At 40.5% G+C, this 144179-nt stretch overlaps 3 protein-coding genes across 6 annotated transcripts; 1 reads left to right on the plus strand and 2 right to left on the minus strand.

The window, feature by feature from the left end:
- Nucleotides 1–17052: 17052 nt before the first annotated feature.
- On the minus strand, nt 17053–43410 carry MRPL42 (mitochondrial ribosomal protein L42). 3 transcript variants are annotated; one of them, XM_070409579.1, is made up of 6 exons: nt 43327–43410; nt 41146–41307; nt 35071–35134; nt 32248–32332; nt 27212–27375; nt 17053–17215 (listed from the first exon to the last, which is right to left on the minus strand). In XM_070409579.1, exons 2-6 carry the CDS (start codon nt 41213–41215, stop codon nt 17170–17172), a joined length of 429 nt encoding a protein of 142 aa, XP_070265680.1. In that variant the 5' UTR covers nt 41216–41307; nt 43327–43410; the 3' UTR covers nt 17053–17169. The 3 variants fall into 3 exon arrangements, with proteins under 3 accessions (XP_070265680.1, XP_070265681.1, XP_070265682.1); XM_070409580.1 differs by having other exon boundaries at nt 43343–43394; XM_070409581.1 differs by lacking the exon at nt 43327–43410 and adding an exon at nt 42798–42815.
- A 19039-nt stretch (nt 43411–62449) lies between these two features.
- Nucleotides 62450–112922, plus strand: UBE2N (ubiquitin conjugating enzyme E2 N). Its single transcript, XM_070409587.1, has 4 exons — nt 62450–62642; nt 109546–109792; nt 109982–110122; nt 110822–112922. The coding sequence occupies exons 1-4, from the start codon at nt 62613–62615 to the stop codon at nt 110860–110862; spliced, it is 459 nt and encodes a 152-aa protein (XP_070265688.1). The 5' UTR covers nt 62450–62612; the 3' UTR covers nt 110863–112922.
- A 5407-nt stretch (nt 112923–118329) lies between these two features.
- Nucleotides 118330–135181, minus strand: NUDT4 (nudix hydrolase 4). 2 transcript variants are annotated; one of them, XM_070409586.1, is made up of 5 exons: nt 134684–135181; nt 126124–126234; nt 124878–124922; nt 121711–121795; nt 118330–121182 (listed from the first exon to the last, which is right to left on the minus strand). In XM_070409586.1, exons 1-5 carry the CDS (start codon nt 134780–134782, stop codon nt 120980–120982), a joined length of 543 nt encoding a protein of 180 aa, XP_070265687.1. In that variant the 5' UTR covers nt 134783–135181; the 3' UTR covers nt 118330–120979. The 2 variants fall into 2 exon arrangements, with proteins under 2 accessions (XP_070265687.1, XP_070265686.1); XM_070409585.1 differs by having other exon boundaries at nt 121711–121798.
- Nucleotides 135182–144179: the final 8998 nt, after the last annotated feature.

Consider the following 144179-nt stretch of genomic DNA (forward strand, 5'->3'; position numbering starts at 1 on the left):
TTCAAGACAAATTGAAGTGGTATAAGAGTAATTCAATGTGCTTTAGAGTGTAGCAGAATAAGGGGCGAATTCTGTGTAGATTCAGTGCAATCCCTAAATTACCAATGGCATATTTTACAGATCTAAAACTAACACTCCAAAAATGTATTTGGAACCAAAAAAAAAGAGCCCAAGTAGCTGCGGCAATCTTGAGAAAGTAGAACAAAGTTGGAGGGATCACAATATCAGATATCAAGCTAAACTACAAAGCCACTGTAATCAAAACAGCCTGATATTGGCACAAGAACAGACATATAGATCAATGGAACAGAACAGAGACCTCAGAAATTGACCTGAGTCAATACACTCAATTAATATTTGACAAAGGAGGCAAGAGCATACAATAGAATCAAGACAGTCACTTCAATAAATAGTGTTGGGAAAATTGGAAAGATACATGCAAAATAATGAAACTAAACTAGACCACCAACTTACACCACACACAAGAATAAACTTAAAATGGATAAAAGACTTAAATCTAAGATGTGAAACCATAAAAATTCTAGAAGAAACCATTGGCAGCAAAATCTCAGACATCTCTCATAGCAATATGTTTGTGGATGCATCTAGGGCAAAAGAAACAAAGGAGAAAATAAACAAATGGGACTACATGAAAATAAAAAGCTTCTGCACAGAAAAAGAAACCATCAACAAAATGAAAAGGGAGCCCACTGTATGGGAGAACATATTTGGCAATGATACATCTGATAAAGGATTAATATCCAAAATATATTTAAAAACTCATACAATTCAACAAAAGGAAGACAAATAATCCAATTTAAAAAGGGCAAAGGACCTAAATAGACACTTCTCCAAAGGGGACATACAGATGACCAAGAGACATATGAAAAAATGCTCAAAGTCACTGATCATCAGAAAGATGAAAATTAAAATGGCAATGAGGTATCTATCACCTCACACCTGTCAGAATGGCTACCATCAACAAATCAACAAATGACAAATGCTGGCAAAGATGTGGAGAAAAGGGAACCCTAGTACACAGCTGGTGGGAATGCAGACTGGTGCAGCCATTATGGAAAACAATATGGAGTTTCCGCAAAAAAATTAAATATGGAACTTCCATTTGACCCAGTGATCCCACTTCTAGGAATATATCCTAAGAAACCCAAAACATCAATCAGAAAGAATGTATGCACCCCTATGTTCATAGCAGCACAATTTATAATAGCTAAGATCTGGAAAAGCCCAAGTATCCACCAACAGATGAGTGGCAGAGAAAGCTGTGGTACATTTATACCATGGAATACTATGCAGCAGTAAAAAGAAGGATCTCTTACCCTTTGAAAAAGCATGGAGGAACCTGGAGATATCATGCTAAGCAAAATAAGCCAGAGAAAGACAAGTATCACATGATCTCAGTCATTTGTGGAATCTAATGAACAAAATAAACCATTGAACAAAACAGATCCAGAAACACAGAAGCATGGAACAAACTGTGGAATCTCAGAGGGAAGGTGGAGGTGGGTGGGTGGGAAGAGATCAACCAAAGAACTTATATGCATATATGTATAACCCATAGACAAAGACAACAGGGTGGTGAAGGCCTGCGGTGGGGGATGGGGGAGGGCAAGAAGGGGTCAATGGGGGGGAAAAGGGGACATATATAATAGTTTCAACAATAAAAATGTTTTTTAAAAGAGGTGAATTCTGACTAGAGGGGAAAGGAAGGTTTACGCAATATATTTTGTCAATCAGGAATGAGGTCTCATTTTTAAATCCACAGTGGTTTGAACTCTGTAGGTGCTTAATGAAATTTGCTGAAATGACTAGCTGCCTGGAAAGAACATTAAAAAGAAGATATAATCCTGTTGAATTAAAGAGTCAGAAGACATTGGGACTCTACTTGCAATTTCCAGAGGTAAATGTGAGACTTAGCCTCAGTTTTGCCATTTAAAACAGGAACTAATTTACAAGCAATATTACAAGAATTCAAGCACTCATGATTGTGAAGGATTTCAGGTTTCTTGCAGGAAGATGCTCTATAAATAAGGTGATGTTACTAAATCAAAGTGAATGCCTTGGCACAAAACTAGAAAGCACATTACATGTTCTTCCTTAGCATTTCTTCCCAGTGCATTAAAAAAAAATATTACTTTCAGCCCAGCTGGTGCGGCTCAGTGGTTGAGCATTGACCCATGAACCAGGTTTGATTTTGGGTCAGGGCACATGTCCAGGTTGTGGGCTGGATCCCCAGTAGGGGGCATGCAGGAGGCAGCTGATGGATAATTCTCATCATTGATGTTTCTATCTCTCTCTCCCTCTCCCTTCCTCTCTCTAACATCAATAAAAACATATTTTTTAAAAATTACTTTCTGAAGGTTAAACAGTATAGTAGAGAATAGTAGGTATGGGGAAATTGGGTGGGCTGTAATGGGGAAAATATTTCTTTGGCATGAGAATATTTGCAAATCATTTTGAACTCAGAAAAAAAAATCTAAGAAATCATTCCCTTTGCCTATAAGTGATGGAGACATTTATTTATACCTTCAGCAAAATAAGCAATGGAGCCCTGGCTGGTGTAGCTCTGTTAGTTAGAGTGTTGCCCTGTGCACCGAAGGGTCTTGGGTTTGATTCCTGATCAGGGCACATACTTAGGTTGTGGTTTGATACTAGTTGGCGCGTGTACAGGAGGCAACCCATCAGTTTCTCTCTCACATCGATGTTTCTCTTTCCTTCCCTTCCTCTGTCTCTAGAATCAATGAAAAACATATCCTCAGGTGAGGATTAATACAAACAAACAACAACAAAAAAGCAACAGCGACATTTATTTATGCCTTCAGTATTTGTGCACTGATATTCAAGTTGACTCATTTCTGGAAATTAAAAAAAAATACACATTGGAAACTGGGAAAATGTGTGCCTAAAATGCTAGAGCCATCCAAAGCAAAGGCACACGTCTTGTTTTCTTCTTTTCTTAAAAATACTTGGAATCTAATTAAGGCTGTTTCTTAGAATATATGGAAACCACACTGTCTTATCTTGCATATCAATATCATTCCAGTATAAATGTCATTATGTGCTTAGCTGCAGGCAAAAAAAGAACTAGGGCATCATGTGACATACTATTTTATGAACTGTTGAAAAATTACAGTACTATCTCTAGGAAAACACAGACATGTATTCTCAAAAATTGACACAATTACAAAAATTTCATAGATACCACAATTCCAAATCCCATTCATAGAATCCTTAGATTAAAATCTTCTTCACTAGAGCAATTTCTTTTACAAAATTATATTTAGATGCCTGTGGTACAATGAATGTACCAAGCCAATGAATATGATGCTCTAGGGACATAGTGGTACACATAATCAGTCAGGTTCTTTGTAAAATCATGGAGCTTAGAGTCAGTCTAGTAGGGAAGATGGACATTTATCAAATAATCATACACATAAAAAATGCCAATTACAACTTTTGATCAAGGTTGGAGATAAGAAGTATATCTCACCTCCCTTCAAGCAAGCAAAAAGAAAATGGAGTGAAATGATTACAGTTAAAAGTAAAATAACAAACAAACCAAAAAGACACCAACTTAGAATTCTGTACCCTGCAGAACTATCCTTCAAAAGTAAAGAAGAAATAAAGACTTTCTCAAACGACAATTGAGGGAATTTGTTGCCAGTAGCCCTGCCTCGCGAGAATGTTAAAGGAGCATGGCCAGTGTGGCTCAGTGATTGAGCATCAACTCATGAACTAGGAAGTTATGATTCAATTTTCGGTCAAGGCACATGCTCAGGTCAGGCTCGATCCCCAGTAGGGGGCATGCAGGAAGCAGCCAGTCGATGATTCTCTCTCATCATTCATGTTTCTATCTCTCTCTCCCTCTCCTTTCTGCTCTCTGAAATCAATAAAAACATGTAAAAAACATATTTTTTAAAAGAATGTTAAGAGAAGTTCTTTAGAGAAAAAAAATTATATAAGTCAGACATGTGAATCCACATAAAAAAAGGAACAGTGGAAAAGGAATCTATACTAATAAAATGGTAATATGCAAATTAACCATCACTCCACAACAAATATGGCGGCGCCCATAGCCACAAAGATGATGATGCCAGCTGGAGCCACGGAGCCGGCTGGAGTGGGTGGGATGCTCGGCTTCCTTCGGGAGGGACGCTTGGCTTCTATTGTCATCCCAGCAACGAAGGTAGCCAAGCCTCCCACAAGCCCCACCAGGCCGCCAAGGGCCAGCCTCTGGGTGGCAGCCACAGAGCCTGCTGGAGCGGGTGGGAGGCGGCTCCAGCCTACAGCGAAGGCAGGAGGTGATGGCCAGAGCGAAGGCCTAGGTCCTGGGTGCCGGAGGGAAGCCGGTGATGGCAGCCAGGGGAAGGTAGGCCTATTCTTGCATGAATCTTTGTGCATTAGGCCTCTAGTCCTATATAATAAAAGGCTAATATGCAAATCGACCAAACAGAAAACAACCTGTCACTATGATGCACACTGACCACCAGGGGGCAGACGCTCAACACAGGAGCTGCCCCCTGGTGGTCAGTGTGCTCCCACACGGGGGAGTGCCGCTCAGCCAGAAGCTGGGCTAACAGCTGGCAAGTGCAGTGGCAGTGGCAGGAGCCTCTCCTGCCTCCATGGCAGTGCTAAGGAGCAGCAAAGCCAGGCTCAGTATAGGAGTGCTGCTCAGCCAGAAGCCGGGCTCATGGCTGGCGAGTGCAGCGGAGGTGGCAGAAGCCTCTCCCACCTCCGCAGCAGCGCTAAGGACCCCTTAGGGGTCCCAGACTGTGAGAGGGCAAAGGCTGAGCTGAGGGACCTCCCCTCCAGTGCACAAATGTCATGCACCGGGACTCTAGTAAGTGAATAAAAACTTTTTTATTATTCTTCATTAATCTAACATACAATATTGTTTAAAAAATAGCAACAATGTATTCAATTATATTTATACTAGAGGCCTGATGCACAAAATTCATGCACGGGTAGGGTCCCTAGGCCTGGCTGGTGATCAGGTTCCCCACCACCCCTCTTCTCTGCTTCCTCCTTCCCTTGCTCCCTCAGCACCCTGCCACCACTACTAGTCGCCCGCCATGTTCTGCGCTGCCCCCTAGTGGTCAGCACACATCATACCGAGCGATCGAACTCCCGGTCTCCCAGTTGAACTCCCGAGGGACACTTCACATATTAGCCTTTTATATATATACAGATAGATAGATGTTTATTTATATACTAGAGGCCCAGTGCACAAATTCATGCATGGGTGGAGTTCAGCCCACTCAGCCCCAATCAGCAGATCGGGGCCAGGCCTGTCAAGAGGAGGAGATGGTGGGAGGTTGGCCGGACGGCCTGCCCCAATGAGGGCCCGATCAGGGCCAGGCTGGCTGCGGGGAGGGGCCATGGGCAATTGGCCAGTGGGCCCTGACCCCAATGGGGTGGGGGGGCCGATTGGGGGCCAGCAGCCAGGGGGAAGGGCAGTTGGCTGGCTAGCCCTGCCCCTGATCCGGGTGGGGGGGCATATCTGGGGTGAGGCTGAGCAGAGGGAGGGGCTGTGAAACTATCAGGGTGGTGGGGTCCCATCGGGGGTGGGGTAGGACAGGGGGAGGGGCTGCAGGATGTTGGCTGGCCAGCCCCACCCCCTATTGGGATAGGGGGGTCAATCAGGGCAGGCTGGCTGGGGGGAGGGCCTGTGGGAGGTTGGCCAGTTTGCTGGCCACAGTGGGTGTCATAGTGACTGGTCATTCTGGTCATTACGTCATTACAGTCTCTGGCTGTTTATATATATAGATATGCTTATATTTAAGAGAAATGAATGACAGTAATGATACAAGGCATGGGTGGAAGGAATTTGATTATTTGTTAGGTATTTGCACTACCCAAAAAGCAGTATAGTGTTATTTGGGGTTTTTTTGGTTGTCATTTTGTGTGTTTTTTTGTTAACCCTCACCCAAGGATATTTTTTCATTGATTTTTAGAGAGAGTGGAAGAGAGAGGGAGAGACAGAGAAAGAGAAACATTGATATGAGAGAGACACATCAATTGGTTGCCTTCTGCACTTGCCCTGATCAGGACCGGGGATGAGCCTGGGATGAGCCTGCAACCAAGGTACATGCCCTTGAATGGATTTGAACTGGGACTCTTTAGTCCATGGGCTGATGCTCTATCCACTGAGCCAAACCACCTACGGCTGTATAGTGTTATTTGAAAGTAGACTTGGCTTAGCTGTAAATGTATATTGCAAACTCTAGGGCAACCACTAAAAAAAAAATATTTTAAAAGTATAACACATATACTAAGGAGAGAAAACAATCATAAAATGATTAATGAAAACTACAAAAGGCAGAAAAAGAGTAGAAGACAAAAAAGGGAACAAAGAATAGGGCATAAAATATAAACAGAAGACAGTAAGAAATATAGTAGATAGTAAATCCAACTGTATCAATAATCACTTTGAACATCAATGGTCTAAATGCACCAATTTAAAGAAAGTGATAGCCAGAGTGAATTAAAATTAAAAAAAGACCCAAGTACAAGTTTTCTGCAAGAAGCCCACTTTAAATATAAAGGCACATACAAATTAAAAATAAAGGAATAGAGAAAGATATGCCATAGTAATACTATTAAAAAGAAAGCAGGAATAGCTATAATTGAATTTCAGAGTGAACTTCAGAACAAGAAAGTTATCAGGAAAACAAAAAGGATTATGTAATGATAAAAGCATCAACTCTCCAAGAAGACATAACAATTTTAACATGTACACACCTAGTAACATAATGTCAAAATACATGGGGCAAAAACAGATAGAACTGCAAAGAGAAATAGATGAATCCACTATTATAATTGGAGACTTTAACACACTTCTATCAGAAATGAACAGATCCAGCAAGCAGGAAATCAGTAAGGACATAAGTAAACTCAAAAACACCATCTATCAACTATATATAATAGATTACTTTATACAATAACAGCTGAATACATATTGCAAGCTAATGTGGAACATTCACCAAAATATACCACATTCTGGGCCATAAAATACATCTTAACAAATTTAAAAGAACATAAGAAATCATATGGTGCCTGCTCTCATACTTCAATGGAATTAAACCAAAAACCATAAAAGTAAGACAGCTGGAAAAATCCCAAAATATGGGCAGATTAGACAACACACTGCTAAGTAACACATCAGTCAAAGAAGAAATATCAAGAAAAATTAAACAGTATTTTGAACTAAATAATAAAAAAACATTTTATAAAGATTTGTAGGATGTAGTGAAAGTGGGCTTAATGGAAATTTTAGCACTGAATGCTTACATTAGAAAAAAAAGATCTAAAATCAATCATCTTAAGCTTCCACCTTGGGAAACTAGAAAAAGAAGAGCAAATTAAATCCAAAGTAAGCAGAAGAAAAGAAATAAGACTTAGAGCAGAAATCAATGAAAACAAAATGAATAGGAAAAAAAATCAACAAAACCAAAACCCGGTTTCATTATAAAGATCAATAAAAGTCAATAAACCACTAGCCAGGCTAACTAAGAAAAAAAGAGAGAAAAGACACAAATTACTAACATGAGAAATGAAAGAGGGAACATCACTACAGATCCCATTGGCATTTAAAGGATAATGAAAAAATATATAAACAACTCTATACCCACAAATTTCATAACTTAGATGAAATGTATAAATTATTTGAAAGACACAATTAGGCAAAATGCACACAAAAAGAAATAGAGTACTTGAATAGACCTATATCTATTAAAGAAATTATATCAATAATTAATAACCTACCAAAACATGAAGCATCAGCTCCAGATGGGTTCACTGGTGAATTCTACCAAACATTTAAAGGAGAAATAATATCAATTCTCAACAATTTCCTTCAGAGCACAGAAATAGAAAAAATACTTCCTAACTTATTCTAAGAGGCCAGTATGGAAACCAATCAAAGTCAATGCAAGAAAAGAATACTACAGGCCAGTATCTAACAGATGTCAAAATCCTCAACAAAATATTAGAAAATCAAATATAAGAGTATAAATTGTATAGCATGACCAAGTGGGATTTGTCTCTGGTATGTAAAAATGGCTCAACATTTGAAAATTAATGTAACCAATCAATAATGAAAAAAAGAACAATGTCAAAGGACAGACACAACCCAACTTCAACACTTACTATAAAGCAACATCATCAAGACAGTGTGGTATTGGCGAACAGACAAGTAGATCATCGGAACAGAACAGAGAACCCAGAAATAGAACTACATAAATATAGCCAAATGATCTTTGACAAAGGAGTAAAGGCAATACAACAGAACAAAGACAGTCTTTTCAACAAATGGTGCTGGACCAAGACATCCACATGCAAAGAAAAACAGAGTCTAGAAACAGCTCTTAGACTTACCAAAAATTAATTTAAAATAAATCACAGACCTAAATGGAAAACACAAACTATAAAGCTTTTAGAAGATAACATAGGAGAAAATCTAGATGACCTTGGGTTTAGATATAGCACCAAAGGCATGATCCATGAAAGAAATTATTGATAAGCTAGACTTCACTAAAATTAAAAATCCCTGCTCTGTGAAAAACTCTATCAAGAAAATTAACACAAGCCACACATTGGGAGAAAACGTTTGCAAAAGACATATCTGATAAAGAACTGTTAATCAACATGTACAAAGAACTCTTGGAGATTAACAATGGCGGCAGAGTAGGAGGATGCTGCAGGGACATGCTCCCAGGAACAAGCTGGAATTACAAATGAAATACGGAAAGTCTCCCTGAATAATCAACAGAAAACTCGCAGGATAGAATCCTGATACCCATGAACTGAAGGTGGAGACCGCATAGAGACTGGAAGGAGAGGCAGAGGTGCGAAAGTGTGCTGGCCAGGCACCCACAGACGGCAATTGAAGTCCCTGAGAGATATCTCAGCTGGTGAGGGACGGGGTGGCCTGAGAACTCTGGGATCTAATCCCCAGGCTGGGCTCCCCAGCAGAGAGCACCAAATCTGAGGAGGGTACCCATACAATATCTAGCTGTGAAAAGCAGTGGGGTGCTGTCTGCCAGGGAGCGGCAGCCGAAAGTTTGGGCACTCTCTTAAAGGGCCAACGAACAAAAATTCCCTGTGGAGCCACCCACGGTGTGCTCTGGCAGAAAGAGGGTGAAGTGGACTGGAGCTATGAGAGCAGAACCTAGGACTGGGGACTCGGGGGATAGAGCTCAGAAGGCAGACACCCAAGTTTCCTGGGCTGAGTCATTCCCTCACACAGTGCAGGACATCTTTCCCACATAGACATTTGCCTTACCTGGGGGAAGACAGTGGACACACCCCATTGGAAAACACCTTGCCCTGAGGCCACTTAAGAGATTTCAAAATAACAATTAGCCTCCAGGCAGAAGCACTGCCCCATCCTGTTGACAAAACTCTGGTTACACGTGAGGATGACTGCCTGGGGGCAATTCAAGTCAGAATCCTATTAGTCCAGTGATGGTGAACCTATGACACGCGTGTCAGAGGTGACACACGAACTCATTTTTTTGGTTGATTTTTCTTTGCTAAATGGCATTTAAATATGTAAAATAAATATCAAAAAACATAAGTCTTTGTTTTACTATGGTTGCAAACATCAAAAAATTTCTATATGTGACACAGCACCAAAGTTAAGTTAGGGTTTTTCAAAATACTGACACGCAGAGTTCAAAAGGTTTGCCATCACTGTATTAGTCTGTAGACAGAGGCATTCTCTGGAGGCTTTGAGTCTTTGCCTGATCGATAAGGCTAACACCTGATTTCTCATCAGAAACTCTACAGGCCAGAAGGGAATGGCATGAAGTACTCAAGGTAATGGAAAGCAAGGATTCGAAACCAAGATTACTATATCCAGCAAGGCTATCATTCAAAATACATGGTCAAATAAAGAACTTTCCAGACAAAAAAAGGCTAAAGGAGTTCACCACCAAGCCAGCATTACAAGAAATGCTAAAGGGATTGCTGTAAGGGATTGCTGAGAAGAAGAAACAGAGAGAGAAACCTAGCCATACAGAATTAAAATGGCTATAAATGAGTACCTCTCAAAAATAACCCTAAATATAAATGGATTAAATGGTCCAATCAAAAGGTGTAGGGTAGCAGAATGGATACAAAAACATGACCCAACTATATGCTGTCTACAAGAGACCCACCTCAAAACAAAAGATACACACAGGATGAAAGTGAAGGGATGGAAAAAAATTTTCCATGAAAATGGAAAAGAAAAAGCTGAAGTAGCAATACTCACATCCGACAAAATAGACTTTAAAAGCATCATGCTGAGTGAAATAACCCAGTCAGAGAAAGATAAATATCATATGATCTCACTCATTTGTGGAATAAAATGAACAACATAAACTCATGAACAAAAATAGAGTCAGAGGGGGGGAAATATATACTAGAATATAATAGAAGTAATCCTATTATTTGCAGATTTTTAATATTTCCTACAACTTTTGTGATATACTATGTTAGTACAGTTTGGGTAATATTATTATATTTAAAATCCTTTTATTCTTGAAATATTAATGTTTATTGCATGTAATATTATTATATTTAAGATAGCTTTTCTTGAGATATTAAGGTTTATCAGATGTAACATTATTATATTTAAAATCTTTTTTTTAATTAAAAAAACTTTAAAAAAAAGTTATTCTACCCAGCTGGTGTGGCTAAGGGTGTTGACCTATGAACCAGGAGGTCACGGTTCGATTCCTGATCAGAGTGGCCAATATCCAAAACGCTTACACCACTAAATACTGACTGATGACGATGTGGAGCAACAGGAACTCTCAATCATTGCTGGTATGAATGAATAAAAAATGGGCCAGCCACTTTGTGAGAGTCTGACAGTTCCTTACAAAACTAAACATACTCTTCCCATATAATCCAGCAATCATGCTCCTTAGTATTTGCTCAAAGAAATTGAAAACTTATGTCCAAAAATCTGAACATGGATATTAATAGCAGCTTTATTCACAAGTACCAAATTTGGATGCAACCCAAAATGTCCTCAGTAGATGAACTGATAAACTCTACAGGCCAGAAGGGAATGGCATGAAGTACTCAAGGTAATGGAAAGCAAGGATTCGAAACCAAGATTACTATATCCAGCAAGGCTATCATTCAAAATACATGGTCAAATAAATGATGGTACATCCATACAATGGAATTATTACTCAGCACTAAAAAGAAATGAGTTATCAAGCCTTCAAAAAATATAGAGGAACCTTAAATGCATATTACTAAGTGAAAGAAGCCAATCTGAAATGCTACATACCATGAGTCCAACATAAACATTATAGAAAGGCAAGACTACGGAGACAACAAAAAAAATCAGTGTTTATCAAGGGTAGGGAGGAAAAAGGGAATAAATAGGATTTTTAGAGCAGTGAAACTATTCTGTATGATACTATAATGGTAGATACATGCCATTCTACATTTGTCAAACCCCATAGAGTATACAACTCCAAAAATGAATTTAATTTAACCTATGAACTCTGGGTGATGATGTGTTTAATGTAAGTATATCAATTGTAACAGATATATCACTCTAGTAAAAAGTGGTGATAATGTGTGGGGACATAGGATATCTCTTCTGCTCAGTTTTGCTATGAACCTAAAACTGCTGTAAAAATAAAATCTTTAAAAAAAGACGAGGTATCCACCAGATTGTTAATAACAGCATTATTTAACCCTTTTCGGTCCAATGTGGAGGCTGATTCGACAGACCAGGCACTAGGAACAGGTCCAACATTGAGGCTGAGGTCAACACCGCAAACCAGTTCAACATTCAATCCTGTCAATTACTTTGGACCAGACTGTTAGAATTCCAAAAATAAAATTGGACCGCAAAGGGTTAAAATAAGAAACAAACAGAAACAATGATTATGTTCAACAGTAGGGAGTTAATTAAATTATGATAAGCCAGATAATAAAATAATATGCATCCATTAAATCAGAGTATCTAATGATATGGCAAAAACAATCATGATATTCAATGAAAAAAACAAGTTACAACTAGCATGCATAATAAATACTATTTCTTTTTATTTTCTTACTAGAGGCCCGGTGCATGAAGTTCGTGCACTGAGGAGGGGGGCGTGTCCCTCAGGCCAGCCTTCACCCTCTCCAATCTGGGATCCCTCTCACAATCCAGGACTGCTGGCTCCCAACTGCTTGCCTGCCTGCCTGATTGCCCCTAACTGCTTCTGCCTGCCAGTCTGACCACCCCCTAACCACTCCCCTGCCAGCCTGATTGACACCTAACTGCTCCCCTGCCTGCCCAATCTCCCCCAACTGCCCTCCCCTGCTGACCTGGTCACCCCTAACTGCCCTCCCCTGCTGACCTGGTCGCCCCTAACTGCCCTCCCCTGCTGACCTTGTCACCCCTAACTGCCCTCCTCTGCAGGCCTGGTCACCCACAACTGCCCTCCCTTGTGGGCCATCTTGTGGCGGCCATCTTGTGATAACATGGCGGCTGCCATCTTGTGTGAGGGTGTGACAGTCAATTTGCATATTGCATCTTGATTATATAGGAATTTTAAAATATGTTTTTACTGATTTGAGAGTGAGAGATAGAAACATAGAAACATCAAAACATCAATTGCTGCCCTGCACGCCCCCTTCTTGGTTCAAGCCTGAAACCTGGGCATGTGCCCTGACTGGGAATCAAACCTGCAACTTCCTGGTGCATGGGTCAACACTCAATCACTGTGCAACACCAGCCGGGCATATTTTACTTTTTTGAAGTATATTTATGTAGTGAAACAAAGGGAAAAATGTAAGCAAAAATGTTAAGTATTATCTTTGTATTGGACAATTATGGGTAATTTTTATTTATTTAGTCTCCAACTTTTAAAAATAATGATGCATTATATTACACTCATGGTTTTAAAAAAACAATGTCATTAGAAAAATTAAGTATCTCAATATATGCTAGTTAGGTAGATACTATCATCCCTAATAAGGGTCTATATTTTGCTATTGGCCTAGCAAAAAGTATGACTACTCACATGTATTAGGGATTTAATAAAAGCTTGATGACTAGATCAGAAGACTGAATAATGGCCTCAAATTATTTCAACACTTAATTTTACTACTGCTATTTACTCTATTAGTCATTCTTACCTAAAGAATATCCAAATATTTTCTGTTTATTAAGCACACTAAAGCGACTACCATTGGGTAATGCGTGTTCCAATTGAACCCATGTGAGAATGCCTTCTGTTGGTTTCACCAACAATGCTCTTTATCAATTTTTTTTTAAAGTATAGTTTATTGATATTTGGAGAGGAAGAGAAACATTGATGTGAGAGCATAACATCAATTTGCTGCCTCCTGCATGCTCCCTGCCAGGGATCACAGCTACAACTCCGGCATGTGCCCTTAACCATGAATTGAACCAGCAACCTTTGGTGCATATGATGATAGCCAACCAACAGCCACAACAGCCAGAGCCCTTTTTATCAATTTGAGGTGTGTTAATCCACCTCCACAATGGAAATATGGGAACAAGGACTGGGGAGCGATTTTTTCATGAAACAAAATTTATTCTGTTAAAATAGGTGTCCCACCTTATGTAATTTTTAAGTATCTGGGAAAAAAACAACAGACTAACATGTGGATCTTTCATAATGACTAAATAATGCTAGTGTTAGTGGGGAATAGAAGGAGCAGAGGGGTGGTGGTGTTGGTAATAGAATATGTACTTATTTAGCAAATAAAAATGAGCAACCTATGAAAAGCAAAATTCTAGGAACTACAGTGTTAATGTGTATTTCCAGTATAATAAAAATCAAAGCTAGCCCTGGCCAGTTTGGCTCAGTGGATAGAGCATTGGCCTACAGACTGAAGGGTCCCAGGTTCAATTCTGGTCAAGGGCACATGCCCAGTTGCAGGCTCAATCCCCAGTGGGGTTGTGCGGGAGGCAGCCAATCAATGATTCTCTCTCATCATTGATGTTTCCATCTCTCTCACCTTCTCCCTTCCTCTCTGAAATCAATAAAAATATACCTTTTAAAAAAAAAAAGAAAGTTAATTCTCCAAAGCATTGATATATGAATGTGTGGTTTGAGAAATTTCCAGTTGAATAATCTCTTAGTAGCTCTTTGTACTTGAAGAAAAAAGAAATGTCATTTAATTAGTTTGTAATTCTTTCTACTTTTATAACATGGCATAGCTCAAGCTGTATAAAACATTAGATATAAATCAACCTTAAAAAACCCAAACTATTTTTCAAAGATATGTGATCAAACATGACTGGTAAATATTTCTAATTACCAAATTCTATCAACTTTTTTTCCTTTCATCTTTCCCCCCAAATTAATAATATGTTAATGAAAAAAAGTAAACTACTTTAAAATATTTCCTTTTGGTAACAGTGGTCATTATTTCCTTTCCTATTCACTATTCCTTACATTTTACTGAACACCTGAACCTCAGCTAGTTTTATTAAAAGAATTAAATAGACTTTGAATGTAAAATCATTTTTCACATGAATTTTCAAAACTTCACAAATATTTTAGAAGTTTTAATAAAGTACCTTTCACCCTCTAATAGGATTCCTCACCTCCTAAATAGAAATCACAGGGGCAGCAATGCTATTAAGGTCCATATACAGTGAGACAAAAGTAGGTTTACAGTGAGTATGTGAAACAGTTTATTCTTGTATTATTATTTATTAACTAGAGGCCCAGTGCACGAATTCGTGCACAGGTGGGCTCTGGCCAGCCCAGCCCCAATTGGGGCGGATTGGGGCTGGGCCTGTCAGGAGGAGGAGATGGCGGGAGGTGTCCGGCCAGCCCACACAGATCAGAGCCCGATCAGGGCTGGGCAGGATGGGGGGAGGTGCTGTGGGTGATTGGCCAGCGGGCCCCACCACTGATTGGGGTGAAGGGGTTTATTGGGGGTGGGGTCGGCCATGGGGAGGGCCTGTGGGCCATCTGGTCCCGCCCTCGAATGGGGTGGGGTGAGCCGATCAGGGGTCAGCAGCTGGGGGAGGGGCCGTGGGAGGTTGGCTGGCCAGCCCCACTCCCGATTGGTATGGGGGGGGGGGGAGGCGATCGGGGCAGAGGTGGCTGGGGGGAGGGGCCACAGGCCGATAGGGTGGTGGGGGCTGATCGGGGGGGACCGGCCGTGGGGAGGGGCTGTGGGCAATGGGGTAGAGCTGGCCTGGGGGAAGGGCCGTGGGGGTTGGCTGCTGGCCCCGCCCCCCAATCAGGTCAGTTTGCTGGCTGCAGTAGGTGTCATAGCGACCGATCGTTCTGGTCTTATGGCATTCCAGTCACTGGCTTTTTTTATCTATAGACTAGTGGCCCGGTGCACGAAATTTGTGAACATTAAAAGGGAATTAGAGGAAATATTTTAATATTGTTATTTGCCCTTTCTCTATAATAGAAGTGTTAGAGATGAAAGAAAATTAGTAAAATGTATATGAAAATCTTCCTCCTGTCAGAGTCTGGTGCACACCGCAGGACCTAGAGCAGTGATGGCGAACCTATGACACGCGTGTCAGAGGTGACACGTGAACTCATTTTTTTGGTTGATTTTTCTTTGTTAAATGGCATTTAAATATATAAAATAAATATCAAAAATGTAAGTCTTTGTTTTACTATGGTTGCAAATATCAAAAAATTTCTATATGTGACACAGCACCAGAGTTAAGTTAGGGTTTTTCAAAATGCTGACACGACGAGCTCAAAAGGTTCGTCAAGTCCCCGCCCACCACCTGCACGTGCTTCGAAAACGCAGGAGACCCAGACCCAGCTGGTCCCACCTCCATTGGGTGAGACCAAGACCCGGCCAGCCCCACCCCCATCAAGCCCCTCCGGGTGGGGGGCGCACAGCCTCAGGTTCTCTGGCCTAGTGCTGGGGCGGGGGGCGCAGCCTGAGGTCCCCCGTCAAGCCCCGCCAGGCAGGGAGCTCGGCCTGAAGTCCCTGTTAAGCCCCACTGGGTGCCGGGTGAGGGGTGCAGCCTGGTCCGCCGTCAAGCCCTGCCGGGCAGGGGGGTGCAGTCTGAGGTCTCCCGGCCTGGCACTGGGGCAGAGGGCATAGCCTGAAGTCTCCTGGAATGGCACAGGGGCAGGGGATGCAGTCTGAGATCCCTGTCAAGCCCCACCGGGCACCAGGCAAGGGGCGCGGCCTGAGGTCCACCGTAAAGCCCCGCAGGGTGGGGACGCGGCCTGAGATCCCTTGCCCCGGCCAGGTGCCATGCAGCCTCAGGTCCCTGCTGTATGGTCATAATGTTACAGTGTCCCAGCTAATTTGCATATTCCTCTATTATTAGCATAGATTATTGTGTTACTTTCCATATGAACAACTATAAACCTACTTTTGCCCACCCTTGTATAAGCCAGTAGTGACAAAAAACAGCAGGATATACTATTAACATTCTCATAACACTAGGTTAGTGATATTGATTGCATGTGTTCCAAAGCTAGCATAAATTTAAAACAGCTAAAAAAAATTTCAAGCAATCTACGTAATATAGTCTTTATAGGAAAGTACATTCCTGGGTGAAAGAAAACACCCTTTGTTATGATGCACTGTAAAAAAGCTTTGGAGACTGACCAGTTTGGATCCTGGCTCTTCCACTTGCTAGGTAGGTAGGTCACTTAGTGTCCGTTATCTATAAAATGAGGATGATGCTCTTTCTTCAGAGAATTATTGTGAGAATTTAATAATGATGTATGTAAAGGACCTAGTAGATAGTAGTAACTGATTTAAGTGTAACTAATTTAATTATATCCTAGATGCCAACCCCCTCGCTCCCAAACATAAAATGTTTTCTGAGTAGACTTTCTGAGTTTCATTTTAAAGCCAATTTTAAAATCTTCAGAAGGAAACCATGCACATTTTTAATATTTACTCTACTAACAATATGTGGCTGATAATGTAGAATATTTCATCATACTAGTCACATAAAAATAAATAGAAGACTAATATCTCAAAGGAAAATAAAGTAGGTTTCTCTAAATAAGAAGGTCAAATCCAGAATTAATATATATAAAGAAATACACATTCTAATGGATGAAAAGACATTTTATTATTATTTTACTATATAACATAGTAGTGAATATATCTGATTGCATTTTCTCAAATGGCAAATGAGAACAGGACAGCATTTTACTGAAAACCTCAACATCATCTGTCTTTTGGAGGATTCAGTTTCCTACGACGTGTATGATACCTTGAAAAGAAAAAAATATTTAAGATAATTTATTTTAGTAAAAGTGTTTCTGACAGAAATATCAAATTTCTATTATTATTTTGCCATCTATTAATTAGTACTCAATGAAATCAAACTACATACATATGCGTTAGCTATATCTCATTTAGTTCTTAATAAGCCACATTTCCCCAGAGTATAAATTGTTTTCTATTAATTAAACACTTTGGAAAATCTTCATTCAGATCTTGACGATAACTTCAATATGGCAACCTGGATGATTGTTAAAACCTAATAATTAACTAAAAATTATCTTTATAATAAAGAAAGCACATTGTCAACATGCTCTATTAAAGTTTTATTTGAAAAGGGATTTTTTCTTCTAAATGGAGGGCTCAAGCTGCAAAAGTATGTTTTAATATACACTAGGATACAGTTAGTAATCCATTTATGGAAAAATGTGCAATATCACAAAATATGGAAGAAATGAAAATTAAAACAGCGAGGAAACTTTTATTGTTTGCAATTACAAATATTTTAAAATTCATACTGCCCAATCTAAGCACTGGAGTGGTGAAATAAGCAATATTAGGCCTGACTGATTGAAGTATTAACTGGTAAAATATTTTTGAAAAGCAGTATTAGCAATATATATATTTTTTCACTTTTAAACAGTCATAACTTTTGATCTAGTAATTCCTCTTCTGGAAATCTATCCTAAAGCAATATAGAAAAGTAGTTAAAATTTTAATTGGGGCAGGGGGAGATACAGGATGCAAATTTAAATTACAGTATAAATAAAACCATATAAAGCAAACTAACACAACTTATGTATAGATACAAAGTAAAATAAAATGCATTGTTAGCAGTGATCATCTTTGAGTAATTTCACCATGAAGAATTCTTTTTGCTTCTCTGCATTACCTTATTTTCTCTATTAAGAAAATTTCTGCAGAGTATATGTGGTTTTTGTTGATGAGTTATCTTCAAAAAAATTCCCCTAAAGCCAGATTTTGGCAAGTTGATCTGAGTAAGGTTGTTTTCTTAACTTTTTAAATCTAATATGAAAAAAATACAATGTAAGGATTTCTATACCATAAATGATGATACATGTATCTTATGCTCTTTAGTTGTGATGATTAAGATATCAAAAGCAGCTCTGGCCTGCTTTACTCAGTGGTTACAGTGTCAGCCTGCAGAACAAAGGGTCACAGATTCGATTACCAGTCAAGGCCATGTACCTGGGTTGCAGGTTCGATCCCCAGTCAGGATGTGACTCATGTGTCTCTTTCAAATCTATGTTTCTCTCTCTCTCTCTCTCATTCTCTCTCTCTCCCCCTCTTTCTGTCTCTCTCTCCTCTCTCTCTCTCTCTCCCTCTCCTCCCTCCCTTCCACTCTCTCTAGACATCAATGGAAAAAATATCCTTGGGTGAGGATTAACAACAACAAAAAAGATATCAAAAGCATTTTTTGCTTATTTTAAGATTTCATATAAGCAACTTTCCTATACATTTTTTCTGATGTTGACTTTTTTTAACTATTTGTGAAATATAGCCTTGGCCAGTGTGTACTGAAAGGCTGCCAATTTGATTCCTGGACAGGACACATACATGGGTTGTGGGCTTGGTCCCCAGTAGGGGGCGTGCAGGTGGCTGCCCATCTATCAATGTTGCACTTTCTCATTGATGTTTCTCTCTCTCTCCCTTCCTCTCTCTCTAAAATTCAATAAACTATTTTAAAAAATTAAAAATTTGTGAAATTTATAAATTAATTTGAAAAGAAGTAAGTACATCTATATATACTAACAAGGAACATTAAGTTACAGAATAGTACATACACCTTATCTGTGACAACATGGATGAACCTAGAGGGTATTATGCTAAGTGAAATAAGTCAGCCAGAGAAAGACAAATATCGTACAATTCCACTTATATATATGTGGAATTTAAAAAAACAAAATAAACAAAACAGAAATACACTCACAGAGAACAAATGAGAGGAAAGTTGGGGAGCTGGGTGAAAAAGGTGAAGGGATTAAGAAGTACAAACTGAGAGTTACAAAATAGTAACAGGGATGTAAAGTATAGCATAGGGAATACAGTCAATAATACTGTAATAATTATGCATGGTGCCAGGTAGGTACTACAACACTTATTAGGAGGGATCATTTTGTAAGTTACATAAATCACTATGCTATACACCTGAAGCTAATATAATATTGAATGTCAACTATAATAGAAAAAAATTAAATAAAAAAAATACGTATAGCAAATCATTTATGTAACCATTTCTACATGTACTTATATTGGCACAGTACTAATGCAACAGAATCCCCAAAAGGTATTCACTCAATGCAGCAGGGGTTTGGGAAATCATAAACTTTTTAAAATTATTTATAAAATTTAGAATATGCATTTTTCTGGGAAATGGATTCACATGTTTCATCAAATTCTCAATGAAGTCTGTGGTACTAAAAATGCTAAATGTGCCCTAATCGGTTTGGCTCAGTGGATAGAGCGTCAGCCTGTGGACTGAAGGGTCCCAGGTTTGATTCCAGTCAAGGGCATGTACCTTGGTTGTGGGCACATCCCCAGTAGGAGGTGTGCAGGAGGCAGCTGATCAATGTTTCTCTCTCATCGATGTTTCTAACTCTCTATCCCTCTCCCCTCCCTTCTTCTCTGTAAAAAATCAATAAAATATATATTTTTAAAAAAATACTAAATGTGATCCAGCTTTTACATTGCTCAACTATTTTCACTATTCAAGAGTGACTTCAAAATGCTTGAGACCCTGATAGCCCTAAACCTAACAAAGTCAAGTTCTAAAATATGCTCAATGTCAAATAGTCCAATAGCATTTATAGATGATTTATCATGCATGGATTTTCATTATGTGCTACAATCACTAACCAGAAATAAGTACATTAATTTTAGAGTATCTTTATAACTTATCATCCAGGGTAAGACCCTTTAGAGAATAAAACCCACCCTATAATAACAAAAGAGTTAAGCTGAGAGTGCTCCTGGCAAATCAATAGGTATATGATTACCCTTCTTAAATTACATAATGACTCAGTGATATCTAGAATATTTGTCCACAATTTTTAATCCAGAGTAAAACTTTACCTCCTGGTTCACACTGCAGCTAATTCCCAAATTTGTTTCCTACTAATGATACCAGCTAATATTTGTTTCCTCCATGGAAAATATTAAACTAGCTATTTAAATAAAACTGTATTGTTATTTGTACATTTATAGGATTGCTCTACATTTCAGAAATTTAGAATTACTTTCCAGATCCGTCTTATCTTCCATATAGCCTTCTTCCAATCCTTTCTATCCACTTTACATTTAGTGGAGCTATTTTACTTACTACTTTCATATTTATGAGCACACAATGTAATATAGAGATGTATTATAAAGTTGTACACATGAAATTTATGTTATTAACCAATGTTACCCCAATAAATTTAAAGAAAATAATCAGAATCATTCACTCGTTCATCTGTTCATTCATTTTTAAATGTAAGTATCTACTATGTGCCAGGTACTACTTCTAGGTGCTAAGGATTCTGTAGTGTACAAGACAAGACAAACCCCCCACCCTCATGAAGATTACATTCCAATGCAGAAAACAAAATAAATAAGTTGGCCAGGGAAGGCTATAGTGAGTAAAAACCTGAAGGAAGCGAGAGAGCTAGCTTTGCTGATATCAGCAGGAAGAGCTTTTTACACAGTGAACAGCAAGTACAATGGCTTTGAGGTGAAAGGAAGGGCATGTTAAGAGGCCATATGGCTGGAACAGAGTAAACAAGGAAAGGATCAGTAGGAAATGAAGGTAGAAAGGTAATGGGGTCAGATTATGTAGGTTCTGGTAGGTACTAGTTAAGGCCTATAGCTTTTCTCTGAGTGAGATGGGAAGCAGTTGCAGGGTTTTCAAGAGAAAAATTATAAGAACTAACAGAAGCTTTAACAGGGTTACTCTGGCTATGTACTAAGAATATACTACAGGGAAGCGAAAGCAGAAACAGGAACAGCACTATACATAATAAGCCAGGCAAGAGATGGTGGCAGAGGAAGAGGTGATAAGCGGTCAAATGGGATACATTTTGGAGACAAAGCTAACAGGATTTGCTGATAAACAAGATGTGGAGTGTGAGATGGAGAACAGCCAAGAGTGGCACCAAGGTTTCTGGCCAAGCAATTAAAAGAATGGATATGGCATTAACATAGATAGGGAAGGCTAAAGAAGAAGCTGGTTTGTGGGGGACCAGCAGAAGTACAGTTATAGACACAGTAAGTTAGGGATACCTATTAGGAGACTGACAAACAGGTCTGTAGATCAGAGGAGAAGTGACCAGAGATAGATTTGGAATCCATTAGCATTCTGATGGTACTTAAAAGCCATGAGTCTGGATAAGATCACTGTCTTAAAGAATCAGACAGAAACGAGGAGAGATCCAAGAACTGATCCTACGGTACTCAAAAATTTAGAGATAGGGGAGATGAAAAGGAATCAGGGCATCAGCAAGAAAAACTAAGGTAATATATGAACTTTAGAAATATAAGAGTTTCAACAAAGTTAAGGTTGAATTAATGAGAAAAATAACATGCTCAAATACAACCTGCAGGAACTCTGTTAACACTGCTAAATGATGTATTCTGGAAATACTTATACTGTAAGGAATGCTCCATCACTTTTGATTTCTTTCATGCCAACTGAAGAAGACTCAAGAGGAACTTGTGCACAGATACTGGCAACACTAAAGGCCAACAAGAGATACCTCAGTTAGCTGTGAAGAGCAAAGAAACTCAGAATCATGTCCTCAAAAACTAGTTAGAGTGGCTAACAAAAGCAAATTACTGCAAGCAGTACAAAACAAATGGATTACTAGTACATAAGCAGTACCTTTCAAAGAATATGTTCATGTTCGAAGTTTCATGACTTCAAAGTAAATATAATGTAATAGCTAAGCCAGTTTAATTTGTTTTCATTATCTCTGATGTCATCAAACAGGAAGCAGCAGGAGCCTCATGGATATTAATGTTATTTTTTTAAATCAAACTTTGCAGAATTGAATAAAAAAAAAAAGTAATTCAGGCAAAGGCAGAGGGAAGGAAACTAAAAGTTCAATTTAACCCCAAACCCACTGTCCTGGATTTCTTCATTAGTCATTTCCCACACTAACAATTCAAACAGTTCTAGCACTCAGTCTCAGTATAAAGCCCAAATCTAAGACTCTGAATTGCCTCCTAAAATAAATCACTAGAATCAGGAAAAAGCAAAATCCAATTCACAGATTTAGCAGTAACAATTTTTACTTCAGATAACCTACTCACCAACGTTTAATGACCACTATTTCAGCATCAATTCTGTACAGTCATACTACCTACACTCCCACCCACCCACCTTGGGTGAGGCCAATAACTACATGCAGGTATTTTATGACTGAATGAGGTGGGGCAACACCTTGGGATCATAAATCTTTTGCTGACCTTGATTAAGAATCAGATAATGAGGAACACCTTTGTGACCTTCCTAGATCAAATGGAAATTAGATGAACCCACATAAATTTTCTTATGGTTTTTTTTTGTTGTTTTTTTTACTTTTAAAGGTTTAAAATAAGAATCTCTTTTTAACAGGAGACCCAACATATATAAAAAAGTAGGTCTAAAAGTTGAGGTAGGGGGCCTCCAATCCCAACTCTGATTTGCCCAGCAGAGGCCAGGCCAATGGAAAACAAACCATGAGAGGTAGTCTGGCAAATAACCTAACTGTGGTTTGGAAGGAGGCACTATAAGAAAGAATGGCATCAACAAAGTTGTCTCTTACCCATCTTTCCCCTAGAGACATCTCAGAGACACTGGCATACAAAGGACAGTGGTTAATGAATGGGAAGAGAAAACGGAAGAGTCAGGGCAGGGCACCTGAAAGGTTTTAAACCTCTTTTCAAAGGGACATTGCTTATATGCTCATTTGATGCAACTTAAGAAAACATCAATATAAGTTTCCTGAAAATGCAAAATAACACATTTGCTCTTTTTACCACAAGCCATAAACCATAAGAACTTAGTTTCTAGGACCTATGGGCTTCCATCAGCCAGGTCCTGGGCTGGTCCAGTCGTGGAAACAAGAGCCCAGTTTCAAGTCCCAGCCTCCTCCCTTCAAAAGGGCAAGGATGTCCATAGAATTGAGGCAATAAAGAGAGCTCTACAAGGCCCCTCTCTGTGGCAGAGACCCCCAACCTGGACAGCAGCTTATCAGCTAGGCTTGAACCCACATAACTTGATAGCTGAACTCTGGGAATAAAACTTCTAAGAACCACTGGGACATTTACCAGTTGGCCATCACGAAGACTACTGTAAATAAACTACTATTTCAAAAAGAAATTGAACAACTTCAAGATGGTGTGAAGATAATTAGGTAAGACAATATTCCATCACACCAAAACTTAGCACCCACACATTGTACTAAAAATATTGTGTTAGAGGTCTTATGGAAAATCACAAAACAGAAGATGCATTCCTGAGACAAGAAAAAAATCTAGAGCAAAGTCAGGAACAAGACAAGGATATTCATCTTTATAAGTTTTATTCAACACTAGTGGCCCAGTGCATGAAATTCGTGCACGGGGGTGGGGGGAGTGGGGGAATTCTCCCTCAGCCCGGCCTGCACCCTCTCCAATCTGAGACCCTTTGGGGGATGTCCAACTGCCGGTTTAGGCCCGATCCCTGTGAGTCCCACAATCTGGGACTGCTGGCTCCTAACTGTTCACCTGCCTGCCTGCCTGATCGCCCCTAACCACTCTGCCTGCCAGCCTGTTTGCCCCCAATTGCCGCCCCCGCCAGCCTTCTCGCCCCCAACTGCCTCACCTTGCCAGCCTGATTGCCCCCTACTGCCCCCCTCACCAGCCTGCTCACCCCCAAATGCCCCCCTGCTGGCCTGATCGCCCCCAACTGGCCCCCCCTGCTGACCTGATTGCCCCCAACTGCCTCCCCGCCAGCCTGACCACCCCCAACTGCCCTTCCCTCCTGGTCACCCCTAACCTCCTCTGCCTCAGCCCGGCTATCATCATCATGGCTTTGTCCAGAAGGTCTCCTAGTCTAATTAGCATATTACCCTTTTATTAATATAGATAGTACTGGAGTACTAGCCATAGCAATGAGACAAGAAAAAGAAATAAAAGGCATCCAACCTGGAAAAGAAGAAGTAAAACTGTCATTTGCAAGTGACAAGATACTGTATATAGAGAGCCCTAAAGATTCCACCAAAAAACTACTAGAATAAATAAATTCAGTAAAGTACCAGGATACAAAACTAATATTCAGAAATTGGTTGCATTTTTAAATGTTTTTATGGATTTCAGAGAGAGGAAGGGGGGGGAGGGAGACAGAGAAACATCAATGATGACAGAGAATCATTGATTGGCTGCCTCCTGCATATCCCCTACTGGGGATGCAATCAACATGTGCCCTGACTGGGAATCGAACTGAAACCTCCTGGTTCATAGGTCAACACTCAACCACTGAGCCACACCGGCCAGGCCAGTTGTATTTTTATACACCAATAACAAACTGTCAGAAAGAGAAATCAAGAAAACATTCCCTAAATTCAATAAAAACTTAAAAAATAAAATAAAGAAGAAAATAAAAGAAAAAAGAAAACAATCCCACTTACAATTGCGCCAAAAAACCTAGGGATAAATTTAACCAAGATGGTAAAAGACTGTACTTAGAAAATTGTAAGAGACTGAAGAAACTGAAGACTTTTATTGTATTTTTTTTCTTTTTTAGAGAGAGGAAGGAAGAGGGAAAGAGTGAAATATCAATGTGAGAGAGGGAAGCATCAATAGGCTACCTCCTACAAGCCCACAACTATGGCTTGTGCCCTGGCCAGGAATCAAACCAGCAACCTTTCAGTGCATGGGATGACACTCAACCAAGTGGGTCACACCAACCAGGGCAGAAATTGAAGATTTAACTAAATAGAAACACATACCTTGCTCACGGTTGGGAAGAATTAACATCATTAAAATGTCCATAATAGCCAAAGTAATCTATAGGTTCAATGTAATCTCTATCAAAATATCAATGGCATTTTCCACAGATATAGAAAAAATCCTAAAAGTTATATGGAAATTCAAAAGGACTCTAATAGCCAAAGCAGTCTTTTAAATATATATATAATATACATACATTATATTTTGATTTCAGAGAGGAAGGAAGAGGGAGAGATAGAAATATCAATGATGAGAATCATTGATTGGCTGCCTCCTGCACGCCCCATACTGGGGATCAAGCCCATAACCCAGATATGTGCCCTGACCAGGAATCCAACCCTGACCTCCTGGTTCATAGGTGGATGCCTAACCACTGAATCACACCGGTCAGGTATATCTTCAACATTTCTTACCTGGACTATTACAATAGTTCCTTAATGGGTCTCTGACTCCAACCTTTCTACATATCACCTTATCCCAGAGCCTTGTTAATGATTTTCTAATGTACAAAAGTTGGGCATGTCAGTTTGCTTCTTAAAATTTGGCAATGAAAATATGATATAAACTCCTCAGCACAACATAAAATCCTTCATAAGGCCCTTCCTACATTCCCTTTTCATATTTTGGGTCTTATCCAAGTTCTACTACTTGCAAATTCCCCAGTACATTCTAACACATGCTATTTTCTCTGCCAGTGGAGCCTTTTCCCCATTCCCCATGGCTTAATTCAAAGTTCAACCACTCTGTTTTTTACTCTCCATTTCCTCCTTGCCAATAAACAACTTGAAAATAAGGATTGTGCTTCTGATTATCTAGCACTTAGAACATCTCAATAAATATATTTTCATTAATCCCACAGCATGTTGAGCCATAAACGTGCCATGCCAGTCCACTGCTGGTTATTGGTGGACACAGTGAATAAAAACAAACATAAACAATGAAAAAAGCAAGCTCATAATTTTGGTAGCGGAGAGAGAGAGAAGAAGAAAGAGAGAGAAGAAAACATTAAAGCTAGAATCAAATAGGGGTCAGAATCAATGTAATAAAATGTTAGCACTTACAAACAAACAGAGGGGCAATTGTAGACTACTAAAGGAATTGAGAACACTATATACTGCCCTATTATTTGCTGTGTACCCTAGTTTTGTTTTTTTGCAACAAAATCTGTTAAAGAAATGGATTAAGGCAGTGGTTCTCAACCTTCCTAATGCCTCGACCCTTTAATACAGTTCCTCAGGTTGTGGTGACCCCAACCATAAAATTATTTTCGTTGCTACTTCATTACTGTTAATTTTGCTACTGTTATGAATCATAATGTAAATATCTGATATGCAGGATGTATTTTCATTGTTACAAATTGAACATAATTAAAGCATAGTGATTAATCACAAAAACAATATGTAATTATATATGTGTTTTCCAATGGTCTTAGGCGACCCCTGTGAAAGGGTCATTCGACTCCAAAAGGGGTCGAGACCCACAGGTTGAGAACCGCTGGATTAAGGGATCAAAACAAAATAAATTATCAGGAAGATAAAAACAATACGTTAAATGACTATCAGAGAATGAAAACAAAAATATTTTAATCCTCACCCAAGAACATGTTCATTGATTTTTGAGGAGGAGGGGGAGGGGAAAGAGAAGAGAGGGGAGGAGGGGGAGGGAAATTTCTGGATACTTTCGGATACTTAGCCAAAGAAAACAAAACCACTAATTCAAAAAGATATATACCCCCTATGTTCTTTGCAGCATTTTTATTTATAATAGCCAAGACATGGAAATAGTCTAAGTGTACATCAATGAATGAATGGATAAAGAAAATATGATATATGTATTAAATCATTATGCTGTATGCCTGAAATTAATATCAATTATACCTCAATGAAAAAAAAATATATATATATAGTAGGTAATCATACTGTGTTAATTTCCCCATACAGCAGTTTGTTAATGCAAGGTAAGTTACATGTTCTTTCAGTGTGTTAGTGCAAGTTGAAGAAAAGAAAATACAACTTACTGTCCATAAGGATACCAACGGTGCTTAGTAGTAAAGAACATTTTGCTAAGTTGTTCTATCATGGGTCCTTGTTCCAAGTGTTCATCTTTTACTTCTAATCTGGTTTTCAGTATTTGATCCTGTGTTTCTTCATAATTATGCAAAGGATCTGGCCGAGGGATAGGCTACAAAATAATCAGCAATAAATAGCATCAAAATATAGGAATGTTAGCCAGCATTTGATAGAGTTTATGATAAAACAATTATTATTCTCAAGAATTCATTACAGTACTTCAAGGTGGGTAGGTGAATTATTAGAACAGAGCTTCACTTAGTTGCATTATTCATTAAAGAATAAGAAATACTTTTCTTGCCGAAACCGGTTTGGCTCAGTGGATAGAGCATCGGCCTGCGGACTGAAGGGTCCCAGGTTCGATTCCGGTCAAGGGCATGTACCTTGGTTGTGGGCACATCCCCAGTAGGAGATGTGCAGGAGGCAGCTGATCGATGTTTCTCTCTCATCGATGTTTCTAACTCTCTATCTCTCTCCCTTCCTCTCTGTAAAAAATCAAAATATATTTTAAAAAAATATATATATATACTTTTCTTCTCACATCAAGTTTTGGTTTTCTTTTCCAATAATAAAGTTCTTATTTAAAGTTCTGTTTTCCCCTCAATAAAAAAGACCTATTACATTAATTTCTATTTCTTAAAACTGTAAATAGCGCCTATTATTATTTTTAATTCAAAGTTTACAGTCTCTACCTTGAATAAAATTTAAGTAAAATACATGAAAAATCTTTCATTGAAAAGGACATTTCTTGAGACTTGCCTTGGGTGGTGAACACAAAATACAGATGATGTAGTATACAACTGTACATCTGAAACCTATATAATTTTATTAACCAATGTCACCCCTATATATTCAATTTAAAAAAAGAGCCTGGCTGGAGTGCTTCAGTGGTTGAGGATCAACCCATGAACCAAGAGGCTGCTGGTTCAATTCCTAGTTAGGGCACATGCCCGGGGTTGTAGGCTTGATCCCCAGTAGGGGTGTACAGGAGGTAGCTGATCAATGATTCTCTCTCATCAATGTGTCTGTCTCTCTATCCCTCTCCCTTCCTCTCTCTCTAAAAGAAATAAAAAATAAATAAATTAAGAAAAAAAAAAAAGAAATGCCAGTAAAAAGCATGGGAAAGGGGTGGGTTTGAAGACTGGTTTAGTAAAGATTACATTTCTTAGGTGGGGATAGACAGCCTGGACAAGGTGAGTATATACTTGATTTCCTTATAAATAAAAAGAAAATTGTGTAAAAAAAAAAAAAAAATTTATGTTTTTTTAATTTTTTTTAAATATATTTTATTGATTTTTTTACAGAGAGGAAGGGAGAGGGATAGAGAGTCAGAAACATCGATGAGAGAGAAACATCGATCAGCTGCCTCCCGCACACCCCCCACTGGGGATGTGCCCCCAACCAAGGTACATGCCCTTGACTGGAATCGAACCTGGGACCCTTCAGTCCACAGGCCGACATTCTATCCACTGAGCCAAACCAGTTAGGGCAGAAAATTTCTTATATATAATGGAAGCAGGAAAAACTTCCATGTGTTTAGATGACTGAAATGCCAAAAAATGATGCTTTATGGTAATTTGAGAATGTTTTAGCATACACTTACATTTACTTAGCTTATGTACATGAAACAATAAGACCTCTTTAAAAGGCAATATATAAATGTATGAAGGTGGCACAAGATTATCAGAAATGCAAAGTAACAAAGATATCAGTGCGAAGTAGAATGGGAGCCAAATCAGAGACTTGTCAGAGGGTAGAATATATTCTACAAGGGATAACCAAACCTTATGAGTAAAGAAATATAGGTAAGAACACAAAATAAATTGGTCATTTAAAAAAAAAGATCTCACTGACTGGTGTGACTCAGTTAGTTGGTTCTTGTCCTTTACACCAAAAAACTGCTGGTTCTATTCCCGGTCAAGGCACACGCCTGGGTTTTGGGCTCCACCCCCCAGTTAGGGGCATGCAGGGGACGGCCAACTGATGTTTCTCTCTCATCAAAGTTTCTGTCTCTCTGTCACTCTCCCTTCCTCTCTCTCTCTCAAATCAATAAAAACATTTAAAAAACAAATACAGCCCTAACCAGTTTGGCTCAGCTCAGTGAATAGAGCATCGGCCTGCGGACTGAAGGGTCCCAGGTTTGATTCCGGCCAAGGGCACAAGCCTGGGTGTGGGTTCGATCCCCAGTAGGGGGCGTGCAGGAGGCAGCCGATCAATGATTCTCTCTCATCATTGATGTTTCTATCTCTCTATCCCTCTCCCTTCCTCTCTAAAATCAATAAAAATATATTTTAAAAAATAAAATAAAAAACAAATACAATAGTAAACGTTTAATGGTTTAAAAACAAACAAAAAAGTGGATCTCAAGAAACCAGATTATGAAAGGCCTTCAAAGTTAGATTTAGAAGTAACAATTTGACAGAAGTAGAAATAAGGAAACACTTAATGTAGTGTGGGAGGGAATCAGGAGGATGTATAATGAAGAGGTAAAGGACTTGGGCTTCAGCCTCTGATTCTATCACTTATTAGTTCTGTAACCTTAAGCAAGTTATTTAAGCTCTTCATTTCCCTTTCTGTAAAGTCAGAGAAGTAATAGATACCTAATAAAGACTTGATGAGGATTAAGTGAAATAAAATAGAGCAGTGATGGCGAACCGATGACACGTGTGTCAGAGGTGACACGCGAACTCATTTTTTTGGTTGATTTTTCTTTGTTAAATGGCATTTAAATATATAAAATAAATATCAAAAATATAAGTCTTTGTTTTACTATGGTTGCAAATATCAAAAAATTTCTATATGTGACACGGCACCAGAGTTAAGTTAGGGTTTTTCAAAATGCTGACACGCTGAGCTCAAAAGGTTCACCATCAGAGTTCAATAATGGTAGGTAGCTATTAACATTTATTTTTATATCCTCAAACAGAAAAAGTTATATAAATTTATTTTAAAGAGAAAGTGCTCCTGCCCAGCTGAGGGTCCACCTATGAACCCAAAAGTCACTGTTTGATTCCCAGTCAGGGCACATGGCCACGCTGCAGTCAATACCCAGTGTGGGTCACGTAGGAGGCTAATAAATGATTATCTCTCATCATTGATATGTCTCTCTCTCTCGCTCTCTCTCTCTCTCTCTCCCCCTCTCTCCTTCCCCCTCTTCCTTTCTCTCTGAAATCAATAAAAACCTACTTTTTTAAAAAAAAAGAAAAAGTGCTCCTTACGACACTTTATCATCTCTTTTTTGTAAAGTAAAATATTAATAAATGTCTTTGCAAGCTACTATCAGATCCTCAGAGGTATCAGCAAATATTGGAATGGAACCTACAGTTTCCTCTCTTTCAGGTTATTAAACTTATTGTTAAAAATCAAATGTTTTAAACATTATCAAGAAGTTAAGTGATTTTCAAGGGTTAATAAATATTCATGGCCTACGGTCCTACTCCCAAGCAGACCCAATTCTAATACATCACAAATTCTCTCTGCTGTATATGATTAAAAAGAGATTTTTGTTTTCTAGGCATACAGATAAAAGACATAGGAATTACTGGATTCTTCGAAGTCTATACCAAGAGCCTCTGGCAGACTCAGAATTGATTATTAGGCAGTATTTGATCTTCTTGATCAACTTCAAAGAAAGGGTACATGAATGTTTCAGTAAAAAGGAAAAACTAAAATAAAACTGAATATCAACTTCATAAACATTCGTAACTGTCAACCTGAATTTTCTTAATTTCTTAAGAATTTTTAAAATGTGATGTTCAAAAATTTCCATTACATCAACCACCAAAAAGAACTGCCTAGTACTTATATTTTTACTTTATTTTTCCAATCATTATTTTTTTGCCCCTGGTGGAATATCTTTATTTTCCTAATCAAGAAATCCTAAATTTGGAAACATTTTTAGAATATTAGTTTTTAAAAATATATATATATATTTTTTTTTATTGATTTCAGAGAGAGGAAGGGAGAGGGAGAGAAAGACAGAAACATCAATGATGAGAAAGAATCATTGATTGTCTCCTGCACACCACCTACTGGGGATCAAACCTGCAACCCGCAAATGTGCCCTGACTGGGAATTGAACTGTGACCTCCTGGTTCAAAAACATATACCAAGGCAGAAGCAAAAAAAGAAGGATCTTTCTACATGGATCTATGGAAGATAATCAACATGCTCTAGATTCAAATATAAATGACCAGAAAAGCAAAAATACAAATCATTCTAACTTTCTTAAAGCCAGTCTTCGTTGGTATTTCTACACATGACTAGGAACTTTATATACAACATACTTTCCAGGGTCTAGAGCAGTGGTTCTCAACCTTCCTAATGCTGCGACCCTTTAATACAGTTCCTCATGTTGTGGTGACCCCCAACCATAAAATTATTTTCGTTGCTACTTCATAACTATAATTTTGCTACTGTTATGAATCATAATGTAAATATCTGATATGCAGGATGTATTTTCATTGTTACAAATTGAATATAATTAAAGCATAGTGATTAATCACAAAAACAATATGTAACTATATATGTGTTTTTCCAATGGTCTTAGGCGACCCCTGTGAAAGGGTTGTTCGAGCCCCAATGGGGTCGCAACCCACAGGTTGAGAACTCCTGGTCTAGAGAATCAAAGGGCATACTTCCTGGAGAAAAGAATCATTGTAAGTAAGTCAAGTCTAAATTTTAAGTCATGTTTGAGGATTTTATTTCATATTATTATTTTAGTTTGTTTGAGGATTTTATTTAATGTTATATACTATCATCATGAGATTTGTGAATCTGGATTCAGAAAGAACATACTTTATTCTAACATTAAAATGTTTTCAAGAATGTTTCTATTTGTACAGTCCAATCTACAATTTATCAGTTGAGAAACAAATAAACAAAAAACATCCATGGCTCCCCATGGAAATCCTTCTTTAGATACCACAGGAAGTGTGAATACTTCTAACAGCAAATTAAAGTTATATGATTTTTTCATACATACCTTGGTGTGTTCATACGGAATATCCACAGAAGGATGGTAGCAAACTATCGTCCTGCCATCAGATGTCAAAGCAAGTTCTACTTTGCTGAAAAGAATGTTTCAGAAACAGAGTTATACTGTATTCAAGGCAGAATGATACTCTTAGCACTAAAATTAACCAGTTAACTACCAGGCGTCCAAAACAAAAACCATCCCAACACGCCATGATATTTTGAATTAAAAAAATCAATTTGCAATGAATATTATAAAAATAGATATAATATTCAAAATTCGGGTGTTCTTGAATATTTTCAGCTGAAAATTCTCATGAAAAATGATTTTAAAGTTGGTCAGGACTGTCACTTAGGGAAAACATTTTTTTTTATGGACGCACGTGGCATGTGGCACTTGTGTCTACAGACGCTTATGGCATACAATGGGTTAATTACTCATGAATCCCTGAAGAATAGATGCCACTTTACTGGACTGGCAAACTGATATGATCTATACCAATAAAAGGGTAATATGCTAATTAGGGCAGACATCTTCCGGACATCCATCCAGACAAAACCACAGCGGCTGCGAGGCATGGGGCTGTCATGGGCTCAAACAGTCGTGAGCCCCGGCGGCTACAAGGCCCGGGGCTCAGGCCTCGCAGCTGCTGTGGCTGGCAGTGGCAGCAGCAGCGGGTTGATGGGAGCTGTGCCTTCCACTGATCAGCCCAGTTGCCTCCCGCAGAGGGAGGCCAGACTATGGCTTAGGCTGGCTCCCCGTGGAGAATGGGCCTAAGCCATCAGTAGGACATCCCCTGAGGGCTTCTGGACTGTGAGAGGGGGCAGGCCGGGCTGAGGGACTGCCCTCCCCCCCCACCCAGTGCACAAGTTTTCGTGCACCAGACCTCTAGTACCATATAATAAAGAACAACTCAAACCACCCCACAAACATGTCAGTTTACTACCACAACAAACCTCTAAGGCCTCACTCATTATTACATCTAAGGTACTCTTCAAATTGTTTTTTAGACTATCCAGATCTTTGGAAGAGACCTTCATGTTTGTCACTATTATTAGAACTTCTTTTTCTTATCTAATAACTTCAAAAAGTCAGAGGACATTACTTGGTTGAATTATTAAAGCTGAAGATCAGCGAAGTACATAATCTTCCAGGTAAAGGATCACCTGAATTTCTAGTCATAAAGATTGAAACATTTGTCTAGATCAGCATTTCAAGTGCCTTTGGCAAACAGTACAACTGTAAGAAGCTTCCAATAAAAGAATTCTATTGTCAAATAAATTTGGGAACTACTGAATATTATCCCTTCCCTCCATTAGTTCCCTCAGAAGAACACATTTTGGCAGTATTCCTCTAAACACTTCCAGGAATGCTCTGACTGGAACTCATTCTTTCAAGTACCAACTTACCAAGTTTCTTTTTCAAAAACTGGCAACTAATATTGTACTTAGATCTACAGACATTCTAAGGAGCACAACGTTCAGCTTTTATTAAACATAGATGTTTCCTAGATATCTATAAATTTAAGTTTCTAGTATTTCAACACCAACCAGATTTGAGCGAGACCAGCAATTAAACTATAAAGTATATGTTAGCTAACACAGGATAAGGTTATTTCACCATGATATTAAGATTAAATACCATGAACATTTAAGATTAAATACAATGAACATTTAATCTATCAAATTATTTTGATGAAGGATCAAATGCACCTATGATTCATTCTTTTCAGGCTCAAATTAGACCTTGTCTAATTTCATCACTATCTTAGACACTTACTAAATGTACAATTAAAACTACATAGTGTCACTCTGTGGGTGTGGCTTAGTGGTTGAGCATCGAACCTATGAACCAGGAGGTTGCTGTTTAGGAGGTTCAATTCCCAGTCAGGGCACATGCCCAGATTGTGGGTTCAATCCCCAGTGGGGGCCATGCAGGAGGCAGCTGATCAATGTTTCTCTCTCATCGATGTTTCTCTCTCTCTTTCCCTCCCTCCCTTCCTTTCTCTCTCTAAAATCAATAAAAATATATATTTTTGCCCTAGCTGGTTTAGCTCAGTGGATAGAGTGTCAGGGTCCTGGGTTCAATTCTGGTCAAGGGCACATGCCCAAGTTGCAGGCTCAATCCCCAGTAGGGGGCATGCAGGAGGCAACCAATCAATGATCCTCTCATTGATGTTTCTATTTCTCTCTCCTTCTCCCTTCTTCTCTATAATCAATAAAAATACATTTAAAACTGAAAAACAAAACATGTTTTAAAAAAACTATACAGTGTCAACAGGGAAGAAAATATATTTTTACTAAAATTTGCAATAAAAAATGTAGCTTAAGAAAATATGTTGATTTCTGCACATCAGCCTCTGCTGTAGAGAAAAAAAGACAACATCTTATTCATGTTATTCCCAGTTCTTAGCATAGTGACTAGAATAAACTGTGGTTGAATTAAATATTTGTGATTTGTATTATTCAATGACAAACAAAAGATAAGATAAATAACTGCATAAGCTAATAGATATAAACCCTAAGACAAAACTATAAAAACTAAGTTTTTCAAGAAACTTCTAAAGAATGCTTCAGGAAGAAAAGATAGCATTTCTAACAGTATGTCTGTCTTAAAATAAAATATTTACTGAAATACAATGGTACTGATTTTTATTTAAAATGGTTATAAGCCCATAGACTGGGTAAACAAGATCACTGAAATCATTTTAAAAAACAAAATTAAAGAAAGAATAAAAAAAAAAGCAGAAAAACCCCAAATAAGAAATAAAATTAAATCAATTCAGATACAGCTAACAGACTGTTATTTTTTCAATTGAATTTTAATACATACCAATTATAGTCATCTGGAAGAGAAGAGTATGTGGATTTATGACAAACACAGTATAAAGCTCCATCTGCAAAAACCACAAAAAATAAAATGGATTTTGTTAATCTGAGGATATGTTCTCACATAAATGTAAAGACAGCTTCATTCATTCAACCAATAGTAACTATTTACTATGAAGTAGGCATGTATTTAGGGCCTTGGATTCAACAAGTAAGATTCATTCCCTGCCCTCAGAAAGGGTACAAGTCTGGTGAGAGACAAACAAGTGAACAAACAATTTCCAATAAAAAAGATAAGCTCTGTTAGGATGGATTAAGTATTTGGAAAGAGATGGGAAAACAGAAAAGTTACAAAACACAACTGTACAGCCCTGGCCAACTGGCTCAGTTAGTTAGAGTGTCTTACCGTACACCAAAAGGCTGTGGGTTTGATTCTGGTCAGGGCACATACCTAGCTTACAGGTTCCATCCCCCAGGGAGCATTTGGGAGGCAACCTATTGATGTTTCTCTCTCACATCTATGTTTCTCTCTCTCTTTCCCTCTCTCCCTTCCTCTCTCTCTCTAAACAAAAAAAAATCAATAAAAACATATCCTCAGGTGAGGATTAAAAAACAAAACAGAACTGTATAGTCTCAAGAATGCCTTTTAAGTGAAGATGATGTCTAAGATACTCTGAAGGATGAGGAAATAAATAGGAGTTAGTACGGGATGAGTAACATGTTGCTTGCAGAGGGAGTAACAAGTGATAAGGACCAGAGGTAACAAAGAACATAAAGTATTTGGGTATTCTAAAAACTTTCGCGTGAATGGAGTGCACAGTTCATAAAAGGGGCATCTAATCTAATAAAAGACAAACATGCAAATTGACCATACCTTCGCTACGCATTAAGCCATGCCCACCAGCCAATCAGAGCGACTATATGCAAATTAACCCAACCAAGATGGCGGCCGGCAGCCACGGAGCTGGAGCAAGCAGGAGGCTTGGTTGCTCCAGTGATGGAGGAAGCCAAGCTTCCCGCCCGTCCTGGCAGGCTCTGAGCTCTACTGAAGGCAACAAAGTTTCAATATAGAAGGTAAATAAATCTCAGAATAAAAAAAGAAAAAAGAAAAAAAGGAGAGGTTGGGAGCTTCCATCGCCGGGGGGCTTGGCCAGCCTGAAAATGGCCCTCAGCCCCTCACCCAGACTGGCCAGGCAACCCAGTGGGGTCCTCCCACCCTAAAGGGGCTGTGGCCATCCTGAAAACAGCCATCCGCCCCTCACCCAGGCTGGCCAAACCTCCATGGGGTGAGGGTCCCCACTGGCGGGGGGGGGGGGCTTGACCAGCCTGCAAACAGCCATCAGCACCTCACCCAGGCTGGCCAGGCACCCCAGTGGGGACCCCCACACTGAAGGGGGTGTGACCAGCTGCAAACAGCCATCAGCCCCTAACCCAGGCTGGGCAGGCACCCCAGCAGGACCCCCACCCTGATCTGGGACACCCTTCAGGGCAAACCAGCCGGCCCCCACCCATGCACTAGGCCTCTATCCTATATAATAAAAGGGTAATATGCAAACTGACCCTAACAGCAGAGCAACTGGGAATGACTGGTCACTATGACACACACTGACCACCAGGGGGCAGACGCTCAATGCAGGAGCTGCCCCCTGGTGGTCAGTGCTCTCCCACAGGAGGGGCTCTGCTCAGCCACAAGCCAGGCTGATGGCTGCCAGTACAGCGGTGGTGGTGGGAGCCTCTCCCGCCTCCTCAGCAGCACTAAGGATGTCTGACTGCAGCTTAGGCCTGCTCACCGCTGGCAAGCGGACATCCCCCGAGGGATCCCAGGCTGCCAGAGGGATGTCTGATTGCCAGCTTAGGCCCAATCCCCCAGGGAGCAGGCCTAAGCCAGCAGGTGGTCATCCCCCGAGGGGTCCCAGACTGTGAGAGGGCACAGACCAGGCTGAGGGACACCCCCCCGCACCGAATGCACAAATTTTTGTACACCGGGCCTCTAGTGTTAAGTAATAAAATACAAAATAAATTGTTCAAAATTAATTTCCATTAATCAAAATGCTCATATTTCAAAGCACACTTTTCTTTTTTAGAATACCCACAAATTTAAGAACCATAATTACTTTTTAAAAAGTTTATTTGAAAGGATCTCCTGTTTAGGGAAAGGGTGTTCTTTTAAATATAAAGAAAAAATGTAGCCCTAACCGGTTTGGCTCAGTGGATAGAGAATCAGCCTGCGGACTCAAGGATCCCGGGTTCGATTCCAGTCAAGGGCATGTACCTTGGTTGTGGGCACATCCCCAGTGGGGAGTGTGCAGGAAGCAGCTGATTGATGTTTCTCTCTCATCGATGTTTCTAACTCTCCCTCTCCCTTCCTCTCTGTAAAAAATCAATAAAATATATTTTTAAAAAAAAAAGAAAGAAAATTGTAAATGTAGCTCAGTATAGTTAAAAGCAAGCTCCAAATATATCTGGGCTATGTATCTCTCTCTCCCTTCACCCAACTGGGCCTCTTGCTACTCAGTATGAAACACAATCCCCACTTTGTTCAAATATCACTCATCCTTCGAAGTCAAATGCTATTCTTGCATAAAAATCCTTTACCCTTTCCCCACGCAACAACCTCCATTACAGAAGGGAGACTTGTCTATCATATACATCACACAACCAACATTTCATATGACATTGCTATACCTTCTTTGCAGTCTTTTCTGCATCTCTTATTGATGTGTATTAAGATATGTAAAAAAGATGTGTCTCTTCCTTCTTGTATACCTATCCTTTCTCCAAGGATTACATTTTATTTAGAGGTCTAAATATAAATTCTAACCCCAAAGAAAAAAAAGTACCTTAACAAAATTCACTATTATCATACAAGAATGTTCAGCAAAATGTCAACCCCAAAATTCATTGATGTAAGATAACAAAATACAAAGAATTAGAAATCTAACCTCGTCTCTCAAAAGATTCATTAATTTTCAATTAACTGTGCTAATACAAAGAAGCAGTCAATAATAGAAATCAGAGGATAAAGTAAAAAAAACATTCACACGATTTATATTTTCTTGTTTTGCACTATGGAGGATATTCCTAACTATGCCTGGATTAATTTTAAAAGAAGTTTTAGTTTTTGAATATAAACCAGCTAGGTGAGGTACATGCTCGCTGAAAGAAACAGAGTTGGGTGGCAGAGGCAGGCCACACATTACTAAGTGTTCTTAACTAGGCAGGAGGGAAAACACAAGACAACAGTGCTTCAGTTCAACAAGAAACTCTGTACAACTATTCTGCACTTACACAGACATTTGTACCTTCATGACATACATCACATTCTACCTCATTCTCCAGATATTTCTAGTTTCTATAGATGTCTGTTTCACCTACAAATCTAAGTAAGTTCCTTAAGGCCAGTAACCACACCATGTACATTAATGTGTCCCTCATACTGTAGTGGCTACTAAAAAATAGTAGATGCCAAACTGCCTCTAAAATGTTAATTTCCACATAATTAATACTTGAAAAACTCATATGACATTTTATCAAGAGGAAAATTCTAGTTACGGTAAGTACCAGAGGTTCTAAATATATCATTAGGACAAGTTAACATCAATCAACCCAAAAAAAAAAAAAAAAAAAAAAAAAAAAAAACAAAAACATCAATCAACCCAAAAACAACTAAATGTGCCCAAAAGAATTCCAATGAAGAGTCAGTTCTCTGTAACTTATGGGCTACTGTTACATAAATATGCTTAACTACATTTTAATAAGATATATAAAAGCTGAGCTTGGCTGGTGTGGTTCAGTTGGATGAACGTCATCCTGTGCATCAAAAGGTTACTGGTTTGATTCCTGGTCAGGGCACATGTCCAAATTGTGGGTTTGGTCCCCCCAGTCAGGGTGCGTACATGGAGGCAATTGATCAATGTTTCGCTCTCTATTTTTTTAAAAAAATAAAAGGTGATAACCCCACTTAATCTACAAATGTTCAACATTTTAAGTTACTACAGGTAAGGCGGTACAGCAGGAAGTGTATTGGACAAAGTAAGATGGGGAGACCTTGGTTTTGATCACAATTCTCATTTACCACTTATACAACCCTGGGTATGTTTCTGACGGCCAGAGAACTCAAGTTCCTTCATCTTCAAAGTTGTAAAGATCAAACAACTTAATATGCTAAAAAAGTGTAAAATGTTCCACATTCTCATGCTGACTGTATATTTTGGAAGGTTTAAGAAGTTCCTTCTGAAATATAGGGAGGCCTTTTTATTTTTGCTCATTAATTTTCTTCCTTAATCATGGTTTTGCTTTGCCTCTAATATTTATATTCTTCCTTTTGGTATAAAATAGCAATAATAGTAATTCTATACTCCAATAATAGTAATAGAAATTATGCAGTATAGGGGCTTAGGATGCAAGAAGTCAGGTAGTCACTGAGTACCAGGATGACTAAGTGATAATGGAACAATTTTCCGGGGTAACTTACATTAATTTTTAGTTAAATTTTGACAACTCCAATCCATTCAGATCAGTTCAACACTTATTTATCACCTACCATGAATGACAGGCACTGAGGAAACCAAAATAAATTAGTGCACAAATTTACAATCTAGTGGGTAAATACACATAGACAAATGTCACTTATCCTAGGACAGATTAACCCAAGTGAGGACTAACTGCTGTTTCAGGACATGGATTAGGTAAAAACTGATTAGGTCTGATTTTCCATCAGTCTTGGGGCTGGGTTTCTTTCAGGGCAAAGGGGAGGCTAAGCAGCAGGGGTCTCACTTACAATTCTCCACAAAAATGTTCCCAGGCAATCAAGGGCTGACTACTGTTTTGTTTTGATTCTGATTTTTACATCAAAAGTCTCTTAGCAATCTCCTCCTCCGTTTACTTAGATCATTATATTTTTACTTATACTTTTAATCCTACTCTTCAAACTCTTTCCCCCTTAACTCAATAAACATTCTATTGCAAATGAGAGTAAACAGGGATCATAAACAAAGAGATTCAAATGAGGCAGAAATGCATAAAAGATAGGCTGCTCAGGCCAGTGTGGCTCACGTGGCTGAGCGTCTGCCCAAGCTTGGAAAGGTTGCCAGTTTGATTCCTGGGTCAGGGCACATACCCAGGTTGTGGATTACCCGGGTCAGGGTATGTATGGGAGGCAACCAATTGATGTTTCTCTCTCCCTCCCGGCTTTCCCTCTATAATCAATAAAATAAAATAAAAAATTTGGTTGATGTAGCTAAACATGCAAAAGCAAACCATAGGGAACTCTCTCACTATCTACTTTAGAAATGGGAGAATAGTGTTCAGACAGTGAGGAAAAAGGGTGAAAGTAAGGTTGGCTGGGGAATAAGATTTTAATAATCTACTTATTTATTTGGGTTGATATTTTGGCTTTCCAGCATGTATTGATAGATTTTGGGGAAAAAAAACACATTACATTGCATTTCTTTAGAAATGGTAGGTAAAATTGACATTTTTTAAATGGCTAAATATATAAAAACACAAAGAGAATACACCAAAACGTTAACACTGATTATCTTTTTAAGATGGGATTGTAATTTTGCCCTTTATTTACTGATGTTTACCATTACTAAAAAAATATGTTAAAAAATAATAATGTGAAAATATAGTAAATATGACTCAAATCAGAGAAAGTTTGTTTCTCTTTATCAATCTTTCACTTGCCCTCAGCTAAAACCCCACTTGTGGTCTACACAGATAACCCATTTGGTCCATACTTTCTACTCTGCATTTGTACATATATACACACACATATATTGGTAGATTACCTTTTATATGTACAAATGGGATCATACAATAGATACTATTCTATGACATACTTTAAAAAATATATTTTTATTGATTTTAAGAGAGAGGGAGAAAGAAACATCAATGTGAGAGAGAAACATCGAGTGCCAGCAGCTGCCTCCTGCACACCCCCTACCGGGGACAGAGTCCACTTAGTCCTCCTGCTAAGACATACAATAAGTAAATGCTTTAAACTTTCTATAATGAATACATATTTCTATATTTGAAAAAGTTTTAAACTCTTTTTAAACATTAAATACTCACTTACTTTGGATTGGAAATAAATGTTTCAAAATAGTTCTGTTTGATATCGCCCATTTCACTGCTGATACGGCCATGGTGAATCAAGATGCTTTATCAGGTGGTATGGAAAAAGATTTGAAGAGAAAATGCTTTTAAAATTTGCTTCTAGGCATACCTATTTTCATCCCTGAGTGAGAGATAAAAAATAAATTAATAAATCATTGCTACCTATGGTAAATTAAAGTGACACACCATATTGACCATTACAAGGACAAGATAGGAATCACTACCTAGAACCACAATCACCTAAAGCAAAACTTCTAAACAGCTTTCCATTTCCATGTTACATAAGAGTAACATTATCTAAATACATGATCAGAAACCCCAGAACTATGTCCTTTACAATTTCTCTTAAATGCATAGTTCTCAGCACCTATTATAATTCTCTCCACTTCTTGAGTGCTCAGTAAATGTGGAATTACCCTTAGAAGCAGTCACTCACACATGCTACACAGAGCATCCTTTCATACGCTAATGTGTCTGTGTACAACGTCCCAGGTACCATACATAGGATCTTATTACAGCTCTGCAAGTGGTATTCAGTTTCCGACTAAAGGAAATATTAAACAAGGCCTATCCTTGGCCTATTAAATACTGATTTTTTTTAAAAAATACTTATTTAGATGATTAACACCCTAAAGTGCCAAATATAATTTCACCATCTTCTATACAGGGTGCGGCAAAAGTAGGTCAACAGTTGTGAGTACATGAAACAGTTTATTCGTATATTATTATTTATTAGAAGCCGCTGCACGAAAATTCAGCCTGGCCTCAGCCTGGCCTGCGCCCCCTCTTAGTCCCGGAGCCCTCAGGGGATGTCCCACTGACCGCTTAGGCCCACAGTCTGGCCTCCCCCTGTGGCCCCATCGCAGCCGCTGCCCCCCATAGCCGTCCCCTCCCTCTGCCCACTGGCATGGCCTTGGCTGGCCTGGAGCCGCCTGCTCGCTGGCCCCACCTCCCGCTGACCCATTGTTCCACCATTTAGCCGATTTGCATACTATGCTTTTATTATATAGGAAGGACTATTGTTATTTTCCATATGAACTGTAAACCTACCTTAGCTCCACCCTGTATGTTTACGGTTTTTCATTTTCCAAGGTACTTTCATTACCATTTCATTTCACTCTCTTATTAATCATGAGAGGTATCTTTGTTTTGATTCACTATGAAACTAAGTACAAACTTTAAAGGAGTAACTTCCAAGAGTCGGTCGCAAACTGGGAAACACTGGGCAAGTTATTAACTGAATGACCCTCATCAGTTTCTTCCATGGTAAACAGGGGAAAACCACCACAACCTCCATGGCTATTGCGAATGAAAGAACACAAGCATTGCTACAGTCCTTGTTTTTCCTTGGCCCCGGTGGCTGTTTCCTCCCCTCCCCCACACGGGCAACACGGGATTCGCACGCGGTTCCGTCTGCTCGCCTGACCTCGCAGGTCCATTCCTTCCCCTGTCGGTGCCTGAGCACCGCTCTCCTGAGTTCACAGTGTGCTTTTCCCAGCTTAACACCCACTTTCCTACCCTTTATGCGCCCTCCCACCGGCCGGTGAGGTGGGCATCTTCATGCCACACACTCAGAGGTTCAGAGAGGTCAGACGATGCTGCCCACCATACCTGTGCTTTGTCGGTGGCCAGAGTGTACGCAAACCCGCTTTCTGAGCACAAACGCAGAACAAGACATTTGGGGGTGGGGGGGCTGGGGGGGAAGGTCTCCTCTGCCCGAGCCCCGAGGCAGCTCACCCATAGGGGGGTCAGATTAGTCACCCCGGGGAGAGTAATTCGGAGGGTCAATCCCTTGGCCCGGGATTCAGCCCCGAAGCAAGAACTGCAGAGAGCCTCGGAGGGCCCTGAGTTTGAGGGACAGGCTACCAGGAGCGCGGGGTCCAATATCCGGGGACAGATCCCACAGACTCGGGCCTGGAGGCGTCCCGGGCGCCGGGCGCAGGCTCGCCGCTGGTACCCACAGGACACGCGCGGCCACGCGCCGGCCCCTCGGCAGGACGGCCGAGACTGGCGGCGCCAGAGGCTGTATCCAGCCGCGAACCACAGGCGGGAGGCCGCGACAACCGCGGGCAGACCTCCGGGCCTGCCCGAGTTAGCTTTCAGGGACGCCTTGACTGGAGGAGGAAAAGGCACCGGTTACCTTGACGTCTGCTCACCGCGAGCCCGCCATCTTCCTCCAGCCGGGTCCTAGGACAACCACTCCACGTGCCTTCCTGGCCGCCGGGCATTCTGGGAAATGTAGTCTCGCGGGAAAGAGCTCCCTGAGGGGCGGGGCGGGGCGGGGGCGGGGCGGGGAGTACTGGGGGCCACCTAAGGTGCTCCATTTAGTTGCTAGCAACTTGACTCACATCACTCAAAAAAAACAAACAAAAAAAACACAAGATCGCTGCCCCACGCACACATCCTTAGAAAGTAGCAAGCGGTATTCTATTTAAGTTTATATTAATAATTAGAGTCCCTAATGGGGGGATGAGGACACATTTGTAATACCTTAACCAATAAAGAAATTTAAAAAAATAATAATAATAATAATTAGAGTCCCGCCGGTGTGTTCAGAGGTTGAGCATCGACCTATGAATCAGGAGTCATGGTTGGATTCCCAGTCAGGGCACATTGCGGAGGAGAGGGGGGCGGGGTGAGGGTGGGGTGGGGGGGGGTTGCTGGCTTGATCCCCAGTGTGGAGCATGCAGGAGGGAGCTGATGGGTGATTCTCGGATTGGAGGCCCTCCTCACTTCCCCATTTTAAACTTCACACCCAACCCCACCCCTAAGGGTTTAAAATAGGGAAGTCAGGAGGGCCTCCAATCCGAGAACCCAGCACTGTGTTCCGAGAACTGTGCTAGCTATTCATTATGGGAGGAAGAAAAAGTGCAGAATCCTGGATTTTGCCTTTTATCTTACACGTTCTGTTCTCATTGCCATCAGTGCTCTTCTTTCAGCTCTTATGACCACTGCCTTACTTTATCCATATTGCTCAAATATCATCTCAGAGAAGACCACACCATTAAAATAGCCTCACTCACCCATATACTGTTGCCTTCCTTTAGTTTTCTTCATGACATCTACCATTGTATAACATCATATTATTTGTCTCCTCCTTTAATGTCTGTTTCATGCTGGAATGCAAGCTCCACAAAGGCAGGGACAAGTAGCTATCTTGTTCTATATTGTATGCAAACCCAACATCTAGAACTGTGCTTGGTCTCACTGAAGGCCTTCAGTATTTGTTGAATGAATGAAACAAATAACACAGCAGGCATCGAAAATAGCAGATGAGTGACTGCTACAGCAGCAGTGTAACCTGGAAATTCCTTTCCCTCATGATTTGCAAATTTTGTATTTATGTACATTTTTCTGAAAAGGATTCATAGCTTTTATGATGTATTCAAGGGGGTCAATAAACCCCTCAAAACATTAACAACCATTGTCCTGAGTGATTAATATTAAAAATAAGTGAATGTAAATTCACAATAAAAAAAAAAAATGTGGGCTGCTGTGGTTTCTCTCATTTCCCACAGAATACAGGCTCCTGCTGCTGCTAATCATTGCTTCTGTGGAAGCCCAATGAGGACTCATCTCTGTCTTTTTAATCTTCTCCATCTTTCAAAATCACTCCATAATGCCTTTCTGGACTATGCTGTAGGAAGAGATAGAAAGGAAAAACAGAGTTGAATGAACAATCAACTGGATTTGTCAAACATTCATTGTGCAAAGTGGAAGGGGGATAGATTAAAGATGACTTCAGAGGACATGTCTTGATGGCTGTGACAGAATAGGGACCACTGACCAACAGGGAGACTCATCAGAAAGGTTTACGAAACTGAGACCAGAAAAGAAACCAATCACATGCATGGAAAGGAGAGTAGAACTAGCTTTAGGCTGAGGGAACAACTTAAAAGTCTTAAGGGGGTGAAAATAACTTACCATCTCCTGGAATACAGTGTGGAGGAGAGTGGCAGGAGATGCAGTAAGAACCATGTCATGTTGGGCTTTGTAGGCCTTGGTGGTGACATCATGGAATTGGGACATAGGCCATATGTGTAGATTATTCTAAATGTAGTAGGGAGTCACTGGATCTGTTAACACAAAAGAAGGGACATATGATTTATGTTTTGAAAAGATTACTCTGGCTGCATTGTAAGGAGTGGCAAGACTGCAAGCAAGTCTAATGAGACTATTGCTATACTGCAGTCAAGTTAAGAGATGAAGGTGATAACATGATGTAGGGTAGCAACAGTGGAGATGAAGAGAAGGGAAGAGAGTCCAGATATATTTTGAAAATGGAAATGATAACCAAACTTGCTGGTGGATTGATTGGATGTGGAAGCTGAGAGAGAGGAAAGGCACTTCAGGTCATGCTTTGATGACTAGCTTGAAGGTGGAATGGTTCACGAGATAGGGAAGAGTGAAAGGGGAGCAGATTTGGGGGTCTGATGAAGATAGAAATGAATGTCTCCACTTGGAAGTTGTTGAGTTTGAGATACCTCTGAAATATCCAAGTAGGGATTAAAGATATAAAGTGAGGTAGCTGATGGGAAAAAATGTGTCTAGAGAATAGAGATTAGGCTAGATATAGATTTAAAGCCATGGGAATGTTGAGTGCATGTAGGTAAAGAGTGTAGAACTAAAGAAAAAGGTGTGAGAGTAGTTAAGAAAGGCATGTCATGTCATGAAGTATTTCTTAACTTTAGCATCCAGTGCCAACAAGTTAAAAACTACTATTTCCAAAAATCCAAACTTGAAATACCAATAAATAACTTACATTAGCCTACATAAAAGCTGTTGCAATTCATGCTAATGAAATGACAACGCAGATAAAATCTTAGAGGTTTGGAGTTGGTTTCAAATGGCTTCAGATGAAAGGGGGTCAGCTTTTTTCTTTTCTAACTTCACAGAGTAAAGTCACTCTTTGTATAAATCAGAGATCAAAGACTTCAGAGCAATCTAACTGCCAAACCATTAGGGATAATCTTTCTAAAAATGTTTTTTTTATTACATAAAATTGGCTATAATTTTGAGCATTTACTATGTGCCAGACTTTTAAACACTTTACATGTATTGTTTTTTTCTATTCCTACTGTTGGCCCTAGGAGATGGGTATAATTACTGTGACTGTCATTAGATAAATGAAATAACAGAAGGGGAATTGTGTAGAAATTCAAATATTATTTGAATCCAGGAACTTCTGATACCAGCACCCATGAGCTTAACTACTGTGTTAGACTGTGCCATGCTCATTTCCAAATAGAAAATGTAGATTAAAAAAAAATCCAAGTTTAAAAAAAATCCAAATTAATACAGATTTTAAAAACAAAACCCCAGAGATAATATCTACTAACATTTTGGTGTGTAACTTTTCATTTTTATCACTTCTTATATCTATACTAGAGGCCTAGTGCACGAATTCGTGCATGGGTGGGGTCCAGCCAGCCGGAGGGGGGCTGGGGACACGGGAGGTTGGCTGGTTGGCTTCACCCCCTGGTTGAACTCTGGTAGAGGGGACAATTTGCATATTACCCTTTTATTATATAGGACTAGAGGCTGGGTGCACAATTCGTGCACTGGTGGGGTCCGTTGGCCTGGCCTGCAGGGATCAGGCCAAAACCGACTCTCCAACATCCCCCAAGGGGTCCCGGATTGCAAGAGGGCGGTTCTCAGGTGACGCACCCCGGAATCAGGCTCCCTACTCTCTGGTTTCAGGTGTGTCACTCGAGAACCGCAGCTGCCAAGTCACTGCAGCTTGGTAGCTCCTGTGCTGAGCATCTGCCCCCTGGTGGTTAGTGCACATCATAGCTACCGGTCAGACAGTCAGACAGTTGCTTAAGTTTTTATATATTTAGATTATGATACTAATTAACATTTATTGGACACATTATGTATACTATTCTAAAATCCTATGTTCAGTAACTGGCAGAGGTGAGATGTAAACCAGACAGCCTGGTTCTCCTTCAATCTCCTGCTTTTTTACGCAAACACATTATCTTTATTTCTGTTAATGTATATAAATAAATACACATATACATATACATATACATATAGACTTTTTTATAGAAATATATATATGTATATATCTTTTTTCCCACTTAGTGTATCATGAACATTTTTCCTATGAATAGCCTAAATATTATCAGTATCAAACCATCAGTCTCTTACACATCATCAGGACTTCTTTATTATTATTTTTGTTAATCCTCACCCAAGGATATTTTTTCATTGATTTTTAGAGAGAGTGGAAGGGAGGGAGAGAAACATCGATGTGAGAGAGACACATCAATTGGTTGCCTCCCGCATGTACCCCAACCAGGGCTGGGGATTGAGCCTGCAACCGAGCCACATGCCCTTGACTGGAATCGAACCTGGGGCCCTTCGGTGCAAGGGCCAATGCTCTATTTGCTGAGCCAAACTGATTAGGACAGGGCTTCTTTAGATTATTAAAGATACTTACAGCCGAAACCGGTTTGGCTCAGTGGATAGAGCGTCGGCCTGCAGACTGAAAGGTCCCAGGTTCGATTCCAGTCAAGGGCATGTACCTGGGTTGCGGGCACATCCCCAGTGGGAGATGTGCAGGAGGCAGCTGATCGATGTTTCTCTCTCATCGATGTTTCTAACTCTCTATCTCTCTCCTTTCCTCACTGTAAAAAATCAATAAAATATATTTAAAAAAAAAAAAGATACTTACAATATAGATTTCTCCCCCCACCCCCCATAGTTTTCATTTTAAAGTTATTTCATTATTAGGTGCTTTTCTGCAACTCCTAAAATTTGAATTTATTCTATATTCACTCATTTAACAAACATTTATTGAGCACATATTAGATATACAAGACACCAGCACAGTTTCTCTCTTCATAGATTTTACATCAAGTGGAGATGACAGATATTAAGTATATAATTACATAATTATCTTATTATCATTGCACTAAGTGTCTCAGAGGAAAACAATGCCATGGAGCACATAACTAGTCCACAGGCATCTGACTAGTCTGTTGGGGTTAGAAAAGGTTCCTCTGAGCATATGAACTTAAGCAGAAATCTGAAGGAAGGGTAGAAGTTGGGAAGAGGAAGAGGGCAAGAGGGAACAGTCTGTGTGAGGGCCCTAAGATAAGAAGTAGTATGATTCCTTCAAGAGTCAAAACTGAGGTCAATGTGCTGTGGCTTGGTTGGTTGGGTGTCATTCCTGGCCCCCAAAAGTCACCAGTTCCATCCCTGGTCAAGACATATGCCTGGGTTGTGGGCTTCATCCCCAGTAGGGTGCATACAGGAATACAGGAAGCAACCAATCCAATAGATGATCTCTCTCTCTCTCTCTCTCTCTCTCTCTCCCTCTCCTTTTTTCTCTCCCTAAAAATCAATAAAAACACTTTGAAAAATAATAAGGTCAGTGTAACTAGAATACAGAGGGCTAGCAAAAAACAACAACAATGGGTTTGGTGATGAAGGAAGATCTATTGTATGTTTCTAAAAAGTATTTCACACATGACAGGTGATACTGAAAAAGGATTTTCTGTGTATCTTTTTTGAAAAAATGTCTATTCGTATCCTTTGCCATTCTTTAATCAGATTATTTGGTTTTTTGTTGTTGAGACATACAGATGACCAACAGGCACATGAAAAAAAGTTCCATATCACTTTATTATTAGGGAAATCCAAATACAATGAGATATAAAATGGCTAGTATAAAAAAGACAAGAAATAACAGGTGTTGGAAAAGATGTAGAGAAAAGTGAACCCTTGCTCGCTGTTGGTGGGAATGTACTTTGGTACATGTGAGAAATGCTCACCTATCTGAATTCAAATAATGGACTCAGAAACAGAAGTACCGTGAAAACGAGACTTTTAATACATTCTCGAGAGTGGGTGTCCACCCGGTTGTACAAGAACACGTGGGGCAGTGAATATAACCAATTTATTCAGTCCCTCCTCCAGTTCCTCATTGGCTGAGTACTATGAGGTCACCTGTTTCCTCATAGGTCACCTAGGTCTTGCTGTCTCCCATTGGGACTCTTTAAAAAGTTGGGCTGAGACCTTTTCTAGTTGCCTCCACCTACCCCTGTCTAGCTGAGGCAGGCACCTGGAGATTTCTACCATGATGCTGGCTCATGTCCACAGTTCCTTGTTCTTAAATCCTCCTCCCTCCTCCCTACATTCTGTTCGCCCTGGGGAAATTCAGCAACCATTTCCATCAAAAGCCAACCATGGTGGAGATGGATTACAGAGGCCCATTTCCTATAGTACAGCCACTATGGGAAACAGTATGGATATTCCTCAAAAAAGTAAGACTAGAGCTACCATATGACCCAGCTATTCCACTGCTGGGTATTTATCCAAGAAATATAAAAACACTAATTCAAAGAGATACATGTACTGCTAAGTTCACTGCAGCATTATTTATAGTAGCTAAGATATGGGGGAAAAACCTAAATGTCCACCAATGCGTGAATGGATAAAGAAGATTACATACATTCATATCATATATGATAAAAAGCTAATATGCAAATAGACCAAACAGCGGAACATCCAATCACAATGATGCGCACTGACCACCAGGGGGCAGATGCTCAACACAGGAGCTGCCCCCTGGTGGTCAGTGTGCTCCTACAGGGCACGAGCCACTCAGCTGGGAACCTCTCCCACCTCCATGGCAGCGCTAAGGATGTCCGACTGACAGCTTAGGCCCACTCCTGGTGAGTCATCCCCTGAGGACTCCCGGACTGCAAGAGGGTGCAGGATGGGCTGAGGGACCCTCACACCCCCGAGTGCACAAATTTCATCCACTGGGCCTCTAGTACATACATATAAATACATATACTATATAATAAAAGGCTAATATGCAAATTGTCCCTTAGACTGCGAGTTCAATTGGTAGTTAGACCAAGGACTGGGCCAGCTGGCCAACCGCCCGCAACCTCTCCCCCTGGCTGACTTGGCCCAATTGGCCCCAATTGGGGCGGGCCATCTGGACCCCCCCCCCCCCCCATGCACAAATTTGTACACCAGCCCTCTGGTGTGTGTATATATATATATATATCCTATGTAATAAAAGCCTAATATGCAAATTGACTGAATGGTGGAGCGACCAGTGGAACCACCAGTCACTATGATGTGCACTGACCCACCAGGGGGCAGACACTCAACACAGGAGCTGCCCCCAGTCTGAAGGCCCCAGGCCAGTCAAGGCAGGTGCCAGCAGGGGCCCCATGATAGCCCCACTGGTCACCCTGCAGAGGGAGGTGACTGGCGCCAGTGGGGGAGGGGGGGGCGGGGCTGGCCAGCGAGAGGGCAGCAGCAGGGGGTGGGGCCAGCCAGTGGACAGTACCAGGCCGGCCAAGGCGGGTGCCAGCAGGGGCCCCCAGATTGCCCCACCAGTTGCCCCGCAGATTGGTCCTGATCACTGGCCAGGCCTAAGGACCCTACCCATGCACAAATTTCATGCACCAGGCCTCTAGTAGATAGATAGATAGATAGATAGATAGATGATAGATAGATAGATAGATAGATAGATAGATAGATAGATAGATGATAGACAGGCACAGAAATGCATGCACACAATGAAATACTATTTAACCATAAAAAGTAACAAAATCTTGCCATTTGTGACAACATGAATGGACGTTGAGGGTATTAAACTAAGTGAAAAAAAGTCAAATGGAGAAAGACAAATTTGTATAATTTCACTTATATGTGGAATTTAAAAAACAAACAAACAAAACAAAACAAGCAGATACAGAGAACAGATTTGTGTGGTGATTACCAGAGGAGAAAGGGTTGGGAGGTGGGCAAAATGGGTTGGGGATCAATTGTATGGTAATAGATGTTACCTAGACTTTTGGTGAAGATCACTTTATAGTGTATACAGATGTTGAATTATAATGTTGTACACCTGAAACTTATACTATAATGTTATATATCAGTTTTACCTCAATTTTTAAAAAAGAAAGCTTTCTAGAACATGTCTGTTTGAAACTTAACCCAAAAATTAAGACCCAGTTTTTATAATAAGCATTGAGTATTCTCCTTAAGAAGTGTTTGCTACAGCCTGGCCGTGTGGCTCAGAGGTTGAGCATTGAACTATGAACCAGGAGGTCATGGTTCAATTCCTGGTCAAGGCTCATGCTTGGGTTGTGGGCTTGATCATTGATGTTTCTATCTCTCCCTCTCCCTTTCTCTCCCAAATCAATAAAAATACATTTTAAAAAAATAAAAAATAAATAAAACGCTTAAATGTATTTAATTTACTCCTTGATGGTTTTATTTTAGTTGCTAGTCTTATAAATAGAAAAAGAATTGTAAATGGAGCTTAAAAGCATAAGGAAAATCTAAACTTTACTGTTATTTAAAAAATTTGAATGTTAATTAAAAACCAATTTGTGGCCCTAGCTGGTTTGGCTTAGTGGATAGAGTGTCGGCCTGTGGACTACAGAGTTCCAGATTTGATTCCAGTCAAAGGCACATGCCCGGGTTGCAGGCTCGATCCCCAGTGGGGACTGTGCAGAAGGCAGCCAATCAATGATTCTCTCTCATCATTGATGTTTCTATCTCTCTCCCTCTTTCTTCCTCTCTGAAATCAATAAAAATATATTTTAAAAAAAACCCTAATCTGTGAATAATCTCCGTGTGCAGGAAAGCTGCCTCAAAGACACCAAAATACTCCTATCAGCATAAAGATATTCTTGCCCTCTTCTCTCAAAAATCACACCTGAACAATGAGAACAAGGATGGTAGCCAGCAGATGTAGGTATGGCCCCTGACTTAGCAGGACACAAGAAAGTTAAGCCTACAGATTCCACCATAGCTCAAATAGTTGATGGCACCAAGTATTAAAAGAAGAGGGAGTAAGGGGGGAGGGGGCTGGAATTTACGGAATGCTTAAAATTCAATGTAAGGTACAATTAGACCTCGGACTCTCATACCCATGAGCCCACCCTGATTTCTCTATTAGAAAATAAGTTCAAGATCAGAGCTCTTACCTTATTTTTATTTTACTAGCCTACCCTCACCCCCCACCTTGTTTATTTTTAAAACCCAGTTCTTAAGGAGGGTCCTGTACATGCTAGGTAGAGAATAATAAAGGAGGCAGGAAGCACAAAATATGTTCCAGGCATTATGTTACTGCTGGACTCACAGCACAAAGAATATGATGGTCCCTGCCTTAGAAAGGTATGCTGTGTGGTGAGGGAAGTAGGTAAACAGATTACTACAGATAACATTTTTTAGAGCATAATGTGCAAGATGTTTTATAGAGGATAAAGATTTCTCAGAGCAGGTTGAGAGAACAACAGGCAGATGGAATGGGAATTGCAGTTGAAAAGGCAAAATGTTGTGGGTGAGAAGACAAGATGAGAAAATTATGGTGTCAGAGTGTAGGTATGGTTGATCACAGGATATCCAAAGCAACAAGATTGTTCAGACTGTGGTCTGAGGTGGCCTCTGAGATGGAAAGTAAGCAGTAGGTTAAGAAAATATCAAGTGTTTTATGATTAGAAGGGAAGAGGAGTAAGTTTTCTGTCTGATGAATCCTCCTACATAATAAAAGGCTAATATGCAAATCAACCAAACAGCCGAACGACCGGTTGCTAGGATATGTACTGACCACCAGGGGGCAGATGCTCAACACAGGAGCTGACCCCTGGTGGTTAGTACACTCCCGCAGGGGGAGCGCCTCTCAGCCAGAAGTCCGGCTCACAGCTGGCAAGCACAGCTGTGGTGGCGGGAGCCTCTCTTGCCTCCACAGCAGTGCTAAGGATGTCCAACTGACGGCTTAGGCCCACTCCCTGCTGTTAGTTGGACATCCCCCAAGGGCTCCCTGACTGCGAGAGGGCACAGGCCAGGGTGAGGGACCCCCCTGATCCCTCCCCTCCCCCTGCCGAGTGCATGAATCTCATGCACCGGGCCTCTAGTTTAAAATAATGAGCTTGGTTGCTGGGTCTGCTTGGCCTTGTCTCTTTCCCTCCTCTCATTCTCTCTATTCCTTTTCTTCTAAGTGACTATGCCTAAAATTGGGGAGCTGATGGGGGAATATTAATATGCCCAAATTATTGCTGACTTAAAGTTGTGTTCTCCAATCAACTTTATTGGTAATGAAGGCAATATTTTTGTCTCCAGCTCTTTTAATTTGGTTATAATTTGAGGAGCCGAAAAGGGGGCTATTTAGTGGTTAGGAGAAAGTGAAAATAGGGAATATATGAAATGGGGCAACTTTAACCAAGCTGCTAAAATTATCAACATTATGAAAGTTGAGGCATGAGGATATGATTCTGTTTTTGTTCTAACTAGCCTGGGAACTTAAACTTTTTGAACTGTCCAGTCCTGTTTCAACACCTGGTTATACATATGGACATGCACCAGACCTCCAGATAACCCTCTGAATACTCTCCTGAAGGATTCACGTATCTAGATCACCTGACATCCATTATTCAGACCACAGGCTATGACCAGAACTCCTGGCACCAAGCCTCTGGACCTCCTGGCACCCGTCATCCAGACTGCCTGACATCTGACTGGTAACTGTCCTGAACCAATCCTAGGGCTAAGAATGCAGGACTGTGCTCACAGTTCTCAATGTATTATGCTTCACAATTTACAGCTTACACACATACATGTATATGTATGAAATTATTACATAATAAAAACATTTTATGCACACAAAGTAGAATCCAGACTGATAATTGTCAAGAATGCACTTTTTACTATAAGAACTGTTAACGTTTCCTTCCTCTTTGGTACACTTCTGGGGTTCTTTTTGGAAACTCTAAAACCCTATTAAAAATCTTAATCATGCCCTTGCCAGTTTGGCTCAGTGGATAGAGCATTGGCCTGCGGATGGAAGGGTCTAAAAAAACTTTATTATTTATTTCTAGGAAAAACCTCCAAATTCTTTTGAGTTCATTAGACATTGGCCTTCTCAAAACCTGGAATACTGAATAATCTGAAATTCTGAACACTTGGGCCAACTTAAGTGCCAACAATCTGAAATATCTAACACTTGGAGCAAGAGAATTAGAATAGGCAGGAGGAAATAGGGATCAAAAGGATAAAACAAAGAAAGAAAGAAACAAACAAAGAAAAAACAGGAAAAAGAACCCTGGCTGGTGTTGCTCAGTTGCTTGGAGTGTTGTCCTATACACCAAAAGGTGGTGGATTCAATTCCAGGTCATGGCACATACCAGGTTTCGGATTCAATCCCCAGTCAGGATGTGTTCGAGAGGCAACCCGATAGATGTTTCTCCCTCCTTCTCTCCTTCCTTCCCTTCCTCTCTTTCTTTAAGATCAATTAAAAAATAAAATAAACAGGAACAAGAAAATATAAATCAAGGTTGATGTTGCAACATTTTGTTTCCTTGAGCAGATCAGACAATGTAATTAGGACAGTGACTCTCAAGCTTCAGGCACGTCAGTGGTACCTTGGGAGCTGTTAAAAACAGATGCATGGGGCCTATGACTACCACTCAGATGATCTTGGGTGGGGCAGTGTGCAGTCTTTTCTTCCTCCCCCACCCACTTCCTCCCTGAGTCAGTGTTCATGAACCCTCTCCTCAGATACTTCTGTCTTGATCGCTCATCGTTTTCCTATGTTGCAGGAAATGATAAGGGTAGTTGCAAACAAATAGCCATCTGCCAGATGGCTATTGCTCATGAATGGAAACAGGGCCTCTCTTAGAAGGACTGATTTCCAAACTGATTTACTCCATGTTGTCTCTGAAAAGCATTAGGAACTTTGTGAAAAAACTTCTGTTGGGATGAACACAAACATCCTATGCTTTCCGTAAGCATGTACTTATGGATCATGAATCTACATCAACATTCTCAAACAGGTATTTATTTTCAGCCTGCAGTTATTGATTCATTCCCTTGACAAATATATTTTTTTGGAGCTCTCATATCGCAGGCCCTACACTGAAGCCCCAGGGGTACAGTGGTGACCATAATGGAAATAGTAATACATGACTCTGAGAAGCTCAAGTATAAATGCCCTAAGATATTACCTGAAGGGTAATGCATTCACTATTTTAGGACCAAAGTAAGGAACCTGTAATATTAGAGGGTAGAGGGTGGGGAAGTAGCAGGAGGCAGTAAAATAATGTTCTGGGGAGTAAAAGGTTTGCTCTAATTCCTCTAATTCCTCCAAAACTGCATTCTATTTTTTAAATAGGTTTTTGTTTTTTTGTTAATCATTGATTTTTTTTGAGAGTTAGAGGGAAGGAAGCAGGGAGGGAGAGAGAGAACATGGATGTGAGGTAGACACATCTATTGGTTGCCTCCTACACACCCCTTCTGGGGATAGAGCCGAAACCCAGGCATGTGCCCTGATGGAATGGAACTGGCAACCTCTAGGTACATGGGACAATGCTCAAGCAACTGAGCCACACCGGTCAGGGCTCCAACACAGTATTCTTGCTTCCTCTTTTCCTATATTATAAATTAAAAGGCATCTGCAGTTTGAGTCCGGGAAGGAACGTGGAAAAAAACCATGGATGAGAGTGAGGCCTGACAAAGAGCTGAAGATGATTAATTAGCTAAGAGCTCTGCTTAGCACTGTTCAGCTCAGTGAAGCTCTCCGATCACTATAATTTACTCAAATGCCATGGGCTAGCATCGTTTTCATAAGTTTTGAGGGTATAATACTTTTTGATCAGTGTTGAAAGAGCTTTGAATACCTTAGACTGTTGAAATTAGTGAATTGGATTCTTATTTTAATGGTTTGAGTAGATATCCACATGGCTCAAACTAAAAAGGGTACAGGAGTAAAGAGTGAAAATTCTTCCTTTTACCTCTGGTCTCCAGCTGTCCTCTCCTCTGAACAAATCCATTCAATTAGTTTTGTGGCTATTCTTATTATAAACCATATTTTATGGATATAGTAAGTAGAACTCTAAAGCATCTTTCCAATGTGAGAATAAACCTCATCTTGGCCCTGTGGCCACGTGTCCTGGAATGTATCCTGTTTTCAAAACTTTAATGAATCAGAAGTTCAGACTTTATTTTCCTGATGAGTATAATATGAGCTGTTCTCAAGGAGGAAGAGTGGGAATAACACCTAGAAGAGACATGAACATGTACAGTGTTTATACCCTAACAATCTCTGCCAAACTAGGTTATACTGTCAAGTTTTAAAAATCTGGTTTTTAAGGAAATTATACCTAGTTCTATCAATATCTATATTAATAATAGAGGAATATGGAAATTGTCTGGGATGCCGTCACAGTAACAGTAACAACAGAACAGAACAGGCTGCATGGGGAGACCAGACTGGCAGGGGGGTTAGTGAGGGACAATTAAATGACTGAACAGCAGGCTGTGTGGGGCAACCAGGATGGCAGGGGGGGCAGTTGGGGGCGACCAGGCCAGTGGGGGTTGAGGGGGGGCAGTTAGGGGCAATCAGGCAGGCAGGCAGGTGAGCAGTTAGGAGCCAGCAGTCCCGGATTGTGAGAGGGATGTCTGACTGCCAGTTTACAAAATAATAGCCATGCTAAATGCGATGTCATCTTCTATACACATATAATTGAAACTTCACAAAAATCACAATAAAATACATTTTATAGATAAAGAAAACCAAGGACAGGCAAAATTTGAAATCTGGGCAGGGGCTCCAAACACCTCACTTTTAAAAAAAAAAATTAATTCAGAGAGAGGAAGGGAGAGAAAGAAATAGAAATATTAATGATGAGTGAGAATCATTCATGGGCTGCTTGCTGCACACTCCCAACTGGGGATAGAGCCCGAAACCCGGGCATGTGCCCTGACTGGGAATTGAACTGGAATGGGTTCATTGCTAAATCACTGAGACACACTGGCCACGCAAACCCCTCATTCTTTTTGTTTGTTTTGTAGTTGTTTTTAATCCTTACCCGAGGATATTTTTCCATTGACTTTTATGGAGAGTGGGAGAGAGGGAAAGACAGAGAGAAACATTGATGTAAGAGAAACACATTTATTGCTTGCCTCTTACACAAGCCCTGACCAGGCCCAGGCCTGGGAGGAGCCTGCAACCAAGGTACGTGCCCTTGACCAGAATTGAACCTGGAACCCTTTGGTCCACAGACTGATGTTCTATCCACTGAGCCAAACCAGCTGGGGTAGCAAATCCCTCATTCTTAATCTGCATGTACTTACCATTCTAATAGAGAATAGCCAAAAGAAGGCAGGTGACTATTTTTTGTTTATATAGTTTGTTCTGATTTATTCAAAAATTTTCACTAAAATATTAGGATCCATTAAAATTACCCATGATGGTCCTAATGGTTTGGCTCAGTGGATAGAGCGTCGGCCTGTGGACCAAAGGGTCCCAGGTTCAATTCTGGTCAAGGGCATGTACCTTGGTTGCAGGCACATCCCCAGTGGGGTGTGTGCAGGAGGCAGCTGATCGATGTTTCTCTCTCATTGATGTTTCTGACTATCCCTCTCCCTTCCTCTCTGTAAAAAAATCAATAAAATAGTAAATAAATAAATAAATAAATAAATAAAATTACCCATTATGTTTATGCACACGAACAACAGTGTGGTGATTGTGAGGGATGGGGTGGGGTGAAAACACAATACAGTGCACAGATGATGTGCTGTAGAATTGTGCACGTGAAACCTGTATAATTTGGCTATACAGTGTCACTTCAATAAATTCAATTAAAAAAAATTACCCATGATATTTAAATACACATACCCAGGTCTCAGCATTGACCTAAAGAATTAGAATCTCTGGTGGGGTGAGTGGGGAGATGGAGAGAGGGGAAAGTCAGCATCTGGGAGACTGAGGCCCAAAGGGAAACAGAGGCAGTGGTGGTCAGGGAGAATGGCAGCTGCTTTTCTGGCAGGGGCATGGGTGCCAGGTACAGCACAAAGAACTGGGTCAAGCTTATAGGGTCCCTAGGCCTGGCCAGCGATCAGGGCTGATCGGGGCCTTCCTTACCCCCAGCTGCTGGCCGGAGCCTTCCTTTATTCCACGCTGCCCCCTGGTGGTCAGCACACGTTATAGCGAGTGGTTGAACTGGTCCGTTGAACTCCCGAGGGGACAATTTGCATGTTAGCCTTTTATTATATAGGATGAGTCCCTTGGTACATGTATTTAACCATGGGTACGTGTGTGTGTCTGTGCGGTATACATGTGGTCTTGCCACTTTACTTTCAAGAGGTGGAGTCTATGCCCCCTATCGTTTTTTTTTTTAAAGTTTTTCATTGTTTTTTTTTGTTAATCCTTTCCTGAGGATATTTTTCCATTGATTTTTTTAGAGAGAGTGGAAAGGAGGGACACACACACACACACACACACAGACAGACAGAGAGAGAGAGAGAGACATTGAATGATTGCCTCCTGTACGTGCCCTGAGGTACGTGCCCTTGATCAGAATTGAACCTGAGACTCTTCAGTCCTAGGCCCGAGGCTCTATTCACTGAGCCAAGTCGGCTAGAGCTATGCCCCCTACCTTTGAATTGGGTGGCCTTTTTTAACTTAGTTAACCAGTAGATTGTGGTAGGAATGATGCTATGTGACTTCCAAGGCTAAGCCAAAAAGATGATTCAGCTTCTGATTCTAGTTTTGCTAGCTAGAACAATCACTCTTGGAATCTAGCCACCATGCAGTGAGGAAGCCCAAGCTGCCTCAGGGAGAGACCTACTTGGAGAGGAATTAACAGCCAGAACCAACTTGCCAGCTATGTGAACCGTAGTGGAAATGGATCTATCCCCAGTTATACTGCCAAGACTAATATAGCATGGAGTAGAGATGTGCCTTTCTGCCAAGTCCTGCCCAAATTTGAAGATTCAAGAGCTAAATAAATGCTTGCTGTTATTTTAAGCACCAAGTGAGCTGGTTTGTTAGGCAATAATATACTTCTAACCTAATAGTCACTCTGCCTTTCTTCCTATATGGATGAATTCTGGGCTCTCTCTAAATATTCTGATAGTGTTAGGGGCAAATTTAGAATAGTGGGGACTAGCAATCATTATAAGAAATATTAATCATGCTCTGTTAACCATGATTGTTCTATTCTAATTAGAGAAAGCACATCCTAGCCTGGCTCAGTTGTATGCCCCTGGACAAGGGAGTTAAGGAATCCAGTCCATTCTCCTTATTTGAGAGCTGCCTGTTATCATGGAAAGATTAACCACCTTATCGTCTAAACAATGGAGTCATGGAGATGCCCACATTGCCTGTAACCTGTAACCATTATACCCATTCTTATTCCTTTTGCCTACTTGCCCATGTCATCTGTAGACGAAAAGGGCCACATGCTAACCTGACTAGCTCAGGGAAGGTTTGTGTGGCAGCCTTGCAAACTCAGAGACTTAAAGTAACCACAAAGGATGGTCTGAAATTAAAACTTTTTAAACTAAAAAGCAGCATATGGCTGGTATATTCCCTGACAAAGTTCAATCTTTATCTTAACTGAGCCTGTCTATTGTATTTTTGCATCTACAATAACATATCATTGGAATGTCAAAGTACTTTCCCTTTTTCCAGACCCCTCAAAACACAGGCACCAGAGACCACAAACCCCCTCATAGTTATTAATTGTTGGCTGTTAACTATCCTGCACCACTTGTGAGAAATGCTCAGCTCTCTGAATTAAAATAATGGACTCGGGACAGAAGTATGGGGAAAACGAGACCTTTAACACTACTCAAGAGGTGGTGTTTGTCAGGTTGTACCGGCACACATGGAGTAGCGGATCATAGGCGATTTAATCCCTAAGGTGTGAGAGTCCCTCCTCCGTTTCCTCATTGGCTGAGTAATAGGGGGTTAACAGTTTCCTCATACATTGCCTCAACAGTTTCCTCATAAGTTTTTGTCTCTTATTGGGTTAATTTTTAAAAATGGGCTGAGGCCTTTTCTAGTTGTTTCCACCTCCCCCTGTCTAGTTGAGACGGGTGCCTGGGGGGGGGGGGGGGGGGGCGGTTCCACCATGCTGCTGGCTCACTTACACAGTTCTTTGTTCTTATAGCCTCTGTTCTTATATCCTCTTCCCTCCTCCCTATGTTCTGTTTGCCTTGGGGAAATTCAGTAACCGTTTCCATTAAAAGTTGACTGTGCTGAAGATGGATCACAGAGGCCTACTTTCTACACCACTTAAGTAAAAGAAATATGTCTATCATTTTACTTTTTATCTAATCCCAGAGGTTTTCCTGCTTTGCTTCCTCCCACCTCCCTAGTCTATCACCAATGGATTTCATATAACCCATTTATGTCTCCTCTTGGGATTGTAATGTATAAAACAAAGTGCAAAACTGCCATTCTCCGGAGCATTGTCTCAATCCGTTGAGATCCTGCTTCCCGGCAATTATCGACAGTTTGGCTCAAATAAACTCACAAAAATTCTTCACAGGTTTGAATGTTTCTTACATTAACAAATCTTTGTCTTTCTACCCAATATAGGCAGCTGGCTTCTGGGGGGGGGGGGGAGGGGGGCGTGCAGAACAGATTTTCCCACAATGTCAGCATTATTGGAATAAATGCTCATACATGATTCACCCATCTGCTTAATTGGCTCAAGTAGTGACAGGCAGCCCGTACCCAATAGTTGCCTGGTTTCAAAAGTATCCTTGTCCAATTTACTTTACTTTCCCAGATTCCTCTAATCACAGAATCACACAGTTCAGACTTCTGGTTATTTGAAGTGCTCATTATTACCTCTGAGGTTTGGTTTCTCATCTAAAAAGCACTGGTAATAAGAAAGCCTATCTTATAGACTATATAATTGAGATAATTCATGTAATCATTTAGCATTGTGCCCAGCACAAAATGTTTTCTTTTATTATTCTTATAGATTTCTTGCATTTATATCCCTCATTTCTTTTCTTTTTTTTTTTTCCCTCATTTCTTTACTGCACTTTTTTTTTTTTTTTATAGTTTAACTAGAGGTCCGATGCACAAAATTCGTGCAAGGGACTTGCCGCAACGGCTGCCTCTGCCTCAGCCCCCGCCGCCACGGCTTATTCCAGAAGGTCATCTGGAAGGATGTCCAGTCTAATTAGCATATTATGCTTTTATAGTTATAGATGCCATGTCACAGGCTATTTTCTATGACTGGCTTGCTCTTCCCTACCAGATCAGTTACAATCTTACCTCATCCTTTGGGACTCCCACTTCTCCTTTGGGAAGCCTTCTCTGACTTCGCTAAGTAATTAATACCTCTCTGTGCTCAAATAGCACCTTGGAAGAACCTCTATTATAGCCCTTAACACATTGGGTTGTGATTAATTTTTCACTGGTGTTTCTTCTCCACTGGACTTTAAGTTCCTGGAAGGCAGCGTCAGAGTCTTTGTACTTTGTATCCTCATCTTCTAACCTAGTACCTGGCACACCTTCATTCACCATCTATATCTGTACTACTATGCTAGGAAACACGGTTGGTAAGCAGTTAAGGGGTCCAAGTTTTGGCAGGCTTCCCCAGGGGACAAAACAGCTCCACTTTCTCCTGCAAAATTTTGGAAAACGTTAGTTAACATCTCGGCCTAATTTGTGAGGTGGAGCCTACAGACCTTCTTAAGACTGCTGTGAAGATGAAGTAAAATAATATCTGCAAAAAGCCCATTACATAGCATTCAAACATCAGGATGTCACAAAATGCTTACCCAACCACCCCAATTTTGGGGCACCGTCACTCTAGTCCTCCTTTGGGGCCCCTGAGCACTATGGGTAATCCCTAAGGCTAAGCGATTACTCTGGGTCTCTAGTCCTCCAGCTAGTAACTCTGCGTCTCAACCACTAGGTCCAGAGGTTCAGAAGCCATTCTTCTTCCTTGCTCCAAACCCTTCTGTTTTAGCCTTCCCCAGGCTAAAGGGTGTGTCTAAGAAGCTTGATTTTTGCGAACTTTAGATATCAAAACTCTCTGGCTAGGGTTTTCCTGGGTAACTTGCGAGCCGTTAGAAGATTTGCGACCAAATTTTGGTCCTCCCCCTCTACGAGAAAGAAGCCTGCGTTTCAACTAGTAGACCGAGGTCGTTCCCTGCAGCGCCAGCCCCGGCCGCGCTCAGAGCAGGAAGGTTGAGTGGACAAACGAACGAACGAATGAATGGGCCGCGTCGGCGGCCGGAGGCCGGGCCTCTGTTACGTCGCCACGGGCGCGGGCGTGGCCGCGGATAGGAGCCTGCGGAGCGCGCCGCCCGCTCCCACCATCGCACGGAAGGCTCAATCTGGAGCATCGAAGCTCCCGCCGCCCAGCGCGCCCTCCCCGGCCCAAATCCCTGCCCCGTCGCGTTGCGTCACTTCCGCCACCTCAGGGCCGGGGCTGGGGCGGGGAGCGCCGGGGAGGGCCCAGGTCTGAGGGAACCCCACCCGCATCCACGTTCGAGCAGGGACTACATTTCCCGAGGGGCCTCGGCGGCGGCGGCGGGCGCGGCAACGTCCCCCCGGAAGTGGAGCCTGGGACTTCCACTCGTGCGTGAGGCGAGCGGAGCCGGAGACCAGACCGGAGGCCGAACTTGGGATCTGACAAGATGGCCGGGCTGCCCCGCAGGATTATCAAGGTAACCGCCCAGTCCGGCCTCCAGCTCCCAGCTCTGCTCTTGCCCGCTCGGCAGCGCGGTTGCTCGCTTCCGCCGGCCCGCGCTGGGAGGCCGCAGGCAGGCGGAGAGGGTCTGGCCAGGCGGCGAGCGAAGTCTGCGCTGGGGAGGGGGCGCGGGGAGACTTCCGGCCGCGGTGGGGCAGCCCCGCGGCGAACACCCGGGGCTTCCAGGCGGCCCCCTGAGAGCCGGGAAGGCCCGGCCTGCGCCCGGGTGGAGGGTGGGGTGGTGGGGTTCTGGTCTTGGGCGCGGGCCTCCGCGGTCTTTCAGACCACCCCCAGGCGGAGGCCGCGGGCGCGCGGGAATCGCGGCGGGGCCGGGACTCTGGGCGGGGGTGGTGGCCCGACACGGCTCCTCGATCCCGGATCCCCCTTCTCAGCCCGGGCGGGAGCTCAGGGGCGCCGCAGCCGCAGGTTCAGAATGAATGAAGCGGGAGGGTGAGGCCGGGCCGGGCCCTGCACCCGGGAGGGCCGCGCGTTCTGCCGCCGTCGGCACATGCTCGCACCCGGCATCCATCCTGGGTCCGGGGACTTGGGGGCTCCGCGTCCGACTGCCCCAGCTTCTGCGATCTCTTCCTTAAATCCGCTTCCGCTCGTTGTCTCCGCGAAGTGATTTTACTCTGGTTTGCAACCCCAGACCTGTTTTTGTTCAGAGGAAATAGTTCAATAGGGAACTGGGGGGGCTCAGGTCTGGGGACCTTTTAAAATCTTTTGCCTCTCGATTTTGTATACTTTTAATTATTAGAACGTTCTTCTGCTCTTTGTTAATAGTATACTTGGACAAGCACATATTGAACCCTGAAAAAATTCGGAATCATGGTTTTGTAAATTCTTTACATAAGTCCTCAAAGGTGAACTATTACTTGAACTCACTAAAAACCTTGCATTTTTTCGTGCGTTTTAATAAAGGAAATAAGTTGAATCTCTGTCTTGTTTAATGTTAGGTGGGGCAAAAGTAGGTTTACCATTGTGAGTACGTGAAGCACTTTATTCTTGTATGATTTTTATTAACCGCTGTGTTTTCCATAGGAATACCTACTTTTGCCCCACCCTGTATGTAAGTTAAAGGGATTAAATTGCAGCATCACTTTGCTTGATAAGACCAGGTGAATGTGTGTGTTTCAAAATTTGGGGGAGAAAACTACTATGTGAAAGAAAGACCTGTTGAAGGATGATGTGTTGGGTAGTGCTTCGTGCAGTTTCAGTTAAATATGTATGGGTGTCTCTGATCTAAGAGGTGCTTGATTTAGAGAAACAGGACATTTTATGAGATAGAAATTATAATAATGTGGACCTTCATAGTGAGAAATTCGTTGTACTCTATCACAGATTTGTCTTGGACTTTGTCCAAGGAAGTTTATTGCTGTATGCATTGCGAGGGCCTTACAGTGTAGTTTTAGTTATAATGCAGTCACGGCTGCAGTGGTCATGTTTATTGAGGGCTCAGTTGAAAATGAGAGGTGGAGGGAGGATAGAGCTCTACACCAAATATTCTCGAATTGTTATTTACTACTCAGGTTATTGATTAAGCACATAATATAATTTGACATTCAAGATAATTCTCCAAAATACATAATGAATTAAAGGCTTAACATATTTTTCCATTTTTGCTTGATTCTTAAGATACTGTGCAGTAACATGAAAGCCTTGATGGAAGAGTAAATTCTGTCTAACCTTGTTTAAAGTGATAATGACTTAAGGTAATAAGTTCAAGTTTTCATAATTCAATTTATTTGGCACACAATAATGTTTACACTAGGCATTTACGTTTTACTATTTAAACCAAGACAACGATAACTCATAATTTTAATTTTATAGTATTTTGTTGGTATCTCTTTAATGAAAGGTGCTGTGATTTGGGTTTTATCTTATAAAACTTAGATGGTTCTTATTTTATGCCATTTGTAGCTTAAAAGAACGGCTTTCTCCAATCCGTAGGAAGGATTAAAAGATTATGCTGTGTGTGTTTTTTAGTGCCCATGCTTATATGATGTAGGTTTTTCCATAATCAATGAAAATGTCTATTTTTAAATATCAGAATTTTAAAAAAGTTTGTTTCTTCTCTCACAACCTCAACACAAATTTCTTTGTGGAATTTAATGGTGGTGGTGGTAGGGTAACTCTACTGTCCTAAATGATAGGAACATACTATCCTTCATTGGACAACTGTAATATGATGCTATCTATCTCAAAATGGTCATTATTTACCTTTGCAAAATTCTTTAACCATTTGATACCTGCAGGAATCTTGTGATGTGGACAATACAGTTGATAGTCTAAAAACCCATTGAGATCACTTTTGGCAAGAGGAAGAATTTGGATATTGATTCAGTATGACCTTCCTCAGTCTCTTGTTATTATGAAATGAAATAATGTATGTAAGAGTACCTTGAGATCTGTAAGTAACTATACAAATATAAGAATTACTATTCACCCAGTTGGATTTCTGTTTTCAATCCAGTAGCAAATCCTGTAGGCTCCACTTTCAAAATATATCCTGAATCAGACTCATTTCATCATCTTTCTGAAACCACTGTTCAATTGTTGCCTGGCCTACTATATCCATCTCCTTTCGGCTTAAAAGGAGTTTTTTTTTTTTTTTTTTTTTAAATATATTTTATTGATTTTTTTATAGAGAGGAAGGGAGAGAGATAGAGAGTTAGAAACATCGATAAGAGAGAAACATCGATCAGCCGCCTCCTGCACATCTCCCATTGGGGATGTGCCCGCAACCCAGGTACATGCCCTTGACTGGAATCGAACCTGGGACCTTTCAGTCCACAGGTTGACGCTCTATCCACTGAGCCAAACCAGTTTCGGCGTTAAAAGGAGTTTTTAAAAATATATATATTCTATTGATTTTTTACAGAGAGGAAGGGAGAGGGATAGAGAGTTAGAAACATCGATGAGAGAGAAACATCGATCAGCTGCTTCCTGCACACCTCTTACTGGGGATGTGCCTGCAACCAAGGTACAAGCCCTTGACTGGAATCGAACCTGGGACCTTTCAGTCCACAGGCTGATGCTCTATCCACTGAGCCAAACCAGCTAGAGCAAAAGGAGATTTTTTAAAAATATAGATCATGTCACTACCCTGCCCAGAATTTTACAAAGGTTCTCCATCCATCACACTTAGAATAAAACCTTGACTACCACCTCCCACCCCCCACCCCCAATACCTACAAGGTCCTCCATGTCACTGGGATCTGCCTACCTCTGAGATTATCTCCTGCACTTCACTCCTTTTGTTGCTCCACTTCAACCACACTGTTGCTTTGCTGTATCCTATACACTGGAACCTTGTTTATTCTAGTCACAGGGCTTTCCTCCTGTTTATTGCATTGCTTATTGTTCAGTTCTTGGCTTACATGACATATCTTCTGAAAGGTTTACCTTAGGATTCCTAAAACACAGTTTTCCTCTCCCCCTCCTCCTAGTTTCTCTTCATTCTCATATTTGCCTCTCTTCTGTCTAGCATTTACCACTACTCCAAGTTATATTATTTACTTTTTATCTCTACTCCCACTAAACTCTATGAAGGCAAGGACTCTTGAGTGATTTGGGCATTACTCTAATTCGTAGAACATGTTGTAGGCACTAATATATTTTATTGATTTCTTTTAGAGAGAGGAAGGGAAAGGATAGAGAGATAGAAACATTGATGAGAGAGAAACATCAAATATCTGCTGCCTCCTAAATGCCCCCCACTGGAGATCGAGCCTGCAACCCGGGCATGTGCCTTGAGCAGGAATCGAACTGGGAACCTCTTGGTTCTTGGGTTGACACTCAACCACGGCACCACACCAGCCAGGCAGCACTGATATATTGATTGGATGAATGGATGTGCTTCAGTCTCTTTGGAAGAAAGTTTTAGGAAAGTTATTCTATATCATAATTTGACAGTGTTACTACTTAGTAGACTCTATCTGAACCAATCACTGAGCTAAACAGTCTCTTTTTCCACCCATAATCATTAAAAAACAAAAGCCAATCTTTTATTTTGTTGCCTTGGAAATATTTAAATTGAAAGGTTATGAAAGGTACATAAGAGGAAGATTTAAGGTTCTAAAAGGTACATAGAGGAAGATTTAAGACTCTCATCTGTCCTTCAGCATTCCAGTTTTATCCTCCCCAGACAACCACTATTTTTATTGTACTAATATATCCTTCTAAAGACCAGAGACTTAGTTCATGCATATATGTTAATCCCATTGCCTTCCTCATGCAAATACCTTGATTCTCTGCTCTCTCCCATTATATAGAGGTGAGTAATGCTGTAATGAAAAGTCTTATATATAGTGGTATTTTGCACATGTTTGAGTTAATACTGAATCTTAGCAGTTCTGTGTTCAGCTAGATGCAGCGGTTCTCAACTTGTGGGTCACGACCCCTTTGGCGGTCTAACGACCCTTTCACAGGGGTCGCCCAATACCATCCTGCATATCAGATATTTACATTACAATTCATAACAGTAGTAACATTACAGTTATGAAGTAGCAACGAAAATAATTTTATGGTTGGGTCACAACACATGAGGAATTGTATTTAAAGGGCCAGAAGGTTGAGAACCACTGAGCTAGAGGCTTAAAATTTTTAACTCTTCCCTCCAGGGCCAAAGGGACTGAGCAATTAAAGCTTAAAGTCATATAGGTTAAAGTGTACCTAAAGTAAGAGGTCTTTCCTAATCTCTCTGTCACAAAAAAGAACCAGTTATTTTGGGAACAAATAAATGAGATCAGTAGTTGTGGCCTTGGTCAAAAACAAATTTATTTCAGCTTTACATGTTGTACTGACAGTGACATTCCTTTGTCTTCTCAAAATTAATCATGAAAACAATAAAATATAACCTTAGCAAACTGTGGTTAACTTACTGAAGGAGTTGCCAATGATATCACAGATAAGGGTTTAATCTCCAACATTTACAGGGAACTCATACAATTTAACAAAAAGAAGATAAACAATCCAATAAAAAATGGGCAACAGACCTAAATAGATAGTTTTCGAAAGAAGACAGAAAGAAGGCCAAGAGACATATGAAAACATGCTCAAAGTCACTAATCATCCGAGAGATGCAAATCGAAACGACAATAAGGTACCATCTCACACATCTCAGAATGGCTATCATCAACAAATCAACAAACGACAAGTGTTGGCGAGGATGCGGAGAAAAAGGAATCCTCATGCACTGCTGGTGGGAATGCAGACTGGTGCAGCCACTGTGGAGAACAGTATGGAGTTTCCTCAAAAAACTAAAAATGGAACTCCCATTTGACCCATTGATCCCACTTCTAGGAATATATCCCAAGAAGCTAGAAACACCAACCAGAAAGGATATATGCACCCCTATGTTCATAGCAGCTCAATTCACCATAGCTAAGATTTGGAAACAGCTAAGTGCCCATCAGTAGATGAGTGGATTAAAAACCTGTGGTACATCTAAACAATGGAATAAATACTACACTGCAGTAAAAAAAGAAGGAATTCTTACCATTTGCAACAGCATGGATAGAATGGGAGACCATTATGCTAAGCGAAATAAGCCAGTCAGAGAAAGATAAATATCACATGATCTCACTCATTTATGGAATATAATGAACAACATAAACTGATGAACAAAAACAGATCTAGAGACAGAAGCATTGATCAGACTGTCAAACCTCAGAGGGAAGGTAGGGGAGGGTGGGGGTAAGGGGGAGAGATCAACCAAAGGACTTGTATGCATGCATATAAGCCTAACCAATGGACACAGACAACAGGGAGGTGAGGGCATGAGTGGGGGGGGGGGGGCTTGGGTGGTTAATGGGGGGATGAGGACACATATGTAATGCCGTAATTAATTTAAAAAAAGATAAAAATAGCCTAAACCGGTTTGGCTCAGTGGATAGAGCGTTGGCCTGCGGACTGAAAGGTCCCAGGTTCGATTCCGGTCAAGGGCATGTACCTGGGTTGCGGGCACATCCCCAGTAGGAGGTGTGCAGGAGGCTGCTGATTGATGTTTCTCTCTCATCGATGTTTCTAACTCTCTATCTTTCTCCCTTCCTCTCTGTAAAAAATCAATAAAATATATTTAAAAAAAAAAAAAAGATAAAAATAAACTTAAGAAGTTGACTTACTTGGTTAAAACCTAGCAAACGAATCTGAGATTAGAATTTCATCAGTCTTTTCTAAAATTTACTTTTCTGTTTGGTGAGGTTTAGTTTCAAATTATTAAAAACCTGATATGGGAGTCTCAGGCCTGGTGCCATCTTCCACACCCTCATCTTGAGAGGGCCTGAGGGGCCTGTCCTCTCTCACCTTACTTCTGGGCTTTTGGACTGTTTTATTTCTGCTGTGATTTTTCCCCACGCCCAAATCCCCTCCTCCCTCACATTCAGGTAGCTGAGACTCAGCACTGCCCTGACCAGGGTCTGAGGCTGCAGATGACCAGTACTCAAAAACAAAAAAAAAAACAAAACTTGATATGATCTGACTTTGCATTGAGACTTGAGTTCTGCTTATTTTTTACTTCAATAATTTTGATTTTAAAAACACAGCACTTTTTCCTATCACTATTTAAAAGCCACTCATTTAAAATATATACGGTAGTTTTTAGTAAGAAAAGTGATTCAGAAAACTGCGGCTTAAAAAAAAAACATCTTCACCGAGGGTATGTTTTTATTGATTTAAAAGAGAGAGAAACATTGATGTAAGAGAAGTATCGATTGGTTGCTTCCCCTTAGCACCCTGATCAGGATTGAACCCAAAACCTAGGTATGTACCCTGACCAGGATTGATCCCTTGACCTTTCTCTGTATATTGGACAATGCTCTAACCAACTGAGCCATGCTGGCAAGGACAAACTGAACCTTTTTTAAAAGTGTTGCAAATTGTTGGTGGGTAATGTATCGTCATCCGTTGGCCCCTCTTTCTCCACCATTTAAAGAAAGGCATGCATAGCTTACCATGATGATGATGGACTTGTTATCTACACTAATAAAAGAGAAAAATGGTAATTGTCGTACGACCGCTACCCTTCCGATTGGCTAATCAGCGTATCCTTATGCAAATTAACTGTCAACCAAGATGGCGGCCGGCAGCCAGGCAGCTGGAAGCGAACGTGAGGCTTGCTTGCTCCCGTGACTGCAGACTCCAACGTTCCCCGGCCTTGCCGGACTCTGAGCTGGCAGTTTGAAACATTCTAACAAATATAGGCCGGGATCTCAGAGCTGAAGTTATACATTGTTTCGATTATAGAACGGCAAACAAACCAGCAGCGGAAGCCTCAGAGCTAGAGCCAGAGCTAAAGCTGGCCCAGAAGAAAAGAAAAAAAGGAGCGGTTGGGAGCTTCCCGCCAGCCTGAAAGCAGCCCTCAGCCCCTCACCCAGACTGGCCAGGCACCCCAGTGGGGACTCCCACCCTGAAGGGTGTGTGACCAGCTGCAAACAGCCATCATCCCCTCATCCAGGCTGGCCAGGCACCCCAGTGGGGACCCCCACCCTGATCCAGGACACCCTTCAGGGCAAACCAGCCAGCCCCCAGGCCTCTATCCTATATAGTAAAAGGGTAATATGCCTCCCAGCACCGGGATCAGCGGAGCCGTGAGGCCTCCTGGCACCAGATCAGCGTGACTGGGGGCAGCGCCCAAACCCCCTGATCGCCCTGCGGCTCTGTGTGTGACAGTGTGTGGCGTCCCAACCCCCTGATCAGCCCTGCTCTGTGTGTGACAGGGGGTGGTGCCCCAACCCCCCTCCCCCCGCCCACGGGCCCTGCTCTGTGTGTGACGGGGTAGAGCCATAACCTCCCCATCGGCCCTGCCCTGAGTGTGACAGTGGTGGCGCCCCAACCCCCTGATCCACCCTGCTCTGTGTGTGACAGGGGGCAGTGCCCTAACTCCCCTATCGGCCCTACTCTGTCCGTGACAGCGGGGAGCTCCCCAACCCCCTGATGGGCCCTGCTCTGTGCATGAGAGGGGGAGCTCCCCAACCCCCTGATGGGCCCTGCTCTGTGAGTGACAGGGGGCAGCGCCCCAACCCCCTGATTGGCCCTGCTCTGTGCATCACAGAGGGTGGCGCCGCAACCTCCCCATTGAACCTGCCTTGAGTGTGACAGGGGGCGGTGCCCCAACCCCCCAATCAGCCCTACCCTGAGCTTGACTGAGGGTGGCATCGCAACCTCCCAATCCGCCCTGCTCTGTGCATGACGGGGCGACGCCCCAACTCCCCAACTCCCCAATCAGCCCTGCTCTGAGCCCGACCAGGGGCTGCACCTAGGGATTGGGCCTGCCCTCTGCCACTCAGGAGCAGGCCTAAGCCAGCAGGTCGTTATCTCCCGAGGGGTCCCAGACTGCGAGAGGGCACAGGCCGGGCTGAGGGACCCCCTCTTCCCCCCCGAGTGCACAAATTTTTGTGCACCGGGCCTCTAGTAAATTATAATTAAAACATCCTTAGGAAACAAAATAAACTGATAGTAAAAATTTGACTAGGGACAGTATGGTTCTTAGCTCTTTGGGTTGTTCCAATTGAGTTTTCTGACCTTCTTAGGACAATAAACCATGGTTTTTGTATATGACTTCTAGGGATCCTGTCCCCATGGATTCCAGGTTAAGAATCCCTAGACTACTTTTGGTAATGATTAAACTTCCAAGCTTATAAGGATATTGTTTAATATGTTACCTAATGTTTTTATTATTAAATATGAGCATAATTGAAAAGTTAAAATAGTAGTTGAGTGTTATTTTTTAAGTTTCTCTGTGTCAAGCACTTTCTTCAGTTTAGACTGATCAACTCCCACGCTATAGAAATTATCAAGCACTTTCTGAGTACCCACCATGCTAAATGATAATAGTATCAGAAATGCTATGTGTTTACTTTGTGGAAGTTCTGAGTTATTTTCACACTTGTGACTATCTATAGCCATAGAGATTTAACACAGTAAAGATACCATCCTTTTTCTTTTCTGATGAGTCTGTAGGCCAAAGGAGTTGGATCACTAGGAGTCCCCACTTGCAAGTCAGTACCTTTGCTTTTTTCTTATACCTAGTAGTTTGGTTTACTGGTGGGTAAATGGGTTTAAGAAGAAAACAATTTACCCTAAATAGTATGGATTCTGAACATACATTTAAATCTCTTATTTATTATGGGGTGGGGATGCATATGCCAGAAATGAGAAAATGAGATTAGCATTCAGCAGGGGCTTTGAACATTACAGTTGTAGTCAACACAATTGTGATGTAGGTGCCTAATTACTGTTATATAATTTTACTTTCTAAAAACAAAATAGATCTAAAAGGTATAGTATATGTAGTAATGTGATAATCAAGAAATCAAATTATTTTTTGTGTGTGAAAGATGAATCAGTGGCATTATACAGTTGAAATTTTCTTTGCAAATGTAGTGAATGAAGGACATCAGCATGAATATACAAATTAGGAGATGGAATAATGGGGAGACAGTTAACTTCAGCTAAAATCTCAGCAGCTTTTAAAATATATATATATATATGTATAATTCAGCTGTTTCTAAATAATTCGGATTCAGCTATAATTGAAAGTATTTTAGATGTTGATTTCAGAATCTAATGTTGACACATTTTACCTTTTAAAAAAGTTGGCTATTTCCTCTTCAGATTTTTAAACTCCTTTAATTTTCAGTACCATCACAGTATGTCACTATTAGAGGTTTGGTCTATTTTGGGCAAATCAATTTTATTTTCAAAGTCTTTATAATCTAGTAATTGAAGGCATGATTACCAAGGGAATACTAGAAAGAAATATAATGTGTTATTTGTGTCTTGAGACCATGGGTGCTTTTTATCTCTTTACTACTTTTTAAGATTTCTTTATAGTCCATACTAAAAAAAAATGTTGACCCTGTAATGTTGCTGTTTTTACTGACCCTTAAGGACTATTGGTATTGCCATTCCCTACCCCCTTTTACCATGGGGTGGGGCAAAAGTGGCTTTCGTAAACTAGTAAGAGCCCAAAGCCAAATTTCGGTCTTTTGTAACATTGTGATTTGTGTACCTTTTTAAAAAATTTTTTTATTTTATTGATTTTTTTTTTTACAGAGAGGAAGGGAGAGGGATAGAGAGTTTGAAACATTGATGAGAGAGAAACATCAATCAGCTGCCTCCTGCACACCCCCCACTGGGGATGTGGCCGCAACCAAGGTACATGCCCTTGACTAGAATCGAACCCGGGACCCTTGAGTCCACAGGCCGACTCTCTATCCACTGAGCCAAACCGGTTAGGGCTGTATGCCTTTTTATTATCTATCCATTTATGAGATATGTTTCAGTTCAATTAAATTAACATTTATTGAATACATAATATGTATTCAGCACAAAGCCAGGTGAACAAGATAGGCATCCTTACCTAGTAGAAAACAATTGTGAAACACAAAGTTATAGTGAGGTGTGTTATGAAAGAAGATACACATGGGATTTAAGGATATCTAAGGATGAAGGAAAGATACTTGTTGAGCAAGTGTTTTAAATTTGAAGAGGAGGAAGAGTTTTGGGCAAAAGGAATAGCAGATGTAAAAGTTGGAAGGAGAGAGAGAATGAATGAATGAATGAATATGAATGAGAATATATATAAATGCATAGCATATTCCAGAAATCCAGTGTGTGTGGTGCCTACTGTTTAATTACTAACTTCAGATAGTTCGCATTAAGCATTCTTGGGCAAACAAAGCTTTGTTGGGTTTTGAATTGTTAAATTAATACTTAGTCTTTGAATTATATTTATCAGAGTGTGGCAACTATTCTCTAAGTGGGATTGGTTTTACAGTTTTTATTATGTAAACAATAGAAATATTTTATGGAGCACTTAACTGTATATGAGGAATTGTTCTAAGCATAATACATGCTTTAATTTATTTTAACAGTAATTCTGTGATGGTGGGTACAGTTTTATCTCTATACTAGAGGCCCAGTGCATAGATTCATGCACCGGTGGCATCCTTCGGCCTGGCCTGCGGGGATAGGGCCAAAACCGGCCCTACAACATCCCCCAAGGGGTCCCAGATTGCAAGAGGGTTGTTCTCAGGTGACGCACCCCGGAATCAGGCTCCCTCCTCTCTGATTCCAGGCGCGTCACCTGAGAACCACAGCTGCCAAGTCACTGCAGCTCCTGCGTCAAGCGTCTGCCCCCTAGTGGTCAGTGCAGGTCATAGCTACTGGTCGGAGCATCTGCCCCCTAGTGGTCATTGTTCATCATAGTTACCAGTCGGATGGTTGGACGGTCACTTAGGCTTTTACATATATAGATTACGGATATGGATAGCTGCACAGAGGGATTAAGTAATTGATGGAGTTGTGATATGAACCCAGGCAATCTGGTTTTATAGACTGTGGGTACTGTAGATTGAATGTGCCAGAACATATCTGCTCCTATGTGATAACTGAGTATATGTATTTTTTTTTAAACATCTGAGCAAGTATATGAGAATGAGTGCTCATTTCTTTCTTTTTTAAAAAATATATTTGATTGATTTTTCACAGAGAGGAAGGGGAAGGGATAGAGAGTTAGAAACATCGATGGGAGAGAAACATCAATCAGCTGCCTCCTGCATGCCCCCTACTGGGGATGTGCCTGCAACCAAGGTACATGCCCTTGACCAAATCGAACCTGGGACCCTTCAGTCTGCAGGCTGATTCTCTATCCACTGAGCCAAACCGGTTAGGGCGAGTACATGTATTTTTATATTTTATCATTTGGATGCATGAAGCGAAAATATGTTCATGTGCAGAGTCTATAGTGCTTATTTAGCTTTCTTTTTTTTTTTTTTTAAATCAAAAGTCTCCTTATTGTAGTTGGAGTTCCTGTTTAGTTTGCCTTAATATGGTATGCTCCTGCTCTCTAGTGGCATATTTCTTACCTACCTTCCTGGATGTCTGGATTTGGGGAAGTGTGGGGTTCCAGTGAGAAGGAACTAAAGAGCAGCTATTTCTCTCCTGGCCGGCCTTCCTTCCTTCCTTCCTTCCTTCCTTCCTTCCTTCTTTCCTTCCTTTCAACATACTTATATTTGATCGCTCACTTGCTATTTCTTACCAGCAAAATTCATTTTAGGTATCACCGGGTTAGACTATACCACTCTAATGTTAATTTTAAACAATGTTTTTTGTTTGTTTGTTTTTCATTCAGTAAGCCTAAAAATGAATTACAATTAAATTGAATTTTGTGTTTTCCACTCAGGGATGGTGTATGTACCTATTTAATTTAATTTTTGCTTTTACAGTTGAGGCACAATGATTTACATAAAGCTTGAAGTTTCTTTAGATGTGAAAGAGCTAGTACCCCTATTTATATGTATCTTTTCAAATACAACACTCTGTCCGTCCTGTCTTTATTACTATTATTATTATTTTAATATATTTTATTGACTTTTTACAGAGAGGAATGGAAAGGGATAGAGAGTTAGAAACATCGATGAGAGAGAAACATCGATCAGCTGCTTCCTGCACACCCCCTACTGGGGATGTGCCCGCAACCGAGGTACAAGCCCTTGACTAGAATTGAACCTGGGACCCTTGAGTCTGCAGGCCGACGCTCTATCCACTGAGCCAAATTGGTTAGGGCCGTCCTGTCTTTATTGTTGCAATTCAGACAAAGGGTTAAACTGAAAGTGCTGCAAGCTCCATTCAGTTTCTGCCACTGACTGTGATAGATCAGTGAGTCTTTGGCCAAACCTTGCATATTTCTCCCATCCAAGTAGTAACCAGGTCCGACCCTGCTTAGCTTCCGAGATCAGACGAGATCGGGCGCGTTCAGGGTGGTATGGCCGTAGACTTGCATATTTCTTATCAGAATCTTCTCCTAGTTTAATTTTGTGGGATGCCAATGTATTGAGTGGTAGGTACTAGAAGATATTTTCTGTGAATACTGGTTTTTACTTTTATTTTTCAAACTATAAGACAAAGTTTTCTTAGAAAGTCACAGAGGTAGAAGTGAGTCATAGAAGAAATGGGCTCTGGAAACAAAGTTACAGAGGCAAGCCCTAACTGGTTTGGCTCAGTGGATAGAGCATCAGCCTGCGGACTGAAGGGTCCCAGGTTCGATTTCGGTCGAGGGCATGTACCTTGGTTGCGGGCACATCCCCAGTAGGGTTGTACAGGAGGCAGCTGATGTTCTTCTCTCATCGATGTTTTTAACTATCCCTCTCCCTTCCTCTCTGTAAAAAATCAATAATAATAATAATAATAATATATATATATACATATATATATACACACATGTATATATATATGTATATATATATATACACATATATAGTTATAGTTACAGAGGCAAAAGGGATGGCCCTTGGAGCTTAGGAGAGAGAAAGGTAAAGGTAAAGCATTTAGGGTTAAGAGGAGGGGGACGGGAAGGGTGCTGGTGTGCTCCTGGGAGTGAGAGCGCCTTTGAACACTTGTTTTTAATCAGAGGACTTAGTTCATGGTTGTGTATCAGAATTATCTGGAACGCTTACAAATTTAACAGTTGCTAGCCCAAGCATGTTTTTTTATGCTTTGTTTTAAGATCTCCAGATGATTTTATTGTGTGCCTTGCAGAAACAATGGCCTTGAGTGTACTTGGCTTTAGTGCAAAGATGGGTAGAATGTGGAAATACAAGTAAAATCATACAGCCAGTACCTTCTCATATATAGAAAACAAAGGCAACAATGAGAACACCAAAGATGTGACTATCTGGATGGGGGAACCCTCAAGATTGGTTATTAAGGAAAGAGATTTTTAGAAGTCTGAGATTTGAGCTAAATTTTGAAAGAAATAGAAAAGTTGGGTGGGGGAGTATAATGCCATTGGAGGTTAACAGCAAACTCTAGGAAGATATTTGAGCAGTGCTAAAACTATAACATGAGTCAGCATGTCTTTGCTTGGACCACAGACACTTCAAATGCGATCGTTCAACTTGCAAAGTTTTTCTTCAGAAGTAGTTTATGAATTCATTTTTAGTTCATTACTAAAAATTCAGTTAATAAATATGCTATTTACTGAAAATAACCAAGTAGTACAGGTAATTAATTATCTCCCCTTCACTTTCTTTTGCTATTCCAACCTGCAATTCATAGGTAAAATACTATTTTACTGAATATGAAAGGAAAATCTAAATGCTTCATTTATTTTTTGAGATATAATTCACATACCATAAAATTTACCCCTTTAAAATGTACAATTCATTCGTTTTAACATATTAACAAAATTGTGCAACCATCACCACTATCTTAATAGAACATTTTCATCACCCCAAAAAAGAAGCCCTATACCCATTAGTGGTCACTCTCCACCTCAACCCCTGGCAACCACTTATCTACTTTGTTTCTATGCATTGGCCTATTCTGGATATTTCATATAAATGGAATCATATATGGCTTTTAAAAAAAGTACATTGATTTCAGAGAGGAAGGGAGAGGAAGAGAAGGAGAGAGGGATAGAAACATCAATGATGAGAGAGAATCATTGATTGGCTGCCTCCTGCACGCTCCCTACTGGAGATCGAGCCCACAGCCTGGGCATGAGCCCTTGACAGGAATCGAACCTGGGACCTTTTAGTCTGCAGTCTGATGCTCTATCCACTGAGCCAAACCAGCTAGGGCATATATGCCTTTTTGTGTCTAGCTTCTTTCACTTAGCATGTTTTCAAGATTCATCCATATTGTAGTATGCATTCCATCTTCAATCTCTTTAAAATTTTTTAGCTGGAGTTTTTTAATACTTTTAGGAAATGACAGTGCTGAATGAAGCAAAGCAGAAGTTTCAGCAGGTAGATAATCCATATTGGCTCTCATAAACTAGTTATATTTGAAACCTGTATTGCTTAGAAAATGTCCTTCAGTCTTGTGAACCCCCTCCCTTTTCCCCTTGGCGCCCCTCACCCCCGCCCCCCAGGAGAAGACTACATTTATTATGGGAAGTGGGGATTTTAAAGACTGGTTTAATAGAACGTTGTTCTAAGAAAGCAGTTTTTTTAAATTATTGATTTGAGAGAGAGAGAGGAAAGGAGAGGGTGAGAGTGAAACATCATCAATGAGAGAAACATCAATCAGCTGCCTCCTGCATGTCCTCTACTGGGGATCAAGACAGCAACCCGGGTGTGTGCCCTGACCTGGAATTGAACCAGTGACCTTTTGTTGCATGAGATGACACTCATTCAACTGAGCCATATTGGCCAGGGCTAAGAAGGCATCTATATATATAAAAGCCTAAGCGGCCATCTTAACCAAATGGACGGCCCAACAGGCTGCGTGGGGCGACCAGACTGGCAGGGGGGGTTAGTGAGGGCCGACCAAACGACTGAGCAGCTGACTGCATGGAGCGACCAGGCTGACAGAAGGGTTAATGAGGGACAACCAAGTGACTGAACAGTAGGCTGCAAAGATGGCGACGCCCACAGCCAATAAGGAGGGAGTATGCTAATTGACTGCCATGCCCTCAAAGTTGGTGGCGCCCATAGCCAATAAGGAGGGAATATGCTAATTGACTGCCATGCCCTCAAAGATAGCAGTGCCCACAGCCACAAGATGGCCGGCAGGGGAGGGCAGTTGGGGGCAACTGGGCCTGCAGGAGAAGGCAGTTGGGGCTGACCGGACGGGCAGGGAAGGGCAGTTGGGGGCGACCGGGCCAGCAGGGGAGGGCAGTTGAGGGTGACTGGGGGCTGGTAGGTGAGCGGTTAGAGCAGCCATGGGCAAACTACGGCCCACGGGCTGGATCCAGCCCGTTTGAAATGAATAAAACTAAAAAAAAAAAAAAAAAAAAAAAAAAAAAACAACGTACCCTTTTATGTAATGATGTTTACTTTGAATTTATATTAGTTCACACAAACACTCCATCCATGCTTTTGTTCCGGCCCTCCGGTCCAGTTTAAGAACCCATTGTGGCCCTCGAGTCAAAAAGTTTGCCCACCCCTGGGTTAGGGGGTGATCAGGCTGGCAGGCAGAAGCAGTTAGGGGCAATCAGGCAGGCAGGCAGGCAAGCAGTTGGGAGCCAGCAGTTCTGGATTATGAGAGGGATGTCCGACTGCCTGTTTAGCCCCCCCCCCCCCCCCCCCCCACACACACACATACACCTTTAAAAGATTTGTCAGCAGTAGTAAATCTTTATCTTTAAAGATTACATTTAATTGCTGGTACTGAGAAATTCAAGCCACTTCTGGTGAATAAAATCACTTTTATCTCTAGAATTAAGAAACTTTGCTACCTTGGCTAAGTCACTTTTCCTGGCCTCAATTATTTCTAATTTCTATTTTAACTTGATGATTATATGATCCCTTTGGCCATAATTTAAAATAATTAGAAGCTATTATCATACAATCCCGGAACTGATTTTCCCTTTTGGCTTTTAAACTGGCTGTTAGGCAATTCAGAGAAAAAAAATTTACACAGATGCTGAGCAGTAGCAGTATAGCTTTCTAGTAGAAGGTCTGTGTCATATCTGCTGCAATAGTTTTAAAGCCTTTAAATGTTCATGTTCTTTTGGGGTTCAGACCTTGGAACTCGTTATGTGTTCTCCTGATCACATTTAGTTACTTGGCTTCAGTCCATATTGATTCCAAAATCCAGCACTGTTTCAGGTTTCTCCAATTGCCTACTTTTTTTTTTTTAAAATATATTTTATTGATTTTTTACAGAGAGGAAGGGAGAGGGATAGAGAGTTAGAAACATTGATAAGAGAAATATCAATTCAGCTGCCTCCTGCACACTCCCTACTGGGGATCTGCCCGCAACCAAGGTATATGCCCTTGACCGGAATCGAACCTGGGACCCTTCAGTCCTCAGGCTGACGCTCTATCCACTGAACCAAACCAGTTAGGGCCAATTGCCTACTTTTATCACCACTTGCAGACATTTTAAAATCAACTTTTACTTTCAAGGAATGTATTCATTTTGCTGTCTCCTTCATATGTCTCAACACTTGTAGTGTTTCTTTATTATTCTATCAACATTAATCTAGTTGCCCAAGATTTACTCTTCTTCACTATTCTCTCCTCTCTTCCACATGCAGTTTGTTATTAAGTCCAATTGATTCCAACCTCAGAAAATGCCTCTGCTTCTCCTAACCCATTCCTGTCTTTCCCTCTCCCAGTTATCTTTGTATGTGGGCTCAGGATTTTTTTGCAATAATTTAGGAACCCTCCCTTTCTTACCTTCTTTCCTTTCCCACTCCCCTCCCTTCCTTCTTCCCTTTCCCATGCCCTCCTCTCAAAATTTAGACACTGCCATATTCTACTGAAAATACAGATGTCATCATGTTGCTCTCCACTGTGTATAGGATTATTCAAATTCATTAACTTGGTATATAAGGCTTTTCACAGTCTGTTCTTTTCACCTTAATTATTTCATTGACAGCTCCTTCTTTGTCTCCCCTTTCATACAACCTTTGATACTGATATTGTTTACCAGTCAAAATGATGTGTTTTCTAGCTCCTAAATTATGCTGTGATTGCAGAGGAACACCTGTCATATGAAATGTGACTGCCCAGGTACTCTGTGTTGGTTGGGTTTGTTTCCTCTGCTCTTCTGGGGGAACCTTGATTGTAGTCATCTTGTTTGTATTTCTAATACTAAGTAAATTATAGTTTAAGATCTAGCAGTACTATATTTTATTATTTCTACAGGTGCCATGAAAAGAAAATCAGGGATAAAATTTAAGTCACTTGCTTTATTTTCTAGGATCCTGTTAAGGCACTCTGGGAAACAAGTGTTGGTCCTGCCTGTTATTATAGTGAAAAAATATTAAAAATTTTTTTTACTTATGATAAATAAAAACTGTATACATTTAAGGTGTACAAGGTGATGTTTTGATAAATGTGTACATTATGAACTAATTACCACAAACTAACATATCTATTTATTACCTTTTTGTTGTTATTAGAACACTTGAGATTTCTTGTAGTAAATTTCAAGCATGTAATACATAATAATTATTTTTAATATCTTTATTGATTTCAGAGAGGAAGGGAGAGGGAAAGAGAGATAGAAACATCAATGATGAGAGAGAATCATTGATTGGCTGCTTCCTGTATGCCCTCCACTGGGGATTGAGCCCGCAACCCAGGCATGTGCCCTTGACCAGAATCAAACCTGGGACCCGTCAGTCCGCAGGCTGGCGCTCTATCCACTGAGTCAAAGCAGGGCCAATACATAATTATTTATTAACTATAGTCATCATGCTGTACATTAGGTCTCCAGAACTTACTCATCTTATAACTGAAAGTTTGTACCCTTTGATCAATCTCTTTTCCACCACCTCCCAGCTATGGTAACCACCATTCTCTCTGTTACTAAGAGTTTGACTTAGTTTTGTTTTGAGGATTCCACACATAAGTGAGATTATGCATAATGTCTTTCTGTGTCTGGTTTGTTTGTTTATTTATTTATTTAAAATCTATTTTATTGATTTTTTACAGAGGAAGGGAGAGGGATAGAGAGTTAGAAACATCGATGAGAGAAGAACATCGATTAGCTGCCTCCTGCACAAGGGGATGTGTCCGCAACCAAGGTACATGCTTTTGACCAGAATGGAACCGGGGACCCTTCAGTCCCCAGGCCGACGCTCTATCCACTGAGCCAAACCAACCAGGGCAGTGTTTGGTTTATTTTGCTTACCATATTTTTCTCCAGGTTCACTCAGGTTATGCAAATGTCAGGATTTCCTTTCTTAAGAGTTGATTTGAAAAATAATTCGCTCGTTTTGACCATCAGAAAAATAAAATATTTGTTACTTCCTGGGTCAAGGTTTTGAGCATCATATAAATCTTAGAAGAGCTGTAGCTGGTTTGACTCAATGGATAAAGCGTTGGCCTGCAGACTGAAGGGTCTCAGGTTTGATTCCAGTCAAGGGCATATACGTTGGTTGCAGGCTCCATCCCTGGTCCCCGTTGGGGTGCGTGCGGGCGGCAATCATCAATGTGTCTCCCTCACATCGATATTCTTTCTCTCTGTCTTTCCCCCTCCCTTCCACTCTGAAAATCAATGGGGAAAAAATATCCTCAGGTAAGGATTAACAATAAATCCTGGAAGAAAACATAGACAGTAAAATTTCAGACATCTCACATAGCAGAATTTTTGCCAATACATCTAAGGCATGAGAAACAAAGGAAAAAAATAAACAAATGGGACTACATCAAACTTAAAAAGCTCCTGCACAGCGAAAGAAACCGTCCTCAACATGAAAAGGGAACCCACTATATGGGAGAATATATTTGCCAATCATACATCTGATAAGGGGTTAATTTCCAATATATATAAAGAACGCATACAACTCAACAGAAGGAAGACAACCCAATTAAAAAATGGGAAAAAGACCTGAATAGACACTTCTCCAAAGAGGACATGGGATGAACAAGAGATATGAAAAAATGCTCAATGTCACTAATCATCAGAAATTCAAATTAAAACTACAACGAGGTATCACCTCTCATTTGCCATAATAGTTACCATCAGTAAATCAACAAGTGCTATTGGGAATGCAGACTGGTGTAGCCTCTGTGGAAAACAGTATGGAGATTTCTCAAGAAATTGAAAGTCGAACTTTCCTTTTTTTTGTTTTAACACTTGGGTTGCGGGTGAATTTCCCGCCAAAATATAAGGTGGCGCGTTAAAATGCCTATATCTTTTGAAGTATGGGTTCGATTGAAATGAAATATTTGGTAATACGCAGTTACAATCGGCCCGAGTTTACACGTTTCCCGCACTCCACCGCAAATCTATATGAACCGAGTTTAAGACGGCTCCCGCGGAGTACGCGCAATTCACGCGAGCCGACTTAACTCGTTTCCCGCAACCCAAGTGTATATCTATTGATTTCAGAGAGAGGAATGGAAAGGGAGAGAGAGAGAGGAACATCAGTGATGGGAGGGAATCATCAGTTGGCTGCCTCCTGCGTGCCTCCTATTGGGGATGGAGTTGCAACTGGGGCGTGTGTCCTGACCGGGAATCGAATGCCACCTGGTTTATGGATCGATGCTGAACCACTGAGCCACATTGGTCAGGCTGAAACTTCCTTTTGATCCAGTGATCCCACTTCTGGGAATATATCCTAAGATCCTGAAACACCAGTCAGAAAGAATTTATGCACCCCTATGTTAATAGCCGTGTTACAATAGCTAAGATCTGGAAGCAGCCCAAGTGCCCATTAGTAGACAAGTGGATAAAAATACTGTGGTACATTGACACAATGGAATACTATCTATATCTGTAAAAGCCCAGCGACCCTTACGGCAGAACGACTGGTCACTATGATGCGCACTGACCACCAGGGGGCAGATGCTCAACACAGGAGTTGCCTCCTGGGTGGTCAGTGTGCTCCCACAGTGGGAGTTCTGCTCAGCCAGAAGCTGGGCTCACAACTGGCGAGTGCAGTGGTGGTGGCGGTAGCCTCTCCCGCCTCTGCAGCAGCGCTAATGAGCGAGCAAGTGGGCGGTAAGGAGTGAGCAGGCGGGTGGTTAGGAGTGAGGCGTCCCAGATTGCGAGAGGGGGCAGGCCGGGCTGAGGGGACCCCTTCAACCCCCCCTCCCCATGCACTAATTCTGTGCATTGGGCCTCTAGTCCTATATAATAAAGAGGTAATATGCAAATTGACCATCACACCCTTGCACAAGATGGCCGCCCTAATGTGGTCAAAAGATGGCCGCCCCCATGTGGTCACAATATGGCTGGCAGGGAAGGGCAGTTAGGGGTGACCAGGCCTGCAGGGGAGGGCAGTGGGGGCGTCCAGGCTTGCAGGGGAGGGCAGTTGTGGGTGACCGGGCCAGCAGGGGAGGGCAGTTGGGAGTGATAGGGCCGGCAGGGGAGGGCAGTTGGGGGCAATTCGGCCAGCAGGGGAGCAGTTAGGCCTCATTTAGGCTGGCAAGGGAGTGGTTAGGGGGTGATAAGGCTGGAAGGCAGTTGAGCGGTTGGGAGTGCAGTCCCAGATTGTGAGAGGATGTCTGACCGCAGTCGGACATCCCCCGAGGGGTCCCAGATTGGAGAGGGTGCAGGTTGAGCTGAGTGCATGAATTTCATGCACCAGGCCTATAGTACAGCTATAAAAAAGAAGGCTCTCTTACCCTTTGAGATAACATGGAGGGACCTGGAGAATATTATGCTAAGTGAAATAAGCCAGTCAGAGAAAAATATCACATGATCTTACTTACATGTGGAATTTAATGAACAAAATAAACTGACAAGCAAATAGGTTCAGAGACATGGAAGCATGCAACAGACTGACAGATCTCAGAGGGAGGGGCATGGTCAGGAAGAGATTAACCAGAGAACTTATATAAATGTGTGCATAGCCTATGGACACAGACAATATTGTGGTGAAGGCCTGGGGTGGGGTGGGGGCTGGGTGAAGGGGAGAAAAATAGGGGACATCTTTAACACCCTCAACAATAAAAATAAAATTTAAAAAGCCTATAGACTTTTGCTCTCATGGTTCACACACATACATACTATCACTTTGTTTTCAACTGTTTAATTGATAACTGTGAATTAATCATAAGAGGGTCACAAAGCAGGGGGTCATTGGAGAACTCTGGTGTCATCCCCCTTCATTTTAAGGATTGCCCTAGCAGGTTTTCTTATATTTAGGATGCAACAGTACCCTACCAGCAAGAACACAGTCCTAGCCTATGAGCAGGCTTTAGCTTCCTATGACCCACAGGTGTGTGCTTAAAAAATGTAAATATTTAGGCTTACTATCAGTGAAAAAGTAAAACTAGCGTATGTTTCCTCTTATGAGTTGTTACAACAATTTCAATATTCTGAGAGTGCCCACACACACTTCTTTACTTTATAATACTTTATTTCTTGAGTTGGATAATCAAGCCAATTATGGATATATATGTATGTGTATAAATTACGACCCATGTGTGTTAATCTTTTAAACATTACAAGTATTAGTAAGGATGTTGAATATTTACTGTGTTCCTTATACTGATTGTACACAGTTCCCCCCATTGTTTATGGCAGATTGGAAAAAATACTGAAGTTATTTCTGGTTGGCATATGTAGTCAAAGAATGATTTAGTTCAGGTATTTGATTTTAGTAGATGAAAGCAAATGTAGATGGTTGGAGCAAGAAGGGAGGGATAATGTGGAAACACACCAATACTCATTTAAGAAAAAATAAGATTTTGTTGTTTTTTTTAAAGAATAGTTTATTGATTTTTTTTTAAGAGAGAGAGAGAAGAAGGGAGATAGAGATGGAGAGGGAAACATCCATGGATTGCCTCCTGCAAGCCCAAAACCCAGGCATGTGTCCTTGACTGGGAATTGAATTGACACCCTCCTGGTGCATGGGATGATGTCCAACCAACTGAGCCATACCAGCCAGGTCCAAGATTGTATATTTTTTAAAAGCCCCAAACAAATGTTGCATTCTAAGTCCAGAGATTCACTTTATAATTGTAAATTTGTAGCTGTTTTACATTATCATGCTGCTTAATCTCTTTAGTTATATCATAGAGTTAGTCATACTTCTGTTGGAAAGTAAAAGAAGTGCCTTGAAAAAATGTGATTGTGAAAAATGGAAGTGTCTTGAAAAAAATGTTATTAATTGTGAACAACAGAAATGTTGCTCATTTTGCTCAGATAAGAGTCTTACCACCCTGGCCAGGTGGTTTGGTTGGAGCGTCATCCCATACACCAAAAGGTTGCAGGTTTGATTTCGGGTCAGGGTACATACCTAGGTTGTGGGTTCCATCCTCGGGACGCAATTGATCGATGTTTCTCACATTGATGTTTCTCTCTCTCTCAGATTAATGGAAACATATCATCAGGTAAGGATTAAAAAAAAGAGTCATACGGCTTGGTTGGCGTGGCTCATTGGTTGAGTGTTGACCTATGAACCAGGTGGTTGTGGTTTGATTCCCAGTTCAGGGCATATGCCCAGGGTTGCGGGCTCAATCCCCAGAGTGGGGTATACAGGAGGCAGCTGATAAATTATTTTTTCTCATCACTGATGCTTCTATCTCTCTCTCCCTTCCTCTCTGAAATCAATAAAAATATATTTTAAAAAAGAAAGTTATACAGTTATCCTGTCTCAATTGAAAATGCTTTATAAGTGAGAAAGATCAAGAAAGAATATTTATATCCTCTGACAGGAAGATCCCAGAGTTTATTCCCTTTTTAATCCTGATTTTTGCAGCTTACCTTTTTCTTTAGTTTCATATGACTCAAATATTTGAAGGTGTTACCTTCCAAGGATTAGCTAAGCTGTGTGTACAATTGCTGGGCCCTCAATCTTTTACCCTGGGTACGGCAGAAGTGTGGTTGTGGAAAAGTTGGTTGTGTGGTGGTTGGAAGTCTCAAAAATCTTCCTAGATTATGAAATTCTGTTTGGGCCATTCACACCTTGGGTGTGGCTTACTTTGACCATATTATCAGATTCTCTGAAGAGCATCTAGGGGGGTATGCTGCTTTGAAAGATGAGGAAGGATGGATCTTAGTATAGGGTTGGTCTTGACTTCTTTGAAATTCACATATTCATACCAGTAAACAGCCTTTTGAATCCTGAATTTGATTATTTTCAAGTTATTGCATCTGGGCATTGTGGCTTCTGCCCCTGTCAACTGGAAGGGCTCCCAGACATCTGGGACCTGAGATGTTTGCATGGGCACCATCTAGGGTTGGCATTTCTTTTAATGGAATAACTGCCCTTCTACTTCCTAGCTGTCTTTGTATCCTTGTATGAGTGGAGGTCAAGAGGAGGAGTAGTACTAGGTGGTGTGCAGCCCATTGGGTTAATTCTTGCTCTGGCAATTCTGCAAACATGTGGGAACTGTCACATATATAAAATTGTTATGTAAGTGACAGAATGGGAGAAAAGAACGTTATGGTGTTTTGGAGTTAGTAACTATAGAAAGCAGCTATCACTCCTAAGACAAAACAAAGGTTGAAATTATTAAAATATAGAAACCTGGGAGAAGTATCCCCAGTGGGATCCAGACCTCTGAAGAGAGTTTGGTCTTCTAGGGCAGTGGTTCTCAACCTTCTGGCCCTTTAATACAGTTCCTCATGTTGTGACCCAACCATAAAATTATTTTCGTTGCTACTTCATAACTGTAATGTTGCTACTGTTATGGATTGTAATGTAAATATCTGATATGCAGGATGGTCTTAGGCGACCCCTGTGAAAGGGTCGTTTGACCACCAAAGGGGTCACGACCCACAGGTTGAGAACCGCTGCTCTAGGGAGTGCGGTGATGATTAATTTAACCCTTTGCACTCCGCTGTCCCCTCTCAGGGGACATCGGAATTCTAGCATATCACTCGGATGTCCCCTCTCAGGGGACATTGCAGTTTATTAGTCATTACGGGGAATTGAGTTATTTCAACGCAACTTTTTGAGACATGCATGTTTCCCTGAAGTTTTATCTTGAAATGGCACAAGAAATTAAATCAAAATATCGTAAAATTACTAAGATATATACAAGAAATGTCAGCAGGTTTTGTGTCGGATTAAACAATAAACTACATATTCCCGATGTGGGACAAAGAAAACGGGACTGCATTGTGTGTTTGAACAGGAAAACACCTGGTGGCAGGCGTCAAACCACTTATTACTGTCAAACATGCACTAATCAGCCAGCAATGCATATTGGGGAGTGTTACAAAACTTATCATACTGTACAAAATTATAAACAATAAAATATTGAGTTTTTTTGCAAATATACATTCCTCGATGTCACCCAATTCATTTAAGTCCAATATCATTATAATACGTTACTTGGTTCCAAAATTATACTAAATAATAGGAGGGTCTGTAAATGCAGGTTTCCGCCGCAAAGTAGTGTCGAGTAGCTGGTAGCCAATGTCCAGAATGGTTCGGAGTGCAAAGGGTTAAGCTGTGTCTCTCAGTGTGCGATAAACCGTACTTTAGATGAATGTGCTACAGGGATGTTGGGTGATGCACACAGGCATCTCATGGGCCCAAGAAGCCCTGAAGATGCAAGTCCCCTCTTGCAGCTTCCCTTTAGCAACCCACCCCCCAAACACACATCTGCAGAGTTTAATAAAAAGTCCATGGCAAAGCAGAAATGTGGTTTGCAGAGTACCACCCCCAGAATCGTGAGAAAAAATTACATTACTTTACATCTGGCACAGATATAAATTTCCCAGTGTGGAGGGTTTTAAAAATATATATATTTTTATTGATTCCAGAGAGGAAGGAAGGGAGAGAGAGAGAGAGAGAGAGAGAGAGAGAGAGAGAGAAACATTAATGAGAATCATTTATTGGCTGCCTCCTCCTGCACACCCCCAGTAGGGAGTCGAGCCCCCAACTCTGGGCATGTGCCATGATTAGGATTCCAACCGTGACCTCCTGGTTCATAGGTTGACTCCCAACCACTGAACCACACCGGCTAGGCCCAGTGTGGAAGTTTTAAAGATAGAAAGCTGTCTGATCACCTGACCCCACCTTTGAGATGTGGCAGTACTTGACTTGCCTTCAGTCCTGCAGAATTAGAAATTTTTAGGGTTTTTAAAAATGTTTGTTTTTGTTTTGATAAAGCTTAGGGGAAGGACCCTTTCCCCACTCCCTTGCTTGACTGTCAGCTGTTGGGTTTTTTTTTTTTTTTAAGTGAATTTTAGTGTATATTATAAATAAATGTCTTTGTTCTAAATCAGTTGAATCTTTCCCCTACTTGATTGGGCCAGCTCTCAGATCTCAAGACAGAACTATGTGCCTTCAAGCTAGGATGTTAGAGAAGAAAGTAGGATTAGAGAGAGAAAATGCCAAGGGACTTAGGCAAATGGTGCCCCAAGAGTTTACCTTTCCCCCTGTCCTTGGTGACTCCCTCTGCATCAGCTCCAAGGACACTTATACTGTCAGAACAAATTAAGAAACCTTTTCTGTTTTTAGCTCTCATCTGCTTTTTTTAGTGATAATCCTTGGTCATTTTTTTTTTTTAAATGCATTTTATTGATTTTTTACAGAGAGGAAGGGAGAGAGATAGAGAGTTAGAAACATCGATGAGAGAGAAACATCGATCAGCTGCCTCCTGCACACCTCCTACTGGGGATGTGCCCACAACCCAGGTACATGCCCTTGACCGGAATCGAACCCGGGATCCTTTAGTCCGCAGGCCGACGCTCTATCCACTGAGCCAAACCGGTTTCGGCTAGTGATAATCCTTGGTCATTTACCTAACATGAATACATAGGTATAAACACTGCTGGATGCTGAAGATTCCAAGTTCCAGCTGTGATATGTGAAAAGAGCCCTTGATTCTAGAGTGGGCTTCTATTCTGTGTTCTGCCACTTGATAAAATTTGGTGCACATTTCCAGATAGTGTTTTCAGAAGTGGTTCTGAGGATTAAATGAAACATGTATGTGAACATTCAACTCAGTTTTAAGGATTAATCCATGTGTCAGTCCTTGGAGTTCTTTTTTATTTGTTTGTTGCATTGATTTTAGAGAGCGAGAAAAAGAGAAACATCGTTCGGCTGCCTCCTGCACACACCCCAACTGGGATTGAGTCCTTATGTGTCCTGGGAGTAAATTCAACATAAAATAAATACTAATAAAAGTTTTAAAAAGTCCACCAATTGCAAGCATTTGCAAGTTTAGTGATTTTTATTAAAAGTTAGGAGTTTAGCAATAAATGGCCATAAGCCACCTTATCAGCTCTTGATATTTTTTCCTCTCTTTCTTCCCATTTCTTTCCTTCTGCATTGCTCTATTGCTAAAAAATTCTAATTCCTGGTCAAACAGTATAGCTCCTGCCCTCAAATCCCAACAAATATTCAGGTGAATAAGGAGCCCTGCCTTCCCAAATGAAGACCCAGTGCCTGCCCTCAATAAGCTCTAGATGCACATTACACATTTTTTTCTTTTAAATTAACTTAATAATGTGTAATTTACATATAATCAAGTGTATCCATTTAAGTTAAGATTTAGAAATGTCATTTATTCCATCACAACACTAGTTAAAAGATTATACTGTTGGAAGGATGTTTGATATTTTTTCTGGTGTTACACATTATATTTACAGTCTTCCCATAGGCTTTGATGTGATCATTATTTCTGGAGGTGTACCGTTGAGCCCATACCCAGTTTTTCCTGCGATTAAATTCCAAGAGGTGGAATTGTTAAAGGTTAGGTCAGCTTGTAGTCCCAAACAGCCATACATATATAGTCAGTTTTCTCCACAACATTAAATAGCATTGTTTTTTTTTTTTTTTTTTTTTATCTTCTGAGTTTTAAGGATTGTCTTGATGATAATGAGACATTGTCACTTTCAAAATAGGATACTCAAAATGCTTATTCAATTTCCTTAGGTGATCTAAAAAATACTTATATTTTTATTGATTTGGGAGAGGGAAAGAGAGATAGACACATCAATGATGAGAATCACTGATTGGCTGCCTCCTACATGCCCCCTACTGGGGTTCGAGCCTGCAACCCGTGACCACAGGCTGATGGCTCTATCCACTGAGCCAAACTGATCTAGGGCTTCCTTAGATGATTTTATTTAAAAACACTTTTTGTTAATTTTTTGGGTAAGTGGTACTTGCACATGTTCCAGAATTCAACAAAAGAGTACTCATTAAAAAATGTCTTCCGGCCGAAACTGGTTTGGCTCAGTGGATAGAGCGTTGGCCTGCGGACTGAAGGGTCCCGGGTTCGATTCCGGTCAAGGGCATGTACCTGGGTTGCGAGCACGTCCCCAGTGGGAGATGTGCAGGAGGCAGCTGGTCGATGTTTCTCTCTCATCGATGTTTCTAACTCTCTATCTCTCTCCCTTCCTCTCTGTAGAAAATCAATAAAATATATTAAAAAAAAAAAAAAAAATGTCTTCCGCCCTGGCCTGTGTGGCTCAGTTGGAGCGTCGTCCCGAACACTGAAAGGTTGCTGATTCGAATCCCAGTTTGGGCATGTACCCAGCTTTGCAGGTTTAATCCCTCGTTTAGGTGCATATGGGAGCCAGCCAATTGAGGTTTCTCTTTCTCTCTGTCCCTCTCCCTTCCTCTCTGTCTCTCTTAAAAACAAACAAAACAACAAAAAACAAATGTCTTCCACAACTGTGTCCCAGTTACCTAATTCTTTTCCTCAAGAAAACCTCTTTTTACTTGGATCGTTTAAATCAGTTATTTTATGATTTTGTAACCTCTTATTTTTATTTAGGTGCAGTTTTACATCATATCTTACCAGCTCACATTATTAGTAAGCCCAAAGTCTAGCATTCATATTATTTAAATGTATTGTTTCAGGACTCTGGCCATTACGTGAAGTGGATGAATTTGACCCAGTATTACTGTACACAGGGTTCTATCACATAATATGTCTGCCTCAGTATGTATATTTGTGTTTATTTCAGTTATACAGGCATACCATGTTTTATTGCACTTACAAAACACTTGCATTGTTTTTTATAAATTGAAGGCAAGACCCTCCCAGCAAAAAGATTACAACTTGCTTTATGAAGAGTCTCACTTTATTGCTGCAGTCTGAAACTGAACTCACAATATCTCCAAGGTATACTGTATTAAAAATCTGAGTTGTCTGGGTCATTTCCTCCTCTGAATCAGTAGCACAGGACAAAATAATCCTCTGAAATTACAGAAGAATAAAAAATCTACTGAGTTATATACCCCAGCTGGATCTCTTAAGATTATTTAACTTTCAAGCCACATTGATAGTCTGTGAAATATTAAGATTTCTAATCTCATGTTAATTTGGTTTCTTGAGCAGTTTCATTTCAAATTCTTCTAAAAACCTTGAGTTTAGTAAAGGACTGAATTTGTAATATGCTAACCAGTCAGTATTGAGCAAATGATCATTACTAAAATAGAAGGAAATGGCTATAGATCATCAAAGCTGCTAGTGGACAAAAGAATCTTAAGTCTGGTATCTCTACTGCCTAGTTTTTGGTCCTTTAAGTGTACGACCTTTAGGAAAGATATCAAAGCCATGGCTTTTGAGCAAAAGTATGGAATAGTTTGTGAAGGTTGGGTTTGGAATTTTTAAAAGTCCCTTTTTCCTACATACTCCTGCCATTTACAGCCATTGTCTGGCTCCGTAAAGCCTTGGGCCTAGTGTTTTTGGAAGTTCTTGAAGTTATTTCTATTCATTCAACTGATATGGAATGTATGACACTCTGTAGAGCTCAGCATTGGAGCTGGAAACATTAGACCTGGGCCTTGGCCTATAGCAGTGATGGTGAACCTATGACACGCGTGTCAGAGGTGACACGCAAACTCATTTTTTTGGTTGATTTTTCTTTGTTAAATGGCATTTAAATATATAAATAAATATCAAAAATATAAATCTTTGTTTTACTACGGTTGCAAATATAAAAAAATTTCTATATGTGACACGGCACCAGAGATAAGTTAGGGTTTTTCAAAATGCTGACACACCGAGCTCAAAAGGTTCGCCATCACTGGCCTATAGAAATTAGTATTGTTGGGGAGACAGTCAGTGGGGTAGCACAGTATGTAAGGGATGTCTTCCTATAGAAGGTGCACCCCTACTTTTCATTAGTGTTCAGTAGCATTTAGTCAGTTGCTTACTTTTTAACTAACCGTTGGCTTTCAAAATGGTAGAAATGCTGCTTTGTGGGCAAAATAATGTTTTATGGCTTAAACGGCTTAGGTCTCCTAATTCTCAAGAGCAAAAGAATTTGGGGTATGTGTGGTTTTATGTGGTAGGAACACAGAATCTGGGGCCAGGATCTCTGGGCTTGACTTTGGCTTGGACGTCATCACTTGACCTCCCTGCTGCTTTATCTGCTTAATATACTAATCTACAGCTACAGTGGTTGGGAGGTTTAGAGTGTAGAGCAAGCATGTCAAACTCAAAGGCTAACATGGGCCAAATATACAAGGTTTAAGTTTATGTGGGCCGCAAAAAAACAAAAGCTTCCATTTTCATAGAAACGTAGATTTATTTAGGTAGAGACATGCTGGATACAAAGGGCTGAAATAAATGAGTAATCGTTAACATAAAATAATAGAACATTTTAATAAAATTAATATTTTTTTTAACATTAACTTACTAGACACTGAATAACTGCACAACTTAATAAGTGTAACGCAAATAAATAAACCTATTTTTCTTGTTCTCTGAAAGCGAAATATTTCCTGCTGTGCACACCAAACAAGTCAGTCCAAGACTAATGATGTGGCAATCGGCTGCTAAAATATTCGCTGTTAGTAGTAGTGGAGAGAAATGGTGCGCCTGTGTGTAAGGTGCGTAAGGGAAATGAATGCAACACGATTATAGTAATCAGTCATTAGCGAATGTTGTAGTTCATTATTAATAATTATGTGTAACAGGATATTGTAAAAGTTAAGTTACGAAATTTTTATTAAAACATTTCTTACAGCCGAAACCGGTTTGGCTCGGTGGATGGAGCGTCGGCCTGCGGACTGAAGGGTCCCAGGTTCGATTCCGGTCAAGAGCATGTACCTTGGTTGCGGGCACATCCCCAGTGGGAGATGTGCAGGAGGCAGCTGATCGATGTTTCTCTCTCATCGATGTTTCTAACTCTCTATCTCTCTCCTTTCCTCTCTGTAAAAAATCAATAAAATATATTTAAAACAAAACAAAACAACAAAAAAACATTTCTTACATACTGTTATATTTGCTGGGCTGCAAAAATATTTGTTGTGGGCTGCAGGGCCGTGAGTTTGACATGCTTGGTGTAGAGCATAAATAGGTTCTAACATAACACTGAACCATATTTGATACCTGATTTTGCAAAGATGCTGCTTCACTATAAATATAAAAAGAATTAAATGTCTTTCAGTATGGGAAAACTGTATTCATTTATGTATTATTCCCACAAAATAGATAACATTAAACATAACCCTCTGGCCCAGCTGGTGTTGCTCAGTGGTTGAGCGTCGACCCATGAACCAGTTCAATTCTCAGTCAGGGCACATCCCCAGATTGTGGGCTCAATCCCCAGTAGGGGGCGTTCAGGAGGCAGCTGGTCGATGTTTCTCTCCTCTCCTTTCCTCTCTCTAAAATCAATAAAAATATATTTAATAAAACAAATAAGCAAACAAAAAACATAACCCTCTGAAGTGGAGCATAGATTTTTGTTGTTAATCCTCACCTGAGGATATTTTTCCATTGATTTTTTTTTTAAGAATGAGAGTAGAAAGGAGGGGGCGAGACAGAGAGAGAGAGAAACATTGATGTGTGAGGGATCAAGCTTGCAACTGAGGTACATGCCCTTGACTGGAATTGAACCCCGGACCCTTCAGTCTGTGGGCAGATGCTCTATCCACTGAGCCAAACTGGGTAGGACATGAAGCACAGATTTTTAAAGCACAGTTAATGCCCATTTATCAACAGTGGGTTGGAAAATGGGATATTTGGGGTAATATGTTTCCATTTTATTAGAATTATCATATGTAATCAATTTTCCATGAGTTAGACAATAAAAAAACTGATTTTTATAGCTGCTACACTGAAATTTAATTCTTTAATCCCAACTATTTTAGGATCTTGCACTGCACAACTTTAGGGGGTGTGATTCATGCAGATTATGGTGTGAATGGTACTCTCTTGGAGCTGTCCAGTTTGGCAGACTTGTTCAAGGAAGCTTATCTTGGAGGAGACAGAAACCCTGATACCTGATTGCTTCCCAATTTATCTCAGTATGCAGTGTGACAAAAACTTATTCTTCCTTCTTGGTGGCTTGGATTTTGGACAAAATTATGTTATTGGCACAATTGGATTCCAAATCTGGAACAACTGTAACTTGTTTTTATTTGCCTCTCCAAAAATTTCAGCTGCTCTGCTTCCATCTGTCTTGTCTGTTAACACTTGGATTGCGGGAAACGAGTTAAGTCGGCTCGTGTGAATTGCGCGTACTCCGCGGGAGCCGTCTTAACTCGGTTCATATAGATTTGCGGTGGAGTGCGGGAAACGTGTAAACTCGGGCCGATTGTAACTGCATATTACCAAATATTTGTTTGTTTGCCGTTCACAAAGATACCTACCTGCGTATGCGAACCGTTTCATACCCATTGGGGTAATAGGTATCATAAAAATCCCTTGTAAGTAGAGAACACTTTATGGCGCTGGTCGAGTACAATACCGTTAGGGTACCAATGTATTGTTTTCTCATTTTATAACCGATATCCCTGGATATCTCACCATGCAAAGAGAATAGTTATTGAGAAATACTTCTTGTGTCCGGACGTCTTTAGTTTTGAGTTTTGTGAATATTATCACGTGTTTAAATATTTAAATATATTGTGATAAAGACATTCATATAGAATTTTTTAACCAAATAAAATAAAATCGTTCCGCAAAGTGTTCGCATAATAATTATTTTTTTATATCAGATATCTATCGGAGTACCGCTATTTTCAGTTAGTATTATTTTTATTTGCTTTAACCTAGAATGTCGCAGCATTCAGACTATAGTGATGATGAGTTTTGTGCAGACAAGTTGTCCAATTATTCTTGTGATAGCGATCTTGAAAATGCGAGTACAAGTGATGAAGATTCTAGTGATGATGAAGTAATGGTGCGTCCCAGGACATTGAGGCGACGAAGAATTTCGAGCTCCAGCTCTGACTCAGAGTCAGATATAGAAGGCGGGAGAGAAGAATGGTCGCATGTTGATAATCCACCGGTCTTAGAAGATTTTTTAGGGCATCAAGGATTAAACACAGATGCTGTTATAAATAATATAGAAGATGCCGTGAAATTATTTATCGGAGATGATTTTTTTGAATTTCTTGTAGAGGAGTCAAACAGGTATTATAATCAAAATAGGAATAATTTCAAACTTTCAAAAAAAAGCCTAAAGTGGAAAGATATAACCCCTCAAGAGATGAAGAAGTTTTTAGGGTTAATTGTTCTCATGGGACAGGTGCGCAAAGATAGAAGAGATGACTATTGCCGAAACCGGTTTGGCTCAGTGGATAGAGCTTCGGACTGAAGGGTCCCGGGTTCGATTCCGGTCAAGGGCATGTACCTGGGTTGCGGGCACATCCCCAGTAGGAGATGTGCAGGAGGCAGCTGGTCGATGTTTCTCTCTCATCGATGTTTCTAACTCTCTATCTCTCTCCCTTCCTCTCTGTGAAAAATCAATAAAATATATTAAAAAAAAAAATTTTAAAAAAGAAGAGATGACTATTGGACCACGGAGCCATGGATGGAGACGCCATATTTTGGTAAAACGATGACGAGAGACAGGTTCCGACAGATATGGAAAGCTTGGCACTTCAATAATAATGCAGATATTGTAAATGAATCAGATAGACTTTGCAAAGTGAGACCAGTACTAGATTATTTTGTGCCTAAATTTATAAATATTTACAAACCTCATCAGCAATTATCACTAGATGAAGGGATCGTACCTTGGAGGGGAAGATTATTCTTTAGGGTATATAATGCTGGCAAGATTGTTAAATATGGAATATTGGTTCGTTTGTTGTGCGAAAGTGATACAGGATATATCTGTAACATGGAAATTTATTGCGGCGAAGGAAAGCGATTATTGGAAACGATACAAACAGTAGTGTCTCCATACACTGATTCGTGGTACCATATATATATGGACAATTATTATAATAGCGTCGCAAATTGTGAAGCACTTATGAAAAACAAATTCAGAATATGTGGAACAATCCGGAAAAATCGAGGTATACCTAAAGATTTTCAAACAATTTCTTTGAAAAAAGGTGAAACAAAATTTATAAGGAAAAATGATATATTGTTACAAGTGTGGCAATCAATAAAGCCTGTATACCTGATTTCTTCGATTCATTCTGCGGAGATGGAAGAAAGTCAGAATATTGACAAAACATCAAAAAAGAAAATTGTCAAACCGAATGCACTCATTGACTACAATAAACATATGAAAGGTGTTGACCGGGCCGACCAATACCTTTCATATTATTCGATATTGCGGAGGACGGTCAAATGGACAAAAAGGTTGGCAATGTATATGATAAATTGCGCATTATTTAATTCTTATGCAGTTTACAAATCAGTGAGGCAAAGAAAAATGGGTTTTAAAATGTTTTTGAAACAAACAGCTATCCACTGGTTGACGGATGATATTCCAGAGGACATGGACATTGTTCCAGACCTTCAACCAGTACCGTCTACTTCTGGAATGCGGGCTAAACCACCTACATCTGATCCACCATGCAGGCTATCGATGGACATGAGAAAGCATACGTTACAGGCAATTGTCGGAAGTGGAAAAAAGAAAAACATTTTGAGAAGGTGTCGCGTATGTTCCGTTCATAAATTGCGCAGTGAGACACGCTACATGTGCAAATTTTGCAATATACCTCTACATAAAGAGGCGTGTTTTGAAAAATATCATACGCTAAAAAACTATTAATTTCTATTTGTTTTGATTTATTATGAAAATTTTATTTTAAACTTTAAAAATATGTGTATATTTTTAGGTAATAAGTATTTTTTGGGTTTTTCGTATTTAGTTTATATATATCGAATTATTTATGTACTGAATAGATAAAAAAATGTCTGTGATTGAATAAATTTTCATTTTTTACACAAGAAACCGAAAATTTCATTTCAATCGAACCCATACTTCAAAAGATATAGGCATTTTAAACTAACTCTGATTTTGCGCGGGAAACCTAAATAATTGCCCGCACCATCTTATATTTTGGCGGGAAATTCACCCGACACCGAAGTGTTAATATAAGCATAGGCCTTTCCTATGGAGTCCTCAGGCATTAAGCACTTAAATTTGTTGTGATTACCCCTTTGGGAACCTGAAATAACTAGTGATCAAGGAAAGGGACTAAGATTACATGGTAACTGTAGCAGTGTAGCCACTAGCTTGTAGGCCAGGAGAGGTGCCTGTTCCTGCTGTATGGTTTGCAAAGCATATTGATTCATTTGCCTATAAAGCAACCAGGAAAGCAGAGTGCAATGACAAAGTAAAAACAAACAAACAAATGTAAATATATTAAACTTTTTAAGGACTTTTGTTTTTATCAGAACAAAATAAAAACATACTAGAATGTTAACCAGATTTCGGTTGCTAGGAGTATGGCTAATCTTAAATTGATCTTCTATTTTTCTGTAATCAACAAGTGAAAAGAAAAACTTGGAGGGAAAGTGGGAACCATTAGCAAAAATTTCTTCTTTATTTAAGTATTGCACAAAAGGAAAAAAATTGTACATCAACATATATGCTGGGGATACAGGTGTAATATTTTCCCCCTTGACAAGGAAGATGAAATATTCAACAGTTAATTACAACATCAGAAAGTATTTACAAAAAATTTACCTTCCAGCAAAAAGTAGCATATAGCAGTAAGGTTTAACTCATTCCAGCAATAAAATGTTCAGTCACTTTTCAGTCTAGATAGAACTTTTGAAATGCTCAAGGTACTAAATTTTAGAAGGCTTGAGATGTAAATGAATTTGTGTGGTTGGGTAACAAATTGGTACAATTAGAATTGGGATTACATTCAGATGTCTTATCTCTGACTCTCCCCCCTAGTACAGCCGTGGGCAAACTACGGCCCATGGGCCGGATACGGCCCATTTGAAATGAATAAAACTAAAAAAAAAAAAAAAAAAAAAAAAAAAAAAAAAGACCGTACCCTTTTATGTAATGATGTTTACTTTGAATTTATATTAGTTCACACAAACACTCCATCCATGCTTTTGTTCCGGCCCTCCGGTCCAGTTTAAGAACCCATTGTGGCCCTCGAGTCAAAAAGTTTGCCCACCCCTGCCCTAGTAAGTACACTGGGCTGCCTAGTGGAAGTTAGCCCTCTAATTTGAAATTAGCTCCCTCTTTAATAACTCTTAAACTAGGTAGAAGTTCTTTGATAAAGAGGTCAACTGGCTTTAGTGCTCTCCTCCTCTGACCCCATTTAATCCCAAAGAGATAATTTAGCTTCTTAACCTCTTCTCCCCCCCCCCCCCCCCAACACACAATTATCTCTTACTGTTTCTTTATTTTCATAACTAGTTCAGACTTTGTATTTTTAGAAAGAATTGTTGAGGGTGCTCCACTAGAACCTCGTTGTCGAAGGTAACTAACTACTGCTGTTCTCTGCAGAGTGGAACCTTCTTTTGTAGTTTGCTTTTGATGCACAGGTTTTGACTGAGCCTAGGTCTCACATGCTTAGCTGCGAGAGAGTTAGGAAATAAGACTAAAGCTTCTAATGAAGGAGGTGAGAATCCACGAAGATTGGAAGAGGGATGTTATTTCCAAACAAGGGTGTTCTAGCTATAGGGTGGCCAAAAGAAATGACAAATGTTCACTTTGAACCTCATTTTGCCTTATGCTGCCAGACAGTCTTCTGATAAGTTTTCTGTTTCCTAAAAAGTTACCGTGTTTTCCCGTGTATAAGACGCTATTTTTTCTAAAATTGTTAGACTGAAAATCGAGGGGCGTCTTATACATGGAAGTCAGCCAAGGAGGGAGCCGCACCCATGTGAAGCTGCCCACACCTTGTCAAATAGGCTTCCTCCAATCACGGGCCTTATTGTTACTGACATCAGCTGATGCCATAATTGGAGGTGGAGGTGGGGAGTGTGCAGATGCAACAGGGACTGGAGTGTTCTGAGCCCATAAAGATGTCAAAAAGTAAAAAGATAAATGCCGGTAAGCGATTATCTTATTCTGCAAAATTCAAACAATGTAATCAGCTATGCAAAAGAGCATGGAAATAGAGCTGCAGAGAGACAATTTGGACCTCCTCCCACTGAGTGTATGATCAAACAGTGGAGAAAACAGGAAGAACAACTCCTTAAGATGCCAAAAAAGAAGAAGGCCTTAGAGGAAAACCAGCAAAAGGGGCAAACTTGGAGCAGAGGCTTAAGACTTGGTTTATGGAGCAGCGCCAGAGTGGCTTATGTGTGTCAACCAAGCTTATTCAATGTCAGGCAAGAATGTTTGCAAGCGAAATGAACATTGTTGATCTTATAGGAAAGGCAAATGGTGCTTCAGTTTCATGAGGGGAGAAGGGTTGGCCATGAGAACGCGAACAAAGTTAGCTCAGAAAATGCCACCAGTTTATGAGGATGATCTCACATAAACTGTGAGACAGTGACTCGGAAGACAGCAGTGATACAATAGAAGTTGAAGAATTTGATAGATCTGGAACTAATAATGATAAATAAGAGAGCATGTAAACATTATGCTGTAGAAATGTAAACATTATCTGTAGAAATTACTAAATAAAAATGTGTTCTGTTTTATGTTTAAAATACTGATTTCTTAATTTTGGGTTAGAAAAGTGGGGGGCATCATACATGGAAAAATATGATACTTTAAATTCTCACATTCTTGCCTCGGCATGTGGCTCAGTGGTTGAGCATTGACCTATGAACCAGGAGATCAGGGTTTGATTCCCAGTCAGGGCACATGCCTGGGTTGTGGTCTCAATTCTCAGTAGGGGGCATGCAGGAGGCAACTGATCTGATGTTTCTCTCCCTTCCTCTCTCTGAAATCAATAAAAACATTTTTTTTTTAAAGAGCAGAATTTTTTCTATTTCACTTAATAAGACTGTATACTTATTCAGTTGCAGTCTCAAAAGGGGAAGGATGATGTTGTGACTTAAATTAATTGACCTCTTTCATAAAGCACTTAATTGTGATTATGAAGGACTGAAAATAGCCCTTCCTTAACTTCTATGCTGTTACTGTCCTGCCAGACATTTGACATTTATTGTCTTTTTGTTAACTGTCTTTTTATATCCCATTGAGATTATGAAAAACAAGCTCTGAAGCCAGACTGAATAGAGCCCAATAGCCTAGATTTCAATCTTGGCTCTGCCATTTGCTAACTTTGGTTATACTCTTAAGTGGCCACTCTTCTTTTCCTCATTTGTAAAATGGATATGAGGAATAAAGAGTTAATGATACATGTAGAGCACTTAAGTCAGTGTTTGGCACTGTTAGTTTTTATTGTTACTTGGACTTCTATTGATTTTTTTGCATATCTGGGAATAGTACTTGATAATTGCATAGAATCCCTGACTTAAAGGAATTTACAGACTAATGCTGGGAAGGGAAGGAAAAGAAACAGAGTACAATATAACCTGATGTGTTCAGTAGGGCAGAATAATTGGGGGGTGGGCGGGGAAAGGGGGAGAGACAGAGAAATCAAGGAATTCAGCCTAACAGTTTCCTTGTTAAAGGCACAGTTTGTTAGTAGGATTTTCAGATTTTTGTCCATTGTGGGTCATTGGAATAATCTTAAATGCCATTCCTGGGTTAGAAGTGAACCAACTAACACAGCAGATATATAGTAATCCTTCTCAGCAGCTCTGTGTGGTACCTAAGCATGCATGCATTTACTCATTGAACAAGCATTTATAGCACTTACCACCACCATATGCTGCTGGAGTTGCCATCTTCAAATAGTTTAGTGTCTGACAAATAAACCAACAATTATTGTGATAGTTTTAGGAGTTGTGATAATGCACAGTAAACTGGAAGTACAGGGTGGGCAGTTCAGGTCTGAGAAACAATTTGGTTAGATACTTAGCTTTTTGGAGTCCCTCTCTGACTTCCAAGTTTCCGTTCTTTTCACTGAACTTCACAGGAACATTGATCTGGTTTTGGGGTGAGGGGGTAAATTAGAACATAGAGTTTTCTAGCCCATGTTGTCCTATCCTGTCTCTTGGAATACAGGATACTTTCCTGTTCAAGTTAGTGAATTAGGGTAAAATAACTTGTATGAGTGTCAGTTTTTTCATTTGCAAAGGAAATGGGGTTGAAATAAGTAGATGTTGTCTTATGTCCACTAGGGGGTAGTGTGGACTATAAAAATTAAAATTATTTCTCAACTCTTACACTTTAATTTTATCATGAGGTTGCCTTGTTTTAGTTAATTTTTGTCCAAGCATTTTTCGAATTGCTACAAATATTTTCAGATACAGTCTTGTGACTATGACAAACAAATATACTAATCTCTGTTATAGTGATTCAGATGTGCTGACATTACTTTTTGTGTAGAATTTTTTTGAGGAGAAAATAGTGATCATTTAAAGTTTTTCTAACAAATTTTTCTCACTATATAAGCTAAATTCTTCTTAATGACCTCTAAGTAACTTCATTATAACAGGATTGTTTTGTGTTTTAACTGTCCTGTAACCATATAAGCCCCATGTGGTTATTGAGCAGTTGAAATGTGGCTAGTTCGAATTGAAGTGCTGTAAGTATAAATTACACACTGTATTTTGAATGCTTATATTGATTACATGTTGAAATGATACTATTTTGAATTACCTATTTCTTCTTACTTTTTAATGTGACTTAGAAAATTTAAAATACGTGGCTTGCATTGTATTTTTGTTGGATAACACTGCTATAGAGGCCCAGTGCACAAAATTGCACGAGAGCCAGATTCGCCGTGCTGGTGGGACCCCAGACCCGCCCTGCGTGAGCCACGGGCCCTGCCTCTGCAGCGCCACCAGACCCATGCAAGCCCTGAGTCCCTGACCGCGATAGGGGCTCCATGCACCTCCTGGTGACCGGTTGTTCGGTCATTACACCGTTACAGCGTCACGACCACAGGCCTTTTATGATATAGATAAGTAAGTAGTATAGTTAGGAAATCGAGGACAACTTTGGTTCTCTTTCTAATCCCAACCAGAATACATACAGTCAGTTCTATAATGAGACATATGTGTTCCTAAAATTCATTGTGTTAAGCAAAATTGTGTTATAAAAAAAAATGTGAGGGGTACTCAAAAATGTCGTTGGTAACATTTAGAAAATGCCCACTCACATATACAGGGTGAACTTCTAGATACTTTCAAGTAGTTTACAGTTTGTATATAATGAAAATTTGACTTTTGCCTTATTTGTAAAGGAGCCCCTGTTTGTTAATATTTTAGAATCACTTAAAAGATGTAGTTACAGAGGTTGGAGTAGACAGAGTAGGTATCATTGAGGCATCTCTCAATTTTGACTTATTTTTATGATAAAATTAATAATTACTTATTGAGTCAGCTCTTGGGTGAGATGAACTAAAAGATGTACAATTGGCATTATCAGTCATATATTGCAGTTTAGCTTCAAAGGATATTTTTTATTTTACTTTTATTTTTGTTGACAGTATTATAGATGTCACCATCTCTCCCCCCTCTCCCCAACCCCTACCCCTTTGCCCACCTCCACCCAGCTCCTTCCCCCCTTTCCCTCTGGCCTTCACCACACACTGTTGTCCATGTCTATGGATTATGCATATATGTTCTTTGGCTAATCCCTTCACCCTTTTTTTCAGAGAATATTTTAAATGGAGAACAACTTAATTGCTATACAGATGATGTGATGGATATATATAGATAGATATAAACTGGACCAGCTTTTCTTATACAAAATTACCATTCTTTCTAAGACTGGTAATTGTTTACCTAAAATGTCACTGTACTTAATTCAATCATTACCTTACAAAATGTATGAGAAATCTATCTCTCACAGGTCTGGAGGCTGGGAGTCTGAGATCATGGTGCTGCCATGGTTGGAGGAGGGCCCTCTTCTGGGTCGCAGATTTTTCATCGTATCCTCATGTGGCAGCAAGGGCCACCAATTGTTAATGAACTTTAAAATGGGAAAAGTTACGCCCTGGCTGGTTTTGCTCAATGGATAGAGCGTCGGCCTGCGGACTGGAGGGTCCCGAGTTCGATTCCAGTTAAGGGCACATGCTTGGGTTGTGGGCTTGATCCCCAGTAGGGGGCGTGCTGGAGGCAGCCAATCAATGATCCCCTCTCATCATTGGTGTTTCTAGCTTGCTCTCCCTCGCCCTTCTTCTCTGAAATCAATACAGTATTAAAAAACAAATGGGAAAAGTTACTAGTTAATAGGTTTTAGTTGACAAGTGTTGTAGTGTACTATAGTATCTTTCTGAGACTTGCTTTTCCAGTCACAATAAATCTGTTGATAATCAGATCAGTTTGATATTTCTTTTTAAAGTATTTGCAGCATGAACTGTTGTATACATTCTGTGAGATGAGACAGTTTCCTAGAGACTTAATCTTGTTGCCACTTAAATCCATACTCTATGTACTTCCTTTTCTACTTCTTTTTTTAAAAATATATTTTTTATTTCAGAGAGGAAGGGAGAGGAAGAGAAACATCAATGATGAGAGAGAATCATTGATCAGCTGCCTCCTACAAGCTCCCTAGTACGATTGTCATGTGCCCAGACCAGGAATTGAACTGTGACCTCCTGATTTATAGGTTGACACTCAACCACTAAGCCACACTGGCTGGGCAGCTTTTCTACTTCTTAGTAATAAATTTCCTTTTTTAAAAAAAATAGATATATTTTATTGATTTTTTACAGAGAGGAAGTGAGAGAGATAGAGAGTTAGAAACATCGATGAGAGAGAAACATCGACCAGCTGCCTCCTGCACATCTCCCACTGGGGATGTGCCCGCAACCAAGGTACATGCCCTTGACCGGAATCAAACCCGGGACCTTTCAGTCCGCAGGCCGACGCTCTATCCACTGAGTCAAACCAGTTAGAGCAGTAATACATTTCCTTAACATAGCTGACAGTGCTTTCTGCTGCATGACTTATGCTCGGTTATACTGGGATTCAGTTTTAGGATTGCTTTTAAACAAGTAGGATTACAAAATGCAACTAAGGGTTATTCTGTTTTCATTAAAACACGTGCGTTACTTAATAAATCTTGAAATTAATTGTTAAATTGTGTTTTGTTCTTAACCTACATTCCTTTTTAGTTGGTTATATAAGATTATGGCCTTATGATCCATTTGTCAAGTCATTTACAATGTTACTTCATTTGATTTTCATAGCAACTCTGCATGAGCAGTAATGTTAACTGTATAGATGAAGCTGAGACTCTGAGAAATGTAAATTACTTGCTCAAAAATATAGTTAAGTAAACAATCCAGTTAGGAATTTGAACTTGTTACTTCTAGACTTGAAGAAATCATACTGTATTTCACTGTCTTTCTACCAAAGAGAAGTATAAAACTAGAAGGTGTTCTACAGTTAACCTTGTGTTGAATAGTAGCAGGAAGGTTTTATTTCCTACCTAGTTTTTGCGTTTTTAGGGGAGGCAAATCAACACCAACTTCTGTGGGTGAGACTTGTCCATTTGGTTTGGATTTTATTCTTTTTCCCTCCTATAATTTATGCTGTGGGTTATTTGACTACAATGCCATTTAGTCAAGTAATTATGCACCTCTTTATTGTATCAAAGTCCATTAGAACTTGAGAGCATATCAAACTATTTCAGAAAGTCTTTCATATCTAAAAGCTTATTCTAGAATGCATTCCAGTTAAATCTTAACATTTGATCAGGCCACGTGAAATGCTTAATATATACATTTTTTTAGGAAGACCATCTGATTTTGAGGGTGAACTGAAGATGAAATGATTGCTGTATCTATCTCACTGACAGTGTACTAAGAGTGATGTTGAAGCTATTTTGGGGTATGATCTTGGAGGCCCTTCTGGCAGCTTTTTATAGCTTTGAACAGAGCTGCTACTATTTTGTGTAATCGGGGAGTGGTGTTTTGGGGCTCTTGGAACTCAGCTTTATCTTTTTCCCAGTTTTACTCTTTAATGATGATCTAAAAATATGAAGACCTGGGGCAAAACAAAAGGATAGAAGTGAGAGGTCAAAATAAAAGGAATTTTAGCATCCAGTTAAAAAGACTGGTCTCTTTTGTTCTAGCTACATATTGGAGGACTTCCCAAGATGGGAGAGGCTTCATTATTGCCTCTTGAGATTTTTAGTGCTCTAAAAAATGTTTTACTGTAAACCTAAAGAACATTTTCCTGAATGTGGTTTACAGTATTTTAGCTTTCATTTACCCTTGCATTACCACAATTAAAACAAAATCTAGTCTTGAATTAAAGTACTAAAGGTATTACTTTAAATGGCTGTGGCTTTAACACATTCCGAGGAAGGAGTTGTTAACGTAAAAAAACCATTGAAACCTGTGAAGAATTTTTTGTGAGTTTATTTGAGCCAAACTGTCGACATATGCCGGGAAGCAGAACCTCAACGAATTGATATAGTGCTCCAGAGAATGGCGGGGTTACATTTGTATTTATACATTTGCAATCAAAGGAGGGACATAGGTGGGTTACATGAAATTCATTGGTGATAGATTAAGGAGGAGGGATAAAGCAAAGCAGTGAAACCCCTGGTATTGGATAAAAAGTAAAATGATGGACACATACTTAGGTGGGTGCAGGATCAATTAACATGATAATGAAGGAATTTGTAGTATCTGTCCTGGCACCCAGCACATTTGGTTGTGCCCCAGGGGCCCCAGAAAAAGGGAAGTTACAAGTTACCCAGACATTTCAAGGGTATGTTATCTTAGAGGCAAAAAGGCAAATGGGCTCAGTAAGGATCAAAGTTGATCTTGTCAGTGAAGATACTGGCCTAGGACATAACTGCCCACCATAACTGCTTTTAGTTAAAGTTTAATTTCAGACCATCCTTTGTGGTTACTTTAGGTCTCTGAGTTTGCAAGACTGCCATGCTGGCCTCCCCTGAGCTTGTCAGGTCAGCATGTGGCCCCTTTCGTTCACAGAGTTGATTTTATATATGCATCTTGTGACTTTCAGTATATGACTGCTGACATTTTTTTTTTTTAGTATATGAACTATAGGCTGTAGAATGAAATGGTATAAAGTGTATAATTTTTTTTAAAGCAAAAGCAATATAAATATAGTGTTCACATTCATTTTTTTATACCTAAAAGCATAGATTTAGTAGTGTTCTAAATGTTTATTACTACATTTTGCCTGTTCAAAATGTTGACAATCTATTACTAATATGTATATAATAAACATACTATTGTCAGTTTGTATACTGAATATTAACACTTTTCTGGGTAGAAATAAATTATAAATAGACGTTGGATTATTTCTTCCCACACCTGAAGTTATCCTTTTGTTTTCTTCCTATGTAGTGTACATCCTGCTCTGAATAACACTGCTTTAATGTTAAAGATGAAATTCTTGCCCGGCCGGCGTGGCTCAGTGGTTGAGCGTTAACCTGTGAATCAGGTCATGGTTTGATACCTGGTCAGGGCATATTCCTGGGTTGCGGGCTTGTTCCCCAGTGGGAGGCATGCAGGAGGTAGCCGATCAGTGATTCTCTCTCATCATTGATGTTTCTATCTGTCCCTCTCCCTTCCTCTCCGAAATAAAATTATATTTTAAAAGAAGATGAAATTCTGAGTTTATTCCTTTTTTTAAATAATATCAAATAGATCCACAATTCAAGTATTTATTGTACATCTATGGTTATAGGCACTCTTTCAAATGCTGAGGAATAAAGCAGTAAATAAACCATGCAAATCTCTCCTTTTATGGCACTTTCATTCTGATTTAAATGATAATATATATGTAAAATGTTAGTAGTGCTGAGGAGATAAAATAGGGGAGCAAGGATAGGGAGGATTTAGGATAGGGTAATATGGGGTTTTTGTAGCTTCAATCATGGAGGTTTTACTGAGAAAACACTTTAGAATGAAGACCTTAGGAGCTGAGGAAGTAAGCCATATATTAGTAGAAATTTGGAAAGAAGAGCAAATGCAAAGCCCCTGAGGGAGGAGTGTGCCTAGCAGGATGAAGAACTACAAAGAAGCTAGTCTGGCTGGAACAAAGCAGGTGAAGTTGCGGGTAAGGTGTGGAAAGCATAGCTGAAGATGAGTGAAAGGTTCATTTAAAGCCTCTTGGGGGAGGGGGTGTATTATAAGGACTTTGGGTAGATTTCAAAGTTCAAGCTAACAAAATTTGTTGATCAGGTTAAATGTGTGGGGTATGAAGGAAAAGGTGGATCAGTTGGAATGATGGGTCTGTGGTTAACTGACATGAGGAAGGCTTTGCTAGTAGGAACAGGTTGAAGGTGACAGTCATGCTAAGTTTGGGATGCTTATTAGACATTCAAAAGGAGCAGTCAAGCAGGCGGTTATGGATAGAAGAGGCAAGATCGGGGAGAGATCTGTGCTGGATATGATTTTGGAGAAACTTCAAATACGGAGTGTATTTGGTATAAATTGATTGTGCTAGATGAGATCACTACGGAAATGTATAGGCAGGGAAGAAGCCCTGGGATAGAGCCCTGGTGCACTTCAGCTTTAGGGTGTTGGGGCGATTAGGGAGGAATCAGCTAGGAGGTTGCTGCCAGACAAATCTCCAAAGAGTGTGGCTACAGGAAGCTAGATAAAGCCTTGCGACGAGGCCTAGCCACCTGGGTAAGATGTTATATTTAGGTCAAGAAAAATGAAGATTAAACCATTGGTCATTTGATTTAACTATGGGGAATCATTGGTGACTTTAATAAGCAGGTTAGTGGCTAAGCCTGATTAGAGAATTGTTTTCAAGATAGGAGGGAAGAGATTGGAAACGAGCGGGTATAGGTAACTTAAAAGAGGAGCAAAGTTTTAAAGCTATGAGGCAGTAGCTGGTAGGGAGTCAGTCAGATTCTCCTCTTATTGGGAGAAATTACAGCAAGTTTGTACAGTTTAGAGAAAGACCCACTAAAAGGGGAAAAACATGATTTAGGAGAGGAAAGAGATGCTAGAGCAATGTCTTTGAGTAGGTGAGGAGGAGTTAAGATCTAGTTCTTTTTTTTTTTATAAATATATTTTACTGATTTTTTACAGAGAGGAAGGGAGAGGGACAGAGAGCCAGAAACATCAATGAGAGAAATATCGATCAGCTGCCCCTGCACGCCCCCTACTGGGGATGTGCCCGCAACCAAGGTACATGCCCTTGACTGGAATCGAACCTGGGACCCTTGAGTCCGCAGGCCGACGCTCTATCCACTGAGCCAAACCGGTTCTGGCAAAATCTAGTTCTTAAAAGGAAAGGTTGGCCTTAGCCCAGAGTGATAGCCATTTCATCCATAGTGACAGGAGAAAAGGCAGAGCACAGATTTAGGGAGGTGTACAAATGCTACAGAGGAAACTTCAGGAAGTTTTGGTTTTCTCATGACATATTGAAAGCAGAGTCATCAGCCAAAAGTGAGGATGAAGATGGAGATGTCAGAGGTTTGGAGGAGGAGGAAGAATGTTACAGTTTTTTCAGAGGGAGAAAGATGGAAAAGAAAACGAATATGATAGTTGGGGACCAGTAAGGGTCCCTTTAAGTTTCATCAATCTTAGAGACTTAATTGGCATGGTTGTATGTTATATTTCTCTAGACCTGATTAGGAGGGGAGATTTTCAGTGGCTTTAAAACTAATTTTACTTTTTAAACAACTTAGTTTTGGTAGAGTTTTATTTTATTTATTTATTTTTTTAAACTTTTTAAAAATATATTTTTATTGATTTCTGAGAGGAAGGAAGAGGGAGAGAGAGAAACATCCATGATGAGAGAGAATCATTGATTGGCTGCCTCCTGCAAGTCCCCCACTGGGGAACGAGCCCACAACCCCGGGCATATGCCCTTGACCAGAATTGAACCTGGGACCCTTCAGTTTGCAGGCCGATGCTCTATCCACTGAGCCAAACCAGCTAGGGCTTGGCAGAGTTTTAAAGGGCAAGTTGCCTTACCTATATGGTAATCCTAGTGTTAATCCCTTCCCCTCCCCTCCCCTCCCCTCCCCACCCCTCCCCTCCCCTCCCCTCCCCTCCCCTCCCCTCCCCTCCTTCTCACCCCCTCCCTCACCCCTTCCTCTTCCCCCGCTTTCTTCCCCTCCCCTCCCCAGTATAAAATCAGTTTCATTAGTCTAATTTATCATCAGCATATTTGTAGACATTGTACCTGGAATGTATATGTCACCAACATTTACTTGTAGTTGCATTAGCTGACTATTTGGATGGCCTTTTCTGTGAACTTTGTGTTTTATAAGCTACATAAAAACCCATCGGGAGATTGGAAAGGTTCAGTTGTGTTCAATTTTAAGAGATGAACTTTCTAATTTTTATGTAGGTGTTTAGCAAAATGACATTTGTATCACAAATGTGTTATGTTTTTCTGTTGTAGGAAACCCAGCGTTTGCTGGCAGAACCAGTTCCCGGCATTAAAGCAGAACCAGATGAGAGCAACGCCCGTTATTTTCATGTGGTCATTGCTGGCCCCCAGGATTCCCCCTTTGAGGGAGGGACTTTTAAACTTGAACTATTCCTTCCAGAAGAATACCCAATGGCAGCACCTAAAGTACGTTTCATGACCAAAATTTATCATCCTAATGTAGACAAGTTGGGAAGAATATGTTTAGATATTTTGAAAGGTAAGTGTTACCTTTATCAGTATGCGCTATTAAGATTTCTTCATTTTGTCTTAGGCATTCCATATTGAGAATCTGTACATTATAATCTTGCCTTATCCAAAGACCACAGAGGTCTGTGGGAGGGCAGTGCAGCAGTTCTGGGGCTGGTTTTCCCTGTTTGATCATTCTGGGCCTGTTGCCTTCATATAGATAAGTGGTCCCCAGCACTGCAGATTCGCACAGTTCTGCTATCGATCCAGGCTTTGTTAAGTGCTCCCAATCCAGATGACCCATTAGCAAATGATGTAGCGGAGCAATGGAAGACCAACGAAGCCCAAGCCATAGAAACAGGTATTTAATATTCATTCTCTTTTACACCATCTCCACTTTTTAAACATATCTGTGCTACCTTTAAAAAAACTTCTTTTAGAGTCTTAACAAGAAAAAGGAAATATATATTAAAGGGAGTAAATCAGATCCTGCTTATAATATGTAAATAAATACCTCTTAACAAAAGATCTTCATGCTCCATCTTATGACCTACTTACTACGTGACCCCCAAGTTTAAAGACAACACATAATTGGGAGATCTTGGACTCTTGTGTAACCACGCCTAATTTAACAAATACTGAGTGTCTACTATTCATCTAGCAAATACACCAAGGTAATGGAAAACTTTTGAACTATGAGTTATTTTTGCAAGCCATTTGATTATTACATTGGTTTATGTAGCTAGGGAGTTTGAAATCAATAAGCTTTTTCTACAGATTATAACAGAATTAGTGGGGGGGGGGGGCATTATATATCTAGAAATGAGGGTGACAAAAGGAGATAATTCTTTTCATCCTGTTGAATTTTGTAGAACTTTTGGTAATTAAACATATAGACAATCTTTCTGCCCTGGTCCAGATTATGAAAAATTGCATGAATTTAAGAGATAATAACATGACATTTCCATAACTAATATCATAGTGTTTGCTTACTTTTTATAGAGCTTGGAGAGTAACATTGAACTAAGTAAAGTAATTGCATGTTTGTTTTTGTCTACAGCTAGAGCATGGACTAGGCTATATGCCATGAATAATATTTAAATCGATCTCATCAGGTGTGCATCACTTCTCCTGTTCTGCCAAGACTTCTTCCTTTTTTGTTTGCATTTAATGGACACAGTCTTAGAAACATTACAGAATAAAAGCCCAGACATCTTCAGTCCTTTGGTGATTAAATGCACATTAGCAAATCTATGTCTTGTCCTGATTCACTGTTATAAAGCATGAGCAGAGGCTAGAAGTACCATCTGGACTGTTGTGAAACGTTTAAAAGCAGTGACCCCTCTCTGCTTTTATTCATTTCTCCCCATCATGGTTTAAGTATAAAGCACTGTGAATGAAGGTAGTGTCAGGGTTAGCTGCCGGGGTGTGGGTGTTTTCTTTTTTTTGAGGGGGTAAGTAGTTTAATTTTAATTTTATGGGCTCCTTTCCCCCTTTTTATGGTGATCTAATTGCATTGGTTAAATGCAGCTAACCAGTTCTTTAGAATATGCTCTCTAGCCAAGTCTAACTTCATTTAGACGCTGTAGGTGGACAAGCTTGATTGTTTGAACCAAAATGGGAACATTAAACAAACACCATGGCCCTCACAAATAACATTGTGACTTTGCTGTCAGATGTAGAATTCCCCCTTCAAGAAAAGCTTGTGACCATTTGTATGGCTTGTCTGGAAACTTCTGTAAATCTTATGTTTTAGTAAAATATTTTTTGTTATTCTACTTTGCCTTTGTACAGTTTATTTTACTGTGTTTATTTCATTTTCCCAATGTGACAATCGTATTTAAAAATTAAAACTAGTGAAATATTCTGTTTTGGTCTTCACCATCCAACAAGTTGAATGATAAGAGGTGGATTATTCCAGTTTCTTTTCACTGATGCAAATTTGTGTTACGGTATCACTGAATGGAGTATTTTTAAGTTGGCCCTGAGCATGCATAAAACATCCGTATCTTAACATTTTTTTACCTCCTTGAAATTTGAAATAAATGTATTTGTGTTGTCTGATTAGCTAGATGAGCATTGGTGTCTTGCCACAATGTTTGAAAATTAACTGTATATGAGAGTCCCAGCAAAGCAGCGGTGTGACTGACTTTGTGTAGGACTTTCCCATGTTGTGCCACATTTGTGACAGGCTTTTGGGTTATGACCCTTTCCTTAGTTCTTATCTGAAAACTTCATGTAATCACTGATGGGTGTTATTAGGAAACACAATCTGATAAGCATTTGGGATTTGCTGAGAATTTTGAGTCTTTCTTATAGACCCAGTGAGCAAATCTTAAGCTACCAGTTTGCAGAAGTGTCACCAGAAAGGCTTCTTCATTTGAGAGTGTCAAATTCTCAGTTACTTATTATTATATTTATCCCTCTAGTATTTGCTATGGGAGCTCCTTTTATTCTTTAATTTGATAATTCAGTAATTTTTCATCATTGACAGAGTCTTTTGCCCCACAAAACTGTTCTTTCCCACACCTCTCCATATCTAATTCTGATTGTTATTTTAAAGTCATCAATGTAGCCAGTCCTAAGATGTATATGTTAACCTATGGGTTGGAACCCTTATCTCTTGCAGTTTCAAGGTAATGGATATTGTAGCCTATCTGAATTTCCCCCACTTTTAATCTCGTAACTTTTGGAGTTTCTTCAGAATGTGGTGTATTTTATTGTGCTCCTATGTAAGATGAAGAATTATCTATTAAAATTACATTTTCAACATACAAAAGTTTTTTTATGACTGGTAACTGGTATCCTACTGAATAAATGCATTGTTTGGAAACAAATCTAAGTTTAATTCAGAATAAAATTGTTGATAACCTGAATGTTTTAAACTTAAAAACTATTCTTAGGCTATTTAGAGAGTGTTTTAGAACTAAGGAAATAACCTTATTCTGGGGCTAAAATGAATGAACATTCAAGGTGGCACTGCTCATGATGATAGCTAGTCTCACATAGTGATTTATAATTCTAAAATTATACATTTAAATCTATTGTACTATAAAAATCTGTCTAAAATAGGACTGATGTCTACTAAGTTTGTAATAGAAGTACTGAAATGGAACAATTCAGTTTTCATTTCAAATATATAAATTCCCAATTTCATGGCATCATGTTTTTTTCCTTTGTAATTTTGATGAGTCCGGATTGTTTGGTCAAATCTGCTTTCTCAACCTTTGGATTGAAATAAGAGTCATTGTGTTCACTGAACTTTCAGAGGATTTCAGGGAGAGGCCAACGCAGGGTTTGCAGCTATCTGGAATTTGGGCCTGTTTTTCTTGGCCCCCACAGTGTGGTTGGTTAAACATTTAAAATTGAGTGTCAACATTTATAAAAATTGGGAGATTTTCATGAAAATACAGAATTTTGGTAACTTGTTCTTACTATCTGGCAACAGAGGACATGACCCACCGTTGCATGTCATTGGCTGGGAGGAACTGAGTGGCAGCCTTGTCCTCTTATCCAGTGGTTCTGCAGTTGGCTAAAAAGTCTCTCCTGCCTCCCAGCACACCTGCTTCTTTATGCAGTCCTGTTTCTTTATGAGCCTTTGACTTTGTAACTCCTAAGCTTAAGGAAAGAATTTACTTAACAAATAAAACTCATTTTAATGTGTGCTCAAGACCAGACTACTTGTTAGGGATGATTAGGGATAAATAGTTGCAACTGTCTTGGAGTGGGGAAATAGTACTTGGGAAGGCTGTTCTTCTGGAGTCCAGCCACATGAACACCTCCAGGCAGGGGGAATAGCATGTGCAAAGTCCTGGGAGCAAGGAGGAGAATCTGCATCTATACTAATAAAAGGGTAATATGCTAATTAGACCAGGTCGACCAGACATCTTCTGGTTGTCCGGTCCTCCTTCCAGACAAAGCCACGGTGGCGGGGGCCGAGGCAGAGGTGGTTAGGGGCGATCGGGCAGGCAGGCAGGCAGGCAGGCAGGCAGAGGTGGTTAGGGGCAATCAGGCAGGCAGGCAGAGGAGGTTAGGGGCGATCAGGCAGGCAGGCAGAGGAGGTTAGGGGCAATCAGGCAGGTAGGCAGGTGAACGGTTAGGAACCAGTGGTCCCGGATTGCGAGAGGGATGTCAGAGTGCTGGTTTAGGCCCGAGGGGTCCTGGATTGGAGAGGGTGCAGGCCGGGCTGAGGACACCTCCCCCCCCACCCCCCAATGCACGAATTTCATGCACCGGGCCTCTGGTATATTGGTAAGTGGCTTCTTGAGAGTCAACTCTGCCCAAACTCTGAGGTGTTGATATAGCTTTGTGTTACTTGATTTTTAAATTTTGTTGTAGTCTACTTTGCTGTGATTTGCTTCCATAGTTCTCTGAGGCAGCCTAATAAGATCTTTGTCTGATACAGAACTTAAACCTGCTCTAGACCGAGATTAAATATAAATCAATACAAAAAGCACAGGTGGTTCCATGGTTTAGTACTGTTTAAGGAGAGTGTAGGGGGAAGGAAATTTGGTATTCTACAAGACATTATGAACACAATTCTTGCTAAATGGTACTAAATGATGTCATGGGAATGATAGGGATTGGCTTTATATTTCTACTAGAGGCCCGATGCACAAAATTTGTGCAAGGGGCTTGGCCCTCTCAGCCGCTGCAGCTTCGGGCCTTCGCTGCCCCAGCTTCGTCCGGAAGGTCGTTCGGACGGATTGTTCTGCTGTTCAGTCTAATTAGCATATTAGCTCTTCATTATATAGGATTTGATAGCCCAGGAATCTTTTGGCTATTCTAGCCACATCCATTTTTGTTGCAGTAGCAAACAGTTTAAATATAGTCTTTTCTAGAAAAGCTACCCCCTCCTCCCAACTACCATGATTTATAGAACAGCTAATTCATCAGTCTAAGAAAATGTAATAATTCATTGAAATAATGTATTTTGGGGCCTGGGGCAGCATTTCATTTAGCTGTTTGGCATGCTGCTTAGTTTAAGGAATTAAATCAGGGGTTTATTTTTTAAAAGACTTGATCACAAAAGCAAAACATATTGAATGTAATAACTTGAAAGAATATAAAGACTGGTGATACTTTGTTTTCTTAATTATACCCCTGCATTAATTTCCATTTTATCATTGAGGTTGGAATTTGGGAGGATTGGTTCTGAGAGTTGGCTTTGCTTGCAGCTGTTACAAATTGGGCAAGTTCCCATTGGCTGCAAAACCAGGAGTTGGACTAAAGTTATTCCTGTTAAGTGTAGAGTTCAACATGAAGAGTTTGGGTCCTCCCCCTTTCCCCCAATTTCACCTTTGTCACCCTTCAGCTGCTTTCATTTCATATGGGCCTGAGATACTTCAAGTGTGTGAATGTAGACTTGCTACCAAGCGGAGTCTCTACTGATTTGATAGAATTCTTTCAGTTTCTGGTTGTAGAAGCATATAGTAATTGCCTGAATATTTAGACCTTGCTAATGGTCTCCAGTTGGCAGAGCGACTGAAATTCTATTATCTGTAAAAGTACATTTTATGGTGCTCATTAAGGAGCTTTAACATTTTACCTCCTCTAATCATTGCGTCAAAACATGTTTTAGAAATTAGAAGATTTGATAACCTCATGTTCTTACCAAGAATAAGATTTACTTTTTACACACTCCTGAACCATTTTTACCCACCACGATTCTTTTTGAAATAGTTCAATTATCTAGGTTAGTAAATCCCAGTAACTTTAAATTTCATTATAACCTAACCTAGCAAGTTTACAAAGTAGACTACTTAAGACTTAGACCAGTCAAAAGCAGCTTAGGCACGTTAGATTGGTTGCACTAAATTTGAACTTGTGCCGTTTTCCTTCAGTTTTGGCAGGAAACAGAACTGGGTAACCAAGGGCCACATTCTTGCAACCTCCTTTTCCCTTCTAAAGCTAAGTATTTTGGGCTTTGCAGGCCATGGATCTGTCTACACGCAGTGGTTCTCAACCTTCTGGCCCTTTACAGTTCATGTTGTGACCCAACCGTATAATCATTTTCGTTGCTTACTTCATAACTGTAATGTTGCTGTTATGAATCGTAATGTAAATATCTGATATGCAGGATGGTCTTAGGCAACCCCTGTGAAAGGGTCGTTCAACCGCCAAAGGGGTCGCGACCCACAGGTTGAGAACCGCTGGTACAGTAACATACTCAGCTCTGCTATTGTAGTGAGAAAATATCCATAGACAATTTTAAACAGAGGCTTCTGCACTCTGATAAAACTTTAATTTTTACATGTCACAAAGTATTCTTTTAAATCACTTTATGTTAACATTCTACGTTTCTGGGCTGTTACAAGTTGGGGCTAGGTTTGGCCTATCGGTTCAGCTTTCTTCCTCCTTGGCAGTGATTGATAAGTCACTGCTATAGTGCTAGAAGCAAATGCGTCAATACTTCCCCTTTTATTTTATTTATTTATTAAATATATTTTATTGATTTTTTACAGAGAGGAAGGGAGAGAGATAGAGTTAGAAACATCGATGAGAGAGAAACATTGATCAGCTGCCTCCTGCACACCCCCCACTGGGGATGTGCCCGCAACCAAGGTACATGCCCTTTACTGGAATCGAACCCGGGACCCCTCCGTCCGAAGGCCGACGCTCTATCCACTGAGCCAAACCGGTGCTGGCAATACTTCCCCTTTTAAAAAGCGATACATTACTGTTACTCCAATAACAATTAGATGAAACATTTGTATAAGTTTCTTCTTTCCCCTTGATTATATTTTTTGATAAATGTATAGATCAGGTCATTAAACCCATTTTTTTCATGTAAGATTATCGAACATTGTCACATAGAAAGTTTCAATATTTCATTTAAAAATAAAATCTGAAATATGTACAGGCTCCTTTTTAAAAAGTGAGCTTTAACAGGTAATGCTGTGTAGTGTTTTTTTAAAATCAGTTACTAAAAGGACCTCCACCTGTGGCAGTGTAATTCGATAGTGATATCTATTGACTAGATGACCATAACTTAACACCTCCATTTGCAATTCAAATTGATGAATTTATTAAGTCCTGCAATATACATCTTTGATACATTTTGATTGTGCAACTTGAAGTATCTCCCAGAAATGGAATTGTTGGGTGAAAGGGTTACATTTTATGTCTAAAATAGTCCATTATATAGACATGTTACTAGCTAACCATTACCCCGTTAGGCAGGCCTGGGCATTTTATTTTCACACCTTACCATTTTAGTTGCCTATGTTAGTACATAAATCTTTAACATTTTGGCCATCTTGTGTAGGTAATTCATCAAAAGGTATGTTTAAGTTTCTTGATACACATTGAGAGCCAAATATTTTCATTTCACTAATTTGAGTAAAAGTTGAGAAAATAAGATTTACAATACTTATATACATATGTGCCTGGCACTGGCATTTAATAAGAACAAGGAAATGTGATGTCCAGAGGGTAGTAATCCACATATTGGGAAGAGTAATTTTTGGGGTCACATTTAGTTGAAATTACATCAAATAGAGGAATTTGAGACTAGTTTTTGGCAAAAGGGCCTTCTCATCTTACTCCTATAACTTAGCCAATGGCACTAGTCAGGAAGGTATTGAAAATAGGAAAGCAAAGCAGCACTAAGGGTAAAATCACTTTTCCACCAAATAGCAATATTTTATATGGAACTGCACAGCAAAATATTTGGTGGGGGGGAATCATTTTTAAATAAAATATTACTTTTGAAGATGGTGCATGTAAGTCTTTTAAAAGCAGATCCTGATTATTGTATGGGTTAAGAACTTATGAAAGTGTTGGTTGGAAACAGACAAAACCAACTACAGAAATATTCCTGCTATAACCAACTCATTAAAAATTATACTTTAGTAAATCAACTGTTTAGCCCTGTCACTTTTGTCTACAGAATTCTTACAGAGACCTGTAGAGAATTCTTGTATTTCAATGTGAAAATAATACTGGAAAATGCCAAACTTTCTCTTTGCCTACTATTTTTTAAAAAATTTTGAGGGAGAGGGAGAAATTGATAGAAACATCAATGATGAGAATCCTTGATTGGCTGGGGATCAAGCCCACTATCTGGGCATGTGCCCTGACCAGGAATCGAACTGTAACCTTGACCTGGCTCATGAGTTGATGCTTAACCACTTAGCCACACTGGCCAGGCTTCTTTCCTACAATTTAAATAAGATTTGTGTAGAACATTTATGTAAGGACTCTAAAGTTGGTCTTATGGCTGGCAGGGTACCTGTAGCCAGCTACCCATTTAAACAGTAAAATGATTAAAATGAAGCACCCTACAGCAAAATACAGAATACATCAAGAACTCTTGAAAATCATTGAAATAATTATAGCAAAACCTGATTAGGGCAGGGGAACAGTGCTATAAGACAACTATAGCCGCCATGCACCATTAGGCTACTGTCTAAGAAGATGGGAAATATCCATTGGGAGAGTAATGGCAACATCTTATTGGTGACCAGTTCCTTTTATAACCCAGTTAATCATAAAGGTAAGTGTATAAATGTACTTTTACTGAGATAACATGACCATCAGTGGGAGAAGAGTAATGTTACTGTGGAATGCAAGACAAGTTTTTTATTGGTCTTAATATTAAAAAAAAAGTTACTTTATTTCCATTTTTATTTGATGTTTCCAAATATAAAAAAAGTCAAGATTCTTACACCAATTATCTCAATGAGACCATGCAAAGCAATTCAAGTGTATACAACAATCACCCCCCTTCAGTTTTGCTTCTTTATACAACTGTGTGATCAACACCGGAAAACTGAATGGCATGTATCTGGTTGGAAAATTTCACCTGTTTACAAAAACCCAACAACATGCAGGCTAGTTGCTACTTTGTGTCTGCAAGTCACTTTACAAACTTGTTATTTTAATTAGGAGGCACATGGGACTGAAAAATTTAGCTGTCCAATTTTATCCAACTACCCCACAGAAAGCATAAATGACAATCCCAACACTGTAATAATCTTTAGAGGATTGAGATGGTAGATTTTGTTACCCATAGTAGATTCAACTGTTGAGCCTGAAAATGTAGGCTTTTTCTCTAAACAGAAATAAATCCTTAAGGCCCTTCTCTAATTTGCTAGACTGGGTTCTAGAAGAATAGTGAAGAACCCCTCATATGAAATTTAAAGTGTGACAACTGTAAATCTTCTGTTGCATCATTCAAATTTCTGCTAGTTGCATAGACTAAAGACAGTTAGTTTGCTAAATGGCACTGAAGAAATCCTGACTCGAGTGGCACTACTTCGTCCAAATGTTTCTGACCAAAGAAAGTTACACAACAATATTTATATGCTCACTTTTAAGAGATGGCTGACATTAATACTGTACATATTTTACAGGTCAAATACATAGTCTAAGAGTTTATAAAGTAATTTCATGCATTGTTAACTCTCAGAATGTCATGTACAAGATACCCACCTCCCCTCCCCGCAAGCACTGTGATAGCATTTCAGGTGGACACAGTCCTATATACAAAAACAATCCAGTTTCTCTGCTGTGTTAAGTATGTAATTTAAAGAAACTTCAGAGATTACTGAGAACAAAAATTTTAGTCCATTGAAGATTGATAGAAAGCGTCAATCTGTGGAATTTAAACACCCAGAATACATAACCTCTGTACAAAGAAAAACAAAAATTCTGGATGATCATGTTTGACCACACCACATAATTTAGAATGAAGTGTCATTGGTTAATTACTCATTCCTTTGACAGCATTAATTTGTGAACTAATGTTTATATTATATCTAGTTCATCTGCGTTTATGGCACAAGATCTCATTTTATAAAGTGGCACCAATTTTCCTCAAGTGTAACAGCACTCTATTTTTAGCAGCAATTATATTTTTAAGGTTAATAATTTGTAGGACAAATGTATAACTACTTATTTTCTACTTTATGCTCATCAGTTACAATATTTACAAAAGGCTAATGTCTACATACAGAATGATCTTGCCTTCAATCTCCCACCCCACATCTTACTGAAAGGTTTTCCCTCCCACCTTATTCCTTGGCCTGTTTGGGGGAAATACAGGAGTTTCAGAAAAGGTACCTATATATTTTAGCTAGGATTCTTGATTTTAATACATACAAAGACAAATATAAGACAAAATAATTCTTAGTTCTGGTATGTTTCAGTGCCCCAAAAGTCAGTCATGTGATAAATAGTACCTATTGACAACCTATAAAAGATTAGACATTCTAAAGGTACCCTAACAATCTAAGTCTGTAACAGCTGAATAGCAAGAAGGCCATTTTAATTGTGAAGCCGTCATCACTGACTGGCATTTGAGGTTATTGATTCCAAACCCAGGTATGGTTGGTTATCAGTGACCAACAAGTTTGAAGAGGTGTCACTAAATTGAAAAACTGAGAATATATTTTTAAAAAGCAATTTACATTGAGGGAAATTTGGTTCTCAGATATTTGGTGTAAAGAGATTATGGATAAAAGGAATTGGCAACTGGGTGTGCTAACTCAAATGCCATGAATCCAGATTTCATGATAAGATGATGTATTTGCTACATGTGTTTTGCTTACATTAAATAGCTCCCTAAAAATTGCCAACTCTATAGAGTTAAAATTTTGTGTTAAAGGGCTATTGAGCAATAGGGGAATTATGTTGGTGACATAATACCAGTTGTAAAAATTGAAACAAATGAGTTGGCAAATTCCTGAAAATAGCAAATTAGGTCCTTTGTCAAAATATTGGGCCATACAGAAATATTCCAAATATGAAATTTTTGAATTAAAATTGTGATACTATGAAAAAGTTTTCCATTAATATCAAGAATTATTTTTATAAATTCCCACAACAGAAGGATTTGTTGAATACATTAATGCTGTGAATGAGAAAACAAATTGGGGTAAAACATACCCACGAGTAAGTTGATCTGACAGAAACCACAGACTGACGTCAAATGGACGAAAAACTGAAGAAGAAAAAGACAACCAAAATAACATGGAGGGTGGGAGGGTCAGGGGCACAGTTAAGGCATCTAAAAAAAAACTCCACATGGCTTTGGCTTATTAAAATATTTTACACTATTTAAAAAAAGATTCAAAAGCATCTGAAAAACATGCAAATTGTTTGAAAACCTTGTATGGCAAATTCAGACAGTTTGCAAGCGTCATTCAGATGTTTGCCAAGGAAAATAAAGAAGCCTCTCCCATGAGATTGCACATGGTGGGAGTGACCTCCCATTCTATCTTATAGTAGATGGCAAGCCAGAGGTCTGTGCAGCAGTTACAAACAAGGTGTTATTATCTGGAAGAGAAGGGACTGTGGAATTTCCATTGGATGGAGAACAACCCAGCTTTAGTTTTTCCAGATACTCTGCATGGACAGGCTTATGACATTGGAGAACTTTGATGGCATCTTCTACTTTGAACCACTCTCTCTTCCTTCCTAGAAAACAGTGATGACATTGATTACTATACAATAAAGTCAAGTTTTAAAAGTAAGCCATACGCTCTTAATAATATTCCTCACTCTTCACAAATGACTATTTTTTTTGAATGGCTTAGACAACAGTATGTTGAAGAATTTTCAATTAATTCAAACATGGAGATGTATATTGATCTTCCCTTCTCTAAAAGAAAGGTAACCAAAAATAATTTAAGATGAAAATTGGATACAAGTATGCAGTATTTTTAAAGATATATATTTTTGTTGATTTCAGAGAGGAAAGGGGAGGGGGGGGAAGAGAGAGAGAGATAGATATCAATGATGAGACAGAATCATTGACTGGCTGCCTTCTGCATGCCCCTACTGGGGATAGAGCCCGCAACCCAGGCATATGCACTTGACTGGAATCGAACCTGGGACCTTTCAGTCCGCAGGCCCACGCTCTATCCACCGAGCCAAACCAGCGAGGGCATGCATACAGTACTTGAATTAAGAGAATTCCGATAGCAAAAGGAAAAGAAAACTTACCTATATTAACAGAATCTTCCCAATCTTCTAATATTTCAGTGACAGTAAGAACATAGACATATGTTCTGTGCTTTCGGTCTTGGTTCTGCTTGAATGTAAAAAGAAAAGCATTTTAATCTATAGGAACTAGTCATGTTCATATTTTTAAGGGAAAAAATCAGTTGTGGCACACTGCTGATTAGCATAGCTTATTTACCAACATGGGCAAGTATGCTCAGTTGTATAATCCAGCACAGAAGTGAGTTTATTTAAGAGAAAATACTAAAGTGGTGAAATTAGCTCCCAGTACTAAACTTTTAGCTTTCTGATTTCTGTCCTACATTTCTATCCTTTTTTAAGGTCCTATTCTGTGGGGCTAATACTGATAGCCTTTCCATACCATGGAAAACTGCTTCCCTCACAACTTGTAGAGCAGTATCCCCAGTTAGTTCAGAGCATTCCCCTCAGAGGTTTACAAGACACACACAAGAGCACAGCTCTACTAACCTAGACTAGGGCTTCTCAATCTTGGTCACCCATTACATCACCCAGGGCAAATGGTTTTTTGAGACACCAATTCAGTTAGTTTGAGATAAGGCCTAGGTTTTGATATTTAAAAGCTTCCAGATGAACTATGCACAGCCAAGGTTGAGAATACCTGGGTCAACCCAATCATGGAACATTATTTTTAGTCCTATATTCAACCTCAACTTTACCCATATTAAAACTGCCACCTAGTCTTGTCTCTAGACAAAATTAAACACAAGTTGGCCTTAAGACAAAGGGGCTCACATTCATCTCAACTAAAATTAGCCTTGTTTGGTATAGTCTAGGACTATAGATAATTGTCCTAATTTTTTCTACCACAAATAACCTGAGTAATCCACTCAAACAATGTATTTTGTCTTTGGAAAGGAATAAGAACAGCAATAAAGTAGAGGCATCTCTCAAACATTATTCCTTATTTTGAAGAACTCGTTATCTCTGTGCCTGGCAAATCAATATCTTTATTATGCTGTGATCACAAATGCATTGAAATCACCAGGATGAATAAGTAAGGCCATTCTACTTTTGTTATATTTCCTAAGGGGAAAGTATATTGATTACCATTTTCTGTTCAAATTCTATAAAATATAAATTGTACTCTATAAAAACAGTAAAAGCATTTAATACCATTACCTTCCCATGTTATGTAACATTTATTTATAATGTGAGAAGTTTTCACCCTAGCCAGTTTGGTTCAGTGGATAGAATATCAGCCTGCAGGTGGAAGGGTCCTGGGTTCAATTTGGGTCAGGGACGTGTACCTTGGTTGCAGGGTTCCTGGTCTTGGTTGGGGTACGTGCAGGAGGCAACCAAATCCACGTGTCTCTCTCACATCAATGTTTCTCTCTGTCTCTCCCTTTCCTTTCTACTCTCTCTAAAAATCAATGGGAAAATATCCTCAGGTGAGGATTAACAAAAAAATAAAAATAAAATGCAACATAATGTGAGAAGTTTTCTTTAAAAATCTTGTCAGCATACTGACAAATGTGCTCTTTATATCATGCCTATTCAGAATTATAGAAAACTCAGTATGTTTTTTAGTTTAGAAGATAGTGCTATTTAACTGGGCAAAGCAAGTGCTGAATTCTGGGAAAGTTTGAACATTATCTTAAGAACTTTACTCCTTTTTCTGTTATTAAATTGATTGGGGTGCAACATGATGGAACTTTACTCAACAATTACTATATTCTGGGAATTAATTCTACCAAGTACTGTACAATCAGAATTTTTTCTAAATTCCTTTAAAAAGGCTTAAAAATAAAAATTTTATGGTTCTATCAGAAGGACTAAGCTACCCTTAAATAATGTCTTGGGGGGAAAAGGTCACACTGTATCTGGTATACCATGTATCTAGGCTTGAATCTTGTGTATCTATTTGAGAATAGCTTAGGCCTCATGACTTGACCACATTTTCCCCTACTTTCCACAGACTATCTACCACTTCCAAATTCCCTCCCTATAAATTCCATTCTGCATTCAGTAATAAAGGATTATACAGATGAGAATTCTATGCTTTTAGCACAACTATTCTATGTATCTGAGCTTTGTATTTTCACATAGCCCTTTAAGGATAGTCATTCTCAGCCAAAACCGGTTTGGCTCAGTGGATAGAGCATCGGCCTGCGGACTGAAGGGTCCCGGGTTCGATTCCGGTCAGGGGCATGTACTTGGGTTGCGGGCACATCCCCAGTGGGAGCTGTGCAGGGGGCAGCTGATCGATGTTTCTCTCTCATTGATGTTTCTAACTCTATTTCTCTCCCTTCCTCTCTGTAAAAAATCAATAAAAATATATTAAAAAAAAAAAGGATAGTCATTCTGTATGTCATCTAATGTTATATGCTGATGGTAAGGGTACATTTCCAGACATCCTATCTAATAAAGAGGGAATATGCTAATTGACCCTCACACCATCACAAAAGATGGCGGCACCCACAGCCAATAAGGAGAGAATATGCTAATTGACTGCCCTGCCCTCATCTCCCCTCAGCCCCACTGGGGCGGCAGGTGGGCCCGGCTGCCTCCAGAGTTCCCCAGTCCTCTCAGCCGCCCAGGGCCAGCCCCAGGCACAGGCAAGCCTCGGATGGCGGCTGCCCAGCCGCCCAGGGCCGCCCAAGGCTTGCGCTGCCAGCAGTGGCAGCAGCAGAGGTGTGATAATCCAGCAGCCTGCCCGCCCCTGAGGGCTCCGGGACTGAGGGAACCTCCCTCTAGTGCATAAATTTTCATGCACCGGACCTCTAGTTCTTCATAAGAGATAAATGTTTCTCTATCAACTCCACTGTATTGTCATAATATGCTGTATATAAGTAATGGTACGGCAAGTTAAGTAGTTTTTACTTCCCTCCCTCCTAATTCTTATGACTTACTTCCCTACTGATAGTTTTAAAGGAAGAAATTAATTCTCTTATCAGCAAAAAAGGATTATTTTTTTGTTTGAGAGAGAGAGAGAGAGAGAGATATCTATGTGAGAGAGAAACATTGATTGGTTCCTTCCCACACGTACCCCAACCAGGCAGGGATCAAATCCACAATCTGGGTATGTCCCCTGACTGGGAATCAAACCCTCCCCCTTTTGGTGCATGAGAGGACATTCCAACCAACTGAGCCACACCAGCCACGGCCTAAGGATTACTTTTGTAACTCACCTCAAATATGCCCAGGAGCCTGCCCAATTTCCCTTTGACTCCAGCCTATTGAAAAAAGATGAAATGTACAAATTTTACCTTTTCATAACAAAATTAATATGAAAATTACTTTCTATTTCAACTTGTAAATCTAAACACATTAGCCCCTTCCATACTAAGCATGCTTCTGTGATTTTTTTGATGGGCTGTGATTCACGACCCATGGTTTGCTATAACACATTGACTTCATTTGCTCTACATGCAACTTCCTGTTGTTCAAATTTATTGCCATTTATTCAATAAGAAATGGCAAGAACTGACCAAAAATTAACTCCCTGCAAATTTGGGACAAATTTCCTGAATGAAAACAGACTTTTCTCTGTGAACTGATAAATACTCCTCCCCCTTCTTACTTAAATTTAGGCCAATCTTCCTTTAGTCACACACCTCAGGAGGTACAATTCCTTCTACAGGCAGAGTCCTCATTACAGTTACCAAGTAAAGAGTGATTGGAATGTCAGTGTAAACCCCCATTCAAATCCATACTGTGAACTAATAGATTGGTACATGCTTGTCTTCTCTATCTCAAATGTGTTCTTCCCTTAGGAAGCCACTCATCCTTCAAGACCCATCTCTATGAAACCTCCAACTACACACCAAGGCCCAATGAGAGCTTTAGCATTATTTTCCCATTTATACTCTTAACTGCTGTTCAAGAACTTTTTGTGGCACTTATTATGCTGTTTTGCTTGTGAGTAAAAGCAAGGTGTACATCACGTGTAAGAAGACAAGCAGGCCATGTACGCTTTTGTGCGTGCGTTGTGCCATTTTATTGAACTTTCAGACAAAACAAGTAAAATAAAAGCAAATTTGTTTCTTATTTACTTGAAAAAGAATCATAGCACATGATTAACATCTCTGTATGTTTTTGCTCAGTGTAATACTAACTTTGCTCTGGGCAAGGCCATCATGTTATATATTGATCACTGATCAGACTTATTGTTATGCAATTCCATGTTCCACATTGATGTTAGCTCTATTTTACCAGGTAGAAAAAATATCTGCTTAGCAAAATGCTAGATATAGTCACATGCTTTAAAATGTTAAATTAGGCAACAAAAAAAAAACACACCTATGTGACCTGCCTTCTTGACTTCTCCTCAGTGTATGTAACAAAGTCCCTTGTTTGTGAACCAGAAGGATGTCTGTAAAACCCCAAAATACAGTCTGTGTGAAAAGAGAAAATGCAAACTACTGTTCACCTCACCTCTTCATAAACCTCCCTCACGGCAGCACCACCAGGCTCCTCCTCGGGCTCCATTCCTCCTCCTGGGACAATCCATTGGTCTGGGTACCGACTGCTACTCACCAACAGCACCTGAAAGAACCACGATAACCATATATAAGCAACATTCTAAATCTTTTACAAGATTGTACTTCTCTTCTAGACTAACCTACTTTTAAATTTCATTAAAATTATTAGAACACATTATAGTACAAAAAAGCAGTTGACAGCCTTTGTAAACACCATCTCTGTGAATTCAGAATTCAACAATAACATGATCTCACCACTAAATAATTCTTACCTAATTAAATCATGTAAGCTGCCAAATTCAGTTAGTAAAACTCTCCAATTTTTAGATATTAACAAAGGATAAAAGCAAGAGACTTCGTTTTTTAGCTCCAGAGCTGTACACCCTGAGGTTTGTGGTCAGATCCATTATTCTTCAGTTACATTATCTTATTATTTTTCCTATGGATATGTAACCATAGGCAGGTCACCCTGTTCTTTCATCTACAAAATGTAAGAATATTCAGAATATAACAGATGCTGTGAGAAAGGAATAGGGAAATTCATGTAAAGCCAATGCTGGGTACATAAAGAATTCTTATTACCTTTATGCTTAAGATTAGACAGAAAGAGGCTCCCTTCATATTCTAAATCTATATAAATTAGCAAAAATTGCTCCAGTTGATAACAGGCAGCTTTAATTTATGATCTTGCAAAGAGTTGTCAAGGTATGGCCTACTGCCTGTTTTTGTACAGTCTGTGAACTACAAATGATTTTTACATTTTTAAATTATATGAAATTCAAATTTCAATGTTCATAAATAAAATCTTATGAGAATCCAGTCATTCATTTTTTACATATTGTCTGTGAATGTTTTTGTGCTACAACTTGGGTTGAGTAGTAGTGACAGAGATTAGATGGCCGAAAATATTATCTGGCCCTTTACAGGAAAAGTCTGCAGACCCCAATCAAGAACATCATTAAGCTTGAAATGTGCAAACACTTAAAAAATGCACGACAGCTATTATCAGAGTATCCTAGAGGCTCACTATTTTTTAAATTTTCAGGTATGTAGTACCTGAAACAAGTATTACATATCCATCTTATAAATGAAAAATTTGTGAGCTAGGTTAGGTTGAAATTCACCCAAGTAAAAAAAAAAAAAAAAAAGAAGTCTATGATAAATAACCAAATGACGCTTATTAAGATAACAGATGTCTTAACTGACCTGAAAATGTTACCTTAGTATATTGCCTTCAAATAAATATAAACAGTGCTCACCAGATAAATCAATTTAGAGCAAAGTTTAATCCCCTGTGTGGGTCCTGATTTTATGACAGGCATGCCAGTCGTTTTCTCTGCCCAGCTCCCTCCCTCCCGCCAGAGGAACTGATTGCCTGAAGAGTTCAGAGACAGCACAATATTCACCTCCTACTTGAGTAAGTTGCCAGGAACTCAACCTGCCCCAACTGGAAAGTTCCAGGCTGACATTAGTTCGGCAACTCCCAGCTTTCCCCTAAAACCTTTAAAATGTTAAGTAGAAGATATGGTAATACTGATTCAGGCACATTAACTTCAATTTGAAAAAAGCAGACACCTTTGCCTATGGACACACCATCACTGCAGAACAGTGATCAATTAATGCTGAAGGGGTCTGAACATTGTTTCTCTCATTCTTGATCTGGTAGGACTCTATTGCTCCCACCAGCATCATTCCTTCAAGTAAATAACTGACAGAACAGTGGCAAATCGATAGAAAGCACTGTAAATTGACACAATGGTTGACAAAGCCTTAGCTAAAATAGAAAATACTAATGGCTGACATTGAGGGTACCACCACGTCCAAAAAATGAAATGTCTTAAATGTAAGCTTTCTTTAAAAAAAAAAAAAAAAATTATTTCATAGAGAAAGGGAAAGGGAGAGATAGAAATATCAACGATGAGAGCAAATTATTGATTAGCTGCCTCCTGCACACTCTCCCACTGGGGATCGAGCTGAAATCAGGCATGTACCCAGACCAGGAATCAAACTGTGACCTCCTGGTTCATAAGTCAACGCTCAACCACTGAGCCACACCGGCCAGGCTAAGCTTTCTTAAGTATTAGAAAATAGGGCTTAGATATCAAAATTGGAATTAAAGAGCCAGAATAAGCAAATCGAGCAAGAACCTATGGTATTCAAAGGCTTTGGCACTGGCCCTCGCCGGTTTGGTTCAGTGGAGAGCGCATCGGCCTGCAGACTGAAGGGTCCCAGGTTCAATTTTGGTCAAGGGCACATACTTTGGTTGCAGGTTCCATTCTACGGGCACGGAAGGCAACCAGTCGATGTTTCTCTCCCCCTCCTTTCCACTCTCTCTAAAAATCAATGGAAAAAAAATATCCTTGGGTGAGGATGAACAACAAAAAAGGCTTTCACCCTGTTATCAAGACTGGCAAATGAATTTAAGTTTTTTTAAGTTAAAACAAAAATGTTTAAGGTACACACAAGCATTATATCTTGCAACAAAGGAAAAGTAAATGGTAACTACTGGTCCTGACTGCAGAGTTGGAGGCCTCTTTTTCTCATCTGGGTTAAGGATAATCTGGTTTCTATTGCCTGGATGAAATTCTTACACACTTCTATGCTGTCTAAGCAACTTCCTTGATTACCTTCATAATGGGACAGAATTGTACAGGTGGCTAGCCATCAGAAAAGTACATTTTCATTTAGTAAATAGATGGTTTCAAAACCATAGATATTCATTTTTGAGTCCTAAAAACATAACATTCAGTGTCATGTATCTAGGTCAATGACTGTTATAGTCCCACTAGAGGTCCCGTGCAGGCCAGTGGAGTCCCTCAGCCTGGCCTGCGGACATCCCCCAAGGGGTCCCAGATTGCCAGAGGGCACAGGCCAGGCCGAGGGACCCCACTGGTGCACGATCGGCCAGGGAGGGATTGTGGGAGGATTCCAGGGCGTGTCCGGCCCCATCTTGCCCAGTCCCTATCAGCCGGACCCAAGCAGCAAGCTAACCTTTGGGTCAGAGCATCTGCCCCCTTGTGGTCAGTGCCCTTCATAGTGACTGGTCAAAAGGTCGAATGAACAGTTGGACACTTAGCATATTAGGCTTTTATTATATAGGATTTGTCCAAGATAAAAGCTAAATTACATTAAGATTAATAATGTAGGAAACCCCCATTAGTCTGCATCTGCTTTTCTGAAACTAACACTTAAGCTTACAATTTAATACCACATCTTTATCTACAGGACATCATTAACATGACTAAACTTCTCTTCCAAAGTCAGTGACATGAAGCCCTGTATGGTTCAACATCTCCCTTCATAAATTACTGTTTAGGAAGCCACAAGAAAACAGGCCCATATACATTTTGGACAAATGATTTAGCGGAAACCAAGTAATTATTGTGCACTGACTTTCCAATAATGATTAAATTGGATCAAACTATTAACTTGAAATGCATTTAAAAAAAAAGAAACCCAAACGATCAATTTAAATTAGTAATTAATACCTGTGTACAGAAATGATCAATGTCTGAACTACTAGCTTAAGGGATTTGCTAGAGTCTTTGGTGATGGTACAGATTGGAAAACCAGTATGTTTCATTAAGTACTTGCCTACACATCTTCAGTACTGGGAGTTCAAATGAGGTCATGGCCACAAATGTTTTGTACAGCAGAGGGGGCAGAGGGAGGGTGGTAATGAAAGAGCAAGAACTGAGGGATATACTCCATAGACAAGAGTAGATAAAACTATAGCATGGGTTTGCCAGGGCAGAAGAAATCAATCTGAGCAGCATAAGCAAAGTCAAGGACAATTAAAACCCCTCTAACACACCTGGCTAGTGTGGCTCAGTGACTGAATGTCCCGGGTCAGGGCACATGCCCAGGTTGTGGGCTTGATTCCCAGTGTGGGGTGTGCAGGAGGCAGCCGATCAATGATTCTCTCACATCACTGATGTTTCTAACCCTCCTTCCTTTTCCCTTCTTCTCTGAAATCAATAAAAGTATATTTAATGGAAAAAAACAACAACCCTCTAACACACTGGGAGAACCTAATCCTATAGAACTGCATCCCAAAGTATTATTATTCAATAGTCTCCCCCCCAAAGCCATCTAAACTTTTCTAGAACATCCTCAATCTACTAGGATCTATAATTATAGTATTAGCATGCTAACTAATGCTCTGAAAATGGTATTAGTGAAGAAACAAAGGCTATAAAAGCTTATTTGGTAAGGATACATCAACAGCTAACAGAACCATAAGTGGTCATTTATAGGTTTTAAATTTCTTTTAAACTACCTTTCTGGGTATATTATACTTTGTATAGCCAAAATGATGACAGTTTGTCACTTTAGTGACAAGATGACAGATGAAAGTAGGCATTCAATGTCCTGGATGAGCCAGAGCCAAGACCAGAGAAAAGTTTATAAAAAAGAGGCTTGTCAACCCACCAGACTACAGAATTAGACTTGAATCGCACTCAAACTCGAAAGCCAATGCTGGTAGAGTGGTGAAAAGTGAAGACATTCTTCCCCTTCGATCCAACCTAACCACCTCCATATAAGCATTCCTCCTACTACACTAACAGACCTTACCCCTCTTTGCATGTATGATGATTATCGGAATAAAACACCACTTAACCTGGCATTGTTGAAAAGTCATTTCTCACATTTGTTTTTTTTCTTAGATACTAATGTTTTAAACATTTGGAATAAAAGTATTTCTCATTTTAAGTAGTAATAGTAATCAACTTGGAAACAGCCCCGAGTCTGTGAATTATTGATTCTGTGCTTTATACTGCCCAACAAATCCTTCTCATTGGGGAGATGTAAGAAGAGCATGTAAACTGCCCTGGCCGGTTTGGCTCAGTGACTGGAGGGTTGGCCCGAGAACCAAAGGGTCAAGGGTTCAGATTCCCGGTCAAGGGCACATGCCTCAGTTACAGATTAGAACCCCAGCCCCCATCAGAGCATGTGCGAGAGGCAATCAATCGATGTGTCTCTCACATCGATGTTTTTCTTCTCTTTCCCCCACTCCTGCCTCCCTCCTACGCTCCTTAAAAATCAATGGAAAAAATATCCTCAGGTTTGGATTAAAAATAAGAGCTTATAAACTAAAAATGCAGTTCAAATTCTATGCAATTCAGTTATGCCTCCAGAGGCTGGAGGTACATGGGATAAGTTAGTCCTCTCCAGCCAGTGGCTCCAAATTGCCCTTTATGTTTCACCTGCTATCTGCAGGTACAGATGCAGAGGTTAGTGACATTTCCCTGTGTTTAGAAAATTTTAGATCTTTATTTCATGAAGTGGTCTCCACTTGAATCAGGTATCTTCAAAGACTTAAATCTCTGAGGAAGTATAAGTCCCAGAATATACCTCTGAAAAAGGTGGACCACCTGATGATTCTATACGTAAAAATGCTAGTAGAGACTTAACTGCATTGATATTTCTTATTATAATTGTTTTTATTTATTAGAGCTCTGGTTTTAGAGTTGTATAGCTTTTGAGACTCTACTTTCCGCATAAGCCTTAGTTTCAGTGTATGATTTCATAGAACTCAGACATTTTGGGGATATATACATTCAGGATTCTGAAAGACATTGCCCCTGGTTCAGGGAGCTTAAAAGCTATTGAGAGCAGTAAATAAAAATGGAAGCCAGCCCAGGAGGCAGGGTGAGTCTCCTCCCCGCTCTGTGGGAGTATACAAGTGTGTGTCTCTGGGGCATGGGGGAAGTAGCTGTGCATTCCCCCTCCCTCAGCTCTGCCCCATCCCCCCAACAATAAATTGTCCTCTCTTTTAAATAAAGTCAGTTCTTAAGACTGTTTTCTCAATGTTTTTCACTCACAACTCTGCCTGGATCCCACCCAGGATCAAGTCATTTCTCCCTTTAGCACTCTATCCTATTTTGCTGCCAGATCATTCTCAACCTTGAATACATCTAAAAGCTCAATGTTACTTATTTGAAACTAAAAGTTCTTTTCTTGCCTAGATATTCTTCAGACTTTACATTTAAGGTGCTGTTTTTCAACTATTTGTCCTATGCTGTCCATATCATTGCATTGCACAACTTTTTGGGGTCAAACAGCAGTTAATATTTTAATTTTCATTCTGTAAACATCTCATCATAAAATACAGCATACATTTAAATCACCCATCCAGGATCTAGGTGTTCTTAACCCAGTAGGGGAAAACGGAATCTCATCTATTAGCTAAAGAGGGGAGTTCTGGCTGGCTTGTATTCTAGTCCTGGAAAGCTAGCAATGTAATTTCAACAGAATGGGAAAAATTCATAGCAAAGCACCAAGATGTCCAGGAAAGCTAACTAATAGGGTTCATTCTATAATTATCGTATTATAGAAGGATCCCCCAACTGTACACAACTACAGAAATGAAGATGATCTTGAAGTACTAAACCAAATTTAAAAGTGGCTGTGCATTTCAAAGAATTCAGAGCCTTCCCTCGGAGCATATTCTAACAAAGTGATTCACTTGCTTTCTCAACTCAGAAATGATCATATTTACACAGTTTTATATAATGGATTTATGAAATAAAAATTCTCGAAATCTTGCTCCTTACTTTATTTTATCTAATGACACCAATCTCTTGACTCAACTAATAAATGCTAAATTACTGCATTTATTACAACAAAAGCAATTCCCCAGCACAAAAAGACCTTATTTGCTAAGGCAATTTCTGAAGTTCTCAGACTTTGCTTTACCATTCACACAATACAGACCATTTCAACTTCCTCCCATTTCCCATGTTTTCCCCTGAGAGCTTGTGTTTTACAAAACCTGGATTCCAAGTTCAGGTTATGACAAGACTTCAAAGTCACTACTTTCAGGAAAACCTCCAAGCTCAGCCTCACAAAATCTCACTCATTCAGCAGAGAGTGTGCACCCAATTGCTATGAGCTGGGACCAGTGATCTGACTGTACCACTTCTTAGTACTTATGCTCTGCAACTGTCTTCTCACCTATAAACCAACATTAAGCGGGTTAAATGTAACAAAGTTAAAAGTGTTTATGCAATGCCTCCACATTATAATCAAACTAAGAATGTGACCACACAATAGTGAGCATTACCAGACAAGATCCTTAACCTATCTTGATCACTTTGGGGCTATTATGTTTTATCCTCATGTGGTCCTTCCCTCAAGGACCTTCTAATCTTTTATCTTTTTAAATAGAATACACTTCATGCTTGTTGAATTTATTACTTTGTAAATGTTTCCCCTTTTACTTTTGAGCTCTCCTAAGTAGGCCCAGCTCAGAGAGACAGACCAATTTCTTCTGAAAATGCAGGTTTAAAGACGCCCCCAACTGAGCACTGATATCACTAAAAAGCTTGGTTTCTTAAAAAAAAAAAAAAAAAAAAAAGACAGAACAAAAACTGGAAGAGAACCACTGTGAAGCACTTAGACTTTTGTTTTAACATGCTAAGAACTGTGTGTACACAATGTCATAGTAGCCTAACTACAGGGACTAGCAATAAGGAAGCCATTAGATTCCCATCTCCAGCTTTCACCTGGCATTTTATTGTGCACAACTCAGAATGCTATGTCCCCTCCTGTCTAATCATTTTAGAGTGGAAATGCTAAAAAATTCTTGTCCTAAGCAAAATATTGTTGCCCTAAGCAAATTTAAAGCGGTGAGCCGTTTTTAAATTAAGTAGATGTAACTGAAATAAGTAAAAACTGCTCCAAGAGGGAAAACTCAAGGACCTCACTATCAACCCAAGACAAATTATAGATGGACTGCTTACTCTTAGAAAAAGAAAGACAGCTCCTCTCCAGATGTCAAACCAAACACAGCAAAGCAAAAAAGCTTTGATCAATATGCCGAGAGCCAGAGACTGCCTGGAAAATGGCAACTTTGCCCACCTCCTTCTGGCATTATTCCACATGTTTCACTGACCATTTATTTGTCTGCAACCAGAAAACTTTACAAGGAAGCTTTAAAAAAAATAAAATTCAAGTATAATTACGACAAGTGCATGTGAGTTCAACGAGCCACTTAAAAGTGGGACGAACAGAACTAGACCGAATGGGCTTGTATTTGAAAGCTCGGGGTCTGCGTGGCTATTCCACGGACCAGCCCAGATTTCGTACGAAACCGCAAACTGCTGTAATACAGAAGGAACATGGAAGGGGCAGGAAGGCGAGAGCGGCAGCGCTCACGCCATTTCCACTCCCTCCATGAGCACTCGCGATTCATCGGGCTTCAGCTCGGCTCGCACGTTAAGATGGTGACTGGCTAGGCGCGACCGGACGGCGGGGCTCCCCAGGGCCGGGGGGCTGCTCGGCCGCCGGCGCGCACCGCGTCCCCGCGGGAGAAGGGCAGGCTGGGCGAGCCCCTTTGTCTCGTCTATCAACCCAGAGAAAGGAAGGAAGGAGGGAGGGAGGCCGGGGGGCGGAAGGGGGGCTGATCCCTCCCAGCCCGGCAGCCAGACGGAGGACCGGGGTGGGGGGGAGGGGGAGCGGGGGCACCCCGTCCGGCCCGGCGCCCCGCGGGCGGTGCGCGCCCGCCTCACCTCGTCCTCCTGCTCGCTCCGGAAGCACAGGCACGCCGCCCGCTTCTTGAAGCCCTCGCGGTCGTAGGTCCGCGTCTGGTTGGGCTTGAACTTCATCATAGAGGCGGGCTCTGGCGGCCGCTGCTCCTCCAGACGCCGCGGCGGGGGCCCGGCCGCCGCCACCCCGCCGGGGAGTGGGGCCGAGGCGGGTCGGGCGCAGGGGTGTCGGGAAGCGAGGCGGCGGCGGCGGCGCGGGGTGGGCAGCGAGGCCGGTCAGTCCCTGAGCCGGCGGCCGCTCCGACGCGGGGCAAGGCGCGAGCGCGGGTCACTGGAGCCCGGGTGCCGGGGAGGAAGCGCCGCCTCTGCTCCGGCGTCCGCCGCTCTCCATGGAGCCCGCCGCCCGCTCGCTTCTGTTCCCTCCTGTCGCCGCCGCTGCCGCTGTCGCCACCGCCGCCGCCACGGGAAGAGCGAGGCTCGAGGGTCGCACCACGAGGAGACAGTTGCGGAGACTCGCTCGGACTGGATGATGGCAGCGCCGCCCCCGCCCCCGTTTAAGCGGCCCGCGCATGCTCCGCCCCGCGCCCCGCCCCCCGCCCCGCGCGCCAACGCGCCTGCGTGCCGCCCGAGCGGCGGGGGAGGGGAGAGGGCCCGCCTCGCGGCTGGTGAATCGGCCTCGGCGAGGTGCAGCCGCCGAGCGCGGGACGGCGGGGCCCGCTCCAAAGCCCGTGAATGGAAAACGGCAAAGACCCCTTCCTCCCTGTGTGGGAGCCCTGCGGCTTTCCCCGGAAGGACCTTAAGCCCCGGCTCCGTGAGAGGGACCCTCCCTGCGCACAGCCGCGGCAGAGCGCGCCCTGGGAGCATGGCCAGGGGCGCCGCCGTGGCCGCAGTGCCTGGGTGGACGCGTCCAGAATTCGCCCGGGAAGTGAGGGGAGAGAAGAGAATGAAGGCCTAGAGAGGTGAAGGCGTTGGCTCAGAGGTCTTACTGTTTTTGTTTGTTTTCCAGAAGAAAGGGAGAAGGAAAAGCCCTCCCCACCCCCCCCACCCCCCCCTTTTGAAACCGGTGGTTGAGGAGTCGTTTGTATTCTCTGAAAAGTCAGCTCAAGCTTAAACGTTTCTCCAAATAAGCCGCCCCCCTCCAGCATGCATTGCTTCGTGCTGGCAATGGCCAATATTTACTAAGTGGTTTTCTTGTGTGTCTTATGCTAAGTAACAGGTAAGCTAGATCCTGGGGCCACAACACTAAATATAGGGGGGTGCCTGCTATTTGAGAGCGCCCAGCCTCCCAGGGCCTGGGGACAAACAACATTTAGATTGCAGAGTGCCACACGGGGGCTGAGACAGGCGCCGCAAAGCCTGTGGTTAATGAAGCTAATCCACTCCATCCTGCCCTTTCCCGGAGGCCTGGGCTGCTTAGATCCAGGCGCATCTGAATGTTCCTTTTTCACTCCTGGGGGGCCTACTGTGTGCCAAGCACCGACGGCTAAAACCAGCCCCCACCCTTCCAGGATCGTAGGCACCTGAGAGCAGATAGTCGGATATTAAAACAATCATACTAGCACCTGTAAAACGACAAGTGTCGTAAGGGTCAAGGTGGGAGAGGGTGTCATAGGGACATATGACCAGATCTGCAAGTCCGAAAAGGCTTCCGAGGCAGCCTGGTGGTGGCCGAGTGCTGAAGGAGGAAGAGGAGCGAAGTAGACCAAGAAGAGCCTGGTGAAGTTTCATCACGGCTGAGGGAACTGGGACTTATGCAACGTCCAGTGGAGGAGGGCATGCGGGGAGCCTGTAGCAATGAAAGGAAAAGTCAGCAGGCAGGGTAGGGGGAGCTGGGGTCCATCTCTGTCCAGAGGGGTGTGAGGCCTGACCATTCAGAACCTGGAGGCTCTTGGAGAGCTTGGAGCAGTGCATTGGTCTGTTTTCCTGTTCTAGACTCCAGCCTCCTTTCAGGTCAGGACTTCTGCGTTAACTCAGTTTCCAACCCCCAGAGCCTAGCAGATGCAACTTTGTAAAATGAGTTAATGTTGAATGAAGTGATTTAAGAAATGACGTTTTACCACAACACAATTAGAAATCTTATCAACTCTGTGCAGGCATTTTCTAAGCCTTAGCTTTCTTATAGAAGCCACTGAAGTTTATTTCCACATTTACAAACAGGAACAGGACACGTCTAGCTGTAGACTCCAGTATGGCTAATATGCAAATATTCTTTTTAGATAATTGGTCCCAACTGATAAAGTAATTTCACTGTAGTGACAGAGTGACATAAGTGACAAAGAAGATTAAGTTTCTCCTTAAAACTCTTCACCCCAGCCGGCATGGCTCAGTGGTTGAGCATCGACCTATGAACCAGGAGGTCACCGTTTGATTCCTGGTCAGGGCACATGCCTGGGTTGTGGGCTGGATCCCCAGTGGGGGGGCTTGCAGGAGGCAGCCAATCAATGATTCTCTCATCATTGATGTTTCTCTCCCTCTCCCTCTCTGAAATCAATAAAAACATAAAAAAAAGACACCAAAAAAAACCTCTTCAAAGGGTCTGGCTTCTAGTGGACATTTAATAAATACTAGTTGATTAAATGTTGGTTCACTCAATCAAGTCTTTCCCATTTAGTAATTACACGAGGTGAGGCACGAATCAGAATTAACTGAGGAGGAAAGAGGAAGATGTCTGGAACCAACTTCATGAGGGGGGGAGCAGCAGCACCCCAGTGAGCATGAGCATGGGGCCCCTTGCTTCAGGTTCCAGACCATTGGATGTAGTTCAAAAGACATGGATCAATTGCTACATGTAGCTTTCCCCACCTTTCAAATAGGTGTATGGTTTATGCCATCGGTATAAGAACACAGTGGGCCTGAAAGTGCTTTAAAAGGATCAAGCATTTAAAGCAAGGGTGGGGAACGTCCGGCCCCATATAAGGCCAGAGAGATCATTTGGCCCTGCCAAAGCAACTGCAGGTGGGACTTGAAATTCAATAAATCTAGGAGCTTTTTTCATAGCAACATAAATTTTTATTAAGTGAATTATATTAAGCGAATGATGTTATAAATATCCAAATGGCCCTTGGCAGAAAAAGGTTCCCCACCCCTCCCCTGATTTAAAGGAACATAAGATTTAAAAAATACTATATATATATATATTGATTTCAGAGAAGAAGGTAGAAGGAGAGAGATAGAAACATCAATGATGAGAGAGAATCACTGATTGGCTGCTTCCTGCACACCCCCTACTGGGGATGGAGCCAGCAGCAAGCTGGACATGTGCCCTGACTAGGAGTTGAACCTTAACCTCCTGGTTCATAGGTTGACACTCAACCACAGAGCCATGCTGGCTGGGCAACATAAGATGTTATTAACAATATATTCACTGGAGACCTCTCCCTCTTTCCTCAAGGAGTAGAGAGAGGCTTATGGAGAGGACCAGGTGCTTGAGGAGAGCCATGAATTTTCATACTGTGAGGGAGGAGGTTTTAATTTAAAAGGAATTCTGCAACAAACGATTTAAACTATGAATAACCACTCCCCCCTTCCACTTTTTTGTTGATTAACTAATTTATTAGATTTTTGCTATTATTTGAGAGGGACCCAACAGAAAAGGAAACTTGTGTGACCAAAATGAAAAAAATAGAGAAAGGCAGAATTATAAATGCTAGGTCTTCATTTTCCTGTGTAAGTTCCCAGATTAGTATTGTCAAGCACGTATTATGCATAAAAAATGCACTTAGGCACCGTCCAAAGCTTAGATCATATCCAGCCAGATCACAGTTGAGATAGACAGACGAAAGCTTGTTTTTTTCTGCGAGGCTGGTAAAGACTGGGTTACACCAGTCGGTTCCCTTGGGGATCAGAGTCCAATTTCAGGTTAATCTCCGTTTAGTTCATTTACCACAGTATTGTCTTACCTAGAACTTAATATACACAGTCACTTCTTGTACTTTTTTCAAATATTTGGAACCTTAGCAAGGGAAACTTTAACATTGCCCAGACAAGGTACTGCTTTTCCCAGGTTCCTCTTAACAATGTAGCAGAGTATCTGGGAGAGAGAGAGAAACATCAATGAGAAACATCAAAATGATGGGCTGCCTCCTTCACAGCCCCTCTCCCCTCCTAGGGATGAACCTGAAACCCGGGCGTGTGCCCTGACTGGGAATCCAACTGGTGACCTCAGAGTGCATGGGTCGACTTGCAGCCACTGAGCCACACTGGCCAGGTGTAACCCACTTTCTTAACTCCTACCCTGTTACTGTGAGCTCTTCCTGCTTCCTCTGCTACATGGCAATTTAATATGTATGTGTATGTATTATTGTTTGCATTGTGTCGTATTCTAACACTAGGTTTTCAGTTTTGAAGTGAAAAAGATGTTTTGTTTAAGGTGTGATCGTTAAGAGATGTTCCTTATGGTGAGAGTCTGATTTCCTATCACCTAAAGTGATTTTCTTTTCTTTTACCAAAGGCACAGACTAGAATGGAATAAGCAAAGTTTTGAAAAATGTAAAAGCCTTAAATTAAAGCCTTATGATTAAAAATCCTACACATAATTCATCAATCCAACCAGCATTTGCAAAACTTTAAAAGCAGACTGTTTGATTTGGTCATTTATAAACTTTTCTTTCATTGAAATAAATACTCGTATATGATTTTCAGGTTTACAACTCATTGTCTATTTCCTCAATTCCTATTTACTGCAGAGCACTTTGTTTCACAAGCATCATGTCTGTATGCAGTTCTCTGGGGCTAATAAAAATGTTTACTAGGAAGCACAGTGCCTCCTTCCCTTCCTTATCATTCGGGGATAGGTGTGTGCTAAGTGGTTATCTCTTTGGTCAAGGCAATGACTTGACATTTCACCCACTTCTTCAAGACAGCATTTGGCACTCCCGCTTCATCAGAGAGCGTTGCTTTTGCTATATAACAATTCTGCATTTTTTTGTTTGAGAATAAAGACTAAGAAAAAAAGAATGTTTGTCCATATGACACGTTCATCAATTGCAATGTGTAGACCTTGTTTTGATCTAGATTCAAACAAATAGGATATTTATAAGACCATTATGGAATGTGAACACTGACTGAATGTTTTATATTAAACAATTGTTACTTCCTTTGGGGGCTGAGATAATGTTTATAATAAAGGGGAGTCCTTACCTCTTAGAGATATCTACTAAAATATTAAGAGCTGAAGTGATATGATATCTGAGATTTCCTTCAAAATAATCTGGATTGTCGGAGCAGTGAAGATGGGTGGGAGTTTGGAGGAAACTAGATAGCTGTAAGTTGATTGTTATTGAAGTTGTAAGCAATTAGGAGAATTGGAGAGGAAAAAAAGAGGAAAAGGAAAAGAGAAATGTTCCGCATTTTATAGGGGCATGGAAATGAATCTCCTCACTGTTAGAATATAAGTTGTACACACTCATGATACAAGCATTAGAGTCTAGAATGGTTGGAATAATAAATGATGTAGTTTACAATTATACAATGTATTTTATAAAATATAAAAAATACAACAAATTAAAAAACACCCCTTCCTAAAAGTTTAACCAATATTATTACATTTTGTAAGTCATTTCTAAGTGAAAATTTAATGGTGATTGACTAGGTTATCAGCATTCACCCTTGCCTGGCGAAATAAAATTTCATTATAGACTACAAGCCCCAGGAGGGTAGAGAGCTGTGTGGTCCGGTGACACTATTGTGTTCCCACTGAGTTTTAGGCTGTGAGGCAGTCCATAGATAATTGTTGCTGATTTCTTCTAACATAGTAACTATAGTATATAATGTATCATATTATTCCTCTAGAGCAAATGCAAAATACAGTCTCTCTCTCTCTCCTCTCTTAGTTTTTATACAACTTTTAAATCTCCTTGATTTTTGCTTCTTGTTTTGTTTTTAGTTTGTGGACTTCAGGTGCCAAGGATTGAGTTGATTATATTTCTTAGGGTAAATGTATATATTTTTTCTTATATATTATTGCAATCTATATATCGTTTTATGTTTGTTTTTTTAATCCTCACCTGAGAATATTTTTTCCATTGCTTTCAGAGAGAGTGGAAGGGAGAGAAGGGGAGAGAGACACATCCACTGGCTGTCTCCCAAATGCACACTAACCGACCGGTATGTGCCCTTGACAGGGAATGGAACCTGCGACCCTTTGTTGCATAGGCCAACCCTCTAACCACTGAGCAATGCTGGCCAGGGCTATGTGGATGTATTTTTAACCTATGCAAATGATAATTACATTTCTTATTTTTCATCACCCAGTGAGTAAAATGAGTTTAGTTATTTCCTATAGATTTTGTTTCCTAGTTAGTCAAATTAGCTTTCCCTTTCCTCAATGAAGGATTCACAAGTAGAAGGAAAAAGCAATACATTCAAATAGAGACAGAGTATTAACTGTTCCCAAGTGCTTAAGTTCCCATTAAAATATTACAAGAATCACATCTTCTTTGTACCAGTGATAAAACATTACCCAGAAAAACTGGGGGGAGACCAAGATGGCGGCGTAGGTAAACACCGGAGACCGCTGCCGCAAACAACCATTTCAAAAATACAACTAAAAGACTGAACGGACATCACCCAGAACCACAGGAAGGCTGGCTGAAGAGAGACTCTACAACTAGAAGGAAAGAGAACAGCAAATCGAGGCTCAGAGGCAGCGCAGTGTGGAAAATACAAAGGTACCGAGGTGCGCGCGCAAAGCGGGCTGGTGGCTGAGGGCGCGGTTGTCGTTTTCTGCCGGGAGTGAGTCTTAGACTCTGGGCTCCAGATCCGGGTGAGTCTCTAGGGACCCAGACTCAAACGGGAGAAGCGGGATTATCCGGCATCAGTTGGAACCTGAGGGCAGCTTTCTCTCCGAGGTTTGCAGCGGCTGCCGGGGTTCTGAGAAGCAGAGCCTCTGGGAACGGGACTGAGCGCGGCCATAACTGCTCCCTCCGCCCGCCCTGTTGATCCCGCCCCGCCCAAAGCCTGCGCACAGCCATTTGCCGATCGCCTCAGGCAAAGGCTGGATTAGCGCCTCCCCAGAAGGCAGACGTTTTCCTTACAGCTGATTCCTATAGCCAGTCGGCCTGGGGGTCAAATCCCTCTAGTGTTAACTACAACAATTAAGGCTTGGCTAGAACAAGACTGCGCACAGAGACCACAAGGGGGTGCACCAAGAAAGCATAAAAGATGCGGAGACAAAAAAACATGACAGAAATGGAGGATATGGAGCTAAGAATCGCAATTTTGAGGGCTTGCCATAAATTTGTGCAGAGCCTCACGAAAACTAATGAGACCCTCGATGCTACGATAAAGAAATTAGAAAGTAAGCATACACGGACTGAAATAAAGAATATTATACCCAATAGCAGACCAGAGGAGTACAATAATCAAACCAAAGATTCGACAAAAAACACCCAATTGGAAAAGCAAAATGAAAAAAGAATCCGAAAGTGTGAAGATAGTGTAAGGAGCCTCTGGGACAGCTTTAAGCGGTCTAATATCAGAGTCATTGGAGTGCCAGAAGATGAGAGACAGCAAGATATTGAAAACCTATTTCAAGAAATAATGGCAGAAAACTTCCCCCACCTGGTGAAAGAAATGGACTTACAGGTCCAAGAAGCGCAGAGAACCCCAAACAAAAGGAATCCAAAGAGGACCACACCAAGACACATCATCATTAAAATGCCAAGAGCAAAAGACAAAGAGAAAATCTTAAAAGCAGCAAGAGAAAGAGGCTCAATTACCTACAAGGGAATACCCATACGACTGTCAGCTGATTTCTCAACAGAAACTTTGCAGGCCAGAAGGGAATGGCAAGAAATATTCAAAGTGCTGAATACCAAGAACCTACAACCAAGATTACTTTATCCAGCAAAGCTATCATTCAGAATTGAAGGTCAGATAAAGAGCTTCACAGATAAGGAAAAGCTAAAGGAGTTCATCACCGCCAAACCAGTATTATATGAAATGCTGAAAGGTATCCTTTAAGAAGAGGAAGAAGAAGAAAAAGGTAAAGATACAAATTATGAACAACAAACATGCATCTATCAACAAATGAATCTAAGAATCAAGTGAATAAATAACCTGATGTACAGAATGAACTGGTGATTATAATAGAATCAGGGACATAGAAAGGGAATAGACTGACTATTCTTGGGGGAAAAAGGGGTGTGGGAGATGCGGGAAGTGACTGGACAAAAATCATGCACCTATGGATGAACACAGTGGGTGGGGAGTGAGGGTGGAGGGTGGGGTGGGAGCTGGAAGGAGGGGAGTTATGGGGGGAAAAAAGAGGAACAAATGTAATAATCTGAACAATAAAGATTTAATTTAAAAAAAGAAAAAAAAAAAAAAAAAAAAAAAAAAAAAAACATTACCCAAAGCACCACTTATTAGAAAAAGAACTTGCATTAACCTTTTTTTTTTTTTTTTTCAGATGTAGCTTAGGAGGAATTTTGCTTCTATATTCAGAAGTGAGAAGGGCCTTTATACAGAGGTCAGGGAGATAGGTGCTCACTGCTAAGGTCTAGACAACATTGGAAGCAACCAGTTAGAAGCACACAAAGTAACATGGATTTTTAAAAAAGCAACATGGAGCCCAGTTGGAGTGGCTCAGTGGTTGAATGTCGACCTATAAACCAGCAGGTCACGGTTCGATTCCCAGTCAGGTCACATGCCTGGGTTGTGGCTTGATCCTCAGTATGGGGCGTGCAGGAGGCAGCTGATCAATGATTCTCTCTCATCATTGATGTTTCTCTCTCTCTCCCTCTCCCTTTCTCTTTGAAATCAATAAAATGTATTTTAAAAAATTGATCCTAGAGTCTTATAGATGTGCACTATTTTTGTAGTTTTTTAAATTACACTCTACGTTACTACTAGCAGAAGACTCTCAAAAGGAGTCTCTAAGGATCATTAGCTTCTTGAAATTGTATGCCAGTATTTTGTGTTTGTGTGCCTATATACAGTTTTGGAGGGAATGAGTTAATAACTTTCATACATTTTCAAGGAACCCTTCAAAAGGATTAAGAACCACTACCTGAAATGGATTGACCTATAAATCCTCAACGAGGCCAATAGGAGCCTGCTCTGTTTTTAGGAAATTAGGGTCAACATTGGAATCAGGTGACACTGTCAACAATGCAGATGCAAGTTTCAAGAATAAGATATTACAGTTATGGAGCAGATCATCAGCTTGTAAGTAAGAATCCAGATGCAGGGACAGGAACTATCTGGAACTGGGAAAGAACAGAAAAAACACAACAAAGGCAGTCTTAATAAACACCTGTTGCACAACCATCCCTAATGAAAGTAGCTTGATTTTGGAGTTGGGTAAGACAAGAAGTTTTCTAGTAATAATTATGTATTCTGGTGTGAGTTAATGTGCCTGAGGTCCCCCATAACTAACTATATGACGACTCCAACTCTCCTTCCAAAGGGATTTCTCCACACCCTGTAATTGATCTACAGGTGATTCGGGGATGATGCACTGCTTGCTTTCTATTACTTACTTGCCCCTGTGCACTACATTTATAAAATTATATCTGAG

Source organism: Myotis yumanensis, unplaced genomic scaffold, assembly GCF_028538775.1.
Source record: "Myotis yumanensis isolate MYYU_CA2020_CCGP unplaced genomic scaffold, mMyoYum1.0.hap1 SCAF_3, whole genome shotgun sequence".
Classification (NCBI taxonomy): Eukaryota; Metazoa; Chordata; class Mammalia; order Chiroptera; family Vespertilionidae; genus Myotis; species Myotis yumanensis.

Bases quoted from the DNA above. Each gene is read 5' to 3' on its own strand.
- MRPL42 (XM_070409579.1), bottom strand. From the start codon at position 41,215: ATGGCCGTATCAGCAGTGAAATGGGCGATATCAAACAGAACTATTTTG. The intron at 35,135-41,145 runs GTAAGTGAGTAT...TGGTTTTTGCAG, and splicing joins ACATTTATTTCCAATCCAAA to ATGGAGCTTTATACTGTGTT. The intron at 32,333-35,070 runs GTATGTATTAAA...CATTCTTTTCAG, and splicing joins CTTCCAGATGACTATAATTG to CAAAGTAGAACTTGCTTTGA.
- UBE2N (XM_070409587.1), top strand. From the start codon at position 62,613: ATGGCCGGGCTGCCCCGCAGGATTATCAAG. The intron at 62,643-109,545 runs GTAACCGCCCAG...TTTCTGTTGTAG, and splicing joins TGCCCCGCAGGATTATCAAG to GAAACCCAGCGTTTGCTGGC. The intron at 109,793-109,981 runs GTAAGTGTTACC...GCCTTCATATAG, and splicing joins ATGTTTAGATATTTTGAAAG to ATAAGTGGTCCCCAGCACTG.
- NUDT4 (XM_070409585.1), bottom strand. From the start codon at position 134,782: ATGATGAAGTTCAAGCCCAACCAGACGCGGACCTACGACCGCGAGGGC. The intron at 124,923-126,123 runs GTGAGGTGAACA...TTTTTTCAATAG, and splicing joins TGAGGGAGGTTTATGAAGAG to GCTGGAGTCAAAGGGAAATT. The intron at 121,183-121,710 runs GTAAGTTTTCTT...ACTGTTTTCTAG, and splicing joins GGAAGATTCTGTTAATATAG to GAAGGAAGAGAGAGTGGTTC.